Below are 143,715 nucleotides of genomic sequence, written 5' to 3' on the forward strand. Positions count from 1 at the left end.
GCCGCCCACCAACACAACAACAAGAGCATGTTACCTGCAGGAGAAAATACAATTGCAGCGTTGCTATTGAGAATCTTTGTGGGAAGGTGGTAAATTACATTTGAACACTTTAGCCGCAGCTTCTTTCTGTTTTCCGTTTAAATGCTTTCGTCTTACGTTTCCCAATTTGATTTTCGGCGTCGTAAGCCCCAAAGGAAACCCGTTCGGAGGTCTCGCAGATCATTGAAGGATCTCAAGTATAAAATAAAAAGCTAGGGATGGGGAGAGGGGTTCGGGTTCTCCAACTTATTGTGAATGAGGGCCTTGGTTTTTGTTTTTTTTAAATGAGATTCTTCACAACGCCAACCGCCCTTCCATCGACCCCGTGCTAAGGGGAACAGCCCGTGGAAGGGGATGTCACAGAACTACATTTTGTTGCCATCCCCATAATGTGACCCTCGTTTGTCCACACACCATTTGGGGGGTAGTGGGGGAGGCGAGGCACAGCTTTGACTCGCATTGCGCCGCCGCTGCGGAGAAATGTCCATTTGCGTAGCGGCCAAAGCGATGTTGCTCTTGATTATATTATTCAGAGCTCGAAGTAAAGTGAAGCGCTGTTACGTTTCAACAATTTACGGGAGTTGTTGTGCAGTCTCATTGACCTCATCGACGGAAGGGCAGTTCTTCTCGTCTGATCTCCCAAGCTAAGCATGATTGAGCACACAAGTACAGTGCCGCCACGGAGTTTTTATCCCTGCACCGTTCTCTGCTGCCCTCAACCCCCAAGCCTCTAACACCTGTTATGCACGGTGGTCACCCAACCAAAGCGCCATTCATGTTCAAGCCTGCTTGGCTTTCGAGATCGGGCACATTCCAGACGATTCGGTCAAAGGTTTTATATTATGTATATATATATCTCTCTTAAATGTAATGGGATAAATACAATAATTTCCAAAAATGTGTTTTCTCCGGGCCAGCGAAGGTCAAGAGGTCATCGTGGACGCTGCCGACGGTGCCATCACCTCTCGCCATCCCTTCCTGCTGCCCTCAGCTGTCGGGCAGTTGACTGCCGACCAAGAAGGTCACTTAGGCTCGAATTTTTACAACACCCCGAGAGAGGACCCCCCCCCACCCCAAACCTTGAGAACTGTGAAGGGTGGAATTTCAGAATGGTTTGTAACGCTCCTTTAAATAAACAAAACCAAATCCGACACTCCTTTTTTAAGACTGACGCGTTTTGTGGGTTGGGGGTGGGTTGATTCCCCCCCCCCTCCCCGCTTTCACGTAAACAAGTCTGCCCTCTACGGGTTGACAAACGTTGAAGCGCCTTGGGAGTTCTCCCCTTCGAAGTCTCGTCCACCCGATCGAAGCCAGCCCTGCTCCCCGTGCCCCAGAGGTCGCAAACGGGTTTTGATTCCTTACCCGTACCCGGCCGCACAAGGGTCGCAAATGGGTACCCGTACCCGGCCGGGTACACGTAGCCGTATCCTACCCGTACCCTACCCGAAATGAGTGACAAACGGTGACTCACCAGTGACTCGCGGCCTACACGTACCCGGCCGCACCAGGGTACGGGTATCGGGTACCCGGTTGCGACCTCTGCCGTGCCCTCTCAAAGAAGCCACCCACCTACCCCTCCTCCTCGTCAGCAGCCATGCGCGACCAGGGTGTAGCCGCGGAGGGCGGTTGGCGTTGTGAAGAATCGCATTTAAAAACAAACAAAAAACCAAGGCCCTCATTCACAATAAGTTGGAGAACCCGAACCCCTCCACCCACCCCCTAGCTTTTTATTTTATACTTGAGATGCTTCAATGACGGCAAGAATATCGCATTTGTCGTCGTTGTCGTCATCATCATCAGTTTCCACATTTCCCCGGTGTCACGATTGGCTTAAGTAAATCGTCACAGAAACGTGCGTTTGGAGTATTTGGCCGCGAGAACATTTTCTCTCGATAAGCCACTTCGTTGGGCTATCATTTGTGGCCAGGTCGCTTCTGAAAAATAACGAATAGCTCTGGGCTTTACCTGGTAAAATAAACAGTTTAGTTTTAGTTTATTTATAATGATTTGCTTACCTTTCCTATACTTTGCACTCATATCGTGTTTTTGTATTGTTTATTGTAACCCATCGGATGTCTCCAAGATAAATAACGATTCTCATTCTGAAGTTAGGCATAGACCCCTTCAAGCGGAAGGGAGCTTGGGGCCGAATTGTGTTGGACAGTCGTGTCAAAGGTAAAGGTGCGGCCCTGCAATTTTTTTTCTGATTCCATTGCTGGTGGAAGGGAGACCTCACTCGGGAGAGACTTTCTCGAGGGTAATGTGGCCCACTCGTTCAAGCTGGCGAGGCGTATTTGAAGAGGTGGAATTACCCACACTTTACACCACCACACGCGACCTGCCGATCAATGGACTTGGTGTGACCCATCGATCCTGCTTGGGTGCACAGAGGCGTGGTGGGTGTGATGTGGGTTGGAGTGTTTAAGAAATTAGCACTGTTGTTTCAACTGCCGTGCCGGCAGATCGAACCGGTGACCTCTGGTTTGCGAGTTCAATGTGCTACCCATAACGCCACGAGACGATCATCTGACAGTGTTATTTATACGGCTCCCATTACCAAAACGATCTTAGGACGTCTCGTTTTTTCAGACAACTCACTGTAGATGCGCCCATAAATTAGCATTTGAAAAGCTTGGGTAACACAAATCTTTGGCCCTGCGATGCCACCTGCCCCTCGTTTGCTTCCGCATTAGGCAAGTGACTCCACACAGTGTCCGATGATCGGCAAAAAGCATAGGAGCTGATTTATTCCAGTTGGTGCCAATGCCCTGCTGAGAATGTGCATTCCTATACAATTATCACGAACCTCATGCGGCCAACATTTCAAAGTGAATCTTGCTCATTGCCAGCTGGCATTGTCATCGCCGAGCTTGCAAAACTGTCCGGCGTGGTTACAGCAAGAACGCCCGTGAGCTGAAGTTTCATTCAAGCTGGCGAAAAGTTATTCGGCGTCACTTGGACTGAAATATGGATTTTTAAAGTACGTTTTGTTTTTAGTTTTCGTTAGCTGTAACGACGCATTTAACAATTCTGGATATACCTCGAGGTAATTTTAACACATTTTAGCTCATATCGACGGAAAACAAGAAAGCCAGTTCAGTAAAGAAAGGTATTCGGCATCAAACACACATTTATGTTGGGATGTTGTTTGTCATTATTATAGTACGCAATTAGACACATTTACTTTCTTTCACGTTCATACTGGCATCCATTCAGAAAAGTTGTTGAAATATGTCTCCGTAGGAAGTTTAGTTTTTTTCAGGTTTCATTAGGTTCAAGGTCTGTGTGTTTTTCAGCATCTCAATGAAAGAGATTGGATTTCACCCTGCCCAGCAACTTTTTTTTTCTTGCCTGTCTTCCACTCCTGTCTCTTTGTGAGTGAGCGTGCGTGCGCGAGTGAGTGTCTGCGCGAGCGTGCGTGCGTGCGTGCGATGCGTGTGTGCGGTGCGTGCGTGCGAACGAGCGAGCGAGCGCTGTTGCCCGTACGGAGTTTTTTTTTCTCTCTCTCGATGTGGAACGGTGCAGAGGTGTCCGCTTACATCAGAAAGCGTCCTTCGCCCTACTTCCACCCCCCCCTCCCCATCCTTCACTGCTAGCCCCCCCCCCCCCGTCACCAAGCTAGCCCGTCTTCTCACGAGCGTGCGAACGAGCAGAGGAACCGTAACCCGCGGTTGGAAAAACCCCGCGTGCGTTTTTTGATGATCGTTCACAGAGCCACGCACAGTCGAGTCTCGGTAGTCCGGGCCGCTCTCGCTTCGCTCGGACTTAAGCGGTCAGGAGGCACGGGTTTGCCGGTGGCACTTTCACCGCCTCTCCCCCCCCCCCTAACTCTCTCTCTCTCTCTCGCCCGCTTTCCTCTCCTTTTTAAATCCACGAGCGGCGGAGGCGGCGGGTTTTAAATTCGTACCTGGACGAGTTTGTTTGCTCGGGACGCCGCGTGCATTTGAATCCCGCGTCAAAAAAGCCGTGCGTCTGAATACCTTTCAAGTTTCTCGTTAGAGTCGTTGTTGTTGTTGTTCTAGACGCGCGTTGTTCTCACTATGTATTATATTTAATAACAATAATAGTGACGGTTTTAAAGTATTGTCAATGTTTTTTTTTAAGTTGTACTCTTGAATGGTTGTTGCCTTTGTCGCATGCAATTGAGGATTTTATTTTGAAGGAGGGGGGTTATTGCCGCATTATGTTTTCAAAGTTTGTTTAATCGTTGCTGGAATGTTTTCCATGCCCAAAAATTGCCCATTTGTTGAAAGGGAGACCTGCTGGTGAGTACACGGTTGCAGACCGATTCAAGAAGATCACAATTGCAACAACAACAAAAACCTTTCGGGGTATAAGGGTCGAACGCAACGGAGGGCGCAACCAGCCCGTCGAGCGATTATTTTCCGTGCAACTCCCCTTGTCTCTGTTCTAAAACTCGAATCCCCTCTGCCAGGCCTTGATGCAGCGCGTCACCATGCCCATGCTTTCCCTCTTGTGCCTCCTGGGGGCTGCGATGCCGGCCGTCTCCAAGCCCGGATGCCACCCTTACCGTAAGCGAGACAACCTTGAACGCTCACGCACTCGCCCAGCCGGACCTACGGCAATTGCTTTATTTTGTTTGTTAATTAAAGAAAGCCGTCCCTTGGTGTGGACCAATCAGTTTCAATGACAATGCATATATTATCATAGTGGTTTTTTTGCATTTTGACTGCAAGTATTGTGGTTAATGCAGACATGAATCCTTGTAAAAAGGTTTCAGTTTTGTTGCCAGAAAAAAGGGGAAAACCCCTATTATTCCAATGAAGATTTGTTTTTTTTTAATCGGATGATGCCTTGTGATCGGACATCTCGAATGCGATGGTGTTCAGGGTACTTGACTACTTGCGACGATTGCGACGATGATGACGCTCGCTATTCGATAACCACTTGCAACAAAGACACGTTTGCGGGTAAAGAGGCGGACAATGAATGTGGTTTGGCGATTGCGATGATGGCGATAATGATGCTTGTTGATGAGCGTTAGAATCCATAATGGAGGTGAATATATATTTACGCGATCTAACCCAAAAATCCCTCTTATGGATGAAATTGGTCGCGAAAGCCCTACCTGTTAAACTGAGAGTGAGGATGTCTGAAAAACAAACTTGCACAACGTTGGTCACGCACCTGCAGACATTCGCAATGGACACGATGCGATGGCGACGACGACGATTTGTGATGCCAGTGATGACAGTGGCATTCGTGAACGCTCTTGTGATGCGTTCTCCACAGTGTTGTACGGGTGTATTACGAATGTCCGTGTGGTGGTCGCAATGTGGGTCACGCACTGCGCGACGCTCCTGAAAATCTGCGGTTGTATGGCTGGGCACGCGCATCACCTTTTGCCAATTGGTCTCTGAACGTGACCTCGGAATTCCCTAGGTTGGCTCGGCCTAAACCAAGGTACCTGCGCGCGTGTGTGGGTGCGTGCGTGGGTGCGTGCGTGGGTGCGTGTGTGTGTGTGTGTGGGTGCGTGGGTGGGTGCGTGCATTTGGAGCGGTAGTGCTTGCTGTTCTACGACCCCGGAGACTCGAGTTCGATTCCCACCAGTGATGATTGTCTGAATCGGTCCTGGGCCACCTCTAGGTCGCCTCAGCCTCAAATGAGTACCCGGTGCGACGTGTAAACGTCGCTGCTGGGGAGACGGAGGCGACGGGACGTGGTGCTGGCCACCCACCCCCGTCGTTCATAGACAACACTTGACCCAACAGTCTGTTAAGGCTACACGGGGTCTCTTTGTCTTTTTAACACGTAGGCTTTCGCGACCAATATTATTCATAATCAACGTTTTTGGGTTTAGATCGCGTTATTTATAAATGTGTCGTAACCCTCCACCACCCGACACGGCCAATCAGTAAAAAAAGTGTCACGTTGACAAAAGACAATTAGTTCACTGCTTTAGCCCACCGGTGTGTTGAAGCGTGAAACCAAAACAATTTACAATTTGAGTACGACGTTTCGCTGGTAATTGCATCCAGTGAACTAATTGTCTTTTGTCAACGTGACTCTTTGTCTTTGTCGTGCGTGCGTGTCCGCAACGCATTGGTGCGTGCGTTCCAGCGTTCGAGCTGGCGCTGCGTCGCGAGCGGGGCGCGTGCCTGGCGCGCGTGCACGCCTGCGTGGGGTTCTGCGAGTCGAGCGCGTTCCCCTCCAAGTACTCGGTGCTGCAGGCCAGCCACTTCCGCCACAACATCACCTCGGTCGCGCAGTGCTGCACCATCCGGCGGCTCGAGAAGGTCAGCCGCACGCATTTTATTCTGGAGTGCACCACTGATGGCAGGAGACTGTCTCTCTCTCTCTTTCGCCGATTTGTGATTGTCAGAATGAGTGCGCTGTTTCGAGTGCAGAAATTATTGATTTTTTATTCTTCTTTTTCCAGTTTAGTCAAATTTGCAAAGAACCCATTCTGGAAACCTCGCAGAGTATTGCGCGCCCGTGTGTCACAGAATAGCCGCAGACGATATTTTTTGGAGGACTCCTGAAAAATAATTTTTAAAATTCCTTTTTGTATCCTTTACGCAGTTATGGATGTCACACTTTCCCATACGCACCGCTATGAGATTGTCGCATGACGAACCGATTTTTTTACATTCTTAAAGTGAACATTTGGCCAGCATGAGTGCAAAACGAAAGTTAACGTGATGGGGCTTTTTTTGTCTGCAGTAGGTGCAAATCACCAAGACCATCAGCTCGCTAAACTTGAGAGCTCAGTTTCATCACATGAGGTTGAAATCTGGATTTCTACATAGGACATCTCAGAAATGTCGGCGAGCATGCTGAGCTCTGAGCCACCCCACAGGAAGGTAATCGTGAAATTACCTCCCAGTCTTCTTGGTTCTTTCGGTAAAGTCACGTAGAAGGGAAATTATAAAATAATAAAAATAAGACATACCGAAAGAACCAAGAATATGAATCCCTGCAGTCACGATAGCTTTAAATCGAAATTTACCTTCCAATCTTTGTCAATGTGCCATCACCCTGGCCAGCCAGGAGATTGCAGCAAAGCAAATGTGTCTCTCCCCGTTATATCTGCATGGAATCGAGTGTTGTCTCCTCGCACGTGTGCATTTTAGCCCGTGGCACTGGTTGTCTCCCACATTGTATAAACATCGATCAATTGGTCGATTAGCACCTTTGTACGTAGAGGATCGCAGAGCTTGTGCAATTTTGGGCACCGGCTCCCCGCGTGGCTGCTTGCTGCTGCTGCTGCTGCCTCCCCACGCTCTATGTCTGCGATGCAGACCTCCCTCACCTTGGAGGGGTGAGCGGCTACTGCGCGGCGCTGCGCGTTCGGTATGAAATCGTCGAGCCGGGCGTCACCGTGTGTCACACGCTCCTGCGTAGGTGCGAACGCGAGTCAAGTGCGGGGCGAGCAACCACGTGATGGAGGTGTTCACCGCCAAGGAGTGCCAGTGCGATGTGTGCCGGCGAGCGCGCTACTGACTCCACCTCCTCCTCCTCCTTCTCCCGGCTCCCCCGAGCGAACGACGGCAAGCCAAGTACAGCAACTAGGACGAGGCGTGTTTTCACGGATACGCCGATTTACCGACTTACAAAAAAGGCATTTGAATTGTGAAGCCGGCGGCGACACGCGCGATGATGAATCTCGCGCGCGTCGCGAGAGATGATCGCGCGTGCCAGCTGCGATCGGTCCGTGTTGACCTCTGCAGCCGGTCAATTGGAGGGCGCTCGATGGATTTACCGCAATGAGGTTAAAACTAAAAAAAAATCGACGAATATTTTTTTTTGTATCAAATTGCGGCGAACGGAATCGTGACAATTCGTGGAATCACTCGCACATTAATCATTAGTTTACTTTTGTATTCGTCGGGTGCGAGTGGAAACATCTATGCATTCGCTTCGTCTGTCTTGCGGTGGCGTAGCTCTCCGATGTTTCTTCGGGATGTACCGTAGTTGCTGAAGAAACTCTCACAGCACGTGGAGCGAAACGTCGGACATCGTGGCACACAAGAGGCGGTACACAACTGAGAAACCACATTGGGCAGCCACATAGCAGCACAGCGGCGATTACGTACGCAGTGGTCTGTGTTGGATATTTGGGCCAGTTAGTCATAATTCGTTTTTTTATCAGATTTTAATTAAACTCTGTACCAAGGGCTCTGGGCATTTGCTCAATATTTCTCAAGACTAAATGGTCACGGTCACGGTCACGCTCACGAATCCTCACGCTATACACACTCTGCATTACCTGCTACGATACTTTAGTTTATCCATCCTCGGGCAGATTTCAGTCGATTGAATTCTTCGAAATCTGTCATTGCAAGAATGTCATTATACGTGATGTATGCGAAGGCTTTATCTACGAACATATTTTTTTTTTATAAGTTCATACGTTAGTGGAATAAATGTGCTACAAACGCTTATCTTCGATGGTAGTGTGGCCTCAGTGATGAATACTCGTGATGTTAATGGAATAAACACGGCTTGTAACCGCTGTTCCGCTTTGTACTGAAGTGTTTATTGAACGGCAGCGGAATGATTGCATACAGCAACCACGTGCCGGAGATAACCCGATTTCTTTATTTAAGTTTGTGTCGCCGGCCCATCGTCCGCTCTGTCCGTGTCTCTCGCTCTCTCTCCCGCCGTGATCGACAGCAGGTCCAGATTTAAAAGCAAAACAATATATTTATACCATTCCCGGGGACAGATTTACGTCAAAGTTGCGATGTGTCCTCATCCCCCTCTTACGTAGCGCTCACAACAAACAAACAAACACGCCCGGTTGAGATGACCGGGGCGGGCAACGCTTCATCTCGAAAGTGCTCCTCCAAAGTCGTGGGGGGGTGGGTGGTGCGTGGTGGGTGGCAATTTGCGTCTCTGCAAGAGTGAGCAGAGGAAGCACCGCCACCGCATCGGCGAGCCCCAACCGGTCACCCAAATAACCAAGCTGCTCGATATATTGCCCACTGACGATGGTACCTAAAGGGCGTTTTTTTTTACACGCTTTCTTTTAACTCACTCTGTCTGTTGTTGCTGTCATTGTAGTATCCTCAAATCTTCTAACTCAATTTTAACCCACTTCCCAATGTGGTATCGACCGCGAACTTGGTATACTTGTGTCATACCGATGACAATACTATATTCTATCATTAAAAATGTTTTTTTAAACATTTTTTATATGTTATGTTTCGGCTTGGGTCTAATTGTCCACGGTCAACTGACGTTGGCTGTAATTGGCCACGGTCCCTTATGTTGTGGCAAGCTTCGGGGCCACTTCCTGGAGTCTTGGAGTTCTACCATTACTAGTACATTTCATAAAAACGTGTTTTAAAGAAAGTTTTTTTCAGTATTACTTTTTTATTACCTGCTAAATCTTCCTGCCCAAATCGCCACAGCTGACTACACTCCACGTACGATACCGTATTCAATTATTCAAATCGACTGTTACATTAAATGGAACCAATTTTATTGATTTCCGTGAGCCAATTAGTCAAGAGTCAATGCCCATTACTTTAATTAGCATTGCTTTATTCGTATTAGCTTAACATTATGCAGCTACGCTCCATGGACACTTATCCGTATTCAGCTTTGCCAGTTCTGAACATTTCTTTCCTAAACTTATTTATGAGCGTGGCCTCAGCGTCCAATCCCCGAGCCGGGATTGCATCACGTGTACCCTCGCCGACAAGATGCATCAACTCCAACCTGGTAAGTTCAAACCCAACACGTTGTAACGCAGTGGCAAGATTCGATACGAAAATCTCACTTGGCAACCGGTCGACTGCAACACGCTGCCGAGCGCACAATTACGCGAGCGATTCACCGGCTATTTCATTAGCTGCGTTCATTCTAAAGAGAGGCATTTTGGGCACGTAATATGACTTACATATTTATTTTGAGCCGGTTCCATTAGTTTTACCAACCAATATTTGAATTTGCAACGCTAATACGTTTGTTGCACATTTAAAAAAAACGTGTTTTTATTTGTCCAAAAAAAAATGGTTCAGCAATATGATTTGATTGCAAACAATTTGCCATTTAAAATAATTGTTTAAAATTCAAAATAAATGGCCCCAATTTTGTTCCAACAATTTCCCCAAATCGCAAAATATCTTCTATATATATTTAAAAAATTCCATGGACACTCTAACATGCCCTTTGTTCTGTGCAGAAGAAAGGATGGGATAACGCAAGTGCACACAGCGTAATTATTATAAAACGAAATAATTGTTGTGAAAAAAGGCAGAACGTATGTCCCCCATGTCCCATTCGTTCCCTCTGTCTGGCAAAGTAGTGCAAGGCAAGTTGTCAGGCATGACCCATTATTAAAAATATTTTTTTGCGATAAATGTGGACCCTTCCTACAAAACAAACAACAACAAAACTCCCCAAGGTAATGCGAGTGAGCAAAATAAAATTAATAAAAATCCCCTCCCCTGTTAAAAAAAAGCCACCTCTCATTCGTGCTGACATATTGTGTGAAGAGGCCCAGGCATCCCTCGAGTGTTTTTAAGCCGTGACTAGTGCTCATATATATATTTTTGCCGCTGTTATTTTTTTTCACAGTAATCTTTAACCCCCCCCCCCTCCACTGCTCGGTGCCAAAACGCTCGTCCAATGGTATATTTTTAGCGCTGGAATCTATACTATCGTGCGGTCTCTTCCTCGCGTCGGTCGCTTGGGTATGCGTCAGGTCAGTGGGACTTGCCTGCATTATACACAACCTTGACAGGCAACTCAAAATCCGCACGCAAACGTCGACAAACTATTCTGAGTTCCCACCGCTCCCAGGTGCAGTGCTCGCTCTCTCTCTCTCTGTGTTTCCCTCCTCCAATTTGCACGCTTCTAAAGTGTTCCCCTTTCAGAGAAGAACTCAATCATCTCTGCCGCTTTGTTGATACACATTTTAAAACATACATTGTTTTATGGGCATCGTTGGTTATCCCTTAATTCAGCTAGGATGCTGATTAAACACAATTATGTACTTTTGTTTCATTCCGTTTAAAATAAATCCACTCAAACATTGAACAGATGCAAATCTGCTGCCGAAAACAAGTAGTGAAAAAACAATTCTAGCATTTTCTGGTGTATGCCAATGAGTTTCAAAGACAATACAAATATAATAATCAGAGCATGTTTATTTGCATATTTTGTCACAAGTACAACATGTGTGGTTATTGCAGACTTGATGGCTTGCAATAGGAATCTATTCGGTGTTTGGACATCTTAACACCTGCTTTATTGCCAAAAAGGATTAAGCCTATTCTTAATTTTTCATAACTTTGATATTTGGGGTGCCGTGGTGTGAAACCCCTCGCCTGGTATAAAGAATTCCATGGGTTCGATCCCGACCCCGACGCCTGCTGATCTATTTGGAGTTTGCGTGTCTCTTCCCCGTGGTCGCGTGGATTTTTCTCCGGGTCCTCCGGTTTTTCCCTCCACATTTAAAAGCATGCGTTTCAATTATTTAGCTGCTATATATTTCCACATAATCCACTTCGTTATCTATTGTGGCCAGGTCGCTTCTGAAAAAGAGCTATAGAGCTCAGTGGGCCTTTTTTTGGTATAATAAAATTAAGTTTAGTTTAATGGAAAAAAGGTCCCATAGATTAATCAAATTTTTTTCTGTCGCAGGGGGGGGGGCAACTATACCCATATACCAACCACTTGACTTCAGAGCCTGAAACCGAGGTGCCTGTTTGACAGCACCGTCAACATCCGCACAATACGGGGGGGGGGGGGAGACAAAGGTGGTCGAGCATGATGCAAGACGCCGTGCTGTTTGGCGGCCACCCCACTCCCACGGTCGCATTTCCGGCGACCTCACATAACATTTGTTCGCTGTGAGCACTTTGCCCCCCACCCACCCACCCTGGTGCAGCCTATGCCGGCTATTTGGGAGTGTGCGGGATTGTCTCGATGAAGTATTGGGTCATCGGTAGAAAGCTCATTTGTTTGGAATGCAGTTGCTGTAGAATGTGCGCTGGGCACGTATGCAGCGTGTGTGCTCGTCGGGAGGGGAAGGTCGCCCCCCCCCACCCCAGAACCCCCCATCCCCCTCGACATTGAATATGAAAACTGAGCACCAGTGCCAATCAATTGGCAAGGGTAGAGAGACTCACCCCTGCGGGGCAAGCCGCGACTGCGTCTCTGTCACTCTCTGCCATCGCTGGAGGGTTTCGCGCCGTGCATCATTAAAAGCGGGTAGGCAGGCGGGCGGCTTGAGCAGAAAGAAAGGAGAGAGAGAAAACGTTCGCTGCGAATTCGCCGTTGTCCATCACAGGCTCGGTGGACACTGCCCCGCTTCTGGGCTCTACGCCACTCGCGTCAATCGCGCGCAAATCTTTTTTGTTTCGTGTACAAATCGAGAATGCACCGGCGCGCCGCGCGTTTTTCTTGTGCCCAAATTTGCCCCCGACAAAAAAAAATTCACGCCCTCGGTGCACAAAATCCGCTGTTCGCTTCAAGCCTTTTAAAAAAGCCATCGAGTTTCCTGTCGAAATTTATGAACGTGCAATTATTTCATTAAAAAAATATATATACGTTTAGATTCGCTAACATTTGAGGAAAATGCGGCTTATCGGAATACCCTATTCTTAAGTTTTGTTTGGGCAATTAGGTTGGCCACCCAGGCTGCAAAGCCACGAAAAAGGGCATTGACATTAATAGCCTGTACCCGATTGTATCAACGCGCGATTACAATGGGTAAACACACGAGCCACATCACAGAAAACAAATGACAGCCAACAACAGTGGTGTTGTCACCAGACCGATTTCTTTCAAGGGGCACTGCATTTGTATTTCACCCTGGCCTTTGGCCCTGTCGCAGCTTTAGTTGAGAAACCAGATTATAAAACACAAACATCTTTGCCAAGGTGTACCAACGCACCATTCGATGTCCGTGGTTGGCTACATACAACGTGCAACATACATACAAACCTCCGCCCCCCGCCAATTACGGAGGTGAGCAGACCGACCACGCCGCATAGAAATTAAATGTTTGTGGGGGTGCTGATTTATTTGCTGCGGCACGTATGAGTCTGTTTCTTTCCCCCGCAGCCCGGCGGTCTGGTCAACAGATGGCTTTAGCGGTCCCGCTGAACTGTGAAATGGTGCAGATGGCAGGTCTGCCGAACTGATGAATTTAATGCGCTTCTCAGCCGCGCACTCACCACCAGACTGCTAAACAGTTACGCGTTCAAGTGGAGAAAGATTAAAAAAAAAACACAACAAAATGCAGAATAATAAAACAACGATTTCCAAACAGCCTTGAAGCCTTATGGCGCCGAACCGATTGTGTGCAGGTTTCTTTTTTTTTTAAACCATCATTTAAATTCCATCAATTACGAAAATCCGCCAAACATAAGTACGAGCCCATTTCGCTTTTATTTAGAACGTGTACAACTTAGTGTTCATACCAACGTCTGATGCAACTCGCAAAGGAAACCAAGCAGCCAAGCTCAGCTGCCATGGTGAATAGAATGAACGCGAGCATTGTTCTGCTTTTAAGCGACAGGTTATTCCACATCAGCTCTTTGCTGGGGTCATGTCCCCACATGTCTAAAAACTGCCAGAACGATACTCCACCAACCCTATAATAAACAGTGCACGTCAAAGTCAGCGTAGAATTATGTATACACACGACGCACAGTAGACTTTGCCTAACTTGTTACAAGCGTAAGTAAAAAACAGCTCTACAATATATTTTTTCGCCGCGATATATTTCCAAGCGTTCTGTGTGTACAATACAAACACTACCCACACAACATCCTTCTGTCCTCTCTCCGCCCCAACGCGCGCTCACTCGGACGGACGGGGCACACAGAGGCTCGCTCGGGGGCAGCGTTAACAGGTTATCTAGCGGTGCCACTCCAAAGCACGTCAAGTCCGCGGTGGCAACCGAGCCAGGGCTAAGTTGCCGTTGAATGTAGAGCGCGGGCGGGGGGGGGGGCGACCCAGCTGCCCGCCATGGAGTCTCGCTGCTGCACTGCCACATCCGCCGCACCCACTGGCCTGTGTGTGTGTGTGTGTCCGAGCCCTTTTCTTCTGCAAAGCCGTCGGACCGTCTGTAAAATGGCTCTAGGCTTTTTGAGAGAACAATTTCCTGGTCCATAGTGTGCAGGGTGACATAAAAGACATATTATACATGCACAATGCCTATCCTCTTTCCTCACCCCCCCTCCCAACCACCCCATCCTTTGACACAGCAGCAGATTTTTTTAATTTTAATTTAAAATCTCATGGCGTGATGGTGGTTCGGTGTAAAATGGTAAGAGGGGCTCCGGGAATGTGCTGGCTAATACGAAGCGTGTTCTCGACGCGTCTCAGGGCTTGACCCCAGGTGATTTCTGGAAATAGCTGGAGATTTTCTTCATCATGATGGTGGGACTCGAAGGCTGGAAGGAAGAAAAAAAAGCGATAACGTGTGAGAACGCGTATTACCGCCAAACGGTGTGTTTTATACACAGCGGTGCAGTTTAATTTACCTGTCCAGTTACCGCCAAGGCACAGAGCAACGTAATTGCCTCGTAGAAACACGGAGATTCATTGATTCGTCAATTAACACTTCTTCCTGTGTACACGAACAGCACCTCAAAATCCTCATGTTAAAGAATTAATAATTAATTTTGATTTGAATCTTTCACGGCTACAAATATGACTTTGTACTGCAGATTATTTTTTTCGGTACAGCCAAAAAGATCACGGTAAGTATTAATTATTATGAACGCGTACAAACTTATGAAAATGTTTACTTTAGGATAGCAGTCAAAACGACTAAAACACCACAGATGCAACAGCCAGTACAGATGGGAGAGTACGAACTTGAAAAAGGGTAAAAACGTTATAGATGGACAGTAGAGATGGTACAAACAAGATAACAAAAAAAATCCTAGATTTAAATCTTCAACCCAATTCATGAAAAAATAATCACTTAATTGTAGTGGGGGGGAGATTACTTCGGGGATAAAATTGAGGGTAAAATTAGATGGTGTCCTGGACAAAACTCGATAACCCACAAAAATGCTCCATTGTCCAGAAATCAGGGTTTTGTTGAGAGTAAGATGATTACGTGAATTATTAAGTTCATTGCGTGGCCATCAATAGAAATATAATACAATCATTAATGTAAACTGCAGATTGTCAAGTATGTCGATGAAGCCGTGATAGATTCATCAAATAGAATGTGGGTTGTCATATACAGTATTTCCCCGACACTCGATGGTAACATTCCTAATGCTCCACTTCCATAACGTCACCCTGAAACACTTCCCTGTTGGAGCAAATGCCGTCCGCCCGTAGCGCCTATGAAAGCCGGCATGGCAGGCAAAGAGGTGACGTGGTAAAAGCACCACACCCGGCCACCTCTGTCATCTCAGTGCAGATGTTTGCACACATCAGCAGCAGTTATTACTCATTTAAGGCCGAGTCAACCTAGCGGAGGCCCATACCCAGCAGATATATTTGCAACCGAGTGAGAATCGGATCCAGGTCACCAGGTTTGTAATGCAGCACGCGAACACACGACACTGCCGCCATGTGAACAAAAGAAAAAAAAAAGACGCGTCTCATCCCACACCGGACAATCGGCTCACCTTGTCTGGCGATAGCGCCATCTCAGCACTGCCCTTGGCTTTGCCACGGAGGCTCCCGGACCGTGCCGCCGCCCTTCCCTTGCTCTTCCCTTGCCCCGCTCCCCGAGCCGGCGTCCGGTCGGCGCCCTGGTTCTCTTTGTTCACGCTCTCCGACTCCGGGGGACGACACGACGAGTCGGCGCGGGGAGAGTGGTGGCCGCTCCTCGTCTCGTCCGTGACGAGGTCAGAGGTCGGCGGCAGCGCGGCCGCCACGCCGACGGACTGCGGGCTGCTCGTGAAGTTCTCGACCCCCGGGACGACCGCGTCCTCCGTCCGCGCAAAGTCCCCGTCGCCGCCCGTCGGGCCTTCGTCAGGCTCGGGCCTCAACCTCTTACACACTTGGCTGCACAGTTCGCTGCACCTCGCGCCGCTCAAGCAGCTCGAGTCTGCGTCCACGCCGCCCTCGCCGCCGCCGCCGCCCGTCTCCAGGCGGCGCTTGGCCCGCCCGGAGGTGGGTCCAGCGGCGGCGTCACGGCGCGGCCCCGTCCTCTTCCTCTCCGACGACGCGCCGCCCGCCACCTGCAGCCACCGCGTGATGGAGAGGGTTCGGGAGCCGGGCGAGAGCAACGCGGAACCGCCCGGCGTCGCGGGAGACTGCACGTGGGACAGCGGCGTCCTCGACGTCGGCGTGGCCAGGGCGGCGTGCGACCCCGACGGCCCGGACGGTCCGGAAGGCGTGCCGGAGGCGGAAGGGGGGGAAAAGGCGCCGAGCGGAGACGCGGAATCGAGCCTGGAGGGCGCGCCGGCCGGGCTCGGGGTCAGCGGAGCGGCCTTCGGGGTGGCGGCCGACTGCAGCGACGACTCGGAGGAGCTGGGGGACGGCAGCGAGGCGGAGGAGCCCAGCACGCAGGCGGCGGGGCGTGGGGACGTGTGCGACGGCGCGTGGCCACCGTGAGACGGCTTGGCAGGAGTGGTGATGGCCTGGCCGTGTGCGCCGCGTTTATCTGTTTTCACGCGACGACAATAACAACAACACAAACAAAAGACGCAGGGAGGCTTTTAGGGTTTAGTTTGTTGTCCTATCCCCCGCACCTCCGATTAGCAGGGTTGGCTACGTACGGTGCGAAAGAAAGTTCAACATGCACACTTACAACTAGCCGATGACCAAAATCACTCGGAATGCACACGATCTCGTCGTATGTCCGAATCAAAGCGGGGTTTAAGCTTGGACGGTGTTTGGATGGGCACAAACCGTGCATTACAGGCGGGGCAAGGCAAAAACATTAGCCGTACTTCTTTGCTCACCGCCTTTGCTCGGTCGCATTGTGAAGTATGAATAAGTAACTCCCCAAGACATACACGGAGCGTATGCAGTGGATTGCCGAAAGGGCTGTTCACTGTATTTACATTTGACATCCCGGGGGAAGGCCCACGTGAGCTAGCAAGCTTTAATTCATATGGGGGAAGGGGGACATGAATGACACAGCAGAACATTTAAATTATTCAACAAAGCGGCACTAAAACAACAAACCATCTTCTAAACAATCTAAAAAAAACACATTTAGAGCAGCAAACATCCAAGTGAATAAGAATCACCACGGACGCGTCATTGAAATGAAAATAACTTTCGGAGCGTCTTTACACTGCACCGCACTGGGCGTGGACTAAATAATATTGCCCGTTGTTACACTTCTTCAGTGGAGATGTCGATTTCACTTTTGTAAACGTAGGTTCGCAGGCGAGGTGCAAGGCTCGCAGGAGGTGAAGTACGGTTATTCCGAGTATCACGAAATTATCACGGTTGCTGAATGTTACAATAATAATAATACTTTTATTTTATATCGCTTCCTTCACGTTAATAGCATCCCATAATGCTGTACATTCATTATATATAAGGACTAAATCCCATATATATGGCCACTAACAAGAAAATTAAAACCCTACTACTACAAAGCAAAATCTAAAATGAATAAACAAATTAAGAAACGGCACCAAAACAAAAAGCACAAACAACACAAAAGTTATCACAACAAACAACATGAGTCCAATAGGTTGTACGACGGCCACGACCGGTGATGACACAAAGTACGAGCAGTGGAGAATGATGTCACTACAGTGTAGAATTATGTTACAAGTTGTCCGATCGCTTGGGCGCCAGTCAATCGATTTCTTACGGTCATTGCTCCTGGACGCGCGGGCCAGTAGGTCCGATTTCCCTGTGGAGTCCTTGGCTTGGTCAGTCCCACGACTCAGTCGCCAGATCAGCAGCTTGTTGTCGTCCGAGCAGGTCACGATCTGATCGGTGAGACATGCGCGGGGAGGGGGGGGGGCACATGTTGACCTTCAGCTGTGTCTATCATCATTTACGCAGAGATAGGTGTTAGTAAATTCAGCAAACATGTGAGCGCAGGTCCTTACGTCAGCCGCATACATTTAAGACATTGTTATTTGTCGCCGTAAATAAAGTGTAAACGCACATCACAGATGTGGACACGCAGGCATTTGTTCCCCTCCGCTCCCAGATTTTGGACAGGGAAGGCAAGCCCCGTACACGTGTAGATAGAGAGATAGGGAGATGCTGCCGTGGTGTCACGGTTAGCAAACTCGCAATCCAGAAGTTACCGGTCGAGCCGACGTGTTAAAGTTACCGGTTCGATTCGATTTTCCGGTGTGGCAGTTGAAGCAAAAGTTAATGAATTCTACCCCCACCCCCCCCCTACGTCACCAAACGATCAGCGGCATGAGTACACCACACAGTTTGGTGATGGACAGGTCACGTGTGGTGGTGCGGTAAAGTGTGGGTCCTCCCACCGCTTCCAAGACAATCGCCCAGTTGTGGAAGAGAAAGTCTTAACACCCTCCCAGGAGGAGATGGATAGAGCAGTGGTGGCCAGCTGGCGACTCCCGAGCCACATGCAGCTCTTTAATCCACCACATGCAGCTCGATCAGGAGGGGCATAACGTAGAATTTGCCACTGCGACAGTACAAAATTATGAATTAAAGTTATATATTATATATTATATACTTGACACTTTGCAGAACTCATGGGTACTTTGTGTCTCTTGGTTTGCTACAGGTTGACCACACCCCTGCTCTAGAGCTTCCTTCATTGGAGGACTTTCCTCCAGCAGCAATAGCAGCAACAGCAGAGGTGAGAGAGAGAGAGCGCGGTGGTGGCGTGGGTACCTTGGTGAAGTCGGTGGGGCACCAGCCCACGGAGGTGACCTCCTGCGAGTGCCATCGCAGGAGCACGGGCTCTGCCAGCGGATCCGCCACCTGGGGAGGAAGGGACAGGAGCCACATGCTGAGCCTCGCAGACACAATGAAACCCCCCTCAATTGCTAAGCGCGGGACCAAAGGCCTGTAATTCAAAGTGGCCAGCAACAGAGAGCGCTAATGATTACCTATCGGATGACAATTAGCACGTTCCTCGAGCAAGGTTACAAATCAATATATTATTATCGCCACGGTGGCGAGATGTTAACTACCTCGCCTGGTATATAGGAGGTTGTGGTTTTGATCCCAACCCTGACAGCTGTATATTTGGAGTATGCATGCTCTCCCCGTGGATTATTCTCCACGTCCTCCGGTTTTTCCCTCCACATTTAGAATCGACATGTGTTCTTGGCTACTATAAATTTCCACGTGATAAGCCACTTCTATGAACTGTCATTTGTGGCTTCTGAAAAAGAGCGATATCACTCACTGGGCCTTACCTGGTAAAATGAAAAATAGAAAAATATCGGCCAAACGCATCCTTCACATTGCCTATGGTACCCAGAGGCATAAAGTTAATGGGAAAAATGCAGTTCGCGGTGTTAAACTGAGTGACAAGAGAGCGAATGAACGATGGCGAGAGCGCGCTTGGAGCGAGCCACTGCGTACAGCAGCATCGACTCTTGACGCAGCCCAGCAATTCCTGGTGCCGAGCGCACAGATGCCACCAGGAGATGGTCGTGTTGGTGGTGGTAGTGGTGCAGGTGGGGGCGGTGTTCGACAGCATCAGGGTCCCCCCCTTCACCTTCCAGATGTAGGCAACGTCGTCACTGGAGCCGCTGAGGAGGAACTCCCCGTCGGGGCTCAGGCTGCTCTTCACGTAGAACGACGAGTTAAGGTGACCACGAAACGTCGCCACTGCCGCGGGAAAAACGAGGCGACACGGGTAAACGAGGGGCGTGCGATGGGATCTCCCCACCACCTACTCTTTCCGCCCGCGGGATTATGAGATTATTATTTTACGAATTGATCTCTCATGTGGTTACTGACCACTTAAAAGCTTTGCAGCCACTGAAGGCGCTAAATTCATAACAAATTGCAAGGGGGGGGGGGGGGGGGGGGGCTTAAAAGCAAGTAACGACTCTTCGATTAAATATCAACTCTTACGCTCACAACAGATGTATCGAATCAAGCGCGTGAAGAGCCAACACATTTATGATTCACGCAAACGATACCGGTAACGATACGTTCGGGGCGAGGCGTGACGGATGACATGGCCGTCTGGCGCGACCGTGGGAGGGCCCCCCGCTTACCCGGCGACGTCCTCGCTCCTGCCACGTCGAACATGTACACAGAGTCGTCCGTGCAGTTGGCGAAGAGAAGCGAGGACGAGGCGTTGAGTACGAGGCTCGAGAACCCTGCGAGTACAAACACCGGGGGGCAGGGGCAGAGAAGTCACTCTCGTGCCAGCACCGGCTGGTATCATTTATTTTTAAAATGCAAGTTTTATCCAACCGTACAATCGGTGTCGCAGCGCAGCATCACCCCGTGTAACCATCTCCCCCAATCTGCGCTTGCGACAATCGTAACGATACACACTGTGGGGTTCGCAGTGGGCGTGGGCGCTGTTTGCAGGAACAGGCCCGTTGTTTCCTGGCGGCGTCATGGGCCACATTGGCCTCGTTTGGAAATTTGACCCACAGGTCACTCAATCCGAATCTACGGAGCGATTATCGCACACCCTACTACGCGAAAAAACTTGCCAGGAGTCGCCTGTAAATGAGTTTGTGAGTCTCAGTGAGGCATTCCTGCATATTAACGTGATGTAGAACGGCCCACAGAAGGAGTTATTACAAGACTACCTCTGAGATTCTCAAAGTGACCACTTTCATTCACGCGACGCCAGAGAAATGTTCATCACATAGTAGACCTGGAGTCAATTATAATTACAATTACAAAGCATTGTTAGCTAAAATGATCATAACATGTTGATGTTTTCATTAAAAATTCTATATTTAAAATGTTAATTGATGCCGCATCTCTCAAACTTCACGCTGGTAGTCAAATTAAATTTCTCAAACGTCATACAAGCAATCAAATCGATAGAACTTTAATATTAAGAGCTGAAAATTCTGCAAAATGAAGTGAAAATACTATTATTTTTGTACAATCATTGCCAATTGGGTTGATACCATAAACTCAATGCACTTGATAACCTGGTTTAATCATGGGCGGCTGAAACCCAGATTCAAGGCCAGGATCTCAGCTGCACCATCTCTACACTCTTGCATCTCTATCAAGTCGTTCACACTTTGCCCCGCTGCCCATTATTTCACAACACGGACGAACAGGCGGTCAGAACAATGGACGCACAGGGAGCACCATCACAGTGCAGGCACGTACCTCTCTTCCGGGAGCTGCTGCCGGGATAGGGGAATGATTGCGCAGGCACGGGTCCCATCCGGTAGCTGGTGTAGTTTTTGCGCATGTCCCAAACCTTTATTATCCTACGAGAACAAAAGGAAAAGAGGGCGAGGGATGTCGGCGATGCAGGAACACTTCCCAGCGTGCGTGTGGAAGCGCCGCGGGCAAGGTGTTGACCTCTCTGCACGTCTTCCAGAAAGACGCACAGACCCTTGTTTATAAACCAGGTAGGAGCCCATTTTGCCTGGGGTGGTGAAGTGGTTCACACACCTGGCGGCCTGAGTTCCATTCCCCCGCCAGCTATCATCAGCGGCGAGTGATAACTGAATCAGTGCTAACCAGAGGTCGCAACCGGGTATCCGATACCCATACCCTACCCGATACCCGGCTACCCGGCCAGGTACGGGTACCCGATTGCGACCCTGGTGCGGCCGGGTACAGGTACGGGTAAGGAATCAAAACCCGTTTGCGACCTCTGGTGCTAACCATCTTGCACCTGAATAACGTGAAGATTGGCCAAACAAAGTCCATGACTGGACACGGCGTGGAGAGGCTTTCATCCGGCAGTGGATTGACAAAGATTTCTAAATTGTTGTTTAAAAAGCCTACTGAGACTAGATTAAAGACTAATGAACTATAAACATTTTTTATTATACCAGGTAAGGCCCACTGAGCAAAAAATCTCTTTTTCAGAAGTAACCTAGCCATAAATGGTATCTCAAATAAGTGGCTCATCATGTAGACATTTATAGAGAGCAAAAAACTCTTATGTTTCTAAATGTGGAGGGAAAAACCGGAGGACCCAGGAGAAAAATCCAAGTGACCACGGGGAGAACATGCAAATTCCAAATATACAGGCATCAGGGTCGGGATCGAACCCACGACCTCGTGCATACCAGGCAATGTAGTTAACATCTTGCCTAGACGAACAAACAGTGCTTGGATGAGTGACAACCACACGCAAAGACAGGTGGAGTCGGCGTTGTAAATATTATAGGGCAGTGTAGCAAAATCCATTTATTGTTTTGACTTCACCAACCCACACTGACCAGCATGGTGAGGTATGGTCAAAATAACACGGCCCTAAAAGGCGCTCATCCAGCAGTGAATTGACAACGGGCTGTACACGAACACGTTCGAGACTGGACGTCTCTCTTTCGAGGATAACCTTTGTTGGCAAAATAAAAACGCGCGTCGGTATTTCCACGCCAGTTTTTTTTGTTGTTTTGGTTTCGTGTCGATGGAAATGGCTGGGGTCCACTTACCCGTCTACGGCCCCAGAGGAGATGAGAGTTTTTTCGTCCTGGAAAATCACAGCCGTGACGCTCTGCTGGGAGTCCTGGGAAGGGGGGGGGGGGAGCGGCGATGGAGTCAGCGAGCGCAAAAAATAGTGGCCTAACGAGAACCAAACCGGTGCACAGGCGTCTCATTGTCATGCCGATGTCGTCTAAAATTATTTTGCCTCCTTTAAAAGAGAGTTGGCGGTTGAAAACAAGGTTGCGCGTGTGTTTCGCGAAAAAGTGCTTCACAGCTCACGGCATTCCTCCAGTATAAAGATTCTGATTCGCGCCACGAGCGGCGCCAAAGCATGCCGTGGTGACAAAAAGATCGATTCAAGGAATTGCGCGGCGGGCCAACCGTCGCACACGTGCGGTTGACTGGAGGAGCAGTCAATCGAGCGCGCCGCGTGACCACGTGCGCCTAGGTCTCTGGAACGCACCACGGAGGGAGCCATGCCCCGCGGCGTGTTCCGGCGCTTCGGAGTCACGCTGATCTTGGCGGGCGCGTTGTGAGCGCTGCCGATCCTCTTCACCGCGCTGTAGAACCCGTCTGTCGTCGCAAACACGAGCACAAGCGGCACGAATGTCACCCAACGACGCTCGTGCTTAACGGTGCGTTCTCACCCACCCAATGTGCCCTCTTCTCCTGTGTTACTCTCCTGCCTATGAACAAATCGACCTCCCCCTGAATGTGCCCCATTGTCAGATGTCGGAAAGCCAAGCTGGCTTCGTACCGGTGAGAACTTTGGGAGACTGCCTGGGAATTCCAGATCTCGCAGGATTGGGTTGCACAGGATGGATTCTTGAACCGATGCGAGTCACAATTGTCCCACCATTATGCGGGCGGGTTCTCTCTGGGTGCTCCGTTTCCCCATCATTAACATTCATTAATGGAATTGGGCAAACATCCCATTACAGGGCCATCCTCAAAACGAGTCAGACTTTTTACATGGATGAAGCTTAGTTCGTAAGCTTTGAGTGACACTCCCTGGTGTATAGAAAGTTTTCTCCAGGTACTCCTGTTTCTTCGAACAAGCTGAACATCCATTAATGTAAATGGCCAAACATCCCAATGGAGGACTCTTATGGAAAATAATGTTCGGACTCAATGAGCCTTACCTTGGGTAAATGGGTAAACAATTTGCACTGTAATGACAAAGGTGGCGAGTTTCTGGATGTGTGCCCGCCAACGCCGTCCCTTGTTTTGCATTCTCACCCCTTTTGCTGCATCTGATGTCCCAGACCATGATGTTTCCATCTCTTCCTCCCGTGCAAAAGACCGCTAACATCAAGAGGGAACAGGAAAGGGTTAAATAAGCATCAGTTCTCATGAAGCTGTGCATGGGTGCGAACAATGGCAGTGCTGCTATGCAAGTGCTGAGCTTAGTTTCCACTTAATTATGCTTTTTGCTGGATTTGTTATTGCTTTTTTAATGCCATTCCTCCACAAAAACCGTCGATACCACGTGACTTTTCGGGGGGAACTCCAGAAGTTAATCTTTTCAAGTGTGGATCTCAATGATCCCAGAGTCTCTAGACATATTTGCCAAGCTGCTTATATGCTCGAGAGTAATAATAATCATTCTTTACAGCCTCTGGTCAATGCACTGCTGGATGAAGGCCTCCCCGCGCCTGGTCGATTGTGCAGATTTGTCCATCTGTACTTCATCACGCTGCTCAGTGCGGGTTAGTGAGGTTGGGAGGGGAGCCCAGGACCGTTTCAGATATCACTCGCCACTGATGTTAGCCGTGCCTTGGAATACATTTTCACACTCCCACCCTGCGATGTCCAGTATCTGCTGCCACTGCCGATGGTCTTGGGCTGCGGTCGTTCTTTTTTGTGAAAGAGCTGCTTAGCTCAACGGGTCTTACCAGCTGCAATAAAATATGAGTCCGAATCTCAGTTCGCTAGGTTTATAATAGCTCAATGCACTAACCACTGCCCCGCCGCTCCCTCCCCATGTGCTCTACGCAATGAGAATGCGTGCCGCGTAGACATCCATAGGAAATGGCCTGGCACAGCATCCGTGCTGTTAGATTTGCACCTGCGCTCTGGATCTTGGGTTCAATATCCATCAGGGAAGAGAGTGTGCTGGGTGCCTTGCATACCAAGCGCAAGTCTTTTCTGCTTACCGATCCATGCGGCACATTTATTGATTAATCATTTGCTCAAGAGTAAAGAACGTTCAAACTGCACCGACCGCCATAAATCGAGTGCCGCACATGTACGGTTTGTATTTACAGATGACCGCCGTTTGGACACAGATAGGCGGGGGGAGGGATTGGGGTGTGGGGATCAGCGCACGTTCCAGGTGGCTGGGGAATTGAGGATAACCGTAATCAAGCTTTCGAAAATACTTCATAAGGAGCGCAAATCGCTCTTTGTTTTTGTACGGTATTAGTCACCGTCTCTAATGGTTTCCTTGCGTCATTAATCACAATTAATCAGTCGGCGAGGCCAGCGACTGTGCAGTTGTTAGCACGCTGAGCTATGAACCCTGAAATCAAAGTTCACTTCTCATCCACGGCTAACATCGGTGGCGTGCGACGTCCGAACTGCTCCCGAGCCCCCACATTCACCAACCCGCACTGACCAGCGGGGTCAAGTGTGGTCACATATACCAACACCCCCCCGCCCCCCACCAATGGTCACACAGTGTGGGGTGAAAGCCTTCAATCAGCAGTAGTGCGACAACAACAATAACAAATGAATCGGGGGACACATTATGTGCGCGCGCAGGACTGCGTTGCGGAAGGAGGCAGTGTTGGCCGTGTAGCGCATACCTTTCTCGCCCTGGCTGAACGCCACCGACTTGAGGCTGCACTGGTGACCTTTGAAGGAACCCAGGGCCTCCCCGGCACACACGTCCCAAAGCTTGGCCATCTGGTCACCCGAGGCCGTCACCTGTCGGGGATTGGCGGATTAACAAGTGTTGCCTTCACTGCAACCAACGGTCCGTTCTGACGCTAGAAGGGCCGTGTCACGATCCCGGATGTACATTTCCTACGCGTGAGGGCATTATACTATTAAAATATATATTCTCATCATGAGTAATTATTATCGTGCTTTGACATCTCAATGCAATAAACACACACACACATTCATGCCAGACTCATTATATGTGGGTGTTATGCAAGGCTGCTTCCGAGACGTTTCCTTACGAGTTAACTTTAAGCATCATTGTCAGTATCATCAGCAGACATTATTCATCCAATGCTGGATGAAGGCCTCCCTAAGCCTTGAGCAGTTTTGACAAATTTAAGTGGAAATACTCCCGGTGCTTTGCACTGGTTTACATGTGGGTCTGTTCTTAAATCCACAGCCACTGTTGGTTATTTCGACCTCTGAATATTGCAAGAGGGCCCCCCCGCGTTGCGCATCTATGAATTACTTACGAGCTTAGATTCTCCGGGCATCCAGGCGCAATCGAAGACAGCATTTGAATGAGCCAGCCAAGCTGAAATACAGGCGTAACGAACGGCATGTCAGTTACGGTGACACACACACACACACCACATCAATTCTCGACCTTTAACCCCCGCCACCCCACCACCCCCTCCAGGGCAGGATTGCCAAGATGAAGAAGAGTAGTGCGGCGAGTACCTTTGAGCACTCTGCTGCCCTTGTGGGGTTTCTCCGTGTCGTAGATCTGCACCACACCGTCCTCGCTGGGCACGGCCAGCAGGTGGTGGCTACCGGCCTCTGCGCAGACGGAGCGAGTGAAACGTCATTGCACAGGTGGGACTGCAGGGAGGGCAGCACTTGGGCTGCAGCACTCCCCAGTGGCAACACACAGACATGCGTGGGCTACTGAAACCTTTTGAATGTATGTAGAACTTCTTCCGCACCGTACGTAGGCGGACGTGCTAATTGGAGGTGGAATGATAACAAACTAAACGCACGACGAATAAAGGAGACTTTGCGAATGTCATCGTTGCACCGCTGCGAGTTAAGCGCAATAATTAGTGATTAAATTACAAGTGTCAACTTACTGTGTTGTTTTTGTATGCTTTAACCGAATGCAGTTTAACGTCTTTTCCTGTCTAAGCTGTCCTTTTATTTTCCGTAAATTAATATTTGTGAAAGCACTTATAATTGTTTACTTTGTCTGCACGAGTTATTAGTCCACCCAACACACCGTTGTGCTGTACTAGTGACGAATTGTCACGTTATGTTTACGTGACAACCCTTACTAGTTGGCTGTGTCGGGTGGTGGCGGGTTTAACGACACATTTATATATTTACGCGATCTACGTGTTAAACCGAGTTATTAGTCTCCGTTACTTCTCTGACCGGCAGGTCGGTTGAAGCATACACTCCTTGCAAAAGGATTCAGTTTGGTGTTTTAACATTTTAACACCCGTTTCATTGCCAGAAAGGATAAAACCAATTCTTATACGGTTGAGAACATTCGGTCACCGTGACGTTTGTCGTATTTTCGCACGTAACAAGGAGGAGGCCGAGAAGATGATCACCTTTGTCTTGCCCCCTCCATAAGTGAGGCTAATAAAAGTAAAATAAAATTAAATTTGTTTACCTACGTGACTTTACCGAAAAAACCTAAGAATATGAATACTTGCAGTCACGAAAGCTTCAAATCTAGAATTGAGGCTACCTCCTCAAGAAAAGGGGCATTACGGGAGCTGCCTAATTGTGACTGAAGTGAAGTGCAATCCATCACTCGCATCAATGACCAGTGGCTAATAACGCGCTTCTGCGGGAGGCACAAACGGAGTTCATCATGAATTTTTTTTTAGTTTTAGCCATTGAAATGTCACCGAGTCGTGGTTTACCAGTGAGTTGGCCTCGAGTGATCGTGGCCAACCCCGCGCTAATCGGAGGTGTTGGACAACAAACTAAATACCAAAAGCAGTTCTAAAGAAATAACTTTTCAATATAGATAATTTAAAAGCGCATAGCTCCAGTAGCTTGCTAATATCGCAAGTAAGAGCGTTCCAGACGGCCGCAGAAGCGCCTCTGAAAGCGTGCGATGCAGGAACCGTCTTTGCTCCACTACCGACTTTGAGCGGATTTCGCTTGACGGTTTATGCTCCTTGAGATCAGCAAGGTATTGTGGCACGTTTGTGGCACGTTTGTGGCAAGCACTTTGTGTGTAATGAGTGCGACCGTGGCGGGGCAGCAGGCAGGTGATGACTGCGACGTTGAGCATGGAGGAAATCTCTCGATACCTCGCGAGAAGGGGCATGCGAAGGCAGGCACCGGGTCGCCCGCCGTGCCGAACACCTTGTGCTCGTCCGGTGCGCGGCACTCGAATCCCAGCAGCAGGGAGTCAAGGGGACAGCGCGAGGAGGGCCCGACTGGGATGACAATCACGGGGGTAGAGGGTTGCGTGGGGGCGTCACATCAGCGACCGTCACTCGAGCAGCTGTGCCATGGATTTGGAAAGCGATTAAGTGCAAGAGAGCGCACGCTTGGCAGAATGCACACGGGTTAATAAGGCTTTAAAGCAATACGAGCACATGAAAAAAATGCTGCCGTTATGCTCACAATGCACACTGCTACGATCTGAAGGCTTCACAATTAACGAGGCTCGTTATTTATCGGAAGAGGAAAACAAAACACTTTGTGATTATTGCACGTACGTATGTTGAACTTCTTTCGCACAGTACGTAGCCGAGTCTGGAAAGACTCATACTCTTTGGCGAGTACGCGAATGAGTGTTTGGCGCGCGGGAGGAAACCGGCGTGCAAAAGCTCAAAGCTGCGCACAGATGGATACAAGAATCCATAGCCGCACTGTCATCTCTCTCGGACGTGGCGCAAACCCTACCATGCGTATTTTTCAGACGGGCTCCCATCCACATTACACGGTCGTGCGCACATCTCATTGGCTTCCGAGATGGGAATTGGGGGGCATTTTGGTGGGAATGCGACCGCGCTATATACACACACCGATTAACTGGGTAAAGAGGGGACTTCGTGCAACACCATGAGAGCTGGCGACAAGCCAGGCGATGAGTGTGAGAAGCAGTGGGATGATAGTTCGGTTGCTGATGATGTTTAACACGTAGGCTTTCGCGACCAATATAAACCATAATTACAGGTTTTTTGGGGTTAGATTACGTACGTATGTGTCGTTAAACCCGCCATCACCCGACACAGCCAATTGGTTAAGGTTTGTCACGTAAACATTTACAGTGTTTTGGATGTACTCTCCAACACACCGGTCGTGCTGTACCAGTAACGAATTGGCATGTTCCGTTCACGTGACAAAACCTTCCTAATTGGCTGTGTCGGGTGTTGGCGGGGTTTAACGACACATTTATATTTACGCGATCTAACCCCAAAAAACACTCCATTATTGCTGCTGCTATTAAAAGTTTTTCTTTACGGCATTCAAAAAAAGAACGGCTCTTCTTGTTACCTTGGTTAAGACCATGTACGATACAGCGATTTGTTGAATCAACTACCTACAACAACGGAGTTAACCCACGCTCTATGCCCGATTTGCCTGCCACGAGCTAACTTCAACAGTGATAGTGTTGGCGAAGTTTATCTTAACTTCTTCTTGGTTCTTTCGGTAAAGTCACGTAGAAGGGAAGTAATAAAATAATAAAAATAAAACATAATAAAATAATTCTCCCCGACAGGCCTGGTTTTTACCTGAGGACGGCTGCTTGCGTTGTGGCCGAAACGTCGTGAGAATTATTTTATTATGTTTTATTTTTATTATTGTATTACTTCCCTTCTACGTGACTTTACCGAAAGAACCAAAGAGTATAGAGTCAAACAAACCACCATAAACCGACTCGGCCTAGAGAAACCCCCCTCCATTCAGCAGCAGTGGTGCTACAAAAGGCTGTAATTTAACTTATTTAAATAATAAGGGTACAGAACTATATGACAAAAAAACACACGAACAATGTAATACTTAGGCAATTATAATACTACGCATGCGCAGATCGTAGTTGTCGCATGGCCCGCACTGTACTACAATACATAGAGCATCATCCACTGCTGGATGGAATCACCATCCTCTTGCAACGCGAGCAGATTTAATCGCTCCATCTCCCCGGCGGTCGTGATCATCCATCGTGGACGCTTTGCGTTCTTCGATGGTGCGTTTGTTATATGCACTGCACCGACAACACGGGGGTTCGTCCCAAGTAATGGCGCGCAGTACAGTCACTCACCTTTGTTCCGCTTCGGGATGTGTCGGTTGTAAACGCTCTGAAACAGCGAACTACGAGCCATTTGCAACAGCGGGGGTCCAGCAGCCACGCAAGAGGAACAGCACAAAACACTGAGACGGAGAATCAGACAATTCCCGCGGCCTCAACAACCAAAACTTTACTGCGCAAATGCGCGCAAAATCTTCTCCCGCCTCCTCTAGAAACGCCGCCGGCGATTAACACGCACAAACAAAATCCACTTTCCCGCCACCAAAGTTCCCGCGAAATTCGATAGGCGCTCGCCGATTGGTCGAAGCGATTTGGCGGGAGATGACGTCACGCCTCATTGGATTGGCCACCCCGCACTGCCCCCGGAAAGGGGGGGGGGGTGTGGATCTCTCGACCAATCAGACGGCGTCCTCAGTCACGCGGAGAAAGTGTATCCGGGTGCAGAGGTCGACCGAGTGTTCGCGTTTGTGGTGAGTAGGCCGCAACCAATCTTGTCACTTGAAGTTTGATTTATATTTTTTTAACTTAAACATCGTCGTAGTCGTCGTTTGTATTTTAATGCGTCTTCCCTAAGTGAAGAATTCCACTTGGTACATTGTTGCACGTTGAGTTTGAGAAAATTGGGTATTTAACACCATCCTGCATTTACGTTCACGTCAGTAATTGTTGATGAAAGCAGTTGCCATCTAACGCAACGATGGAGAATAAGCTTAAGCACAGTACTGTGAATACCATTTGGTTTGCCCATGTTTGTTTGTTGTAGTACGGAGTAAGACTGATGGCCTTAATCTAAGTTGTCTTGTGGTTGTTGTTGTTGTTGTTTGACTTGCATCCCACTGGGATTTGTGCACAGCGTTGGTGTACGGTGTTTTTTGTGGAATATTTTGCTGTCTTTTCTTGGATTTTCTGTTTGCACTTAGTCACATATTCACTTTAAGATGTTTTCTCGTTCATGTTTTTTGGTTGTTGCGGTTGCACCCGATTCAAGAGCCGAATGGCTCACAGGGCTATACTTAATAAACCAACTTGAGCCTCATCCCTTCCCCGTCTACAATAAAACACTCAAGCGAGCCATCACTCTTCACCCCTTCACAAAAGTTGTTGATGACAGGTGATTGCACTGGGAAATGGCCTTGACGTGCCGTCTACGCGCTTTAATGCTGGAGGACATGCTCTCGTTTCAGTGTGACTCAGTGTGCTGATCCCACGGCGTGCGTGCCTGCTGCGTCTCCACATCACCAACGATGGCGCTGGCAGCGAACAGGGCCTTGGCCGGAGACACCGTGTTGGGCGAGCAGGAGATGGACGCCAACTCTGCCCTAATGGAGCTCGACAAAGGTCAACTCTTCTGCCTTTTTTTCTTCTTGGTTCTTTCGGTAAAGTCACGTAGAAGGGAAATAAAAAAATAATTATGATAAAACTTAATAAAATTACAATTCTCACGACGTTTCGGCCACAACGCAAGCAGCCGTCCTCAGGTGAAGAACAGGTCTGTCGGAAAGACAGCGTCTGAATGAGCACCACCATGCTTGGCAGCGTATATTTAAGCTGGGTTATGGGGGAAGGGCGCCTTGACAAAGGAATTTGCATATCAAGAGGAATTTAGCATATTTATGGAAAATGCAGATATGGGATTAGTCACTACTTGTGGTAAACTACATCAGAATCATCAATATACTAAATATACTCTCCAATAAGCTGAGCTACTAACAGTAGTCTTTTCTACATTGTATTGCGGTCGTGCTATAGGCATGGATGTATGCTGGACTTCTTTCGCACCTTACGTAGCCAACCGTGCTCATCTGAGGACAACAAACTGAACCCACATCACGGCATGAGACGAGCACAACAAGCCTGTGCAGAACTCTCTTACATCCCAGGTCATAAACCTGTGGCAGTGATTGGCCTCGTAAGATGACGGTCACACCGCTGCATCTGAAGGTCACTTCAGTCGACCTCCTTGTCAACTTTCGGGGCCACAGCTTTTAACGTATTGTGCTGGATTTGTCAGTTTCCAATTAAACACGCATATTTTATATTCATCGATCTGGAATTAATCAAATATAGTAAAATCCTTAATTTTTTTACCATAATAAGTAATAATTAATCATACGAATATAAAATCAAATCCAGAATAGCTTCATGAAAGCTTTCAGGAGGTTTCTGCTTTGGGATATTTGGCGTGTTCGTTTTTAGTGACTCTTTTACATGTGGGAAGAAACGGGACCACTGAGCAGGCGTGGGGGTTTCACGACACGTCAATCCTTGCCTCGAAAGCACTGGATCACAAGCATGTGCCACCACCCCAATGAGTCAAGGATGACAGCAGAAAACAGCGTGTTATATGAACGTGATCTTGCACGCATATCCCAGATTGAATGTGCTCATGTGGATGATGACCTGTAATCACAGGACTGCGCTCCGGGAAAATTGGGGAGCAGTGCGAGGCGGTCGTCCGTTTCCCGGGCCTGTTTGAAAAATATCCCTTCCCGATACTCATCAACTCGGCCTTCCTCAAGCTTGCTGATGTCTTCAGAGTGGGGTGAGCCCACACAAGTAAAGCATCACTCTCGCTGCCGAATAGGGGTGGAATGATGTATCGATTTATTGATTAATATTTATTGTTATGCTCCCAATACATGTGTAGTGAATCATTTCAAAGACACTATTAGGAGGCAACAACGTTTATTCTACACTTTACACGACACCGTTACACACGGACTAATACGCCTGTCTCTCACTCTTGTTACCCACGGGACTATAATACACCGATCTCTTTCCTATACGGGATAACTACAATCGGGTCAGAGTAACCACGGGTTATCTGACCCATGATGTCGAAGATGGAGACGAAGACATAGACGTAGCACCTCGGTTCCACTTCACCCACGGACAGCCCCGACATGCGATCGGGGCTCCCCTTTTATCCCTCTCGGCGCGACTTGGCTCCACCCTCGGCAGCCGCCCCCCTTCTCGAGCGTTCCCGAAGGTTCCCGACCTTAACCACGCCCCCCTCAGGAACTCTCCAGAAGCTTCTTGGCTACACTGCCCGTGTCCCCTCGGTCACCTGTTCCCCATACCCCTCACCCCGGCCCATCACGCGCTTCACCCAGAGCCGGGGTGACCCGTCCTCACATCCCCCGTCCACCAGCAGCCCTCACCACGTTCGCTCGTGACCAATTCTGCGGAAATTACTCGCTGCGCTGGCGGAGTGGCTGCTATTCCTTATTCTGTCCGTGGGTTCCTTTGGCTCTTCTGCTACCACGCCCCCAGTGACCCACTATGGTACTGCACGATGTGCTAACCCCATATTTCCTTGTTATACGGCACTATGCACTACGCGCCATAGTAATCCATTTTACATCACTTTCACATGTATAGACTCATCTCTATTGTTATATTTGTATTTTCTTCGTAAATGTATGTACTACAATGCATTACCTCTGCGCCAACTGAAAGGGCTACCATTCGCAGTAGTGTAAGAATAATAATCGATTGTTAAATGAAATTGTAAACCTGAATCGCGAATATTTAATTTAATTTTATGGAGGTCAATCATTTAATTGTCAAGTATCACCGGCAATGAGTATTTGGTGAGGAAAGCTAATTTTATATGATTAAACATGTTGTATGTATGGTGAACTTCTTTCATTCCAAACGTAGCCAACCTTGATTATTTGAGGCGCGGGGGAAGGACTACAAACTAAAGAAAAAAAGCATTTGTTAAGAAATTAATTTTCAATCTGTATTTAAAAGTACATAGCACAAGTAGCTTCCTAATATTGGTGGTAAGGGCGTTCCAAATGGCCGCAGCAGCGCATATGAAAGCGCACGATGTGGTGACCGTTTTTGTTTGATGGTTCGCCAAAAGCCGCTGCGAGGATGACCGAAGTTTACGCGATGGTTTATTCTCCTTGATGAGTAAAGGCTGTTATGTGGTGTGACGCACACACTAACAAGGGGCGTCTCTTTCCCAGAAACAACTTCCTGCGGCTATGTGTGCTGAAGGTGACACAACAGAGCGAGAAGCACCTCGATAAAATTCTCAACGTGGACGAGTTTGTCAAACGGATTTTCTCCGTCATTCATAGCAACGACCCTGTGGCCCGTGCCATCACTCTTCGGTGAGCGAATGCTATGAGCTGCTGTCAACCTTGCTCCATTCCTTCTCCTGACATGAACACCTCAATGTGATTATGTGCCGAAAAAATACAGCTCATATCAGAGAGAGCAGTGAGAAAGAGGAATACTGTTTATGACAAATAGAGGTAATTAATTATCTTGCCTTATTTTCTTAACACATTTGCGGTATTGAGGATTGAAACAGTAACACTTGTGGATCAGAGAGCAAATGCCAGTTATATAGATATATTGATTGTTAAGAAAAGTAAATGCACTTAGGCAGGACCTGTCGCTAAAAGGTTTCATGACCATGGGTTGAGACTAACAAGAAAGATGGAATGATGAGATCAACTTGTTTGCAGAAGCTAAATGGAAATTTGCATTGCAGAACTCTGAGCTGGCAATGACTTAGGGAGGCTTTCATCTAATAGTGAATAAGTCAAGGCTGATCACGACGATGATGATGATTATTATTATTTCTTTTTTATTTTATTTTCATGCCTTACTGTGACTGGTTTGCCATGTGTGTGCCGAGCGTAGGATGCTGGGCAGCATCGCGTGCATTATCCCTGAACGCAAGAACGCACACCACAGCATCCGCGAGAGCCTGGATTCCAATGACAACGTGGAGGTGGAGTCCGCCGTGTTTGCCGCCACTCACTTCTCGGCACAGTCCCGGTACGCGCATTGTCAATCAACCAAACCTGACTTGGTCGGCATGCTGTGATGTGTGCCGGTGTGTTTGGCGGCCAAGGTTTGCTGGCCCAAGGCGATTTTGAAACTACCAGACATCTCTTTCTGCTTCTTTTTCTCGCACTGCTCAACTTTGGAATTTCCTGTCATTGTCTCTTTCCAACTTTCTTACTGACTTCCTCAGTAAAAATAAATATATTAATCTCTTACACCTTAATTTCTAGTGTTTGTTGATGTCTACTTGGCATTTTGTCCATTTGGGCTTGTGCTCAACAACTGTCATTTAAAAATTAAATTATAACTTTATCACTAGCAGATTGCAGTACAGAAATCTAGTCGGTCAACCCATTATGCAGACGTATAAATGTTATCCCTTTGCACACCACATGGGTTTTCTCTGAGTAGTCCGGATTCCTACTGCATAGCACTCCTGGGAAAGGAATTGGTCAAATATCCCAATGAAGGGACCCTCCTGAAATTTGTACTTCAGCCTTTCCTGTGTAAACATCTTTAACTATCATGACCAGGTAATGTAATCAATTAATTATAAGCAGATAAGACCGCTTAACCTTCGGTGATATCAGTGGTAAGTGATATTTGAACCAGTCTCGGGCCCCTGTTTCTCCATCCGGCACTGACCAAGCAACCCCCTCGTAACTGAAATGGCATCTTGGTTCTTTCGGTAAAGTCACGTAGAAGGGAAATAATAAAATAATATAAATGAAACATAATAAAATACAATTCTCACGACGTTTCGGCCACAACGCAAGCAGCCGTCCTCAGGTGAAGAACAGGTCTGTTGGAAAGACAGCGTCATTCAGACAGTCTGTCTGAACAGGTCTGTCTGAACAGGTCTGTCGGAAAGACAGCGTCATTCAGACAGACTGTCTGAATGATGCTGTCTTTCCGACAGACCTGTTCTTCACCTGAGTGTCTGAATGACGCTGTCTTTCCGACAGACAGACTGTCTGAATGAAGCTGTCTTTCCGACAGACCTGTTCTTCACCTGAGGACGGCTGCTTGCATTGTGGCCGAAACGTCGTGAGAATTGTATTTTATTATGTTTTATTTGTATTATTTTATTATTTCCCTTCTACGTGACTTTACCGAAAGAACCAAGAAGATGAATCCCTGCAGTCACGAAAGCTTTAAATGGAAATGAAATGTCATCGGCGGGGCGGGGGGGGGGACCTTCATCCAGCGGTGATTTGACAAAGGACTGGCATTTTTTAAGAGCACTTAAACGTGCTCTTTACAATGTGTGGAATTGCAATAATATGACATTTTTTTCAGGAAAGAGCCCATTGAGGCCAGAAGTAAAATTTGTAAAAGAGACTGGGTCATAATGAATACAATAAAACACCCGACACCTGCCATGTTATCTTCTCTTTGTTCATTATATGTAATATTTTCCATTTTATAATTTAATGATTTCTTATTTTAGAGACTTTGCTGCAGGGATTTGCAACAAAATTGGTGAAATGATTCAAGGTAAGTGTGGTACATTGCACTAAATTGGATTTTTTTTAAAGGGATGTAATAATTTATTGATTTATTGTTTTTAATATGGGTATACCACTATAGTTTCATCATATGCCAGAAGGACCAACAAGTAATGCGTGAACTTAATCATGACATTTCATAGAGGGTGCTTTAATTACTTCACTAATGTTATCAATTAAAATTACATGAGTAAAATGTTTAATCATAAACATTAGAATATCAAAACGTGTGTTCATGGACTTTAAGTGGTTCATAATAAACGTTTTTAGGTTAGATCGCGTTATTTATGTGTCGTAACCCTCCACCACCCGACACGGCCAATCAGCAAAAAAGTGTCACGTTGACAAAAGACAAATAGTTCACTGCTTTAGCCCACCGGTGTGTTAACGAGTGAAACTACAACATTTACAATTTTGGCGAATTTCCCGATGATGCTGGATGCAATTACCAGCGAAACGTCGTACACACCGGTGGACTAAAGTAGTGAACTATATGTCTTTTGTCAACGTGACACTTTTTTGCTGATTGGCCGTGTCGGGTGGTGGAGGGTTACGACACATTTATAAATAACGCGATCTAACCCAAAAACGTTTATTATGAATAATATTGGTCGTGAAAGCCTACGTGTTAAACTGACTGTAAGTGGGTTTGCATTTACACTTAACCGTGCTGCTCGTCGTTGATGGGACGTGAAAGGGTGGCTCGGACATCACAACACCGAGTTGGCTCTAAGGTCCTGGGTTAGAGCCGCCCATTATTAGACTGCGATCTCAAGCATAGGGAGTTGATGGTCTCAGCCCATTCGCCAGTAACTCCACGTAAAAAAATTACATTAAATACAATTATACCTTAATTTGGTTAATATATGAGCTCTGATAGCTAAAAACATTGTTTTGAGTGTCACGTGGCTAATATTGCTCTGCAGCAGGGCATGTGGAAAAGTGCATCGCTAGTGTGAGGATAAAAAAAAAGTTACTCAAACAGATTTCAAAAGAAGTTCTGCAAAATTTGCTTTTGCGAGCCATCCTATTATACACGGTTTGATGAACTGCTTTTCGAGAGCAGTATATCGCCCTGTGTGCCGCACTGCTTGGCAAGCATTCGGAATAGATACTTCATCTCGTGTCACGACGCCCATAGCTGCAATTGTAACAATGAAAAAGTAATGATACCAAAAACATAACTGAGCCTGCTTTGCTCCTGCTTGCGCACAGGACTGGCGACGCCCATGGAGCTGAAGATGAAACTGATCCCCGTGTTTGAGCACATGCACCACGATGCGGGAATGGCAAGCGGAGCGAGGCAGCTGCTCCAGCACCTGGCAGCCGCCTACCCGGCCACGGCAGTGCTCGCCGTGACGCTGCACACCTCCACACGCCTCTCCTCCTCCGCCCTCATCGACATCCCCAAACAGGTGTGCGTGTTTGCGCTTGCGCTGGCACCACAAGGGGCATAGCTGGTGCATCTTCCAGTCATCTCAGTCAACTCATGGCACCTGGGTCTGTCCCCATGACCTGTCAGCGAGCCTTCGACACTTCACTTGGCCTCAAAGTGCACCCAGTCTGGCACAGCGATTAGCACGCTGTGCTTCGAACCCGGCGACCCGAGTTCGATTTCCGCTCACGGCCAACATCGGTGACAATTATTAATCCACTGCTGGAAGAATGCCTGCCCATGCCGCGTCGGTCACGTCGGTTTATTTTACAATCCTTCACCACACTGATCACTGCAGCTTTGTGAATTACAATCAGAATATGTATTTATACTGGAGGAGTCCGATGAGCTATGAAGCTCTTTTTCCACAGGTGTCCAGTAAAAAGGGGACCCAGATTTGATTTCACTCCCCTGAATGAAGTTAGCCATGGCTGGGAACCAAACTTTGCAAGGTGTACTAATCACTGCACCACTGCTTCTACCACTTGTTCTGTATAGTGATCAGTAACCCACAGAATATTTGTAGAGTGCTTTATGTAGAAATCTACTGTAAGGCACTTAATGGCATATGCTTGCATAGGAACAGCACATAAAACAACCTTAATGCACTAAGTGCTTGCATCTGCATGTTTCAGGCACTTAAAAGGATGCCAGACGGCTCAGGGGACTAATGCCTTGTCACAGCAAACTGAGCCGGCTGCATCAGAGTTGGGGCCAGCATTAATTAATGTGTAATGAGTCTGATGGTGTTAGACCAGTCACCAATAAATAATTACACAAACCATAACATGAAAATATTGTTTAACTTAATTTGGCATATTACAGCTGTGAGAATGGATACGTTTTGATTGCCTTGCAAAGTAACCTCTATGCGGATTTTGTGGGATTGTATACTACTCGGTGGATAAGAGGCCTATTAACTCGACTTCTGATGTAGTTCTGTGAAGTTATCCTTTGGGATCGTCTGCCACAGAGGGGTGAACTGGTTGCGAGAGTTCCATTTCATGACAGAATTATTTTAGCACAATAGGAATATAATTGGTGAAACGAGAAAAACATTTCAAAATAAATTCTTCCCCTGTGCGTGTAGATAGAGTTATTGCTACAGTATCTTCAGCAAGACCCACGGAAAGTGATCAAGAGACTCGCGATCAAGGATCTCAAGCTTTTGGCAAAGAAGGTGCCTCACATGTGGAGCATGCAGGAGATCCAGGTAACGTGACATCACTGCTTGTGTGAGAACGCAACAGGAATGTGTTTTGGACCTGCGCTGCGAACTCACACGAGCCTGCACTGTGTCTGCTGCCCAGGTCATATGCGAATGCGCCCTGCAGACTCCGTACGACAGCCTGAAGATCGGCATGCTTTCTGTGCTGTCCACACTCGCCGATTCCATTGCCGTTACCAACTGGTTCACTTCAAAAGGTGCGCTTGAGTTTCCGTCGCTAAACATTGCAAGCCGACGAACACCCTTTCCATATTTACCATGGTCACGTTTTGGGAAAACAACACCAATAAAATCTACTATGTGAAAAATTACAATAATTGGTCGTTAAGTCACTGCATGTACTTGAGTAATTGTGAGCACGCAGAGTTGAGTAATGGCTCATTCGGAGCAGAAAGTGCCATGAATTAATAGTTTAGACCAAGGGTCAGCAACCTCGGCTCCGGAGCTGCATGCAGCTCTTTAAGGACTGCTTCGTGACATTTTTTTTTATTCACAACCGTCTCATATTCACATGCATTGCGGCTCTTGAAATATTGAGTTTTTTTACCGAATAAAAAAAAATATATATGGCTCTATACCAGGGGTTGCCGACCCTTCATATACACAATGATCTGTATACGACCTTTGACCTAATTAACAAAAAACTATCACCAAAGTTATTCACAACGCTAATCTTATTGGGTTTTAGAAATCTCTCATTTTTATTCCTGTGATTTTTTATTGAGAGTTGAGAATATAAAAAGATAAATATACAGGTAACACGACGTGTACCTTTTTAACGTATCCCTATGAGTCACTTGAACAAAAAAATGAGGTCAAAGTGACTTGAGTGGTAGGGAGCGAAACCTAATGAAGCTTTAGTTCACTCATGCTATGCAGCTTTATAAGGGAGTATAGTAACTACAAAAATAGTAGTGCTTATAAATAAGTAAAAAGATTTACCCCAATAATAGTATAGCCTAGTAGAAATGACTAAAACGTATTATTTCAGTCAGCATTATTTTTTTATTACTTCATTGAAGATGCTGCGAAATGAAAAGCACATTACAGTACATAATTTAAAAGTGGCGAATATGAACAAAACTCCACAAGTAGCATGTCAGTTGAAGAAACTGTGACTCCAAAAGGAGACGACAATCAGAGACTATCTTTGATAGAAATAAGGCAGGAGGTCAGAGCAGAGAAGAACATTGTGTTTCAAGGCAATTGGCCAATGTTTTCTTTCAACATTCGTTTAAGCAGACGAACACACGGCAAGCACACACCATGAACCGGTTTCAACTTTCAGAATCTCAACGAGAGTCATGTCCGCGCGCGCGCGTGTGTGTGCCCTGGTTGTTGATGAGTTATACGTTTTGCTTTGCTTTTTTTTTCCTCCCTCTCTCCTTTTCCCTCCTGCGCGCTCTGCTCTTCGTGTCACTCGATCTGACACGAGAGCAGCGGTTCTGTTGGCGTCCGGCCCCCTTAGCACCCTCCTTCGGCTGTGCCAGGAGTGCTGCTTCCACGACAGCCTCGCCATGGCAGCCCTGGCGGCCACCACGCTCACCAGCTTGCTTGTCGCCGCACAGGACTCCCCAGGTACGTAGACGAAATGCACCTTAAGGTGAGCACCTCCGCTTCAGCCCGGTTGGCTAAGTGCGGTGCGAAAGAAGTTCAGCATAAACACGTACGTGCATAGCATCCTTATGCACGACAAAACACAGTCAATAAGGCATTGCTTGATGTGAGGCGCGCAATGACGCATTGGTGAAAATTATACGTACGCTGGCAATGCGTGAATTGTTTACTTTGTACATTTGTTGAACTTTTTAGCACCGTACGTAGCCAACTGTGTTCTTTTTGGAGGTGCGGGGGAAGAACAACAAACGAAACACAAAAAGCAGTTCTAAAGAAGTAAATATCTTCCGTGGGAGAATATACATTTCTGTGCATATGTGCTTATAACACAATAGATTGTATAGGCTCATATACAGTATAATACCTATCTTATTTGCACTGCCAGATGATGGCCTCCACTCTGCAGGCTATGGGGGTGTGTCCGGGGTTATTGGACCGTATTTCACCATGCTGGTCATTGGTCGGTTGGTGAAGGCGGATACCATTTATGGTGGAGCATAGTAGAGTACAACAATCTTGATTTAGAAAATATACCCCCCTCCCCACAACAGCCTACAACACCTGCTTTATGCATGGTGGTTGCCCATCCAAGTACTATGCAGGCCCAACCCGGGCTCAGCTTCTGAGACCCGATGAGATGAGGTGATTTCTGGATTGATTGGTCAAAGTCTCAATCCTTTAACACTAGCATCACATGTAAATATTAAATTCTCCACAAAATAAAATATATTGCTCCATTTACAAAATGATCACCCCCTATATTGTGATAGTTGGTAAATATTGGAGGAGGTTAAATCATTACATCCCTTCTTTATATGCTATAAAGATGGTGATGGTTAATAATTAATCTGTTTGAAGTCCTTACATATCATTAAAGGTCCAGTAACATGATTTCACAATACCAGTTGTCTTATAGTAATTTTACTGAATCTTCTGCCCATGCAGCGATGCGTGTATGCGTGCATAACTTATTTCGCACCGTACGTAGCCAACCGTGCAAATCGGAGGTGCGCGTTTTATTTGTTGCCAGATGGAGATTCTCTGCAGTTGGAAGTATCGTCTGCGCTGGAGTCTCTTCTTGTGTCGGCCAGTGCGGAGGAGAGCCCTGACTGCCAGACTGCACTCAAGGTTCCTCTTTAACCCTGTACCTGATGCTCTACTTGACTCTTTACTGCTGTCCAATGCTCGCTACACCACTCTCGTATGTTATTGATATTTAACAGAGAAACATAATTTAAAGCTTTCTTGTTATAAAATGCAGGGCGCAATTAAAAAATACTGAAATTTCGGGACCATGCTCCCTGCTTTGGGAAGTTTCTAAATCCACCTCTGCCGTACTCCAGCATGTGCTTTTCACGTAACCGTTTGTGCAATTCATTAAGTTGGAAGCATTTTAAAAGGACTTCAAACAATACTCCGATATTGTGTTTAAAATGCTTATTTTTACAGTAAACTCTTTACTTATCCACATTGTAGCACCATGTGCATTCATAGACTTTATGCATATAATACCACCACTCCACACTGCAGGGAAGTAGAGCTTCACATTTAACCTAATATTGTGTGCATTCTCAAATGAGCAACTAATGTCATTTTCTGTCAGCCCTGAGGCCAGTTGTGAAAATTTCACATTCCCGTTGTAGAATCCAGACTCTGCATGGTACAATCAACGTCGATTTCCCACAAAGTGATATTCATTGTACCAACCTTGGAAGGATTGTTATAGACCGAGTCAAATCCCGACTGGGATTTTAACTTAGTGGGTTGACGTGAAGAAAGGATGAGTGGTGATAGGCAGCCACACACAGTGCTGGAGGGATTACAAGCCAGCTCAGGAGGACGTGGCAGAATCGGGCATCGGCTGGGCAGGCAGCATCAACGAATGGCTCAAGGAGGAGTGGGAACAGAGAGAGAGATCAGGGGAAGAAGAGCAGAACACAACAACTTGGCAGCAGCGGAGCATTAAGGCAGCACAAACGTGGACAGATTTATCGAAACAGTCGCGTAGAACAAGGGATTGAAAAATACATAAAACCAGTATATATACAAGGACTATTTTCTTGGAATTTCTCTCACTTGATACAGGTATCGTGCTGTGACGGTTCCACCTGAAGACGGAAGCTTGTGTTGCCTCCGAAACGTCGTGATTTTTATTTTATTTTTATTTTACTTTTATTAATTTTAATTTTTTACCTACGTGACTTTACCGAAAAAACCTAAGAATATGAATACTTGCAGTCACGAAAGCTTCAAATTTTGAAAAAATACATAAAAGGCTTATAAATCTGCTGATTCATCATCACCCACGTGTGGTGAGGTAAAGTATGGGTACTCCCACCCCTTGCAATACATTTCTCCAGCGCAAAAGAATAGGCTGAGAGGGGGCTCTCTAGAACGCCCCAAGAGTGCAGACACTTCCAGCAGCAGCAGTGGACGTGAGCACGTGTGTTTGCTTGTTGTAACTTATTTCGCACCGCACATAGCCAACCGTGCTAATCGGAGGTGCGGGAAGTAATCGCAGGGCTGCACCTTGATCCAGCATCCCCATGTTGGTTGAGATGAAAGCATCCATATTGATATACATGTGCCTCGCTCACTACTACCTTTCTCCCCCTACCCCACCCCAACCCCCCCGCCCACCTCTTTCGTAGTCGGTGCTCAAGTGCATGGTGCGCGTGTGTGGGGCGGTGCCGCGGCTGAGCTCCACGCTCGTGCAGGCGCTTCTGTGGCAGCTGCAGCCGGCGCAGGACGCGGCGCGCGCCCTCATCTGCCAGGGCCTGGCGGCGGCCGCCATGCAGAGCCCCGTGCTGGGGCAGGCGATGCTGGGTGACCTCGTGGAGCTGCTCGAAGCCGTGGGCCGCACGCCCAGCCCCGCTCAGCAGCAGCTTCTGGTACGTGGTGTGACCTCATCCCCGCTGCGGTAGCGTTTGGCTCCCTCGCAGGCCTGCCCGCAGCACGCCGTCAAGGCAAGCGCGTGCTCGCGCCTCTGGGATACGTTCATTACACACACACAAAGTGCTTGCAACAAATGAGAACCGCAATGCCTTGTTGATCTCGTCAAGGAGCATAAACAGTCACGTGAACTGTGGTCATTCTCCAACACCCCCACTTCATCAAACCGCACTGACAGCCGTGGTGATGTTTGGTCAAGCAACTCCCATGACTGACACGGCCTTCATCCAGCAGCGGATTGACAAAGTACTGATAGCGAGAGAGCCACGTGGTGGTAGTGACCACAGCGGGCCCGTGGTACTTTTCTTAACCACGTCGTTGTGTCCACGTTTTTTTTCCCCCCAGGTTTCCGTGGCCACGGTCATATTTGTTGCCAATCAGAAGGTTTCATCGAGCGAGGTGAAGGCGGCGATCCGAGAACAGCTGGGGGCGGGCGCGAGTGGCTGGACAGTGTACCGCGTCGCCCGGCAAGCCTCCCGCATGGTGCGTGTCCTGCAGTCCACCCCCTCCCCCCCCCCCGCAACTACTTAAACATTAAAACGAAAGTTTTTATTTTACCAGATAAGACGCACTGAGCTCTATAGCTCTTTTATAGAAGCGACCGGGTGATCACAAATTATAGCTCAGAGAAGTAGCTCATGTGGAAATTTAAAGTAGCCAAATACGACATAGATCATTCCGGCAACGGTGGATGACTGCTGCCAGAAGTTTGTGGTCACTGCGGCCTCCGTAAAGTGGCTGGACGGGGGAGAACATTCATTGAAAATATATGTATGTATGTTGAACTACTTTCGCACCGTACGTAGCCAACCACACTAATCAGAGGTGCAAAAAACAAAATGATGTTGCGACAACCGCATCTGCTACGACAAATATTCTCAGAATCTGAATATTTATACTGGAGGAATCCGATGAGTTATCAAGCTCCATTTCATAGATGCCCAGTAGGGGTTGGCTCAGAAAGTTACACTCTGCTCTGGGGTGGAGCCCTTTGACCGAGCGACATTTGCGGGACCCGCAGGGCAACCACGATGTGGCAGCGGAGCTGTACCACGGCCTGCTGGCGGAGGTGGCCTCGGAGCACTTCTACTTCTGGCTGGGTGGCCTGGAGCAGCTGTCGCGTGGCGAGCAGTGCCTGTCCGCCGTGCGGGACGACGATCCAGGGACGGCACTGGGCTGCCTATCGCGGGCGCTCGTCAGCTACCAGCGCGGACTGGCGTCGCTCACCGTGCGTGCCACCTCATGCCCCTTTGGTTTTGTGAGATGTTTAAAATGTCACGTGCTTCTGAAGCCTCTGACCACATTACTCAGCATGCACCCAATCTCTTCAGATGTCGGCAGCTAAGGTGGGTTGAACCTTGGATAGTGCTTGGACAGGCGACCACCATTCCTGTCCGGTTCGCAGAGGGCTGTGGGGACGATGTGGTTGACAGTCGAGGGCAAATTAGCAAAGTGCATTACTTACATGCTTCCACAGCTATGTACTCCTCCTTCACCAACACACAGGGGGGGGGAGGACCTCGTCTTGCTGTTGTTTGACGAAAAGGCCTGTATGTGTACACGTTTCTTCAATTTTTCAAGTGTGTTTTTTCGTGATCACTTTTCATGTTTTCAAATAATTACAATTTTATTTATTAATTCTTACGCTTAATTTATAACCGGTTGAGAGCCCATTTTGACTAACCTAATTTTAAGAGAGACCTGCCGATAACAATACAGTAACCTTGATAAACGGTCAATTACAACATTGTATAGAATTTTAAATAATATGTTGAGTAAAATTCACCAACCCAAACTGACCAGTATGATCAAACAACCTCCATGAACCACATGTGGCATATGGAGGCCTTCATCTGGTACTGCTTTTAAAAGGGCTTTACAATTATTCAAGACACGAAATATATAGTCATCAATTGGTGATACTGCTTGACCAGTTTTTAGGCTGGGTGATGTTACTCCATCTGCTGGCCAATGTAATAATTCCATAATGCGTCTTTTTCGGTGTGTGACATATTTGTAGGGTATTGGCATTGTAAAAAGGAATTACTCATCAAATGAATGAGGACAGATGTGTGTGTGTGCATCCAATTACGTTACAAGTTTTCCAATGAGCCACGACTTGCCATAATCAACCCCAGCTTTTTAAGCTGATTCGTAATTGCGATTCATGCATCAATTGACTTTTGCCACTGCACCTCTGCACTCTTGCAATCACTTGTAATTTGTGCGCCGCGAGTCACTGACAGACACGTCGTGAAAAAGCACGACGCCTCCCGTTTGTGACCGTGACGAGCGAAGGTGCCAGCTCTCGCTCACGGTGACCGTTAACCCTTTCCCATTACCAATGAAGTACGTGTACTGGAACTGGTATAAAAACTAGAATAAAATAACTATCGGTACCGAGGCTTCCACAAGGCCATGCGGGAGAGCGTGTGGCATGGCACCAGCTCTCATATAATGCGGTCGTGTCGCTACGGTTTGCCGCGGTGAGTGCAATATCTTTAAAGACAACGGCGCTATGCCTCTCTAAATCAACTTAACGCTAACCACTTGCACGTTCCGAGATTCAGCGATGAACGGGACAATCACCCTGCAACTTGTAGACGTCTCGGAATGGGAATGGGTTAAAGATTTTTCAAATGCGACTCCTTTTTGGGGTCAGTCGACGTCACGTCCTGAATTAACCCCTCGCGCTCCCAACCCGCCAGGCGGCGAGCACGCCGCAGAACCCGCTGGTGTTCCAGTGCGAGTACGCCAAGCTGCGCGCGAGCAGCATGCAGGCCTTCTCGCAGCTCTTCTGCACGTGCAACAGCCTAAAGACGAACCCCCCGCCCGCCATCGCCACCGCGCTGGCCCTCAGCGCCGGGCGTGACCTCGCCTCCTGTGGCCGCATCTCGGGCCAGGTGGGTCCACGCTCCGTACGCACAGACAAGAGTGCGTCCTGGCCCTGCAGCGGGGCTCCGTCTGCAGAGCAAAGTCTTCTTTCTTAAATCCTTTATATTAAGTTCACTTGCTTGCTTGCGCGCTTACGACCGTGCAAATCTTTAGGTCGTGTTTTAACCCACTTCCCGTGATCCAATCGAACTGACATTTTGCACACAGACTCGTGCGTGACAATTTATTTTCGTGAATTTTTTTTTCCAAAATTTTACACTTTTTAGGTAAAAAAAATATATATTTAATTACCAATTGCTTAATGGTGGCAGGCAATCATCTGACCCATAGGTGGCAGCCATCTCAAGCCAGAGGACGAGACGACTCTAGCCGCCCGTTTCAAAGACCAATGTGGGCTGGGTTGTGGCTCATTGAACACGCATATAAAGTATTTATAGTGAAAAACTTTTTTTTTACAGGTACATTTTTTACGTTGTTCTTTCCTCAATGAAAATTGTTTTGGTCGTGTTTTCCAACTCTCGTTACATGTCGTGTTGCATATATATATATATATGAAGTGGCCAGGAGATGGCAGTACAGCAGTGGATTGAATCTCTTGTGCGGAGCCTGGAGTCGTTTTACCCTCTTATCCTATCGCTTTTTCCGGTGTGCCATACACTCGGTATGCGTGTGCGAGTACTCCACATGTGTGCCAAACACTCGTTAACATAATTGGCTAATCATTTCATTGCATGACCCTCTTAAACAAAATAGGTGTTAGACTTGCTAAGGCAAGTCTCAACAAAATACGTTATTATCATCATCATCATGATGATAGCGCTCAAATAAATAAGAGCAAATTATAAATTAAAGTACGTTTAAGCTTTGGAAAGTCGATTCATTGTCCTTTTGGTATTTGACTTGTCACATGCTGCCCATTGTTTCTTCACAATGAGTAGATGAAGCAGTGCATGGAGGAGTTCCGGAGCCTGGCAACGCGCTACAGCGATCTCTACCAGTCCTCGTTCGACGCCGACCCCGTAACGCTGCGCAACATCGAGCTGTATCCTTCTCCAGCCCTGCGCGATGCCCGGCTCTGCGCGGCACCATATGTTGAACTGTGGGAGAGCCCCTCCGGAGGGTATTTTTTTGTATTTTAACTCGTAAGACCCACTGAGCTTTATAGCTCTTTTTCAGAAGCGACCTGGCCACAAATGATAGTTCAGCGAAGAACCTTATTTGTAAATTTATATCAGCCAAACAATCTAAATGCATGTTTCTAAATGTAGAGGGAAAAACCGGAAGACCCGGAGAAAATTCCACACGACCACGGGGAGAACATGCAAACTCCACATACACGGGTGTCAGGGTCGGGTTCCAACCGACGACCTCCTGTACACGAGGCGAGGTAGTTAACATCTCGCCACCGTGGTGCCCGTATGATGTGGCTTACTCCATGCTGACCAAAACTTCTTGGAAGAGGTAGGAGTACTCGCACTCTACCCACCATATGTGACCTGCTAACTGCTGATCGACTATCTGCTGCACCCACTTGCACTGCTGAGTGGACAGAGGTGGAGGAAACAAAAAAAAACTTGCCACGTTGTTTCAAATGCCGCGCTGGGAGATCGAATTGGCGACCTGGATTGCGAGTCGAGTGTGCTCGACATTACGCCACTGTCGGACATATTTAAGTATTTTACTACGTAAATTGATTTATGTTTCACTTAATTCCTGGTGGTGAGGTTAATTAATTACTGTCATGCTCTTGAAATTCTTTGCACATGAATTACCGTGCCCGAAGATTTGTGTTCTCCGCAGTGTCAAATGATAATTGATGCAAAATGTAATCTCTTATCAATTGATGAAGTCCGCTGTTGTCCTTGACGGTTCATTCAGACATCAGCAGAGCTGTCTTCTAATTGCTTACGTGATCGATGCATTGATTATAAATCAGGAGCTGGGAAGGTGAGCTTTTCTTCACAATAATATATCTGAATTGTCGGTAAATGTGTACAAAGGGACACCAGTGACACAAGTTGGAATGCTGAAAGTTTCTACATTTCTAAAGTTGTATTTATGTTAATGTCCATTGGAAATCCACTGTTGGATGCAGGCCGCATGCCATATCAGTTGTAGGGGGTTTAACCATACTTTACCATCCTGATCGGTCCGGGTTGGTGATAGTAGGTGATGTCACAATACACAAAAACATTTTTGTTCGCTTATACCAAACTGCTTGTCTGGTATTTCGCTTGGCACATGTGTCACAACTCACGTGCCAAACCCCTCCCCCCACACACATTTTTTTACTGAAAGAACCAAGAATAAGTCTACATTATAGACTGCCAGGACGCTCACTCAGTTTAATAACCATTGCTACAGTCTACATCATAGACTGCCAGTACGCTCACTCCATTTAATAACCATTGCTACAGTCTACATCATAGACTGCCAATACACTCACCAGCTTAAAATCCAAACCACGTTACAGTCTACATCATAGACTGCCAGTACGCTCACCAAAGTTAAGAACCAGGCTACAGTCTACATTATGACTGCCAGTACACTCACCCAGCTTAATAACCATTGCTACAGTCTTCATTATAGACTGGCAGTACACTCACCAAACTTAATAACCGGGCTACAGTTTACATTATAGACTGCCAGTACACTCACTCTGATTAAGAACCAGGCAACAGTCTACATTAGTGTGTTTTTGTATTGCATTTTTATTATTTTTATTCACTTTATTTTTTATTATTTTTCTATCTACATGACTTTACTGAAAGAAGCAAAGACTATGAACACCTTTACATTACCGCATTGAGGCTTAAATTCTGGCCAACAGAGTGGGCCGATTCAAAAAGCTATCGCGGGGTTTTGTATGGCGGGCGCGTTCAGAGTTCTCCCCCCCCTTGCCGTTTGGGACACGCGGACCCACAGCTTCGGTGGCTACGGGCAGAGCGGGATGCACAAGGCGGAGAACGAAAGCGAACGGGCACTGCACGCGGCCTTCGATCAGGTCCTCCAGGATGTGGAAAGCCTGCACAGGAAGCATCCGCCAGTCTCCTACCAGGTGTGCACCGTCACACCAACCGTGACAACATACACTGCCCTTTGCAATGGGTGGAGTGGTGGCGCCAGTGGTTAGCACGCTGGGCTGCAGATGCATCGACCTCGGTTTAATTCCTGATCGCAACTAACATCAGTGGTGAGCGTCATCCTTGCCGAATCCCCACCCGCCACCCATCCCCCCGCCCAAAGTTTGGCCAAACAACCCTCATGATTTGTATGTGTATGTATGTTGAACTTCTTTCGCACCGTACGTAGCCAACCATGCTAATCAGAGGTAGTATATAGATAGTATATACATTTTAAAATCTCACTGCGTAGAATGTTCCATCTTAATGTTTGTGTGCTAATGTTCATGATGGCGCATTGAGTGGCAGATTCGTGCCAGAAAGAGCGAAAAAAATAATTGGCTTGACTTGGCTTGAGGCCAGTGTTTCTAAACTCCAGACGTTGCGATTCTCCCTGTTGCAGCTTTCCGTACTTACCAACCATCAGGTACATGCAATGTGCAGTGGCCTCATTTGCATACTGTCGCGAAAGATAAAGATGGGAAATCACGAGGTGGACCACGGTGGAGGTCATGAGGACTGGAGTTGAGAAATGCAGCTTTTCAACTAGCTATGACACACTCAGGATAATTTAAGAGCAGTTGTTGCCTACAATCGTCACTGGCGATGCATTTCACTGTGAGCAAGTATAGCAACTGAGTATGGCAATGGTATGAAGTGACAGACCTCTCCCTGGCGAGTGGGCTTTGCCTCCTCGGATGGTGATGGTTTCGTTTTATTTGTATGTGTTTGGTGATTTGTATTGTTATAACGGTCTTCCCTGCCCCTACGAGACTTCTGTGAAAAACAGCTTTGTAGCTCATCGGATTACACCGGGATAAATACATTATAGATTCTGAGTAAAAACACAGTTTGTCGATATTGCGTCTCGGAAACATTGGTCGCCATGTGAGCTCTGTCTGTCGCTTATCGAACTTGCCGAGTTCATACCGGTTGCCCACGAGGCCGAACGGTAATAATTTTGTCCAAATTGGCCAAATATTATTTTTCGGCAGAAGAAAAGCATGGCTTCCATCGCCAGTGACAACCGCTGGCAGTGATTGTCGTACAATTGCACAAATGCAACGTTTTCTCTGAGCGGTGTCCCACAGTCATAGCATCCACGGGTATTGAAACCAGCTCTGCTGGGTTCATCTTACATCTTGATACATAACCAAACAATGTGCGCATGCCAAAGCGAGGGGGAGAAAATCCGTAGTTTTGTGTGATATTCATTATCTTGAACCCGCGTTATGTGTCTATACAGGCTGCAGCTATGAACGCCAGGGTGTGTTATGCCACTCAGGGTCTGTGATTGTTGCTTTGTGTTTTCGCAGCACACTGCGTGTCTGTCACGTGCAGCCACCTCCATCCTGAAGGTGTCCCTGTCCTTCCCTCGGCTTTTCTTCCAGAGGTTGCAATCCACCAGCATTAAGGTACAGCAAATGACCATATGGACACATCCATTACCACCCACTGATGTTCGCGTTGAAATTAATAATTGGCAATTAGTGACTTAGGTGACTCGGTTCACAGTTAGTAAATTATAACACAGTGAGGCGTTTCAAGGCTTATTGACTACCCAGCATATATTCTGCTAAATTAATTACCTAATTATTCGTTCAAGCTGTTTATAATTACATGACTATAATTCTGAATCCGTACAAGGATTGTGAGGGTGGTGGTGGTGGAGGCCATAGTTAATTTGTGCAGCACGATATGAAAATCAAGATAAATTGTTAACTTACTATTTACTGCTGCATGCTGTGCAATAGAAGGGAAAGGAAAGGTCGGGCACTAGGGGGGATCAAGGCAGTGCTGTCTGCACGCTCAGTGGCGAGATGTCATCTCCCTCGCCTGGTATACAGGTGGTAATGGGTTCAATCCTGACCCTGACGCCTGTATAATTTGGAGTTTGCATGCTCCCTCTGTGGTCACATGGATTTTTCTCTGGGTCCGGGTTTTCCCCTCCAAATTTCGAAACATGCTTTTAAGAGTATTTGGCTGTGATAAAAATGTACACGTGATATTCCACTTCGTTGCGCTTTCATTTGTGGCCAGGTCGCTTCTAAAAAAGAGCTATAGAGCTCAGTGGGCAATAACTGGTAAAAAAAAAAATGTAGTTTAGTAAAAAAAAGCTGCTATTATTAATGCCCTCTTGGTAACCACAAAAGAAAAACACGCGCCACGAGGTTTCTGCAAGGTCCGAAACGTGAATTCACAAACGCCGCTCCTTTTCCGCCCCCCCCCCCTCCCTCCCATCTGTTGACTCTTTTCCAGCTGAATCTTTCGCCGACGCCGCGCACGGCAAGCGAGCCCCTTGCGCTTCACAACACGCAGCAGCTGGCACTCAAGGTGGAGGGTGTCATTCAGCACGGCAGCCGGCCCGGCCTTTTCCGGCACGTGCACGCCGTGCGCCTGACCGTCACGTGCACCCCGCAGGCCCCCCGACCGCAGCACGACGTCAAGGCAAGGGCATGCTCACGCTGCAGTGAAAACGCTGCTGGGAAACATTCATTACACACACAAAGCGCTTGCCACAAAATGAGAACCACAATACTTTGCCGATCTCGTCCAGGAGTATGAACCGTCACCACGCGAACTCCGGTTATCCTCGCGTTAGCAGCAGTGGCTTTTGACTAGCCATCGACCCAAAGATGGTCACCGCATCATCGCGCACTTACAGATGCGCTTCGGTGGCCATCTGGAACGTCATTCCTTCTGATATTAGGAAGCCACTGGAGCTATGCACTTTTAAATCTATATTGAAAACTAATTTCTTGAAAACTGCTTTTTGTGTTTAGTTTGTTGTCTTACCCAAGCATATCCGATTAGCACGGTTGGCTACGTACGGCGTGAAAGAAATTCAACATACATACATACATCTGGGAAGGCCCAGAGCCCTATGCATGAAACGTTAGTGTCCAGCAGTGATTTAGCTCGTCTAAATTAATTGTGTAATAATTGAAGCCCTTTATCAATCCACTGCCGACTATGGGGGTTTGATCATACTTCACGACGGTGATCGGTGCAGGTTGGTGAAGGGATGGCTGGGGCCAGGGGGGGTGTTCAGATACAAGTCGCCACTCTTGTTAACCATTGGCCGGGAATCGAACTCCAGTCGCCAGGCTCATGGTGCAGCGAGCGAACAGCTGTTGCCTCCACTCCAGCCAGTTTCATCCCGAGTAAAATAAATATTAACAAAATAGCCTTTGTGAAACGTTTACAAGGGTTGAGATGGGCTCCACTGAGATTTGCGTGAAGAAGATAAGAAGCATATGAGAAAGAGAGCCAAGCAAGGAGAGACACTTTCGCTAAAGTTATTCACAGCGCCTTTAGAAGGTGGCCAGAATCATATTGGAGAAATGAAGGCATAAACAGAGATGTCTAAAATGCGAACAGTCTTAAGATTTGCTGATGACTAAATATGACGGAACAAAAAGTCACGTAGCAACGAGTTCACCACACGCATGAAGATATTTGTTAAAGGGACACAGCGGGAACCAGGATCAACACGATCACATAAAGAGGTGAGCGCGAGCAAGCTGGAGTGCTTTTGGAGCAGTGTACTTGATAATGATGATAGTGTACCAATGTGCGTAAAGAAGAGAGTTTTTAATCGGTGCGTTATCACCTGCTTTCACGTATGGATGAGAAACATAAACACAGTGACCAAGTGGAGCAAAAGTTGAAAAGCGCACAGAGAAGCAGTGAGAGGTTTTTGCTTGGAATTGTACCGGGACAAGAAAGAGGAACACACAGATCGGAGAACAAATACCTATTGGAGACAGAATATTTACTGTGAAGTAAAATGGGCTTGGGCGGGATACGTCTTGAGAAGGGACGATAACCGATGGTCAAAACTGACGATGAAGCGGCAGTTGAAGGAGGGATCACGCCCAGTAGAATGACCACCAGAGAGAGATCTATGAAAATGAATTAATTTCCGAGGACAAACGCACATTGAATGCGTTAAAGAATCCACGCATGTGCACTATTTTCCTTGTTAAAAAAAATATTCCCCATCCTAATCCTCACTGTTTACCTGTGCCCCACCTTTCCTGCCACCTTTGTGCTCCCTCGACGTTCGACCGCCCCCCCCTCCCCCTCTCGACTCCGCCGCCGCGTCGTCTGAGAAGCCCATCCTGGAGTCGGACTGCACGGAGATGGAGCAGCGCGTGGAGCCGCACAACGACTACTTCAGCACGCAGTTTCTGCTGGCGTTGGGCACGCCCGGCGTGAGCTCTGTGAGCGTGGAGGCGAGCGCGCTGGACGAGCGGGGCGTAGCGTGGCGAACGGGCCCCCGCGCCACCATCTCCGTGCGCTCCATGGAGGACCCCCTGACGCAGCAGCTCCGCATGCAACAGCAGCAGCAGCAACAGCAGCAACAGCAGCAGCAGCACCATCAGCAGCAGCAGCAACAGCAGCAGCAGCAGCAATTGGCGCAGTCGCAGCGGGCAGCCTACGGCAGGTTCTGAGGAGGTATAGACTGCTTACGACCTCGGCCATGTGGGCCTGTTCATAAACTCCGTTCGGCGTGCGCAGACGCGCTGACGATCGTCGTTAATTGCATGTCTCGTCCGGTGAAAATTCGACTCCGCAAACGGTATATTGGAGGATACCTGTAAATACCCAACCGTGCATCGTTACCATGGAAAGGGCTAAGTGGAGTGGAGAAGATCCCATAAAGTGAGGAAAAGTTTGTTTGTCCAAGTAGACATTCTGCCGTGGATGTTTCTGTGACAAGTGCTCTCTCAGCGAGTAGATAAGAACTTTGGTTGCGACACCGCCAGGTGGTGCGACGGGAGAGACCGGGGATGGGTTAAACTATTGTCAAGGTTGCAATGTTAAAAACGTTGCGGTCTGTGCTCTGTGCCGAGTTGTAGTTCTATGATCTGTACCTGCAAAAAAATACTCACGGATTATTTTGGAAAAAAAAGGACTCTTCCTTGCTTGAAAAGCACCACCAAATTAAGTGTGACAGGAGACGCTGTGGATAGGTGTGTAAAAATAGTGTTTTTTGAGTCTAAACCACACACGAAGTAAGTATTGAAATACCTTTGTCCATCGTCAGTGTGATCACAGACCATTTGCATTGTGTTGAGATTTATACATAAAACTTAACGGTGTTAGGTTCGATTAAGTTTATTCTTCTGACGTAGATGGATACATTTTTGCATGTAAATAAATTGTTTTGAGAAATGTATAAGATTGGTTGACCACAAACCCTTCAGAAAATAGATATTATCTTTGTACCACATTGCTGAAAAAGAATAATCGATTCTTTAATCGAATCATGGCTCTTGATTCGTAATAATTGAGTCGTGAAAGGGAGGGGGAAGGGAGTGAATTGTTACACACCTCTTATTTACAAAGAGCCTCCCGTGCGTTTAAAAATGCAACGGTCTCGTGTTTTCCTCTAGTTATTGTGCATTTCGTTCAACATTTGAGATAGTGATTGCTTTCATGTGTTTGTGGGGAGGAGTAGTGTCACAATTAAGTGGGCTGCACTACGATCCCGGCAACCCAAGTTCGATTCCCGCTCATGGCCACCAACACCAGTGACGATTATATAAACCAGTCCAGGGCCTCCCATAGGTTGACTCAGCCTCAAATGAGTACCTGGTATGATGTGTGAACATCGCCACTAGGGAGACAAAGGCGGCCAGGTGTGGTGCTGACCACTTCACCACCTCGTGTACCTTACCGGCCTTCATAGGTGCTCGCGAACAGCACTTGCCCCAACAATCTGTTAAGGTTTATGCAGGGCATCTTTGTGTCATGAATGTGAAAGTGCCTCCAGTGGCACAACAATTCACTCATAATTATAGCCAAGAAACTTGAAACTGCAACTTTGTGTTTTGTATACATTGTTTGCAACGTCAACGAAAGCTCTCGTACATAAATAAAGTGGAGATGTTTTTTGAGTTGCTGGATGTGTCGGTTTTTTTGGCAACAGATTTTTAGTATTTGTGCAGGGAAGCCACCAGCATTACTGATTCCCAGTTCGGTTAATTAGTAAAAAAACAAGCTTATTATCTATTTACATGGTAACGTTTTTAACATTCATAAATTATTTTGTAGAGCAATACATTAATTGGTACATAAATCATGTACAGTTTCAAGTCGATACATGAAAAATTATCACGAGACAAGTCATTTAAAGCAATAACGAGGGTGGTTGCAACACTCTCATTTCATAGTTTAAGCATTAAAACATTTATTTGGGCATAGTTTTACCTCCAATCTCTTAAAGTCGGGACTTCATTATTCCTGAAAACCCATAGATGCTTAAACGCAAACACCCTTAAAGCTCCAGGAGTGCATGTCTAGAACGGATTCTGAGCAGATAGGGTTCCAGCGAAATTCAGTGAGGGTGATGAATACATTGGATGACACCGGACACTGGGTGCAATTATCATAGCACTCGACCCCTTTTTTTCCAAATTGAGGTAAGGCTCAGGGCTGCAGCTCATTCAACCGTAACAGCACTTAAACGCTAAGGTTTGTCTTGCTCAAGGCTGGTAATGTGTATTTGAACGTTTGTGGCTAGAATTATGTCTCCCATGCACACAGTCAACCCCCCCTCCCCAACAAAAGATAATGTAAGTGACTTGCCCTTTTCCAGAACAAATACACATCCCGCATTTAGCTTTTAACAGACGACCAGGATAAGTGCTGTTAGCAAGCACCTCTGAAGGCCGGCACGGCACACGAGGGGGTGGGTGGCCATCGCCACGCCCGACTGACTTTATCTCGTGGCGATGTTTACACAATGCATCAGGTACTCGTTTGAGGCTGAGTCGACCTAGGGGAGGCCCAGGACCGATTCAGGTAATTGTCACTGATGTTGGCTGTGAGCGGGACTCAAACTCTTGTAGATTCTTCAACACCGCTGCACAGATGGTGTTCCGCAGGGTTCCGTTTTACCATCCTGTGGGAGCAGTCATTGTTACAGCGGTGCCTGGTGCCACGCACACACAGTCTGCTATCGCAACAGAGCGAGCACTGAGCGAAATTTATAAAACATCAATGAAACATTATGTTACTATCTTCAACTAACTTCTGCACTGGAAAATCCCTTAATGTGTTTCTGCATTGCTATATTTAAAAGAAATTATAATCACTCTTGACACTGCGTGCAAATCTGTTCTTCAGGCTGCCTGGCAGTTTTCACTAATTTCCCCTTATTACCAAATGTACGTGCAAATGCTGCGCTAAATTCCACGAACAAATGTTTTTTCCGCAAATGAATCCGGTGTGTTGATCGTCATCGTCGTCGTGATGCGTGCAGCATCCCTCTGAATCCGGGCGGTACAATATCACCTGACGTCGCTTTCGATTGGCGACACGCTCCGGTCTCCGGGGAGACTCTGCAGCGACACGAACGCGTCTGCGTGGCGCGAGCTCCGCCGCCGCTGCTGCTGCTGCTGCTTCTGGTGGCGCTGAAACGAACGCGGCGCCGAGTCCGTCTGAAACTCCAGGCCCATCTCCATCCCCAGGGTGGATGGCAGCGGCGATTGAGGGCACGGGTGGATGGGCCCGGAGCTGGAGGCGACGTCCACGGTGGAGGACGAAGCTCGCGAGGCCGCCGTCCCGCGGGGTCCCGCGTCCCCGTCCGCGGTCCCGGCCTCTCGCCGGGACCTTCCGCACCCCTGCCGCCCCCGCCGCCTCCGCCGCCAGTGGCTCGCGTAGGTGGCGACCTTCATCCCGACCGCGACGACGTTCTTGCCGAGAAAGACGGCGGAGACGCGTGGGTCGCGGTACAGCAGCACCTGCAGCAGGCGCACCAGCACAGTGGCGCCATTGACGGCCACGAGGCTGAACACGGGGTAGAGCAGCAGGCGGTGGGGCACCAGGCTCTCGCCCTGCACGCTGATCTCGCTGAGCGAGACGCACGGCAGCACGAGCATCACCGTGTAGCAGTAGAAGAAAGTGAGTCCCTCCACCCAGGGTGGAGGAGGAGTCGTCCTCTGCTGTTGCTGCTGCTGCAGTTGTATCTGCAGGGCGGCCGCCGGCTCCCACAGGCTCGCCTGCACATCCAGCACATCGAGCAAGTCCACCACGACCCAGAAGATGCGGCTGCGGAGGTCCTCCTTCTTCCAGAACGCCCGCACGTACCCCATGTGGTCGATGGCGACTAGCGCGACGTACAGCGCGGGGACGCACACGGACAGCAGCAGCGTGAGCAGCTTGCGCGCCGTGCCGTCGGTGGCCGGCGACGAGGAGACGGTGCGATCCGAGCGGTAGTTCTGGAACACGAAGTAGAGCTTGATCTCGAGCACGAACACGTAGAGGAACCAGAGCGCCATGGCGTAGGCGCGCTTGGCGGTGCGCACTTCGGCGCCCACCCACACGGCGAGGTAACGCAGCAGAACGAGGACGCACACGTCGCCCACCAGCAGCATGATGCACACGCCGACACGGCGGGGGCCAGTGTTCTGCTGCACCAGGTAGGCGTCCACCAGCACCATGCTGCCCACCACCAGCGCCGTGAAGACGCACACGTGGCCGCGGTCGGGCGACGGCAGCACCATGGCGGGGACGGGAAGGGGGGATGGGGCCCGCGCTGTAAAGCGGAAAGCGGACGACGAGTGAGAAGGGACTTGGAGGGTCGCAAGTTTGTGGCCCAGTGGCTCGCGGAGGGCAGAGCTGGCACCGGCTGAGATTGTGAGTTCGAACGGAGGCGGGCGCCTCTGATTAAATCGGGCTCTCGTGCAGCGAGTCAATGTGGTGCTGGCCCAGTCACCGGCGACTGTACTGTCTTTTGGTCTCATGCTGACCACCCGTAAGAGTGTGGTCTATGTACGTAACAGCGCATTGATTCGTCGATTAAAATCGGTCCTGGCTATGGTAGAAATCGAATCATGCCTGTAAGAATCGATCATTTCCAATTCGTATTTGTTGTATGTAATTAGTTCAAGTGAAATCCTCAGTCGCTAGACATTACACATGCACCACAATGACAAAAAATGTTTTTTCTTAAATCGAAACGCGCCACTGCCGAATATTGACAATTCATCAAATTGGTCTGGGAGCAAATCATCACATGCCAATGTTTATTTTTCGCCTGGAGTTTACAAAATCGTGATGTGTACAGGATGGAGGACCATAGGGGGCAGGCACGCGGTGACTCTTGTTCTGAGAGATTGATACGTCAATGAGTTATCCATGTCTGTACAGCAACTAGGCTGATCCACGTGATAAAGAGTTTGAGCGTTCTCCCCTTGTGTTTGTTTTGGTGATGAATTTCACATTTTTTTATTTTCACGACCAATTGTTTATTTTTTCAGGGTAGATTATACGATCACTTAAATTGGCTTTAAAAGCCAGTTTGAAAAATAAGATTAATAAAACATTTACCGCCAGAACAGAGGCGTCGTTTGTGCGCGACGAATGAATTGTCACGATCAGGGGTGGGGAAGGTCACGATTCTTTTCAACGAAACTCTTTGATTTCAGCTTCACCGTATCATTTATGCCGTTTCTCAATTCTGCGGCACTAAGTTAGCCTGAAAGTGACGTTAGCAAATCACTTGCATGTAATTTGTACGAACGGTAATTAATCGATTCTCGCACAGCGCTGTCTGACTATTTTTGTTCGCGTTGGCATCGATTTAAATCGACGAATCGATGCCCCCTTCAACATGCCCACGATAGGTTTTTCATATCCAATTTGAGAAGCAGCAGCAGGAGGACCGTTGGCCCTGTGTATTGAACGCCACCGGATATTGAAGAGTCCCAAGTGGCCTAAAAGCAGTTGTTTAAGCGAGCGTGGATTTACGCGTGCAATTCACACTCCATGCCTTGGCTCGCGTGCATGTGCACACTCAGGAGGCAGACGAACCTGGTGCATTTGCTAATCGAACATCGCCTTGACCATCGACGCAACGGTGTGGAGTTGGCACGCGACGTGGCTATCGTAGTGTGGCCGGGGCGGTATTGGCACGTCGTTTTAGTCCGTAGATATCAGGTTTTTGGGCATCGCCAACGAGAAAGTCCAGACAGGAGTGAGATAATGGGTCCCTGAAATGTGAGTTTTGGAGAGAAAAAAATCATTATTTTACAACAACAAAAATGAACTGGCCAATGTCGAAGAATATGTAGGGACTAATTTTTCTAAAGGTTTAATTCTACGTATAAACCAGTTGTGCGATAATTCATATTTTAAAAATAACTTTTAAGTATCTTTTTAAATATAAATTAACTCTGGAGAGTTGTGTTTTTTTAATCTAAGGTACTGTAGGTAACATTGCTCACGATACATAGCAATGTTCCCAAAGAGGGAACAGATCATGCGGTCACGGGTACCATTGTCCAACCCCAGCCTTGACCCACCGCCCACATCACCGCTGCTGATTCAGGACTCCCGTGATAGATTTATAGCTGTTTACCCCTGCTTGCTAAATAATCTCCGGCGCCCGTTGTACATACATACATACATGCAAATAAATGAACACCGCTCTTCCTCCGCGTACCTCCTAGAATCTATCATGCTTGCCACTGACCAGATAGTGATAGCGAACGTCGTTGCGTCCCCGACCCTTCGTCGGTCCTGTATTCGCACATACGATTAGCACGGTTGGCTACGTACGGTTCAAAAGAAGTTAGACGTACATGCACATCCATTGCAAGCACACGGCTTGCGTGTCCGTGTGATGTCACACGGCCCGCAATTTTGTGTTTTTGAAGGATCGTTACGGCTGCCGCGTTTGGAGTTTGTTTCGCGGCGTCCCGCCTGCAATGCCGTTGTGTGCGCCACGGTGTGGAAGGTACAGCCGGGGACAGACTCAGCGGGAGCACAAGCAGGTCACACGCGCATGTCGTACCCCGCGTCCGAATGAATGAAACCCGTGAAAGATATAAAATGCCATATTTTAGTTATATACTTGGGGATTTTTACGTTTTCTTCGCCCCTTAATCGATGTGTGGAAATAAAAATGTTTACATTTTAAACACCCGATATATTTGCTGTGTTTTTAGTGGGGTTTGGTCCACTCGCGTCGGAAACATTGCAGCCGGCTGTGTCGCAGCCACCAAATCATCTTCTCCCACTCTCCTTCCCAGCCCGCTCGCAAGTGTAAAATAAATAAATAAAGCTGCCTCACCCTCGGAACATGTTTTTTAATTAAAGCGCAAATCCCTTCCTTGCTTGGGATACAAATGACCACGGCGGTTTCGCCTGCTGTTGCCATGCAGGGAATAATAGAACAAGAAAAGAGTGGAGTGCTTTAATTTAAATCACATGTCCTGGTCAGCTGAACCGACAGAGCGATGCGCTGTTACGAGACTCGAATGCACACACAGACAGACACTCGTCACGCTGCAGTCAAACAGAGGCTTGTGGAATGTTCAAAAATAACTTTGGGCACTTCCCCCACTCTTGAAGCCGCGTGCTTTTATGTGCAGTGAAAGGCCACGTAGGAAAACTGGATTTCAAAATGTGATCGCTCCTTTTAAATGTGACAACTGCCAAGATGTATTAAGATTCTCATTTCCTGTGGGGTTTTTTTTCTATTTAGGAGTGAAACTTGTTTTGTACTGCAAGCTAGTATTGGATTATTATTCATGAGGTTCAATTTGCAGTCTTCATTGTAAATTAACATCAATGCGGGGGAAAATATGGTGATAGTCTGTTTTCTATCATGCACTTTTGTATTTTTTTTTCAGCAGAATCAGGAACATTGATTCGGAGAAGTATTAAAATTCAGCACATATTGGTAATTCCGCTTTAAAATTCCCTTTGTTTCAAACGCGAGGGTACCAGGTGCTCCAAAGTGGATTGGGCAACAGAGGGAATTGAAAGGATGACTTCTCAAGAGGCGTTTGCGTGGGGAATGCATAACCGCATGCGACTGCGCTCCATTCGGATGCCGCGGCAAAGGGCCGAGGTGCTTTTGAATGGGAATTTGCATCGGAATTCTTGGGGGGGGGGGGGGGGCGTTGTGTGGTGTGCGGTGATGTGCGGCAGTTAGATTAACGTGGGTTGCCGGGCAGCTTAAGTGCCCTGGCGTTGTGACTTTTGGGTCCACCGTTGACAGATGGGACACGCGGTGCAGAAACCTTTTGCTAGCTTCTCACAAACTTTTGTCTTCGGTGTGGCCAATTTGTCGTGGGCTTTTGTTGTTGTCCCCTCCCCCGCCCCCATTCTTTCCTGGATGCATCGATGGCGCATGCATAATGCACGGCACATCTGTTGAACCGGGGAAAATTGAATGCCTCTGGAAGTAATTTGTTTGCGCGTTCGCTTGGCCACGGCCAGTGTGTACTCGTGGTAGATGCAATGTAAATACGCATCCACTGCGTACACCGGGCAAGCGCAGAGCCGAATGCCATTGTACGAAGGCCCTCATTTCTCATCGCGTTAAGTCATCAATGGGTGACGGCTCAGAATTAAAAACGAATCCGCGGGTTCTTGGCTTCTTTTACACCGCCGGTACCGATTAAAGCGGCGCCGGCGGTTTAATGATCTGGACCGAGCGAGCAAAATGAATGTCGGGTGTACGAGCTTACCTGCGAGCAGAGCTTGCAGCAGCAGCAGCTGCAGAAGCTGTCCAGAGCCTCCCTCTTGGCGATCCGACCGCCCAGCGTGGAACGGCACCTCGAGGCGTGCCGCTAACTCGCCGTCCGTCTCCCGAGCCACTCCGCCTTGCTCCGCGGTGTCTGCATTTGCTTCCACTTAAAGCAGAGTGCAGAACCGCCTGCTGCAACCCTGCCCCCCCCCCCCACCAACCTCTCCCTCCCCACCTCCCGTCCACGAATCTCCGCTACTAACTCCTCCCCGTACGATCAGCGCCTCCCAGCTGTGTGGCCACCACTTCCCACGGGATAATTCATTTCACTGCCACATTTGCAACGACTCGCGAGCGGGGCAGCCTTTCTTTGCAGCGGCTTGCGCGGTGCCCTCTGTGGCGGCAGCAGGACGCGCTTTCGCTCGGATGCCTTCACTCCCATCGCGAGCGCTTGGCCCTGGTCTATTTCAGACACGTTGTCAAAAATATAAACAATTGAGGATATTTACACTATGAGACCGACCTCCTTTACCAGTGGCAAAATATAGTAGTAGGTTTTTACCCTTTAAACTGGTACAAAACTGACACCTTTATACAAGGCATCATGTTTGCAAACAGTTTAAAGGGTAAAAACCTACTACTAAATTTAGGATATATTCTTGGTTCTTTTGGTAAAGACAAGTGAAAAAAAAAATTGGGAAATAATAAAATAATTATGTTCTCTCCGCCTGATGAAGACTGCCTGTATTGCGATCGAACCGTCATGGGTTTTTTGCTTTTATAATTTTCAAAAATATATATATTTACGTGAAATTTACCGAGAGAACCAAGAATATGAATTCCTGCAGTCACGAAAGTTTTAAATCAAAATTGAGGATATTTCTATTTGTCTGTCTATAGGTGGTTGTCTTTTATGTAAATACAAATATTCTGGCCTTGAGTGCAGTTGTGCTTTGGAGCCACACTTTATTTTGTCGTGTGGAAGGCCAGCCTGTAAATGGTCTTCTTTGTGTTTGTGCTTTTGTAGCGCTTGCAGCGCTTGCAATGATTTGCACGTTGGCTTCTAAATAAGCACAACACACCCACACACAAATCCAGCAGTCATTAAGTTGAGAACTAAAATAACAACGATAATTATAATAACTCTGCGGCTTAGTTATTTGTCTTGCGAAAAACCCTGAACACGGAATGTAATTTCAATCCGTCAAAGTCTGTGAAGGTAAAAGACAATATTGTGCACAAATGTAATGAGTGAGAAACAAATGGTAATTCCTCCTGAGCTGTGAAGTAATGGAGCTTATCTGGATTTGCTCGCGTCCTGTTTAATCAGATTAGGAAAACACACCGTTGCAGAGGACAACTTTTGACCTGTAAAGGGAACGGAGGATGGGGTGGTAGGGGGAGGAGAGGCGTGTCACGGGGGTAAGTTTAGGGGGCACTGTCAATTTCCATCACCATCCCTCACCATAACTCCTGAGATGCATTTGTGCTGAAGCCTCGAGAATGATGCCACTGCCTCGTGGTCTCGGGCTCCGAGCTCGGGAATGGCCACGGCGCCATCAATCTTCATTCCTCCACAAGAGGCAAATGTGCTCGCAGGAGTGACAAAATCCAAATTAAACAATCCATACGCACTGTCAATATCATACGCTATTTAGATGTTATGATATTTTTTTTTTTTTAAGCCGAATACCGGATTCTTTGGTCTCCTTTCGTCGACTCATTCCTGGTCTGAATTGCCCCACGTGCCATCTCATCCCATCATCCTTCGAGTCCCCTTGCCTTTCTCGCCTCTCTCTATCACCTCCGATTCTTCTCCCTCTTTCTCTTGCCCCCTTCCCGCTTGTTTCCTGTTCCTTGGATCACATTTGTACCACACAATGGTTGTGTGCGTCAGCCGTCCCGATGATGATGATGATGATGCGCCTTCTGGTTCCTTTCACTTCTGTACCGTCCTTGACTATTACGAATGGGATGTTTGAAATTCTTTTTTTTTTAAACCGAGCAGCGCCGTGAATAGCTTCAAGGGTTTAAGTAAAAAATTGGGAGCCGAGGTTAAGAGTGTAGAGCCAAGGACTCTTTGCTCATTACCCGCCTTGAGCACGAGGTGTTGGCGCACGATTTCTGCGGTTGTAGCTCACGGTGACGTTCACGTGTTCCGCGTTTTTTTTTATCGCACAGTGCCGTGGCTGAGTCTTACGCAACTCTGCCGTCGGCCAGGGGAGACAAAGTCACGGCAATTTCAGGTCGTCGTATCAAATATGTATTAACGGTGGGCACGTAAATATTCCGAGTCGTAGCTCAGAGGTGTTTGTCTGGGGTGGCACTTAAACTGTGGATGTCTCTCCCGTTGTAAATTAGGAAAAAATGGCTCCGCTGCATGCAGTCCTAGAGGCACTTTTGAGTAGTGGCTGGGTCAATGGTTGGCTACGTGCGGCGTGAAGGAAGTTCAACATACATGCATTCATCAGCTGCAAGGCAAAATATCGACGCTGCAGAAACAATGTATACGAGAAATAATTGATTGATACAAATTAATAACGGGGGGATTGTTTTCTGTCGCTGACAGGAAAGCAAGATACAGAGGTTTTGGCTGACTGCCTTCTTCAGGAAAGCCTCATTGAGTCTCAAGCATTTTTTTTTTCAGGGGGGTGCTGCTGATGCATGGGGGTGGTTAGTCAATTTCATTCGTGAGTGTTTGTCCTGTGAGAAGGTAACCAGAGAACCCAGAGAAAATGTATCCGCGCATATGAATGGGGTAACACTCAAAAGCTTCACACAGATGGATTCAAGAATCCACTGCATGAACTGACATATCCTGACCACAACCCATACATATTTAAGGAATTATTGTATTGTTTCAATTATTGTTATTATCTTGCATTCATTTCGTTGTCGTTGTGTAAGTTCAATGAAGCAGTAACAGCAGAAGGCCCTCAATGACGGGAATAAACACATGCTCTCTCCATCGGCATTCATCCAGCAGTGAATAAATCGTGGATAGTGAAGACGAATGTCATTGTCTGCTCGCGTGCCAAACGCTTTGAGCCCAATCCGTGAAGGGCACTAAAAATGCAATGACGACCACATCTCCGCTACTTTTCCCGATCCCGCCTCAAGCCACTCTGCCCGAAGCCTTACGGTCAGGAGGTACGAAGCGCCGCTTCATTACACAATACGGTCGTGATTTATAGAGCATCAATATGCAGTTGCATCTTGAGACGCCGTACGTGAAGTGGGGCATGCAGATCGCTGCGAACCACTGAACACGGTGAGGCTGTATATGCGTGTGCACATATAGAGGGGATTAGTCTTGAGAAAGGACGTGAACATAGGCAGGAGTCAGCAAGATGGATGGCCATCATACTGATGCATAATGCTGTTGCTGTAATGCACAGCTAGAAACAGCAAATCGCTACTAAAATGACAAAAGTCGACAACCAAAATGGTTTTGTTTTTCGATTTAACGCTGTCTTTCCGACAGACCTGTTCTTCACCTGAGGACGGCTGCTTGCGTTGTGGCCGAAACGTCGTGAGAATTATTTTATTATGTTTTATTTTTATTATTTTATTATTTCCCTTCTATGTAACTTTACCGAAAAAACCAAGAAGACAGAATGGTTTTGTTCGTGTAGGCAACAATTTATGTTCGGATAGACATTACTCTAATCCTGGTCCGCCTTCAATAATTGCCCGAGTTAATACAAAACAAAACGGACGACAGCATGTCGGAGTGCTCTTGTAAAACTGAGCTTTTGATATTAAAAGTGAATGTGTCCCAAAGAAGATGTTTTTCAATCGGTGCGTAATACCTGCCGTGACATGAATCACTTACAAAGAAAATTGATCTAAAGCTGAAAAGTCCATAAGGAATCGTGGAGAGAAGTGCATATTTGGAGTTACACCAAGAGACAGACAGAGGTCCACGTGAATTAGCAGACAAATGCCAAAGAGAGATGTGGTATTGACCGTTAAGTAATTGGGCTTCATTGGAAGCGATCGTGCCCGATGGTAAAGGATGACAACGGAATGGCAGCCAATGGAGAGAACATGCTCGTCTCTGTGTGCCGGTCCTGGCCCTCCCACAGGTCGACTCGGCCTCAAATGAGTAGCTGGTGCGGTGTGTAAACATAATTTTACATTGAAAACTCACTTCTTTAAAACTGCCCCTTGCGTTCAGATCGTTGTCCTCCCTCCGCGCCTCCGATTAGCATGGTTGTCTCTGTAGGGTGCGAAAGAAGTTCAACATATTTACTGCACGGAGGAGTGAAATCGTCTCGTGTGTGGGAAGCATATTGATCGTTGCATCGCGAGAACATGAAATATTTATTTGTGGAAGCCTCCATCCAACATTATATCGCTCATGTCTACTCGCGGTAGCCGAGGCTATAAGGGAGTTGCGCATTCAAACGCGTGCAGCAAGTCCTCGTTTAACGCGGTGGATGCGTTCCTGAAAAGTGCTGCGTCAAGCGAGACATGCGTTAAGCCAGGGGTCGGGAACCTTTTTGACTGGGAGAGCCATAAAAGCCAAATATTTCTAAATATATTTCAATGAGAGCCATATAGTATTTTTAAAGTATAATAAATGAAATATGTCTTACTTTTAATGCGACTTCTGGTGCTGCATGGTTTTGCTGATGGCCTTGTAGTCTGGTTCATACGTGGTGAGGTTGAGCTTCATGCAGGCGTGACCCGTGACATTTATCTTCAAAACTAATTTCTGTTTACTTTAAAATGACACAGTATTATTAAGCAATATCACAAGTATTTTAAAATCAGTTCCAAACTGATTTTTTTTTTCAACTCAAAATTGTCTGGGAGCCATATGCCATCACTGGAAGAGCCATATATGGCTCGCGAGCCATAGGTTCCCGACCGCTGCGTTAAGCGAAAGCAATTTCCCCCAAAACGAATGCAACGGTGAAGTTTGGCGAGATACGATGTACTACTCCGCACACGCAGTGAGATGGCGGGACAAATAACTGAGGGTATGCCTGCCCGCGTTACAGTATCATTCCGCCTAGAGCAGGGGGGTGGGAAACCTTTTTTCTGCCAAGGGCCATTTGGATATTTACAACATCATTCGCGGGCCATACAAAATTATCAACTTAAAAATTCGCCCGCTATATTTGATCAAACATTTAATTAACTCGCCCCTAATGTGATGGGCTGGAACTGCTTCTCTTTGGCGAGGCGTGTGATGTTAGCTGGTATTGATGATGTTGCTACTCGCAACTGCTTTTCCAGGTTTGCTCCTAGTTTTATTGAATTTCGAATCCCGCCTGCGGTTGCCTTGGCAGGGCCAGACCCAAATGATTTCGCGGGCCTTATACGGCCCGCGGGCCGGACATTCCCCACCCCTGAGTATCATACCGCGAGGCCGCGCAGTTCAATAAAATAGTTCGTTGTCGACCGCTCAGAAACAGCGTTATAAGGGGGTGTGCGTTCCGCGTTGTAACTGGGGGGGGTAGGGGTTGGATGCGTTACACGTTGTGCGAGAAAGTGTTCCCGAGTGGAAGAGCCGCGTTGTAGCAAAAAACGCGTTCGTTATAGTGTGAACGCGCTTTGAGCGAGGAGCTACCGCACTTACTCGTGCGTTAAGAGACGTTGACTTCCTCTTGGCACTGATGTGCCGCATTCTTAGGTCTGAAAAATGTTCCAATTCCCCCACCCACCCACCGACCCCCGGTGAGAATCGAGATGTCTCACGAACTCTGCGCACCTTTGTTTGACTGCCAGTGGAATCTGCCGCTATTTACAAAAGGGATACAGTTGCTCGGGGCCGGAGGGAGGGCTTGGAATATAGTTTGGTGTACCAAAACACCCACGAAGCACGCCAAACTCGGCGGATTGCGAGAAGCGGATTTTATTTCAACGCCCGGGCGCATTCAATCAGGCGTGCGGCGACGCCGCTGCCGATACGGACACCGGGAGACCAACAATTAGACAAAGAGTTAAATTGGGATGCCTGTTCAGGCCGGTCGATAGCAGGGCGTCTGAAGGAGTTGAATTGAGACCGCAGAGTGATTTGTGCTGCGATCCCTTTTAACCGCTTCGGTGACGACAAATGGCAAAAAATTGCTGCCAATTTTTTTTAATATATAGAAGAAATAATAACCCCCCCCCCCCTTGTAACCACATCGTAGTGAAGAAAAATCTTCTGTTTATTCGGGGCTCTGTCTGCAGAGTTCAGGTGAGGTGAAGTCAAAATGTTTTGCTGGCAAAAAAAACGCAACACGGATATATTCGGCAAGACTGTGTTATGAAATGGAATTGGGTTTCTGTGTGTGTGCGTCGTAAAAGGGATTGTGTCCGTAATTTTGATTTGGTTTGTCTTCATTTTAGATGTATTCATGCCAAAAAAAATAATCGTAAGCACACGAGCAATGTGTTTTGTGATTTTAAAAAAATTGAGAAGACGAAAAGCCAACAAAGCAAACGTTTCACGCAAACATCGGACCGCGTTGACGAAAAACTGATCGCATTCGCTCCGGGTCCACTCCGTTCACCTCCACACACGCGCGCGCGCGTATCTCTCCAGCAGAAAAAAATGAGTTTCAGATGCGATGGACATGTGGTTGCAGAATGGTAAATGAGGCTGTGGTTGGGGTGGTGGGGGTGGGATGGGGGTGGCACTTGGTATGAAGAGGGGCGAGAGAGGATTCGGTTATCATTATCACGATTATCACTTTTCCCGCAGCTTTGCACTGTTGCACAAAATAATGTGAGCGAGTCTCGGTGACGCTCGCAAACATAGCTCAAACGCAATGCGCGCTCGGCCGACCAGTTAGGTTTAATGGCCCGCGAGGCCGGCTGTATGTTTTTTTTTCTCTCTCCTTCTGTGTGAAGGCACTTAAGAATCAGTGGGTAACGCAACATTAAATACCAGCGCTGAGCTTTGGGGCGAATGGGGTGGGTGGGGGTGGGTGTCGCAGTGGCATCGCAGACCGTGTGTGCAATAAACGGTGTGCTGTGTGTGCCGTGCGGTGAAATCATCCCGGGCATGCACAGATCGTCACACCCCAGGGATGTCTGTCGTGAGGTTTTCGTGAGCCAGGAGATGTCCTGAGCTCAGCCTTTTAATAATTTAATTTTATCCTCCCCCCCCCCCCCCCTCCTGCAATGGTTACATTCTTAGGTGGCAAGCGAAGCGAAAATCAAACCGGCGGTATTCCACGGTGGCTCTTTGAGGTGCAGTCAATAGAGTTAATGACCACTGTATGAAAAACTATCCATCAAGGAATTCGTTTTTATTAAAAATTACAACTCCAACGGAAACAACGTGGGGTGGACAACAACAGGACATAAGGCCGGATGGCTTAATAACCCACACGTGCATACGCATCCATTAATTATTATTAACTCTTCCGTGTGTGTTGTGAAATGCAGGACGAATGGGTTAACATCTAGCTACAGCCATTCTTCTTTCATTCCGAGACCAAAATCAATAGAGAGCACAGCGAATACACACGCGCACACACACAAACGCGCATGTACGCACGGACACACGCGGCACATACGGAGCGCGCATTTTGTGAGCGACACATTTTTATATCCTCCCATGCATCAAGCACCGTTGAGAATAATGGCCACGCTTGCTTGTTAAGGTGTCCACTGCGGTATAAACATATGTACATTTAATTTTTAAAAAAAATCTCTTTTTTTTTTGACGAGGTTGTTAAAATATTTTGAGTTCTCGCCACGGGGAAGCTTTTCTCAATCATTGCCTACGAACACCGCTGGTCAGGACGATGGCAATTAAAGTTCACACGCCACGGGCGAGTTAGCGCAGCATGACGCGCGCCGGCTTGCAATCAAATGGGGCTGAACTTTTATGAATGAATGGGCAAACATTTCTGAGCACCAATTGAGAATTTCAGAAAATATGAATGGAGTTCGTTCCGATTTAAAGCTTTCGTGACTGCAGGGATTCATCCTCTTGGTTCTTTCGGTAAAGTCACGTAGAAGGAAAATAATAAAATAATAAAAATTAAACGTAATAAACGTCGTGAGATTTATTTATTATGTTTTATTTTTATTATTTTATTATTTCCCTTCTACGTGACTTTACCGAAAGAACCAAGAAGATAGATTTCGTTCGTTCGTCGCTTTAGCATTATATCTTACGCCGAACTGTAATGTTCTGCAAGCAACACAGTTCTTTTTCTTTAACTCCACAAACTCTTGAGCAGCAAAGTTTGAGGATACGCATGAATGCATTTTTCTGAATTGTGTTTTTTTAAATCCTCCTTTACGACTTGGCTAGAGGTTATACAACTTGCCCTGCACAGGGGACATGCGATTCATGTTTTCAGGCACGCACGACTCGACCAATCAAGATCTTCCAGTGTTTGCACTCAAGCCTAAAGGAGCCCTAAACAAGACGTAAACACTTTTACCCCCCGCCCCCACTCGACACCAATGGCCCGATTAGCATGAGACCAATCAGTGGTTCAAATTAAAACAGAGCGAGCAGTACGCAACCGCGGAAGAGCGAACCATCTTCACTCAAGCAAAGGGAGGAGGGCTGAGTGAACCCATTCCACATTGTGCACACGCGTGCCCTTCGGCGCTCCCTCGACGCTTTCCAGGCCGCGAAAGTTCCGTCAGTGGCCTCGTGGGACAGGGGAAGTCAAACACTGCGGCAGAGCCGCGCGGCCTGAATGTCGCACTTTCATGTGCGGTGGGGTTGTTTTCGAAAAAACCTAAGAATATGAATCCTTGCAGTCACGAAAGCTTCAAATCTAGAATTGTTTTCAGGAGGCGGTGGCTCCCCAAACCTTTCAGGACCTCTGGATGGTGATTGACAGCTGCCGGTGTTGCCACTCTTATTGGGCTGAGACCTTTGACTGTTTGTGTATGCGCTCATGCATCACCCCAGGCCAAATAATGGGCAAGCCTAGAACTAGGACGAATAGTCTATAATTTGACCAAATATCATCATCATCACCAACTCGTCATATTTTGTGGTCGACTATTCGGATTTATTTAAAATTGGCGGCCATCCTGACATTCTGTCTACCAAAGGCAGAAAACCATTTAAAAGCCATGCCCGGTGCAACAGCTGATGATTGCTGATGTCACCCATCACCTTCGGTACAGCGGCACAGAGGTGAGACTCTCTCCTCCCTAACCGATAATCCGAAGAGTAATCCATTACTTAAGTAATCGGATAGGCCGGCTTTAGACAATACTGCGCAACACAATTCATGTTAGTTAAGACAAGGTAAGGGCCCGTTGAGACCAGAAATATTTTTCAAGGGAAACCTGGGAAACTATTCATGGATCCTAGGGGCAATCAGCTTCTGGGTGCAGCACAGTGAACGAACACATAGTTGAGCAACGTCGTGACAGCAAAATACGTTCCAGTGCAGCTAATTAAAATGCACAAATATAACAACGGCAAATGTTATAACAGCAAACGGATTTTAAGGCTTGACAACAACAAAAACCTCAGGATTAAATAAAATCACGATACATTACATGTTAGAATAAACGGTGTAAATATAAGATTCAAAGTATTAACGACGGAAATTAATCCCATGTCAGCTATAAAAACACAATTTCCAAAAATAAAGTAATCCGTTTATAGGATTAACCAAAACGCAATTTGAAATACAAGTACATGTTTTGTGAGATGGAAATGTTGGATTTGGTCCCATATCAATGGTGAAGGCATGGGCTTGGTTGGATTGCAGGGGCGCAGAGTTTTTAACATGGGTGGCAGTAGCACTGTGGTAATCCACGTGCCTGACAGCAAAAAGCACCTGGGTTCGATCCTCAAATCGGCTGCCTTTGTATGTTCTCCCCCTTTTCCGCATGGATTTCCTGGACGTATTTCCATAGTAAGAATAGACGTTCCAGAAACTGCAAATGACGCAACAATAAACTCTAAAAGGAGCATCATGTACCTGAAAGAATAACCATGAGGACACCGCATCAGCCCACACGCACACAAACACCACATTGCTCAAACCCCCCTGCAGATAAGAATCGAGTACAGTAATGTGTTTTATTCTCAAATCGCCACAGCTATTGAATTATTGAAGAATGATTGATGAAAGCGTCCAATCCCTGACTCACTATTGCATCACGTGTATTCGTTCCCGTCGCTAGTAGCTCTATTGGCATACAAGATGTCTCATTCCACCTGGCGAAAGTTCACCCTAAAACGTTGCACGTCGTGGCAATCTTCAAAACAAAACTCTCACTTGGCAACCACTGGACTGCAACATCACAGGTCAACCCACAGCGGATAGACTGGTCATCGCGGGTTGGTGAAGTATGTGGGGACCGGGACTGGTTCAGATGTTCGCCATGGCCAGGAATCAAACTCAGCCCACCGAGTTCATAGCGCAGTGAGCTCACCACTGCGCAACCACTCCCTACACCTTTATTGGCATCCTCGGAGCCAATTCCCAGTGCCTGGCATCCATGGAAGAACGGTTGTTGTTCATTAAAATATAGCATTATTCACCTCTTCTCGCTGGGTTTGGGCATAATTCAGACAGATCAGGAGCAGGCAAGGACGAGACATATTCCCATCACGTGAAATAAGTTCTGGTGAATGCACAATAATCCACTGTCAGGATCATAAAACATTACGGTACAGTACTCTATACAGCTCGTTTGTGGAAATAGGCTGCATGAGCAGCTCATTTTCACAATCCGAAATCAATCCCTGGCTTTAAAGCCCGTTTGCGTAAAAAAAGAGAAAAATTGTAAAAACAAAATTTAGTGGAACGGCTGTTTAATTAAGGATGCGGCAAATAAAACAAGATTCATGTCGTGGTTTACGAGCAAAACAAAACGTCGGAGAATTTTTTTTTACGTCGTGCTCAACGCGACCGGGTGTTAGCTTGTCATCCGCGTCGTCGTCATTCATCAATCATTCATCAATCACTGTTAGGGGGCAACAGAGCGGAGGGGTGTGCTCAGTTCGCTTTAATCAACGGGCGTCTCTGATGCTACCACGGGATGCTCTTGTGCAATCTCCCGTTAGTCCATCACAGTTCCACCCCCCTCTCCCCACCAAAGCACACTATGGGTTGAGCTTGTTTTAGAAGCATAAGCCATCACGCGAGCTCCGTTAATTTCTTCCCAGCAGCGGCTTTTGGCAGGCCATCGAACGCGCCGTCTGCAGCGCTCTTTCTTCCGATTTCTGTGGAACTGCTGGACATCTGTGACACTGCTGGACATCTGTGAAAAATTGCTTCATAGCTCATCGGATTCCTCCACTAAAAATCTAAATTCTGAGGATGCAAGCGATTCACTTTTAAATCGATGCTGACGACTCATTTCTTCGGGACTGCTTTTTTGTGTTTAGTTTCTTGTCGTTTTTCCCCACATCCCTCCGATTGGCACGGTTGGCTGTGTACGGTGCGAAAGAAGTTTAACACGCACACAGTACATACAACCCGTCGGAATGTCCACTCCAAACACGCAATCTCCCCTCCCACGTCCCAGCCAAACCTTGCCACCCCAAGGGAATACTCGGTCAAGTTGCCTGTCTGTCATCATGTTTAATTAATATTTCAGGCTGCCATTTTCGCAGACGGGTTTGTTAACCCTAATGTTAAAATGCAAACTCTTTCAAAAAAGCACAAATAGGTAGCTACTAGATTGTGCGAATAAAGTTATATTGCCCTCACCACAACAGGTGCTCCCATTATACAATTTTTCTTCCATCAGCATTTTATATTTTAACAAAAATGCGTTTATTTTAGTACTGCAATGCTCTTTTGGTTATTAAAGGTTATTTCTGTTATTCAATTGCGAGTGATAGGTAAACTATTCCTATGCCATTTAAAATTAAACTTAATCGGGAAACATTTTTAAAAGGTAATTCTCATCGAGCACCACGGTGTCAATTAATTGAATACTAAATTGATACGACACAGCCTTATCGATACACTGCTTGATGAGGGCCTCCCCACGCCGTGCGGGTCGTGGGGGGTGACCATACTTGCATGCATCCGTGGTGGCGGGGGGGTATTGGAGCATAGAAGCACAGAACAATAGATTTTGTCCATTATTTGTCCATAATAGGTTTTTTTTGGGTGACATCGCGTAAATATAAATGTCGTTAAACCTGCCAGCACCCGACGCAGATAATTAGTAAGGGTTGTCACGTAAACAGAACGTGCCAATTCGTTACTGGAACAGCCCACCGGTGTGTTGGTAGAGCAAATCCACAACATTTACAATATATGTTTTATTTTTAGATTTAAAGCTTTCGTGACTGCAGGGATTCATCTTCTTGGTTCTTTCGGTAAAGTCACGTAGAAATAAAATAATAAAAATTAAACAACGCAAGCAGCCGTCTTCAGGTGGAGAACAGGTCTGTCAAGAAGACCTGTTCTCCACCTGAAGACGGCTGCTTGCGTTGTGGCCGAAACGTCGTGAGAATTATTATGTTTTATTTTTATTATTTTATTTCTACGTGACTTTACCGAAAGAACCAAGAAGATGAATAGATGTTTTGCTTTTCCTCTCTGCTGCCCACCCACCACGTATCCCCTCCCCAGTTAGCCTACGATACCAGTAAGCGCATTGGTCACCCGTCCCACCCCAAAAGACTAGGCAGGCGTGACCACAGTGCCGGATTATTCTCGTAGCAAAAGTAGCTACATATGTAGCTTCGGCCCCGCACTTTCAGACTATCAATTCTGGATCAGTGATTCTACACTTGCTCTGTTACTATAGTACTATACCGCCTTCAACTTTTATGAACGACTGGGTGTTTAAGGTTAGCGATTTGTCGTTTTATTTGGCTGTATAGCAAATAAAAAAATACAATTACTTTTCTATTGCAAGTGAAAAATGTATGTGTTTTCATATTTATGTGTTTATTTTTTAACTAGCTAGTTTGCCCGTCCAATGACGGGTGTATATTGCAGTACATCTGAAAAACATTCGATAGAAAAATTGTTCAGCTCATGATTATTAATGAAGGGGGTTGCCCCATGTGGAGTGACGTCACCCGCTAATTGTTATTGGGGAGGGGTGCGGCATGTGGAGTGACGTCACCCGCTAATGGTAATTGTGGAGGGGTGCGGCATGTGGAGTGACGTCACCCCCGCATGGTGATTGTGGAGGGGTGCGGCATGTGGAGTGACGTCACCCCCGCATGGTGATTGGGGAGGGGTGCGGCATGCGGAGTGACGTCACCCGCTAATGGTAATTGGGGAGGGGTGCGGCATGTGGAGTGACGTCACCCCCGCATGGTGATTGGGGAGGGGTGCGGCATGCGGAGTGCGCGACCTGTTTGTGCGTCAGTGTAAATTTCCACGTGTGCATGCATATTAATGAAGAGGGGGGGGGGGCTCTTTTGCAGTGACGTCACGCACAAATGTAGCACTGTGCTGCGTAGATAATTTTGTTACCGTCACTTTTTGTCAATAAACGTCATATTTGAAGCGACTTTGCGTAATAAATTATTTAATTTAGCTCGACCTTCTGCGTTCGTGTAAAAATCCACCCACTCATGAATATTAATGAGAGGGGTGGGCCTCATGTGGAGTGACGTCACGCGGGGGGGCTCATGTGAAGTGACGTCACGCGGGGGGCCCTCATGTGAAGTGACGTCACGCGGGGGGGAGCCTCATGTGGAGTGACGTCACGCGGGGGGGTGAGCTTCATGTGAAGTGTCGTCACTCGGGGGGGGGGGGTGAGCCTCATGTGGAGCAACGTCACGCGGGAGGGTGTGCCTCAAGTAGAATGACGTCACGCGGGGGGGGGAACTCATGTGGAGTGACGTCACGCGGGGGAGCCTCATGTGGAATGACGTCACGCGCGGGACACATTCCGGAACGTTTCCTATGACATTCCGTGTGCGGCGATGACGTCACACCGCCGTCGACGTCACGCCGCCAATGACGTAATGTAACCCTGTCCTCGTCGACGCCGGATGCCACGTGCTTGCTGGGTGGGCGAAGCGCGTGGCTTGGAGCGGTCGTAGTCTCGTCGACCAGGCCGAGTTCCAACTCCGGAGATTTGGGGGGGGCTTTCTTCTCCACTCTCATCATGAATCCTATGATAGCCGAAGTGAGCGTGCAGGACCTGTGCGATTGGTTCACCGTCGACAAGAAGCCGCAGAACATTCGAGTGCTGCCGGAGAAAGCTACGGCCAGAAATGGAGGACTGTGGTCTACAGCGCGGCCCCTGCCGTCGTACGTGCACGAGATGAGCTGGGTTGTGGGCTAATTGGGCGACACGTGCCTATCAACACTGGGCGACACGTGCCTATCAACACTGGGCGACACGCACACTAACACGGGACGACACGCACACTAACACTGGACGACACGTGCCTACTAACACTGGACGACACGTGCCTACTAACACTGGACGACACGTGCCTACTAACACTGGACGACACGCACACTAACACTGGACGACACGTGCCTACTAACTCTGGACGACACGTGCCTACTAACACTGGACGACACGTGCCTATCAACACTGGGCGACACGCACACTGACACTGGACGACACGTGCCTACTAACTCTGGACGACACGTGCCTACTAATACTGGACGACACGTGCCTACTAACACTGGGGTCCTCTCAACATGCGTACAGGGCCGCTACATTCTCACACGGGCGCCTGTTAGAAACAGCAATATCTGTACGAATATAGTTTTTTAAGATCTGTACAATAACACACGGGCACCTGTGCAATCATACACTGAGAAATATCACTTCAATATGGGACCCCCTAAAAGTAACGACGCTAAACAACCTCACAACGTGGAAGCCGTGCAGCCAGTGGTGTCATTCGTGTTGGGGTCGCCCCCCCCATGGTCCTTCTCCCGTACCAGACCATTCAGAATCCGGAGTAATTTTGGAATAATTTTACTCGTAAATCGTAATTCCCGTATATCACTGAATGATGTCGTGGTTTCACTCTTCAACACACCGGTGGGCTAAAGTAGTGAACGTGACACTTTTTTTGCTAATTGGCCGTGTCGGGTGGTGGAGGGTTACGACACATAAATAACGCGATCCAACCGAAAAACGTGTATTATGAATATTATGAAGGACTTGGGGAATCAGGACCTCAATACCAACACCTGAACTATAAAGGAGACACATCCACACCTCTGGGGGTCATCCTCTACTCATCAAGGTGGCCAGGATTAGGGATCCTCCCACACTCAATAGGGACTTCCCGCACCTTTTACACTCACGCACAACACTTGAGCTGATTGTTTGTATCTGACTTTCTCATACCTGTCAACCCGTAGGGTTTAACCCGTATTCTTGTACGTGGAAATTGGGTTTTCAGGTCCAAACGGCGTACAGACGTTTCAATACGGGCAAAACAGATATTGTCTATTTGTGTTTCTCCCTTGTGATGGGACTTTGTAGAATGAACGCTTCGATTTATAAGGGCACAGGGTGACCAATCAGGTGTGAATTGGTATGTAATAAGGTAGGGCACTGAAATGGGATTACCAGGTATGCTTTCTCAACATCCAGAAATTCCTTTTATCATGCTTTCACCACCCCCGAGCATGTGCCAAATCCACATCAGCCGAGCGTTGGTGGCTAAGCTCGCGTGTAATAGCAGCAACGTGGAGGCGCAAGGGTTGGTGGATTGCACAAATGTTTGGAAACCCCATGGACTGCACAATCGAACAAATTGTGGAACTCCACTTGTTCCGTTTGTATGGGGATAGAGCAGGGGTCGGCAACCAAAATAACAAGAAGAGCCATTTCTTTCCAATTCGGTACAAAATTCAGTATTTCAAGAGCCACAATGCATCTGAGTACATACTGTACATACGTACATATCGTCAAGAAGCAGCCCGTAAAGAGCCGCATGCGGCTCCGGAGCCGTAGGTTGCCGACCCCTGGGATAGAGTGTCTCCCCATCGTATGCGTTGCATTTCTCCAGGTGCTCCGGTTTCCTCCCACATGTAAATATCTATTGGCCGATAAGAGCTTATTATATAGGGGACCGCAGAGCTTGGGAAATTGTTGGCACCGACTATCGCGTGGCTGCTGCCAGCCCTGCTTGTCCGTGGTTCATCCTCGCGCCGTCTGAGTAGTTCTCTGTAGGGAGAGTGAATTAATACTGTGTGGACCGTTACATATTTGATCATTTTCTGGATTTGTCAAATCACCTGAACCTGCTCTGGAAGAGCTTCATCTCTCTTGACCACGTACATCCATCCAACTGATGTTCTCCAATGCCATACCCACATTGCAACGCATTCTATTCTCGTGCCTTCCTTTGCCAGGAGTACACGAGTTTCTTCCGCGTAAATCCCTACATGCAGTGTGCAATGAATGCGATCCGTTTATAGCTGTTCTGATAGTAATTGCATTCGAATTAACGACGTCCAATTCACCTCGATGGCGGTATCAGTTGTGTTTAGGGTAACATGAAAACGCGTGAATGGCAAGTTAAAGAGAAGCCACGGTGCGATTTGTGCCCATGTAACGCAAACTATGGACCACATAGTAAACTGCTGTGGTATCCGCTTCTTCAAAGGAGGAATAGCAACACTAAAAACTCGCCCGAAGCCTTCTCGCGGCTTGCAGACTCTCAGACATTGGCGTTTCATTCCTGAACGTAGTCGAAGTTTATTTTGATTTACCCTGTGAGCCAAGAAGCTCTTGCGTCAGGTTTCATCAACACCAACACTACACCGCCGCTTCTCCGACATACGCACAAGTCACAGTAAAAATGAATCAATAATAATAACAAATAAGCGAAAGAAAAAAATAGCAAATCATCGCAAAAAATTATCCTATTTTTTTTAAAGAAATAATAAGTTAAATTTAGGTTATAAAATAGCACGCTGTATCTGTACAAAATACTTATTTCACATTGCCATCATCGCCAAGACTAGAATTAAATGTGACCCACGCAAGGAATTAATTCCTGTGTATAATGAAGAGGAACACTTGAACTTGTAGCAAGTCTTAAGGTTACGTGTGAATGAATGCGCTAACATGTGTGCTGTTTATGCTGTGGTGTTTGCAATGTCCTCGTACTGGTCCGCCTTTTTGACTGCCTTTGGTTCACGCACTGGTGAGAGATCACCCGACGTTCCAAGAGCTCTGGGATTTCGCGCACAAAACTCCTGCCTCCTTAATGTCCGTGTGCAGAACTGAGGAGCCTCGTCAATTGGCTGGGCGGCGGCGGCAGCAGCAGCAGGAGCTTACGCTGTTGGGGGAGCAGGGCTGCAATGAAGACTACGTGCAGGATTTCTACCAGCACCAGGCACACGAGTACATCAAGCAGCAGCAGCAGCAGAGCAAACAAGAGGTGTACGAGCAGAGCGAGTGCGGCTCTGAGTCCGTCACTGAGCTGGCTGAATCGGGTGAGTAGTCAGCCCCTGAACTGGAGGTCAACTTGGAGGTCAACTTGGAGGAGGGGTAGGGAATCTCAGAAGTAGTGTTCTGTTACATCCACTTGCGCGGGCCATTCTCCTAACAGCACGGGTCGCCGCTGCTCTCAGCGAGAGTTCCGAGCAGATGCTTCGTCTCATGATGTGATGGCGATAAAACGAGTGGAGATAAAACTGCCGGGGGAAATGGCCTTTATTAGTAAAAGAAAAAAGAAGCATCCATTAAGTTTGTGCTAGAGAGATGGCTAGCACAAACTGAGCTGACCCCGCTAAGATTTTGGGTTCAGTTCCTCCACCTGTGCTTAAAAACCACGGTTCTCAAGTGTAGTGAGTTAATGGGTTCAACCCGGTCAACAACGATTGCACAAGATAAATCCCGTCATATTAAATGTATTAGGCACTTGAAAAGCAGGCTTATTTCTCTGCCACCCCAGAGGCAGCTATTGCCGCTGCCATAGGGAACCACAAAGCGCCCCGGGCATGGGAAGCGCGATGTAAATAATGACAGTTGTTCTTCTGCCCACGTGCGTGCAGTCACGACATTGGACAGCATTTACGATCTCGAGCTGGAGAGCTTGGAAGCGAGCTCTGCTTTCACGGAGTCTCAGGCGGGCCGCGTGGTGGGTTGCGACATCTACCGCTTCTACAACTTCCAGCACACGTACGACGTGGAGCTGCCCATCGCCAAGCACCGCGAGAAGGTGCGCAGAAGGCAATACTCCACTTTGACGATTTTTACTCGATTGAAAACTCATTTACTTTAGAACTGATTTGTGTGTTCAGTTGTCCCCCTCATAAGTACGGTGCGAAATAAGTTCAACATATGCACATACATTGAGAAATGTATGATACGGTATTTGCCATATTATGACACACTGCCCACCCCCTCCTACCCTCGGGACTGTAAAGCAGAATCTTGTTGGTGCATCTTGTCATCCGGTGGGCGTGCGTGATTGTCACCAGATTTGTTTAGCGTTTTTCACACTGAGCACACGTTTGGTGTGTATCTTACTTTTTTGGAGCGTATCGTAATCTTGGCAATACGGTGATCTAATGCCTCTTTGGTTATCCATTGAAGGGTCATGTTCTGGATATGTGGTCAATTCCACTCATGAGTGTTGAACTTGGTGTGGGAGGAGACTAGGGTACCTAGAGAAAAAAATCCGCAGATGTGAAATAAGCACACTTGGAAGCTTCCCACAACTTGATTCTGGAACATTTCATCTAATACCCTTGCAGTCCAGTATATGTCCAGCATTTTAGACATACACATGCCGCACCAACACGATCACTGCCATCGCTTTGAGTGTCAGTTGGTTGCACTGCAACATTGTGGTGACCGTTTAAGCACACCATATTTTCATCTTGTCCAATTGTGGAAAACCTATGGCATTATTAAATTACTTGAATGGTGGTGCAGTGAATTCGGCATCCCGAGTTTGATTCTCTGCCACGACAGACATCATTGGTTGCCTCCAGAAATGAAAAATGATAGGAGTTGTTAGTACGTAAGGACTTTGCTTTTTATTAGACTCGTGTGCGGCAATGGCGCAGCCATCAATCGTGGGTCGAATTCGAACCACGTTGTGTGACTGGCATCGCGCTCGCTGAAGGTGAATGCCTTCGGGGAAGTCGTGTACTGTACACGCAACTTCTGAGTCACTTAAAACCGCTTTGCTGTTACTTTTTGCCAATTATGGACTCAGACTATTGTCCTATCATCTCATAGTCCCTGGCACGTAATAATATGCTACAAAGTGGCAGTGGAGGTCGCAAAATGCCGATTTATTACTAATTAACCCCAATGATCCGATCGAAATTAGGGATTTCGATTGGATCATTGGGGGGGCATGTGCCCCCCCCCTCCCCCACTGGCTCCGCCAGTGCCTGCATTCCAGGCAGGGAAGCTAACATCTCGCTGTACATTATAATTAATGTACAGCATTATGGGATGCTATTCGCTTGAATGGCGCTGTAAAAAATGAAATTATTATTTATCGAACAAGTGGTTAGTCAGTGGGCTGTTTATCATTATTATATTCCCGACGGTTCCTCTTCCTTGCCGACGCCAGCTCCTGCAGATGATCGAAAGCAACCAGGTGCTGGTGGTGCAGGGCTCGACGGGCAGTGGCAAGACGACGCAGATTCCTCAGTACGTGCTGGACCAGCACGCGCAGCTCGGCGCGCACTGCAACATCGTGGTGACACAGCCGCGCAAGCTGGCGGCCCGCAGCGTCGCCGCGTGGGTCAGCCGCAGCCGGAACTGGGAGCTCGGCAGCATCGTCGGTTACCAGGTACGTGGCTGTGTGTGCGTGTGCGCACGTAGATCGCACGTGTGTGTGTGCATGTGGGGGTGAGCGGGAGCGCAGCAGGGAAGCACGCCGCGCTTATGAAATCCGCGACCCGAGTTCGATTCCCGCTCACTGCAAACACCGGGCATCCCCTCGGTCGACTCAACATGAAGGGAGTACCTGTTGTGGTGTGTAAACATCGCCACCAGGGAGACTAAGGCGGCCGGGTGTGGTGCTGACCACCCACACCTCCCTCGTGTGTCGTGCCAGGCTTCATAGGTGCTCGCTAACACTGCTTGTGTCTCAATCTGTGAAGGCTATAGGGTGGGAGTTGAGGCTTGAATCTGTTTCACTTGACATAAGTTCAAGTGACGTTTACTTGATGTAAATGACTAAATTCCAGCACGAAGCCACCCCTTAGACCTGTGGGTGTGCATCGATTCACCAATTCGAATAGATTCCATCGCAATGCATGCATCACATCGTGCGCGTGAGGTTATATTAATTTCTTACGTGTATATTTTGTTTTACGTAATGCCTTCACTTGACGCCTTCAGCCACCCGAGGCCGCTACCTTCATGACACCGTAAACATTGAATCAGGCCTGCGACGGCATTCACAGCTGGTGGACGGCATTGTCCCTATTGGCCAAACGTGCGTGCCATGCCGTGCCATTGTAAAACCCCTCCGGTGTTGCAAGTCGGGGCTCTCTCACCCCCCTTCGGTCTTCTCACTGCCTCAGGTGGGCCTTGACAAAATGGCCAACGACGACACTCGACTCGTCTACATGACGACGGGAATCCTGCTGCGCAAGTTCATCGCCGAGAAGTCCATGATGGAGTTCACGCACGTCTTCATCGACGAGGTGCGTGCGTTGGTGGGTCTCCGAGGGCGCGGCAGCCCTTTGTTGAAGTTGCCTTGTTTTGTCTATATGTTTAGTTAAAATCGGGCTTGGGGAAGCCGTTATTGATGGCCGAGTAGGTACTTCCAGGTACCCGCGAGCCGGCTGCGACACATTAAGACTCGCACACACGTGTCGGTCACTTTGGTCTCAGAAAGAGCCGATTTTCTTTTGTTTAAAAAAATACTTTAAAATGTCTCTCTTTGTCGTGTTTTCGGGTTGTGTACCGCGGGTCGTTCGGCACGATGCCCGACGTTTTTCTTCACATGCAGGGAGCTTCCTTCCAGCATGAGATATCTGAAACGCCACTTCGCCATTTATATATTTACGGAGAATTGAGAGTGTTGACCCGATTTTCTACTTTGGGTATGTTTTATTGTTCTCTTTGAATGGCAAAACAATGCAGCCGAACGTTTTTCTTATCTTTCTGTTTCGACACGAACAGGTTCATGAAAGGGACCAGGAAACGGATTTCCTCCTCCTGCTTGTGAGAAAACTTCTACGAACAAATTCGAGAACCGTGAAGGTGTGTACAAGGTGGCTCATTTATCACTGCCGGAGTGTGAGGATCCTGTCCTTAAATTTGAACCGTTTAGGAATCACAGCATCGCCAGACTGACATTAGGCAGCAGCCTTAATTTAAATGTTCAAACTCTCGACTGGTTTTTGTTCTTTTGGGTGTCGCCAGCTAAATCATACTCATTAAAAAATAAAATAATGTCCATGTGCAGTGGCGAATTGAGAACTGCTTATTCAATTACCCCCAGCACTCCAAAAAGACAGAATTAGTTGTTATACAACAGGTAATGAGTTGCCGTTCCACATTTCCATCACAGGCGCACTGTGCAAAAAGTGGGCCGATTGCTGTGTGCGTTAGCGCACAAAATACTTGGTTGCTGCTTGAAGGTACCGTCGGTGAAAAAAAATATAATCACTGCTAAGCGGCTAATTGTTTTGTTCGATGTATTTCCCAAAAAAAAAGTAAGCTGACGAGTGCAGGGTCCGTCGCGATAAGGGATGATGTCTGACTGTGAAACATAGTGAGGGGCGTGGCAGCCAAGCGGTGGAACCCGCGTCTTGAGAGAGCACGTCCGCATAAAGGAGGGGATTAAACGATAACATCAGTACGTGTCGAGGTCCTGGGGAGGTTTTCATCCAGCAGTGGATTGACCGTGGCTGATGACGATGTTGGAGTTTGTTAATTCACACAAAGGTAGTGATAGTTACTCAGTCAGTCCATTGGAAGTTCCAGATAAATGTTTCCTCCTCCGCTTTGTTGATTTGGACTCTTTAGTAAAAAAAAACAGTCCAATTTTGGCACGATTAAAAAATTGTTGCTGAGCATTATTGGAAAACCCCTGGGCTGATGAATTAAATGTTTGTGCTTATCAGCGATTAAACAAAGCCCCTGATCTTTTTTCCCCATTATTTTATCACAGCCCAGGGTTGGCAGCCCTATTTAACACTTAAACACCGATGAAGCAACGTGCAACGTTGACACCTCGGTGTTCATCATCATTTTTTTTTTACTTTTTGTTTGTATTCCAAGCCAACCGGTGTTACAGTCCAAAGGGAGTTAGAGTGAAATATTACCGATTGTGTTTGCCGGTACGTTCATGCCTGTAATAATGCAGAGAGTTGTGGAAACCAGGGTTTGTGGGTCATGTAAATTTGTCAAGCTCCACACCCACCGGGCTGCCACAAATGAACCACAGTACCTCGCTGATCTCGTCAAAGAGCGTAAACCATCACGCCAAGTCCGGTCATCCTCGCAGCAGCGGCTTGTGGCTAAACAAACGAACAAAGACGCTGGTCACTGCATCCAGCACTTTCAGATGCGCTTCTGCCGCTGTCTGGAAGGATACTAGGTAACCACTGGGGTGATGCATTTTAAATCCAGATGGAAAACTCATATTATTTTTTTCAACTGCTCTTTGTCTTTAGTTGGTTGTCCTTTCCCCGCACCTCCAATTAGCACGGTTGGCTCCGTACAGTGTGAAAGAAGTTCGTCATACGTGTACACACACATAGGAGATGACGGTAAAGCCAACTGTGTTCCTCGCCCTGCTGCGTGGGTCGTTGAGAATATCGTCCCCCTGTGTACATGGTGGGTTTTGTCCGGGCACCTCTGCGTCCTTCCATGTTTCAAATATTTATTGACTTTGGCCGATCGCTCCATTTCAGGACTCTGCTGAGAAATGTCTCGAGATTCCGAGAGGAGTTTACGAATAAATAAATACATCGTTAAAATTCTGATTGTTATTGGAATAAAAATGAAATATCCAGCCATTCCCAAACCGCCAATGGTCGATGGCCTCCTGCCGACGCCATGTCGGTCGTGAGGGTTGTTTGACCATACTTCACCACACTGGTCACTGCGTGTTGGTGAAAGGGTGGTGATGAGCGGGGGGGGGGGGGGTACGAAGACCAGTTCAGATATCACTCACAACTGAATTTAGGCATGGGCAATGTATGTATGGATATTTAACTTATCTCGCACCGGGCATAGCCAACCGTGCTAATAAGTACGGATCTATCTCCAGTTGAGGCAAGGATCTATTGACAAGAATCCATTTCTGATTGCCAGTTTCATCGAGCACAGAGCTATGCACAATGGGAGGTTGCCCATACTACTCCATACTGGTCGGTGCAGGTGTGACTAGGGAACATGATCTATCATCTCCATATATGTTAAAGGCAAAGTTGTGAATGTGTGTGTTTGTTCCAAATGTTTAGCGTACTTGCCGACATGCAACAAACTGGAAATTTGCCATGTGGGTACTTTCCAGACTGTACACCATGCAAAAATTATGAAAATACACTTTTGTATTTTTTTTTGGGGGGGGGGGGGAGTGGGGCGCAATAATGGATATATTTAGCACGGAAAGCGAGCTGTGACGTCACATCTGTGATGTCACCCGCATGCGGCAGCGTCACGCAGTGTGCCTGCTGATGTCACGTAGGCCGTGTATTAATCCAAGACAAGAATCCAGGTCTTGGGCAAAGCCGGCTAGTAAAGATAGTTTTTTATAAATGAGGGGGGGACCCCTTTTTGCCGGTATCAAGATGATGAATCGGCTTTAACCCTTCCCGGCAAGAATACAAGAGGTGTTCAGATGTCCAAACACCAAATAGACACCTATCACGAGGCATCATCAGGTCTGCATTAAAAACCACACGCATGCTTGTGGTAAAACACACAAACAAACATGCTGTGCTAAGGCACGCATTGCCCTGAAAACTGGCCCACACCAGAGCTACAGCCTCCTTCATGGCTGTCCCTCGTGTGTGGCCGTCTCACCGAGTAGCTGACTAGGGGTGCGGTGCCTCCTGTGCAGTGCCAGGCACCTGACTAGGGTTGGGGTGCGGTGCTAGGGGGACTCCACGTGTCTCAAGGGCACTTGGCTCTCTTCCCGCTGGCCTGGCGCTAGAGCGCCGCTGAAGAAGATGATTGCACAGTAAATCATAAATATTTGTTGTTTTTTTTTCTACCCGCGCGTGATTCGACGTCTCGTGTAAAGCGTAAGAATCAATTTGAAGTTACGACTTCATGACTCGTCCCTGTCCCGCCGGCTGCCCCCCCCCCCCACTGCCCTTCTCACCAACCGCAGGTGATCCTCATGTCAGCCACCATCGACTGCCAGGAGTTTGCGTCGTACTTCTCCATGCCGCTGATGGATCGGATACAGCCGGCGCCCATGATTTTTGTGCGAGACAAAGTCCACGAGGTGCAGGTCCACTACCTGGAGGACATGCCCATCTCTCTCGGCGAGGTCAGGGCACCAACCATTACCGGACACTCACCCCTGCATGTCCTTCCATAGTTGGCTCCATCGCTGGCTCCATTGGCCGCCTTCCTTCCTGGCCTGTTTCCCCTCCTTCCCTCTTCTCCACACGGCACAAGCGAGCCAATGTCACACCGCTAGAGAGTGTAAGATTTTGTTGGTGGTGGTTTTCCTCATTGCTTAACTGGTACACGGCTCCCCCAGTGTGTTTCTGGGTTGCTTTGCGGATTGTTGGGCAAGGTGTCCGACACTTCCTAGACTGGGCTGCCCAGGTGAGAGGGGATGGCATGGGCTGTGTCTCCCCAGCCTCTATTAATCATGATCAAGTTGGTAGTAATCTCCAGCGAAACTTTCTCATTGTAAATGTTCAGAATTTGCTCTAACACACACCGGTGGTGCAAAGGTAGTAACACATTTACATGTTTTATTCATGTTTTGTTCTTGTGAAATGAGTTTTCAATTTAGAAGAAATTCGTTTTTAATTGTATCACGAATAATGTCGGCCGCGAAAGCCTTCGTGTTAAATTAGTCTGTTAATGATTAGCAAAGTCACTGGTTATTGAGTATAATTATTCGATATTTAGAAACTATTATGAAGAAACCTGGCATATGCAGTTCATTCAAGTTACCGATTACTCGGTGACTTGAACAAGCAGCAAGTACGTTGCTTTGTGCATCGTGAGATGTCACACAACATTGAAATGAAAGTATAAATTAAATCAATGTTATGGACAGGAAAATTGCACCGTTTAAAATTGCGCTTCAAATTGAGACGAGGATTTTAAAAGCCTTCGCTAAATGCTTTAACAAGCATTAATTAGAGCTTACGAAAAAGCTGCATTTAAAGCACCCCAAGCTGCATTTTGTGTGCTACAGGAGAGGATTGTAATGGGCAAGTATGGTCGGCAGGAGGTGCCTATTTTAGCAACAACAAATTATTTGATTGCAGGTTGGGGAAAAGAATGGGCACATATTGACTTTTCACAAGTGCATTTGCTGCATTAAAATAATTTCCCCATGGCAAGCACTCTTGTATGTTTGTTTGTCGAACTTCTTTCGCGGCATACGTAGCCAACCATGCTAATCGAAGGTGCCACAGCATAACGTGAAATGTCCCAATATGAAAATGCATTTCACCACCTGTATAAATGTGTGTGTTTATGAATACTATGTGGGGAGCGGTAGTGTAGCGGTTTAGTGTGCTGCTCATGCCCAACACCAGTGACCATTAATTATCTGATCAGGTCCTGGGCCTGTTCAGATAAGTACCTGTGTGTAAAATCATTGCCACTAGGGAGACAAAGGCGGCCAGGCCTGGTGTTGGCCACCCAACCCTTTGTGTGCCGTGCCGGCCTTCATAGGTGCTCGCGAACAGCACTTGCCCCAACAGTCTGTTAAGGCTATACATGGGATCTTTGTTTTTGAATAATATATGATATTAATCTATTTTAATTAGTAAATCTACACATACTGTAGTTACTTTCTTACTACAATGACAAATGTCCCCCATATAGCCTTAACAGACTGTTGCGTTCAAGTGCTTTTTGTGGACGTTTCTTATGACCGGCATAACACACGAAGTGTGGTGTAGCTAACATCACACCCGGCCACCTTTGTCTCCCAGTGCTGATGTTGACACGCCGCACCAGCTACTCGTATTAAAGTCGGCGCGAACCTATTGGCGGTTCAGAACCGTTCAAATATTTTTCCTTCTGATATTATTAAGCCACTGGAGCTATGCACTTTTACATCTGCATTGAAAACGAATTTCTTTCGAACTGCTTTTTTTGTTAAGTTTGTTGTCCTTACCCTCCCGCACCTCCGATTAGCATGGTTGGCTACGTACGGCACGAAAGAAGTTCAAAATACATACATATCGTGAGCGGAAATAGAAATTGGGTGCGCCAGTGCGCGAACCACCACGCTAACGCTCCCCGCACGCCCACTGCATTCGAGTTCACGGCTGTCCCAGCAAAAGCCACAGCATGGCTCGGCCAGGGTTAAAACTCGCTGCAGGCAGAGTGAGTGACAGCTTGCGCACGGGGGTCGACCTTGACTTTGTGTTTTTCGGTGGCAGCAGTCCAATCGGGAGTTGTTGCTGTGCCGTCAGTCCCCGAGACCTCTCCGAGATGCCTGGGCTAAACGCTCCGACCTTTGCGTGCGAGCCGTCGGCCTTACAAGCCGCTTACTGGTCCCGCCACGTCCTTGCACAGTAACAACCGCCGCAAAGGTCGACCCGATAAACGGGGGCGGGGGGGGGGACCACCCCAGGTGGTTTACAAGGCGCCACGCTCTCACACGCCAGCTCTGATGCGCTTCAAATTTTGGTCCGCACGCTGCGCCAGTGCGTTTGATTTTAAATGCCCGTGCAGCTCTCTGCTGCGTTTACCCGTTGCACCTGCTTGTCCGACGTGCCGGGAGATTCTCCAGCAACTGAATCATGTTCGTGTCGCGTGCCCGTGCGTTGTTCGTGTCGCGTGCTCGTGTCGCCTGTCGTGCGTTCGCGCCAGGCGTTCGTTGCCGCGTGCGTTAACCTCGCGTGTTCGTATCGCGGGTTCGTGTTGCCAGGCGGTCATCTTCGACCTGTGCATCCCAAGCATCGCTCGTGAGAGCTACGCCATCACAGAGAAGCTCATCAGGAGCTTTTATGACATGGAGGCATACACGCAGTACGTGGTGCGACGGAGATGGATCTGTTTTGAACGTTGGGGGTTACATTCCTGGCTTTGTAATACATCCTCCCATCCTTACCTCCCCCCCCTCCGCTCTTTTCCTCCCTGCTCCCCCACCATCTTTCCCCACATATCGCATGACAGGTGCATTGTTAACCCTTTCCCGTTCCGATGACGTATGTGTACGTCATAGTTTTTCTCCGTTCTGATGACGTACACATGTGTTCCAGTGACGTATATGTACGTCATCAGAACGGAATCGGAATAAAAAAATAAAACAATAACTTTATCGGTACCGAGACTCCCACCAAGCCATGCGGGATGGCGTGTGGCACAGTTTGGCGCCAGCTATCGTGCACTGCAGTGGTGTCTGGTGTCGCTACGGTTCTCTGTCCTTGGTAGATGGCCCGGCGTCTCTTCTCCCAATTCTCTTGGCGGTTGATAAGCATTCTACCATACCGTTCACAAATTGTCCTCGATAACGCAAGCCAAGCCATTGCCCGCGATTAAACATTAATTCCTGCAAAATCGACGGGTTTCCCTGAAAGTGTTTTTAAAATGCTCTTTCGACAATGGAATTCTCTTTTCGTGACCTTAAAAACATTTTGCGACAAATTGGTTGAATTGTATTTCTACTTGTAAGTGCACGCGTAAGCTTGCACGCGCACGGCGTTTGGGGGAGACCGCCGCGTCCGCTCGTTGCAAGTCGTTATCGTTGTGTTGCAGCCTGCAGACTGACGTTCAGGAGCTTGGCAGCGTGCTCGTGTTCCTGCCAGGTACGCGCTTTGCCGCTCGTCTTATCTCACACCAAACACGCACACGACTCGTGGCGGGAACCTCTGGCGGCTCTGGGGTGGGGGGGGGGTCCCTCGAGCGTTCCTCTACTCCGTCGGTGTTCGAGTCTGCTTAGCGGTTCGCGATGACGACGCGCCCGCCCGTGTGTCGGACTGGACGTTCTCAAGAGGAGGAGGAGTGGAGGGGGTGGGAGCCCTGTGTCGGCTCCTGTGAAATTCAATACATTTCAGGCTAAACAACAACAACAAAAATTCTAAATCGGTGTGCAAATTATTTTCAAGCCTGTGTAATTCATTAGTTGTAGCGGTAATAAGTTCATGGAGGGTAGACCCGACGAAGCTGTGGCGGTCATAGTATCGTATACGGAGTAGTATTTGGAGCAGAGAACCGGGACCCCCCCCCCCCAGGTGGTTAGTGTGGATGAAAATAAAATATTCCACGTGTCTTTTTGCCCAGCACCCATCGGCCTTTGGGTCAAAGGGCAGGGAGCGGGAGTCTCCCGGTAGTGCTTTAGGAATGCGCCGTTTGTTGACGCAGTCGTAACATTGCAATTCCGGGAGAACAGATTTATTACGAACGTACAATTCGGCGTAGCCGAGAAAGTTGATGTGAAATAGCCAGGGTGTTCCCAAATGTCCATTATTAAATAATGATACCTAGAGGGCAGCAGTGCGAGTTGGCTCGATAAAACTAAACGGCAGACATTTGGTTGCGTGAAGATGTTATCGAGTAAGTGTGTCGCCCCTCGAAACGTCGTGCTTCGGCCGTTGCATCGGCGCGACGCTCGTCACGTTGAGGTTTGAGAGATTCCCAGGAATTCGGCTACATCTCGGCCTTGGTTTCGGTGATACGGAGCTAGCAACACCTTACAAACGAGATTGTAAAAACTAGACGACAAAAAGGAATCGATCACTATGTAACACAATTTTTTGTTCCAGGCTAGGAAGTGTTATTTTGTAATTGCTTATGCCAAAAAAGTATAGAAAGTGGCTATTATTCCGCACAAGCTTTGCTTTTGTGACCAGGACAGTGATATTTTTAAAGTTACCTATTTTAAATTAGAAAAGGGGCGAATTTGTGTCTTGTCGTTCACAGTAAAGCCAGAAAAAAACAACATAAATCAAAATGAACATGTATTTATATTAAAGTAATACAAAAACTACTACAAAAGATTAAGAAGTGGGTAGTTTTTCGAGATTTACGATAATACTGTAAGTCACTTTTACGAATCAGCCCCCAAATGTAGTCTCCCATCATGTTCTCGTTATACTGTCCTTGGTAGCGGCGTTCAAAGTCCAGCATATCCTGGTGGAAGCGCTCGCCTTGCTCCTCCGAGTACGCTCCCATGTTCTCCTTGAATTTATCAAGATGGGCATCAAGGATATGGACTTTGAGGGACATCCTACAGCCCATTGTGCCGTAGTTCTTCACCAGAGTCTCAACCAGCTCCACATAGTTTTCGACCTTGTGATTGCCCAGAGGAAGCCACGAACCACTGCGACCAAGCTGTTCCAAGTCGCTTTCTCCTTACTAGTGAGCTTCTTGGGGAATTCATTGCACTCCAGGATCTTCTTTATCTGTGGTCCGATGAAGACACCGGCTTTGACCTTTGCCTCAGAAAGCTCAGGGAAGAAGTCTTGAAGGTACTTGAAGGCTGCCGACTCCTTTTCTACAGTTCTAACAAATTGTTTCATAAGGCCCAATTTGATGTGCAGTTGTGGCATCAGCACCATCCGGGGGTCCACCAGTGGCTCCCACTTGACGTTGTTCCTCCCCACAGAGAACTCGGTCCGCTGTGGCCAGTCCCGCCTGTGGTAGTGCGCCTTGGTGTCCCTGCTGTCCCAAAGGCAACGATAGCAGGGAAATTTGGTTAAACCGCCTTGGAGACCCATCAGGAATGCCACCATTTTGAAGTCTCCGATGACCTTCCAGCCGTGCTCGTCATACTTCTTACCTTCCAGAGTTTTGTTTGCATTGCACGCAGGTGAAATGAGGTGCCCAGGGTTTGTCTTGATTCCCGACAGGCATGCCAAAATATGCCTTGTAGGCCTCATACATCTTAGCAGATGCTTCCACAGAGTACTTTTTCACTCTTGTCTTGATATATTGGCCGTAGGAATAGCAAAATGCGTCTGCCAGATGCTTGCAGCCTCTTCATGCCATCTCAGAAAAATTTAAAATATGTATCCACTTAGGCAGCTGGAACTAAACTGAACTGGTGGGCTTAAGGCCCCTGTATTTATACAACGATTTATATTACTGGAAAGTTCTATAATGTTCTAGAAGTTACTCCAAGTTTACTCAGCACTGAATCGATCTGGAATATTCTGGAAAATAGGTACATTTCTAAATATCACTGTCCTGGTCACAAAAGCAACGTTTGTGGGGAATCATAGCCATTTTCTGTACTTTTGAGGCATATGCAATGAGGAAATAACACTACCCAGGAACGAAAAAAAAATGTTTACACAGTGTATCGAATCGTGACTGTTTGAACTGTCGTGAACCGTCGCGTGTCCTCTGCCCGAGCATGCGAGCGTCGTGCAGTCATTGTGGGGGTGGTGGCGTGGGACATCTGCAGGTTACGGAGAAATCACCGAGATGATGGAGTGGCTGAGCGTCAACATGACCAGGTGGGTGGAGCGCTCGTGTTTTGCAGCGCCAAGCCTCCAGGCACTTTCCCTTGCAAATACTAACCAGGTTCCAACCCCCTGCTTTAGCTTCCAAGATATGGTGAGATCGTGGACATTCGAGCCGATATGATAGTCGTGGGGAGTTTCCGTGTGCCAGTGTGGATGTGTTATCTCAGAACTGTGCAAGTAAATCCACACCCCAGTATTCCCAGATACGTGTCCCATTCTGGTATTCGTCACACTCAACCCTCCCTAATTTCCCGCACCTCGGATAGCACGGTTGGTTACGTACGGTTCAAGATACACCCATCAACGAGCTTCTGCCTGGATTCGAACTTGGCATCTCCGCGATGGCAGCTCAGTGCTCTCTTGCAGTACCGCAACAAAAACAACCTACATTTATTAAAATGTGCCCTAATGTAACAAACGCCTCGAAGCCCAGAGATACAAGGGAGGGAGTGCGAGGGGGTGGGATGGAGTGAGAGGGAGTGGGAGGGAGTGGGATGGAGTGGGAGTGGGAGGGAGTGGGAGTGAGTGGGAGGGAGTGGGAGGGAGTGGGATGGAGTGGGAGGGAGTGGGATGGAGTGGGATGGAGGGAGTGGGAGGGAGTGTGGAGTGGGATGGAGTGGGAGGGAGGGAGTGGGAGGGAGTGGGATGGAGTGGGAGTGGGAGGGAGTGGGATGGAGTGGGAGGGAGTGGGAGGGAGTGGGATGGAGTGGGAGTGGGAGGGAGTGGGATGGAGTGGGATGGAGGGAGTGGGAAGGAGTGTGATGGAGTGGGAGGGAGTGGGATGGAGTGGGAGTACGAGACCCCTGAGCTCACCGGCCGCCGCACGTTTGGGTTTGAATCCCCCACCCCCCCCACCCGCGCTGGCACGGCAGCGTTGGGGGGGGGGGTTGCCAGGACGTGCGTGTGAACACGGCGGGTGTTGATCTCTCCGATTGTCTCCGCAGCCTGAAGCTGCTGCCGCTTCACTCGTCGCTCACTCCGCAAGAACAGAAAATGGTTTTTGACCCGGTGCCGTGTGGATTGCGCAAGGCAAGAAGCCGTATCCTCTGGGCCATTTGGCTTGCTCTTGTCAAAAAACTCGTCTTCATTCATTCCGGATAATTCGAGTATTCTTATTTTTTTTCTACGAGTGATCAACTTGGGTAATGGTTAGAGGTGGGTCCCATGCCCGGGTTACGAAGAGGTAGGGGGTGGGTCGGGCATTTCGTTCATTGCACCAGGGCCTATGGCAATTGCGCTACGGCCGCTGGCTCAACCGCGGGAGTGATTCGAAAATAATCACGGGTGACAACCCCTTCGTGTTAACGATCGCTTTGGGTAATAAGATCGTAAATAATCGGATGAGCCAAGTAAATTAATTCGCAAAGTAAAAAAAAAAAATATCCTGCGCTTGAAAAGTTACTGACGAAAGTACTGTTTCTGTTTGTCGTGTTTCGTTGATTTGACCCACTAGGTCATCCTTTCAACCAACATTGCTGAAAGTTCGATAACCGTACCTGACATAAAATACGGTAAGTGTTCTGGGTTGTATCGGTCTCAGTGGTTTTCCCACTGCGCTATGATTGATCTCTGGAACTGAACAAAACTAAGATAAAACTTTCAACTTTTTTATTTTACCAGCTAAGGTCCACTGAGCTATGTAGCTCTTTTTCAGAAGCGACCTCGCCACAAATGATAGCTCAACGAAGTGGCTTGTGTGGAAATTTACAGCAGCCAAATACTCTAAAACACATGTTTCTACGTGTGGAGGGAAAACCCGGAGGCCCTGGGGAAAAACCCACACGACCATGGGGAGAAACGCAAACTCCCAATATAGAGCAGGCGTCGCGGTCGGGATCAAACCCACGACCTCCTGCATACCAGGCGAGGTAGTTAACATCTCGTCACTGTGTCGACATCTCGCTTGGTTCAACCCGAATACACATGGGAGACTGATACAGCACAACCACGGCAATCTACCTCGCAGTTACGATATTAGTGGTAACGCATCACTGTCTGGTGTGTAGTTTCGCTGCACTTAAATCAGCTGTTAGTCCATGTGTGTAGGCACTTCATATGTTGATCCCACCCGAGGTTGATAAACTCTAGTGGCACCAATCTCTTTTCACTGCCAATGAAAGTAAATTATGTGATAACCTTTACAAATGAGTGGGTTGTCCCATAAGTCACGTTAATTGGCCGTGTAAATAAATTGGTGCAATTAACATTTAGCCACCCAGAGGTGGGCGGGTGGCTAAGGGATTAAAGCATTAAGCCGGCCCCACTGTGATCTTGTGTTCAAATCCAGGTTTCAGCTAACCATGATTAAACTGGATTCGCGAGTGTAACGAGTTGATGGTCTTGGCCGGGTTACCAATTACTGCACAAAAACACCACCATACCACCATATATTTTAATTGAACTTATGAGAAAAAGCCCTTTGCGGAGCATTAAAGAGTCCCCCCCCCCCTAGTGTGAATAACCATTTCTATCGAAGTGACCTCAAGTGGTTACATTACGTCAAGTTGCTGGACCGTCCTCCGACAGGGCATGTACGGAGTATGCATGTTGTACTTCTTTCGCACCGTACGTAGCCAACCGTGCTCACCGAGGGTGCGGGGCAAGGGCAACAAACTTAAACACAATAAAATATTAAAAAATACTTTTTTTTTTACTCGCTTTAATGAAATGTACTTTCCGAGCTGCCCTGCAACGCCAGTTGAGCGTCGACAATTAGAGCCGTTAAAAAGATTGTTTAAAAATTTTCAATGATAGAATATAGTATTGTCATCAGTATTACATACCTATACCAAGTTTGCAATCGATACGACATTGGCAATACGGTTGAAATTGAGTTACAAGATTTTTGGATACAACACATACAGTAAGTTAAATAAAAGCGTGTAAAACTTTTTAAATATATGTTTATGATTTTTTCTGATAGAACATCGTGTTGTCATCAGTATGACATACGTATACCAAGTTTGCAGTCGATACGACATTGGCAATACGGTTGAAATTGAGTTACAAGATTTTTTTTTGAGGATACAACAGACGAAGCGAGTTCAATAAAAGCAGTTATAAAGAACTGAAATATGCCGCTGTGATACACCGCAGTTCCGAATGGAAGTTATTTTCATCTCGTGGCACGTCGCCAACAGTACAGTTGAAATATCATTTGAGGGGACGAGCAAAGGAATGAAACAATAATATTGGCCTCCCCGTAGAGTGTGCCAATTTGTGCCGTGGGTCATGGACCGACCGTGTGTCGTCATAGCTCGGTTCACAGATTTTGCCACCGATGCCCCCCCCCCTCTGTGCCGCCGCGCGTGTCGCAACAGTGATCGATTACTGCCTGGCCCGAGAGATGGTGTGCGAGACCGGCACCAACTACCAGAGCCTGCGTCTCATGTGGGCTTCCAAGGCCAACTGTGAGCAGCGGAAAGGTACCCCCGCCGCGTGGCGGTAACGACGCGGGAGGGGGGGGGTTGCACTACCTTGTTGAATGTTGAAGCTGAAGAGCAACTTACCGGCGTGTGACTAAAAATGTTTTTTTTAAACGTAGCATATTACTTGCTAATTAGATTAGTGAACGGGGTCACTGATGAAGTGACCCTGCGCAAAGAAGCATGCGGAGAGGTGGCAGGGGGAATCCATGGATTAGAGAATGTGCAAATTTGGACGCTTTGTGTCGACTGATAAGAAAAATAAGTGGGCTTGGGAAGAAGACGTTGCTGGAAAGGGGGGAACAATGGTCCATACTCTTTGTTTTTTTCGGTAATGTCACGTCGGTGAAAACAAAATAAAATAAAAAATAAAACAACTAAATTAAATCACAGTGATTTCATTTAGTTTTATTTTGTTTTCACCTACGTGACTTTACCGAAAAAACCAAAGAGTATGGATCTTTGCAGCCACGATAACTTCAAATCTGGGACAATGTTCATTGCTCGAGATTCGTGGCGTAGTGGCAGCCAAAGGCGCGAACGCGTCCCCAACAGGCCGACCACCAGGGAAAGGAAGTGTCGAAATGAGTTCGCGCACGGGTGCCGGATAGATCGTTGCATCGGAGAACCGAGAGTAGGTGAGGCCGGCTCGTGGTGGGGGTGGGGGGGGAAGGTACCATACAGCAATGGATTGACCATGGCTGATGAAGATGATGATGATGATGACAACGACTCGCCAGAGAACACCGTTCCTCCCATAATCCCCGTCCACCGCTGTTATCGCGTACACATTATCGTTTTTTCCGCCGTTGCGCAACGCCTTCTCTTCGCCCGTGCACCCGTTTTGGCATCTAAGCCAAGGTTGTTCGTTTTGACCCGAAATTTTTAATATATCGGGGGTGGAGAAAGGTCCACGCTTTCTTTCGAATGGCTTCTGCAGGGTATCAACCAGTTACTCTTGGACAGCAGCCGGCTTTGAGTCTCAAAAGTCTGGTGCTGTGGAATGTTTAAAATATTCTGTAGATTTTTGCATTAAATTTTTTGTCACGGGGAATAGATTAACTTTCACCACCGAGCATCGTAAACTCACGGCTCTCCTCGTAGCCTTTGGGCAAGGGATCTCATCATGAGTGATGATGCCAAAATTTGGGGGGGGGGGGCTATGCATTTTGTCAGCAAAAAGGGGGTGCATTAAAAGCCTCCATTTTCTGGAAGTGCCCAGGTGAATGAAAGGTCACAGTACTTCAGTCACCATTCCTGAGATCCTGCGTTCGAGTTTGATTTCAGCTGAACCGGGTTCTGAGTCTTTAACCAGTCCTGAATATACTGCCAAAAACAAAATCATTAAATTTAGCTTTGCACCTAATTTTGCAGAATTCCAGCTGTGACTGCCATTACAATGAACAATCCTCTGTCGCAGGGCATGCAAGCAGAGCGTGGCCATAGTGCGTGGATTAAAGATAGCTTGTTTGGAGCGATTTCAGAAGTAATTCTATGAAATCTCTTTCCACGGGCCGTTCTCAAACACACGAAGCGTTGCGCTGCTCTTTGAGAATTTCAAATGGGTATTCGGTCTGGTGGCGCGACGTCGACTGATCGCACAATTGGAATAAAGTATGGAAAACCTTTTTTTTTATTCATAATAAAGGTTTTTGGGTTAGATCGCGTAAGTATAAATGTGTCGTAACCCTCCATCACCCGACACAGCCAGAGTAAGGTTTGTCACGTAAACAATGCGCCAATTAGTTACTTCTTCAGCATCATCGGGCGATTTGCCAGACGGATTGCTTCAGGTGCATTGCTTCACTATTCTGGCAAATCGCCCGCTGATGTAATTACTAGCGAAATGTCATACAACTCAAATTGTAAATGTTGTGGATTTACTCTCCAACACACCGGTGGGCTGAAGTAGTCACTAATTGGCACATTCTTTACGTGACAATTCTTACTGGCTGTGTCGGGTGGTGGAGTGTTACTAACCCAAAAAGCTTTATTATGAATAAGATCGGTCGCGAAAGCCTACGTGTTAAACTCTTTTTGTTTTTAACGCCAGCGTGTTCTGCAATCTCTCCACCCGCTGCACACACCGGCAGGACGTGTCGGTCGCACCTCAAGCGGACACTGCTACAGAATCGTGACCAAGGATTTCTGGAACGATAGCATTCCCGAATACTCCATCCCAGAAATGCTGGTATGGCTCGCATCGCATGGTGTCAACCTCGCTCGGCTTAATTGCTCTCTCCCGCTCGGTCAAACCGTCCGGTGTGTGCACACGATGCTGCGACGGTGTCTTGCACTCCCCTGACATCTTTCCTGCTTGCTAACGGTTGTCACGTTGGGCCCACGCTGCGGTTGAGGGCGATGGCTTGCATTATTTATCCAGGCGCGCAGCGTATGCAGACACTCGTCACAAAGGCAAACGTATTCTGAATTGAGTCGGATGGTAATTCGGTGTCCCGAAGAGAAGTGTACCATGGGAATGCGAGAGCAGTAGGAATTTCGTCTTGGCCTATGTTTCCAATGATAGTCTTGTAGTGTTTTTTCTTAAATGATAAGTACATTTACCCCTGGGTGCACTATAAAACCTAAATGTAGAAATGTGATTCGAGGACTGGAAATGTGAAGAGAGCAGTTGCTCATTTCAAAAATGGTAAAAAAAAAATGTTCAAGTTACGATTAATGGGCGTACCCCCCCTCTCCCCCAAAGGTGCGAAACTCCCAAGTGACCAGCGACAGACAGTGCGGGCGCTATTTAATGGGTGATAGATAAAGAATGAATACGTTTTTCGAATTGAGCAAGATTGTAAGAACTTGGGGAAAAGAGACGACGGGAAGGGAATTCCGAAGCGGAGCTGTGTGCGGGGAAAAAACATCGGAAAGAGGTTGTTGTTACCTGCGGTGAATATATATATGTGTGTGTGTTGAACTTCTTTCGCGCCGTACGTAGCCAACCATGCTAATGGGAGTGCGGCGGTTGAACGCAGCCTGATGGACTGTGTTCTCAACAAGGGGAGTGGAAGCCATGGGCGAAGTTCACGTGAACGGTAGCCACGGTCGAGCGGCAATACTCGCTGGTGGTCGTGTAAATGTTAATTAACAGATTGCTCTGCATGGTTCTCCACAGTGTCCTCCAGTCTCCTCCCATAGCTCAAGAAAACCCACACAATGTAACTCGTATTGGCCCAAACATCCTAATGCTGCTAAATTAGCTGCAATTTACACAGTTTGGATTACACACAGCAGCATTGCCTCCTACTGCCTCCTGAAAATGAGTCTTGAGACTCGAGCTTTCGTGGGTAAACAGTCTCCAGGACAATTATTTATCAAGACTCTGGACGCTTGCTCTTCCATGAAACAGGATTTCGCTTGATGGGTTAAAGGAAATTCTGTTCTTCATCTAGGGGACGGTGAAATTCTTTGCCTAAGGCTATCGGAGACTCGGAATACCGTTGGTATTTTAAAATCTCATCTTTAAAAAAAAAAAATTCACCGGCCCTTTTCAATGGTTGATTTTTATTATTCAGGAGTCGTTCATTTTTTGTTTGTAAATGTATTCTGTTTTTGATTGTACAGCGCTCTGGGATATTTGTTTTTTTTTGTGTGAAAAGCGAGAAACTAAACAAAATGTGAATGTTGTTACTATTATTATTTTTGACAATGGGAGAGTGATAATCATGTGACTGACCGGAGATGAGCGCGTGCCCGGAGTAGATCGGTGCTGAGTGCTGGCGTATCGGCGGTAAATCTGAATAGTTGACATGTCCTGTATTCTCCTTGGATATAAGAGGCACTTTTATTCCCCTGTATTTGAAACCAAATATTGGGGGGGGCGGCAGTGGGGGGGGGGGGATGCTTGTTGCATTCTGTTAGGTGTGTGGTGTCTGTGTGTATGTCGGCGAGTCTTTGACACTTGATGTGGCCCCGGAGTGCGCTTGGCTGCGGCGGCGGCGGCTGTTGTTGTTGTGCGATTGTACAACTTAATTGACACCGAGCGCAAGTTCGGCGTGCGTCTAACTTAGCGGGAAGCGTCTTCCGATCCGAAGAGCACGGCCTATACACCACGGCGCTGATGCTGCTGTGTTGTGCACGCGTGCGCCCGTTGTGCGCCGTATCGCTGCTGCCCGCTGCCGCCCCGATGCTGCCCAGCGCTGCCCACTGGAGAGCACGGTGCTGCGGGTGAAGCAGCTGGACCTGGGAGAGCCCAAGGCGATGCTGGCGCTGGCGTTGACTCCGCCAAACCTCTCCAACATCAAGCGCACGGTGCTGCTGCTCAAAGAGGTGCGGCCACAACACTCCCCCCCCCTCCACTACTACCACCACTCCCCCCCCCCAGCACTACTTCCACCGCTCCCCCCTCCACTACTCCCACCACTCCCTCCAGCACTACTTCCTCCGCTCCCCCCAACACTTCTCCCACTACTCCCCCCAACACTACTCCCACACTCACCCCCCCCACTACTCCCACCACTCTCCCCAGCACTACTTCCACCGCTCCCCCCTCCACTACTCCCACCACTCCCTCCAGCACTACTTCCTCCGCTCCCCCCAACACTTCTCCCACTACTCCCCCCAACACTACTCCACCACTCCCCCCTCCACTACTCCCACCACTCTCCCCCCTCACTCACACACTCCCACCACTCCCCCCAGCACTACTTCCACCGCTCCCCCCACCACTTCTCCCACAGCTCCCCCCAACACTACTCCCCCACTACTCCCCCCACCACTCCCCCCACTACTCACCCCACCACTCCTCCCACCACTCCTCCCACCACTCCCCCCCCCACCACTTCTCCCACCACTCCCCCCACTTCTCCCACCACTCCCCTCACCACCCCCCCCCACTACTCCCACCACTCCCCCCACCACTCCTCCCACTACTTCTCCCACGACTCTCCCCCCCCACTACTCCCACCACTACTCCCACCACTCCCCCCCCCACCATGCCCTCACCACTCCTCACTCTACCCCACTGCGCCCCTCTCACCCCAGTGTTAATTCACCCAAAGGGTATTTTTCTCTATCTCGGTCATTGTCTCTTCGTCGGCTAGTCCCTCTGTTAACCCTTTCATCTGCAATTCCCTCCACCCCCCGTCATCCGTGCTGCAGGACTCCCTGCTGCCATGCATGTCGAGACTCAAGAGCTGCCCGACTGAATTGATTTAGTGACGTGATTAGAGGCCACGTCACACTGAGCGAGTCGAAAATGTTAATTGGCCATCTATGTCAGAAGATTTTATGAGTTCGCCAATTGGCTGGCCTGGTGAATTATGCACCTCGCACACGAACATTTAATGACAATGGGTGGGATTAATTGGTTTTTAATCACGGCCGCAGATTAATTGCAGGCCCGAGAGGTACGAAACGCCAAGCGGGCCAGCAACAATGGGCACACTTTTAAAGTTGTAACCGATAAAGGTTACAACATGGGACCTTTCTTGGCAGTATCAAAGTATAAAAATAGGTGTTACCCTTTCTGGCAATAAAACAGTTGTGTTAAGATGTTCAAACACCAAACGGAAACCTTTTTGCAAGAAATCATGTCTGCATTAACCACACGTACTTGTGGTGAACATGCAAACAAAAAAGTGTTCTGTTTTATTGCCAGAAAGGGTAAAACCTATTCTTATACGATGAAGGTCAACACTTCATGCATTGAGGAAGGCTATAAGAAATTGGGGGGGGGGGGGGGGAAGAGGGGGAGGGGGGGAATTCCAGAGTTGAGCAGTCCTAGGGAAGCCGTCTGCTTAAGGAGACTCGGTTTGGGGACTGAGAAAATTATAATCCACAGACTGGGTGCTCACAGGCACTCTCATGAGTGGAAGTCGCTTGCGACGGAGAGGCGGATGGACGGTGACGTTGTGATTTTGATGCAATTGTTGCCTTGACCAGAGTGGATTAAGAGAGGTCGTGTCCAATTCACCGGCTGGGTACATGGTTTTTTTGCAGACGGGACGTTGTCTTCTCTGCCCTGTCTACTTGGTACAGAATTCCTCTTGATGGTGGGGGGAGGGCAGTGAGTTTTTGTATCCCTGTTGACTTCTGCCACAAAGTGGTGGCTATTTTATCGATCCCAGAGGGATGATGGGCTAAATTAAACCCCCAAACCAGGCTGATTTCTCTCTACCGCTGAGCCGTCTGGCAGAATTCTTAACCGCTTGGTGGTATGGATGTATGTTTAATTTCTTTCGCACCGTACTTAGTCAACCATGATAATAATGGTAAAAACCAGCCTTCTGTTCGGGTCTAAAAGCCTGCATGGCAGTCACGTGTCCAACAACATCTAGTTTCCTGGCATGTTAATGACCTCGCTGGGTATACAGGAGGTCGTGGGTCCGATCCCGACGCCTGTATATTTGGATTTGCGTGTTCTCCGCGTGGTCATGTGGATTTTTCTCCGGCTCCTCGGGTTTTCCCTCGACATTTAGAATCGCCATGCGTTTAAAGTTTTTGGCTGCTTGAAAAAAAAATTCCACGCGATAGGCAACTTCAATGCGCTATCATTTGTGACCAGGTCGCTTCTGAAAAACAGCTATGTTAGCTCAGTGGGCCTTGCCTGGTGAAATAAAAAAAAAGTTTTTACGTGACTCCAGTTGGTTAGCTGCCCTTTTTGCTGAGAAGTGAGGCATTGATTGGATGGATGCCGGAGAGCTTTGGGGCCAGCGGCGAGGCATTCCGTTTGCCCCGCACACGCCGCCGTGGAAGCTGCATTCGTCTGCGTATTGAGTTAAAGGCAACGTAATTGAGATAAGTGGCCTCGGCAACATCGCGGGCCACCTTGGTTATCTGTCATTTTTCTGCATTTGCATTCAGCGCTGCCTCCACTTGTTCGGGAGCAGGGGGGGGGGAAGGGAAAAGATGAAGAACAAGCGGGTGATCTTGAGAAATTTCCATCTCAAATATTCGTTGGTTTTGCATCCATTCCCTTGGTGGCATTCATTTTTACGGGGGAATTTTTTTTGTGAAAAGAAAATCCTCATGAGCCAGGTGTCTGCCGTATTTTTGTTTACGAACAAAATCACGTTTTTTCAATTGTGTAAACGTCCCATTGGACTTGAACGTTAAAAGCTCTCTAGTTTGTTAGCACACCGTTCGCTCGCCGTGTTACACGCCTGCAGCTATTGATGGATATTTCCACGCTGTTCTCATCTGCTAATTATTAAAAATAAAATGCTTTAATTAGTTGTGGTAACATGTAGAGAGGCTTTATTTCCTGTAGAGTAGAATGCCAATTTTTCAACAGTTGAATTTCCACTAAAGCATCAACTTGGCCCCAACATTTACAAAAAAAATCCATTAACAAGGTTATTTTCATTATTTCGCAAATATCACACCTCTCACAATAATTGTATAACTCGTGTGCTTGTTTGTGATGCTGCTGCTGCAGTGTAAATGGTTACCAAACTGGAATTTTAAATCCAGAGGTTGCCGGATTGCAGATTCTATCAGCAGAATGACCAGGTAAAACCACGCTTAGGCAGATCGGCAGGTTGCGCGTGGTGGGGTAAAGTGTGGTTGCGACCACCTCTTCCAGGATGTCTGAACTGCATGGGAGAGTAGGCCACAGTCCCCTCTAGTTGGTATTTGTAGAGCTTCTTCTCCTGGAGCCCCTTCAGCCAGCAGAAGCATGAGCAGGCAATTGCAGGGCGGCGCTTTTTACCTTAAACTTGCGTGTTCATTTGTATGCACTTGAGAGTACGTATTTAAATGTGTGTGTAAATGTATATTTTTATATATATGCATTTCTGGGTCTGTCCGGTGACCACCTGCAGCGGGCGTTCGGCACTTCACGTGACCTTAAAGTGCACATAGCCTGGCACAAGCGCCGTGGAGATGTCACCGCCACTTATTGGCGAATGGCAGCTGTTGGTGCTGTAGTTGTTGTGCGCTTCTCGGTGTGACCTCGCTAGCGCTGGTGGACTGTGACCAGCCATGTCCACGGTGGGCAGAGCCGTGTGTGCACGCGTACGTGTACTTGTGTGTGCATGTGCGTATGCACATGTCCCAACAGTCTGTTAAAGCCTATACGAGGGATATTTGTGTTTGTGCTTGCATGTGTCCGTGTGTTGGTGATGGGGCAGTTGTGGTTCAAGTGGGGAGAGTATCCCATACCTGGCCAGTGTGCTCATGACCGGCTCCGGTTTGACAACAGAGGTCTCACTCTTATTCAATCGAGCGACATCTTTTCATCGGCTGCGTAACGCTGTGTGGAAGCTACCTGGTCTGTCGCTCCACACGAAGCTTCGGGTCTTCTCGCCCACGGTCATGCCCTCCCTTCTCTATCTTTGCGAAAACGTGGAACCCCCCTAATGGAACAACTTCGCCGGTTAGAAACATTTAGGCTGGCCTGCCTACGATCCATCCTGAGTTTAACCAGGCTGGATTGTGTGAGGAGCTCACAAAGTCCCATCAGTGAGCTGCTTCCAGCAGTCAAGGCTGCGTTGGCTGGGTCATGTAGCCCGCATGCCCAGTCACCGCATGCCTAAACAGCTTTCGGCCGGATAGAGGGGGCTAAACGTGCGAGACACTGGCTTGAGAAGAGATGGAGTGATGGGGTACAAGAGGATGTGGAGCTGTGTGGACTTTCCGATGACTGGTACCAGTGGTGTCAAGATCGGCCTCTGTGGAGGACGCTTCTGGGCAGTTGGAGGCAGTCGCCCTGCAGTAACAAATGAGGGCAGAGGAGTGACGTTCACAATAACGAGCGGAGTGCCGGGTGGCTAAAACATAGCAAGTTGGCACAGTAGGTGGCACTGTAGTGGGCACAAATGGTGAATTGGCAGTCATCTCAGTCAGTCAACCCATGGCACCTGGGTCTGTCCCGTGACCTTCTGCCAGCGGGCATTCGACACTTCACTTGGCCTTAACGTGCACATAGCCTGGCACAAGCACCGTAGTGACGTCACTGCCACTTTGTGGCGAATGGCAGGTTGTTGTTTTGTGTGTGTGATTGAGCGTGCGTGCGTGCGTGTTGCCCGTGCATGTGTACGTGCGTACTTGTGTGTGTGTTTGCACATGCATAGGTGCTCGCTAACAGCACTTGCCCCAACAGTCTGTAAAGGCTATGGGGCAGGGGGGGGGAGAATCTCACTGTCTTAATTTGCGCATGCATACGTGTGTTTGCGCGTACGTGCGTGCGCGTACACGTGCTTGCCGTGGGCGCAACCCGTCCCGGCGCAGGTCGGCGCCCTCACCATCACGATGGCGGACGGCAGGCTGAACCCGCATGACGGCGAGCTCACCACGCTGGGCCGCGTCCTCGCGTCGCTGCCCATCGACCTGCGCCTGGGCAAGCTGCTCGTGCTGGGGCACGTGTTCGGCTGCTTCCACGAGTGTCTCATCATCGGTGGGCCTCTCGCGCTCCTGCACACGCGTTCCGGCCACGCTTGAAGTCGTTCACGCGTCAGATCCGTCCGTCGTTCCCGACTGTCCGTCGGAGGGGGGATGGGATGGGGGGGTGAATGGGGGTGAGTGGGGGGTGGCAGCTTAACCCTCGTAAAGGTGACCCAACGTGAACAACACTTGACTGAAAAGTAGTGTTGCTCTCTCCGGTTCTTCACCCATTTATAGATGGTCAAATAAAATAAAAAACTAGTATTATTTTACTACTGCTTTTTGTGTTTAGTTTGTTGTCCTTCCATCGCACCACCGATTAGCACGGTTGGCTACGTACGGTGCGAAAGAAGTTCAACATACATAGATACAAACTGATCAGAGTGCTGCCCAAAACTTGGAGCTGCAAACGCATATTGGAGAGCGATAATCTAACACGCGTTTGCATGATTGTACTTTCTGGTTCCGTATCGAGTTAATGCTTCGGCCGTGTGTGTGCCGCTCTTTGTCTCCATACCGCTTTAAAAAATGGGGCCAATATGAGCAAAGCTTTCTTGTAAAGTTGCGTTGCTGGGATGGTGAATCACCAGATGCTTAGTCCAGCGAGTGTGTTGTAGAATTACTCAGATGCCACTACCCCCCTCAAAATTTTGAGCTTTCGTGACTGCAGGAATTATTCTTTGGTTCTTTCGGTAAAGTCACGTATAAAGATAAACTAATAAATTAAATAATAGCATCGATTGCAACCATCATTGATGATCATCATCATTGATGACCATCATTGATGATTGCTTGTGTTGCAATCGAAACGTTGTAGTTCGCTATTATTTATTTTTTTATTTTATCTTTATACGTGACTTTACCGAAAGAACCAAAGAATATTACCCCCCTCTTGTCTCTGCCAAGGCTATAATACGACTGGTTAACTGCACACGTCCACCCTCGTGACCGCCCAGCATGGCCGTTGAGACAATGGGGCACCTTTCTTGAGTCTCCCTGCCGGCCTCTGTCCCACCCAGCAGTGTTAATGGGTTCACCACAGTCGGTCCCATCAGCAGGGCGCATGACGTGGTAGTGGCGGTGGTGGTTGTGTAAATTGTGGTCGTGTAGCAGTCAGCGCGCCGCGCTATGAACCTGGCGACCCGAGTTCGATTCCTGCTCACGGCCAACACCAGTGACGATTATCTGAACCGGTCCTGGGCCTCCCCTAAGTCGGCTCGGCCTAAAATTATTACCTGGTGCGGTGTGTAAACATTAAACATCGCCACTGGGGAGACAAAGGCGGCCGGACGTGGTGCTGGCCACCCACCCCATCCTGCGCCGTGCCGGCCTTCAAAGGTGGTTGCTAACAGGCTTTGTGTTTGATGTGAATTGTGCTTTACTCACATCTGTTTCATCTGGCCAGTGTGGAACAGTAGGCCCAGAGCACCCTCTACAGAGGGGCTATTTTGTGCTCCCTCTAGCGGAAGGCCAGCAGCAGTGCGAGCGAGCCAATGTGCGGGGGCGTTGTGTCATCCTTAAAGCCACAACGGAATAATTAACGATTGAGGAATCGGTAAAGGGCTCACGCGCGCGAGCGAACCCGGCGACGCGATCGCGACGGCTCGCCAACCTCGCCCGTCATCTCGTCCCCTTGCAGCCGCGTCGCTGTCCCTGCAGAGCACGTTCCTCGCGCCCTTCAACGAGATGCTGAAATCGTTTCGGTGAGTGGCTATCGAGCGCACGAGCTTGGGTTATTCGTGCGACTCCTGTCCGTGACCTCAATGGATGTTGCCATCCCAGTTAGGGGCCGTCCATAAATGACGTCACGCGATTTTGGACGATTTTTGACCCGCCCCCCCCATCGTCATACGGCGTCACAAAAAGTCAGACCCCCCCTCAAATGTGACGTCACAAAGCTCTGCCCCCTCCAAAAAAAATTAAACATGCTTCAAATCGCTTTAAACTATTGTCATTGTAGTGCGTATTTAATGTACCGCTGCACTCTGATGTGGTAGGAGAAAACATTTATTAAAAAGTATATTGAATTAAGTAGAACGTGTTGTCTATATTTATTTAAAGTTGCGCATTTTGACGTGAAGTCACATTTGTCAACCCCCCCCCCCCTCTCGTCACACATCGTCACAAATGTCTGACCCCCCCCCCCTCCCCCCTAGGTTCGTGACGTCATTTATGGACGGCCCCTTACCCTCGAGAGGGCTTGTCCAGATATAGGAAATTTTAACTTCTCTTTTTACGAAAGAAAATTGAACGGCAATGATTGCCAGTGTCAATTGCCCTAAAGAAGGTGGAACGCAGGGCGATTGATTGTGTCACTTAAGAGGCAAAGGCTGAACTGGAGAAGTACTCTGATTAAGTGTTAAACAACTAATTCTTAAACTGTGCTCTTTGTTTTTCATCTCAGCTCATTCGGCCGATGTCCAGTTATCGACTGGGAATCCTGCTCTAAAATCTGTGATGAAGGTTTTCGCAAATAGAGGCCACATGATTTGCTTTTTTTTTTGCACTGTTAATTCGTTTTAGTGCAGCCATCTGTTGATTCAATACAGTGTACGCACGTACAATTAATTTATAAAACGTTGCATTAGCGGATGCGTTAATTAACAGTTTTGACAAATAGGATGGCTCTCTGATGGCCAATTTTTTTTCTGCCCTCAGCTGAGTGCTTCCCGCCGCTGCTGCTGTTACGTAGGAATGAATCCGGACGTTGCTGGGTTATCGGTGATGGGGAGGGCAGCGTGTCGCTATTTAATGACGACAAATTAACCTCGCTGGCCTTTCCGTTCCTCGAGGCCGCTCTGGGAAAATCCCAGAGCGAACCCATTTTGTTAATGGCAGCAGAATGTTAACCCCATTCCGATGACGTTACGTGTATTTTATCGGTACCGAGGCTACGACTAGGCCCACGCGGGAGGGCGTGTGGCACAGTTTGACGCCGGCTATCGTAGAGCGCGGTCGTGCCGCTACGCCTCTTTGCGGTGAGTACAATGTCCTTTAAAAACAACGGCGCTACGCCTCTCTAAATAAAATGTGGAACGGTTGAACCCTCTCGCCCGTTCCGATGGGAGACACCACCCTGCAAAACTTGCGGTCGTTTCCGACCAGGAAAGGGTTAATTGACGTTTCGTTTTTTTGCTCGGCAGAGATGCCGATGTCTGCTGACGCTGCTGTGCTGGGCTGGTGTGTGTTGCATGCAGGCACAAGCTCTCCTGGTCCGATGGCTCCCACAGCGACTGCTTGGCTGCAGTTAACGCTTACAAGGCGAGGTTTTTTTTCACCACCCCCCTCACCTTTTACGTTTTTTGTTTGTTTGATTTCGCCACAGCAGCATCGGGGACCCATTGCCGACTCGGCCGTCCGCTAACCAAGGTTTATTTTTGCAGGAATGGAAGCATTGCAAGGAGAGTGGAAAATTCAGGACTCACAAGGTGTTGGATTTTTCTTTCACACACTCATCCGAATGATAGCACTTTGTGAAAGAACTCTCCGATGTGTTGCACAATTCACGTTGCGCGAGCTACGGTGGCGCGCGCGAGCGCGTGTAATCCAGGGCTTGTCGAACTCCGCGATGCTCGGAAGCTTTGCCGCTCGGTAATCCTGCAACGATTCCCCCAGCGCCCACCACGTGGTCCCATAAATTGTCACCAATTCAGAGTCTCTATTCAATTCGAGAAGCGTAGATTCTATTTTCGCATTGCGCCGAACGGGGTCCCGTGAACACTTGGCATACAACATATATGGGGAATTCAAAAACATTGATCCTTGCGCAGTTAGACACGTGTATCGTGAGCTTCGTGATCAATATCAATTCGACACATCGTTAAAAGCTCACTGCTTGAGCAGAGCCGTCCCAGCCATTGCCTGCGGCCGTTGTTTTTGCACCGGCTGTACCGACGCTGCACAGTCGCGATCGAGTCATTGTTCTTTTCCCCAACGTCCTCGTGATGAAGGTGGAGAAAAAGTGGGGGTTGGAGAAGATGATCATTGTCCGCCGGATGCACGAGGTGAGCTGGATCGAGGGCACGCGCCTGCTTTGCAGACTCCGGTCCAGATTTTCGTGTTTACCCGTCAAACCCGCGATGTTTCCAGACCGGGTTTTAGGTTTTTCGGTGTACGTGCGTGCGTGTGGTGCGGTGCGAAGAGGTGGTTGTTTTTTTATCGTTTCCCCAGGTGGACGAGCTGATGGAGGAAATACAGAAGCGGCTGTTGAAATTCAACATCCGTTTGGACAAACTTGATGGCATGGAGCCGCCCGACAAATACGACCCGTTTGTCCTGAAGGTTCGGATCCCGGCGCCGAGGCCCGCCGCTCGATAACGCGGCGCGGCGGTCAGCACGCCGGACTGGCTTTTTGAGGTCATACTCTCTTAGGTTTTTTCCGGTAAAGTCACGTAAGTAAAAATAAATAAAATTAATAAAAGTGATAATAGTAAATAATAATAAAAGTAATAATAGTAAATACAGTAAATCTAGCTGTGACGGTCCCACCTGATGACGGAGACTTGTGTTGCCTCCGAAACGTCGTGATTTATTATTTTATTTTATTTCTATTATTTTATTCATTTTATTTTTTACCTACGTGACTTTACCGAAAAAACCTAAGAGTATGATTCCTTGCAGTCACGAAAGCTTCAAATCTAGAATTTTTGAGGCCAGTCGACTCGCTGCGTTTTTTCGAGAAAGCCGTTTTTATCACGAGTGGCTGCCCCAGATTGCGAACACGCCGGATTTTAACGGCGCCGACAGACCTTGTTGTTGCCAGTCACCTAGATTATAAGGAGCTGACGTGTCTTGTCAGTGTTTTGTTTTTGTTGTGTACGCGTGTGGCATAATTAGGTTGCTGCCGTGCTATAGTCGCCCACCGGAATTCAGAATCGGAATATTTATTTTGACTAGAGGTAGAATCCGATGAGCTACAAAGCTGTTTTTCATAGATGTCCACTCGGGGTGGTTGGGAACGTAACAACAACGATAGGAGTGCAATGTACAAGAAAGGTAAACAAATCACCCAAACACTTACAAAATAAAACTAAACCATCCTACCAGACAAAGCCCACCGAGGTATCAACTTATTAATTGCAGCCGATAGGTCGCCGGTTCTATTCGATCTTGCAGCGGGACAACTGAAACACTGGGCACATGTTTCAATCTCCACCCCCCTGCCACCTCCATCCTCCACCCCGCAAGCTATCTCCCCAGCACAAATAAATGGCTGCAACGCAGTTGACCGGCCGGTCACGTGTGCCCGGAGTGTAAAGTGTGGGTAACTCCCCACCCCTTCCAAATACGTCTGACCACTGTGGAAGAAGAGTGTAGGCCAAAGGAACCACCCTCGGGGAGGCCCGTCTACAGCTCCCACTCGTGGATGCCCTTTCACCAGGAGCGGCGGTGACGGAGGAATTGCGGGCCTGCACCTTTGCCCCATACGTAGAGGCACATGTTAACCGCTGGCGTGGTTTACGCCTATTGGAACGCCGTATTTTTTGGCGCCATTGTAGTTTTTATTTATTTATTATTATCAATCCAGAGGTAACCGTCCGAGCCGAAGCAATTGACCGAGCGGCGGGAGTGTTGGATGGTTTTACCGATGATGACCGCGGGATCACTTTCGCGAAGCGTCGCGTAAAAACGCCTCGCTGTGGCCCCCTCAAGTTTTACAGCTGCAACCGACCCTGCTAGAGAACCACACCCAGCAAACCAACATCCCGAATCCCATCGGGGGGTTGGGGCAAGGGGGTGGGGCAAGGGGGGAGGAGAGCGTGGGGAAGGGACTGTGTTTTCTCTTGATTTGTGCCGTCTCGATCAACACGCGTGGATTTGAGGCAACACACACACGCACGCGCAGGTTAATGACACAATTCCGAACCGTTCAGGACCATTAAACTAAAATAAGAGGGCACGGAGGGTAGGGGGGGGGGGCGTGGGGGTGGGTGGGACGCCCCACAAGAAACGGGGGGGGGGGGTGGGAGGGATGGCTTTCGGTCGAGAAGAAGAGCGACATGGTGGGGGTGGCCAACCGTGGAATGGAGCGCACGAGACAGCCCGTCCACCATGGAGATGGAGCAGTGAGATCGGCTCGTGCACAGGTGCTCGGTGGATTGTTACATCGCCGGAGCGTGAGAATTGAGGGGGGGTGGTGGAGGCCCTTTATCCAGCATTGGATTGATCATGGCAGGAGCTGTCCTGAGTGGGTAAGAGTGTTTGCGGGGTTTGTTAAACCGACCTGGACAACAGAGGAAGGGCTACGCACAGCGCAAGCGAGTGGAATCCTCTTGAGTTGCTGCGGCGCAAGAATTTGAAGGGGTGCCGTGATCGTGGCACTTCAGCGAGGGGGAAGAGATTCGCTGCCCCTTTAACCGGAGTCTGCGGAAAATTACTGGCAATGAAAATATCTCCCGTAAATTATTGAAATGGTAAAAGTACAAAAAAAAGGTCTGCGGGCGTGAAATGACCTTCCGTAAAAAAAATCGGTTTGCACGACTTCTCTCTCGCAGGTGAATTGACAGCAGATAATACTAATACATTCGTTCTTACTCTTTGTTTATTTGGTAAAGTCACGTAGGTAAAACATTTAATTAAATAAATGAAAACAACTCATTTAAATCACGACGTTTCGGAGGCAACACAAGCTTCCGTATTCAGGTGGAACCGTTACAGCCAAAGTCGCTGTAGTAAGCGACTTTGGCTGTAACGGTTCCACCTTGTCGTGGTTGAATTTAGTTGTTTTCATTTCTTTTCTTTTATTTTTTACCTACGTGACATTACCGACAAAACCAAAGAGTATGAATCCTTGCAGTCACGAAAGCTTCAAATCTAGACTTAATACATTCGTTGCCGTGTTTTGGTGCACCGCGGGTAGCTCAGGTAAATTAAGGCCACTTCTGTATAAATGCACATCAACAGAGCTTGGTGGACAACTTTTGGCGTCGGATCTGGCCTAGTTCCCTGAAATCTGCACGTGACGCATCCTAAATTATTGCTTTTATTTGTTGTCCACAGAATGATTTTGTTCCATTATAGTGGTGAGGCACATTACGTGTAATCACAAATGGTACATCGGTAAAAAATATACGTGAGGCTGCGTACCAGTACGAAGAGCGCACGTTCTGATTCATAATCAACGTTTTTGGGTTAGATCGCGTTATTTATAAATGTGTCGTAACCCTCCACCACCCGACACGGCCAATCAGCAAAAAAAGTGTCATGTTGACAAAAGACAAATAGTTCACTGCTTTAGCCCACCGGTGTGTTGAAGCGTGAAACCACAACATTTACAATTTTTGAGTACGACGTTTCGCTGGTAATTGCATCCAGCATCATCGGGCAATTCGCCAGAATGGTGAAGCTCTGCTCTTGCTCCCGGTCTTAAGAGAGCCCATTGGGTGTGAGCCCGAATACTCGTAACGTGTCCAACGGGTTGTGCGTACCGCGCGTTGTCTTGTCTCCTTCCCCTAAAACGATTTGGGCTCCTTCGTTGGGCCGGATTCGTTGGCCCGGCTCGCCAAGTTGTCTTAGCGATTGAGTCTCTCACCCTCAATAATACCGGCCGCTATAATACACAAGTCAAGCGACACAATATAAACCCTTTCCCGTTCTGAGACGTCTGCAAGTTACAGGGTCAGTGTCCTGTTCACCGCAGAATCTTGGAACACGTAAGCGGTTCGCGTTCATTTTATTCAGAGGGGCAAAGCACCCTTCGTTTTTAAAGACATTGTACTCGCCGCAGAGGGAACTTGCCCCGAGGGAGGACGTCCACCGCCGGTCGAGAGCGACCGAGAGGGATGGCGACCGGCTTGGAGAGGGGCGAGGGGTGGGAGGGGGGTCCTCATCGAGCAGCGGAAAGATGATGGCTGATGATTTACATTTTTTTTTTGTTTCCAAGTCAATTGAGAGTTTTTCGCACGCGTAGCTGGAGAAATGTCCCGAGGGCAGCCTGCCATGTTGGTTAAGAGGCCCCCCTTGTGTTCCTCAAGCGCGTGGTTGTGGGGTCTGCCCTTGCAGGTGGTGTTGGCCGGAGCCTTTTACCCCTTCTACTTCGGCTGCTGCTCCATTAACGAGGTCAGCGCTGCCAAGGAAATGAACCTTCATGACCCCAAGACCACGGTCAAGGTACCAGGGACCCCAACCACCACCCACCCACCGCCACCATAGAGATTTGGGCCTGAAGTTTTGATTTCATGCTGGAGTTGAACTTGGAATTACGAGAAATGATTTTGCTTTAACTGAGTGGCAGCAATATGTTGACATGTATTGATGAGGGTTAAGCACTGTTGTGCAAAAAGAAGAGCGTAAAATAACTAAATGTGATGTAGTTTTGCCTCAAATATATGTTTTTGCCATATACAAACCAGCCGAGGCAATGCCCTGGACTAAGGGGAGAACAGCGGTAGTGATTGTGTTGATGGTGGTGGTGATGATGATGGTGATAATGGTCGTGGATCGGGGTGGAGATTGGTGGTTATTGATGACGGTGATGATGCACAACCCCAGAATTGTATCCTCATGCAGCGGATCATTTGGCCTTACCAGGTAAAATAACAAAAAAATAGTTGAGTTTTTAGATTATAATTTTTTTATGAACTATTTGGGGACCACCTGTAGCGCCGGTAGATGAGATCCGTGATGCTGCTACCCTGGAGTTTGGCGTCCCAGCGGCTGCCCCTGCCCTTCGTGTTGTGTGCCGGTCCAGCTGTGGAACATGCCTCCCAGGGGCCAATGCTACACCCAGCAGCTCAGCGCCGCCCTGGGGGATTGTGGCCGTGGAAAAGCAATCTACTTTGATGGCACAAGGTGGGAGCCTTTTTCAGAGCCAATAAATTACCCTGGGGGGGGGGCAACGTCAACGTTTAGTGTCGCGTCGTGAACAAGAGGTGGGGGGGGGGGGCGTGTGGAGCGGATGTCCGGTTTTGGTTTCGTGTCGGATTATTTGGTGGCACCACTGTGGCTAGGAAGATGTTAACTCCCTCGTTTTGGTATACAGGAGGTCGTCGTGGGTTCGATCTCTCTCCCTGTGGTCGTGTGGATGTTTATCTCCAAGTCCTCCTGTTTTTCTTCCACGTTTAGAAACATGCCTTTAAGAGCATTTGACTGCTATACATTTTCACATGATTATAAGCCACTTTATTGAGCCATCATTTGTGGCCAGGACGCTTCTGAAAAAGAGCTACATAGCTCAGTGGGCCTTAACCTAGTAAAATAAAAAAAAACGTTTATAGTTTAGTTTTAGCACGTAGGCTTTCGCGACCAATATTATTCATAATGAAGGTTTTTTGAGTTAGATCGCGTAAGTATGAATGTGTCGTAACCCTCCACCACCCGATACAAACCAGTAAGGTTTGTCATGTGAACAGCGCGCCAATTAGTTACTACTACAGCCCACCGGTGTGTTGAAGAGTGAATCCACAATTGTAATATGTTGTGGATTTACTCTCCAACACACCCAAAAACCTTCATTATGAGTTTAGTTTTAGTTCATTTCCTCGACTCGTAAAACAAAGTTGAGCGCAGCTTGTGGCTCACCCCCCGCGTTTTGGATTTTCGGGTCGTACTCATTTCTTTCGAACTGCTTTTTGTGATTAAGTTTGTTGTCCTTACCCTTCCGCACCTCCGATTAGCATGGTTGGCCACGTACGGCACGAAAGAAGTTTAACGTACAGCAAGCACATGGACTAACAGCCAGGCTCCCTCCCCAAACTCCCCTCCCCCGCCACCCAGGGTGTTCATGGAATTTCAGCGAGACCCTGAGGAGCACACCTGCGAGCGTGCTGCGGGCCGTGTACCTGGCTCTCAAGATGAGCCAACTGCGCATCCCCATCCGGCTGAAGCTGCTGCACATGGAGGACAAAGACATGGACCTCCAGGAGGCCACGAGGAAGAATCCCGTCACCGGCCTCAATACGAACAGGTCCTGGCGAGGTGGCACCATCACGCCCGCCAGTACCACGCTATTTTAACTTTTTTTAATTTTTAAATCCTTTATATTAAGTTTGCTTGCTTGGTTGCTTGCTTGCGCGCTTACGACCGTGCAAATCTTTCGGTCGTTTTTTAACCCACTTCCCGTGATCCAATCGAGCTGACATTTTGCACACAGACTCGTTGTGCCTGACAATTTCTTTTCGTGAAAAAAAATTCCCAAAATGTTACACTTTTTAGGTAAAAAAAATTATATTTAATTACCAATTGCTTAATGGTGGCAGGCAATCATCTGACCCATAGGTGGCAGCCATCTCAAGCCAGAGGACGAGAGGACTCTAGCCGCCCGTTTCAAAGACCAATGTGGGCTGGGTTGTGGCCCATTGAACACGCATATAAAGGATTTATAGTGAAAAACTTTGTTTTTACGGGTTAATTTTTACCAGATAAGGCCCCCAACTGAGTTGCGTAGCTCATTTTCAGAAGCGACCTGGCCACTAATGGCAGCTCGGCGAAGTGGCTTACCGTCGCGTGGAAATTTATTGCCGGAAAATACTCTAAAACGCACGTTGATTCTAAATGTGGAGGGTAAAAACCCAAGGATTCGTAGAAAAATCCACACGACCACGGGGAGAACATGCAAACTCCACATATACAGCAGGCGTCAGGGTCGGCAGGATCCAACCCACGACCTCCTGGCGAGGTGGACGACAGAGGACAAATGCCGACAAGGCCATTGCATCGCAGTGGGGGATGCAAGTGGCGAGTCATTTGTGGGTTGGGTAAACATGCCACTCAAATGCTAGGCCTACCCTCTACACCATAACTAACCACACCAGTTACTCGTGCTTGCCCTCTCATTGATCGCATGTTAACGAACTCGAAAAAAGCCGCAGATGCTAGCTCTGTCACTGATCTTAGCCCGAATAAGCTATTCACTCGTACCAACCCTATCACTGACCCTAAACATGCAAGCTAACCATCACTAGTACGAGCCATCTAACTGTTTTAATTCCAACAAATTGGCAAGTGAGTCGCTCGTATAGGCCCTCTCATTGACTTTAACCTAAGCCAATGAGTCACTACTACGACTATCTGTATCACTGACTCTAATCCAAACAAACTAGCCAACCAACCGCTAGTACATGCCCACCCAAGGGGAGGCAGTCTCCGCTGAGCGCTTCGTGTTCCGGGTGTGTGTGTGGGCGTGGTGCCGGCCTTCATAGGCGGTCCCTAACAGCACTTGCCCCAAAAGTCTGGTATAGGCTATACGGAGGATCTTTGTATTTGCAGGTTCTGGGGAGCGGTAGTGTAGCGGTTGGCACGCTGTACTACAAATCCGGTGACCAGAGTTCCATTCTAGATTTGAAGCTTTCGTGACTGCAAGGATTCATATTCTTAGGTTTTTTCGGTAAAGTCACGTGGGTAAAACATCAAAAGAACAGAGTTCCATTCCCGCTCATGGCCAACACCAGTGTCGATTATTTGAACCGGTCCTGGGCCTCCCTTAGGTCAACTTGGCCTCAAATGAGTACCCGGTGCGGTGTGTAAACATCGCCACTGGGGAGACAAAGGCGGCCGGCCATGGTGCTGGCCACCCCCACCCCCTCGTGTGCCGTGGCGGCCTTTATAGGTGCCACTCGCTAACGGCACTTGCTCCTCCAGTCTGTAAAGGTTATACGGGGGATCTTCGTCTTTGTTGTGCAGGTTCTGCTGCGACATACAGAGCCAGAAGTTGATGGAGAAGACCCAGACGTTGGCGGGCTTTTGGCTCATGGTCTTCATCACAGAGGTTGGCACGAGACCGGCTCGCAGCACAGAATCTTGGCGCTCGGCGACTCAAGCCACATTGTTAGCACGGCAGCGCCAAAAGGATCGCGAAAGGAAAAGCGCAGTGAAGTACTTGACCGACTGCCAGGAACATTTCCCTTGATCCAGTTAGCAGAAATTTTGTGAACTATTAACCCCACCCCCCCCCCCCACCCCGAGTTGACCCGGGTTGTGGATGATCCGCGCTTGTGAAAAAATAAACATGCCTTCGGCTGAACTGTTCTGGACATCTATATAAGAAGAGCTTTATAACTCATAGGATTCCTCCAGTATAAATCAATTTGATTCTGTTCGATGCGCTTAGCTCTGGACGGTGTCCGTTCAACCGCGAACACGTCGGAGCTCCACACGGATGCTTTTGTGACTGCAAGGATTCATATTCTTGTGTCTTTTCGGTAAAGTCACGTAGGTATAAAATTAAAATTTATAAAAGTTAAAAAAATGACGACATTTTCTTTTTATTTTACTTTTAATAATTAAAATGTTTTACCTACGTGACGTTACCGAAAAAAACCAAGAACACTGCCATAATCTCAGCTGCGTGACTGACCACCCCGCCCCCCCCACCCCGAGTTACGTGGCCTTTGATGGTCGTGGTCGTGGTCGTGCGTGCACAGGTGCTGGACGTGGGCCACTTCTTCGCGCAGAAGGTGGACGACAACTCGAAGGAGGTGCAGCACCTCGCCGAGCTGATCGGGGAGCGGCCCAAGCGGCCGCTGATGGCGCTGCCATCCCCGGGCGACCTCTGCCTCTCGCCGTACCCGGACGAGAAGAGCCAGGAGCTGTACCGTGCCCGCGTCATGCGCCTGCCCAACAGCCATACCGTCGAGGTCTTAATCAGCATCACGATGCCCCCCCCCCCCCACGCCCCCCTCCCCCTTGCCCCAACACTCGCCGTTCGCCACTAAGTGACGGTGACGTCACCACGACGCCCGCGATAGGCCCAGGTCGAAGGCTCGCTGACAGGAGGTCACGGGACAGTCCCAGGTGCCGTGGGTTGGCTAGCTGAGATGACTGGCAGATGATGCACCAGCTGTGCCCTCCACTGTGCCGCCCGGCACCCAGCCTCACGCCATGGCCCCCATTCCCCACTCCTTCCTAGTTTGATTCCAGGCCACGGCTGACACCATTGGGAGAGTGATATATCTGAACTGGTGCTGGACCACCGCCGCCTCCCCTTCACCGACCACCACTGAACCAGCTTGGGAAAGTATGGTCAAATGACGACCAGTGACTTGGGTAGGCTCTCATCCAGCGGTCACGGCGCTGAAAGTTAGCATTGTATATCTGCCATTGAATTAATGAAGGGTTGAGGTGACCTTTAACAAAGTTCTAAACCAGAGGTGGGCGGCCGATGGTCTGCGACCTGGAAACGGCCCTCAAGTTAAGGGCCCACGACCACTTGGAAACTGCCTGCAAATTGTACGTATCCCTCGCAGCAAGCGTGTTAGCTGTGCTGATCTCGAGTACCAGTGTGATGACACTTGAGGACATTTTTCCCAAGGTATTTGAAAATACTCAAATACAAATTTTCAGTGGGGCGGGGGGGGGCACTTCCACCGATAAGACATCAGCATCACATTTAAAAAATCCGATTTGGCAGCACGATGATTCTGGGAGGTGTTTTCAAAATGTGTGTATTGGGGGGGGGGGGGGGGGGGGGGGGGCGCGTCAGGGGCCGCACTAAAGGCCGCCCGGGGGCTGCCATTGGGCCTTGCAATGACGAGCAGTGGCTCAGCGAATAGCTGCAGTGCTGGGGTTGGTACGGCGCATTGTCGCACGCCCACTCTGCCGCGTTGAGCGATTTTGTCCTCCGCTGCCTGCAGGTGTTTTTTGTGGACTTTGGAAACACGAGGAATATCCCACTGCAGGACCTCAAGGAACTTCCCCAGGACCTGAAGGATATGCCTTTCCAGGTCCTGCCATGCGACGTGACGTGTGTGTGTGTGTTATTGTGCCAGTGATGATGACACCAGTGATGATTATCCAAACTGGTCCTGGGCGTACTCTAGGTCGACTCAGCTAAATGAGTACCTGGTGTGGGTTGCAAACATCGCCACTGGGGAGACAAAGGTGGCCGGGCGTGGTGCTGGCCACCCAGCTCCTCGTGTGCCGTGCCAGCCTTCAGAGGTGCTCGCTAACAGCACTTGCCCCAACAGTCTGTTAAGGCTACACGGGGGGGATCTTTGTCTTTTTGTGTGTGATTGTGGGGAGCGGTTGTGTAGCGTTTAGTGCGCTGCACTACGAACCTGGCGACAAGAGTTCGATTCCCATTCAAGGCCAACAGCAGTGACGACTATCCGAACCGGTCCCAGGCCTCAGCTCGGAAGTCTTGGTGTAATAAACACCGCCCGCTCGGGGAGACAAAGGCGGCCGGGCGTGGTGCCTGGCCACCCACACCCCGTCTTGTGCCTCGCTAACAGCACTCGCCCCCAGCAGTATTTTTTTAAAGGCGTGGGACAAGGATAAGACGCGGGCAAAGTATAAACCCGACGTGCCGGGAGATCGGTGTTTTTTAAAGCGTTAACTGCCACGCTGGGCGCGTCGCACATGGGGGGGGTTATGAATCCGCGTGAACTGCCAGGCACCCACCCCCCACCTCTACTGGCGTGCAGGCCATGGAGTGCATGCTGTGCGAGGTGCGGCCTTCGGCCCTGTCGCGCATCGCCGCCGGAGGCAGCTGGAGCGCCGACGCTCGCAGCTGGTTCAGCAAGCAGACGCTGGAGAAGAACTTCTTCATGCAGGTGCGCGGCACGTCGTCTTAGTTGGGGAGGTGGGGTGTTTGTGGGGCGTGGGGGGCAGGTGGGAGGGGGAGGGTTTACTGTAACTTCACGACTGGGGAGAAAAAGGTGGCCGGGACGTGGTGTTGCGGCCACCCACCAACCAACCCCCTCGTTTGGCCGTTTGTAAAACGACGCCCGTGCGATCATCTTCTCCCGCTCTCTCGCCCTTTGTGTGCGGCATTTGCATGTGATGCAAAAATGACGCTGTGAATTCAAAGGCAGGCAGATATAATTTACATTTTTAGTTGAATTTCTTAAAATGTATTTGTATCTTCTCGTGTGACCCTCAAAAGTATCTCCGTTGAAAATTATAGCGAAAAATCTGTTAACAGGACTATTGCGAAGTTTTGTGATTACAGGCACTCATCCGTCAATAGATTTGGCAAGCGGTAGGACTTGTCGCATCTGACACCACGGTAGCTGGACAGCAAGCGCTCGGATGAATCTGTCATGATTCGATTCGCCAATCGATTCGATTTTTTACGTTGCAGTGAACGGTAGCGCCTCTAGTGACCACAGTGGTGACGACTTACAACAACAACAAAAAATTAATAAAAAAAAAAATCTCGGGACACACGTTACTCGATGCATGTAACGATGAGCCTGGCGTAGATTTTAATGAATCGATGCATCGTCGCACTCAAAATTACCAAACTTCACCAAGCCGCACTGTCCACCGTAGTCTAGCATGGTCAGATATCTCACGGGGGGGCCCGCAAGGCGTAGATAGGCCGTCAAATAGCGGTGGATTGACAGGAAAGTACTCTACATGTGTACGTGTGCACACCAATCGACGGATTTCCAAATGGCAATGCAGTAGTTGCAACTTGGAAAGGTATTGGGCAGGTGCTTTGTTTTTACCATTACCTTGCCCTTTTTCGCCAGCGGTTACCTATGGGTTTTGCATTCACCCCCTCCGATGAGCATGGTTGTCTACGTACGGCGCGAAACAAGTTCAACGTACATAAATACATTTTATTCGGAGTAATCGGCGAAATCTTTTCGTGATGAAACGGATGTTGCTCGTTCACTTTAGTTTATATAACCCCTCGCCCCCCTGCTACAACCCCGCCTGCACCAAGAGACTAAGGTCGCACCCGGCAAAAACTCCGGTTCAGATACCTTGGGTGCTCTCCGACAATGAATAAATCCTCCTTAAGTCCTCGCTTGCCGAGCCAAGCGGAATCGGCGGCCGTTCGTCGCGTGACTCGGCGACGGCGGCGATGACGGCGCGTGCGGTGCTCGTGCGGAGCGCGCAGGTTTTCTCCATGGAGCACGGCGTGCTGCGCGTGAGGCTGTCCGGCAGCAGGCCGTTGGAGGGGGCGGCGGCGGCGGCGGCGGCGTCCGGCTCCGCGGTGCCCAGCCAGCCGGCGGACGTGGGGAGGATGATGGTGGAGCTGGGGTTTGCCGAGCCCGCCGAGGAGGCCTTCGAGTCGAAGGTGAGCGCGACCGAGCGTGGATTTCCGGCGGGGCGGCGGCGGGGGGGGGGATGGAATTTCGTGACGACGATCTTTCGTAGGGGTGTCTTTTTAATTTTAAAGGCGGCAACGGTGTCTGTGAGTGTGTGTGTATGTTGAACTTCTTTTGCCACCGTACATAGCCGTCCGCGCTAATCGGAGGTGCAGTGGGAAGGACAACAAACTAAACAAACAGAAAGCGGTTCGAGAAAAGTTGCGACTTGGACAGTGAGTGGGCGTGTTCGTCGAGGGTCACGTGACGATGGGCAGGTCTACCCGCGAAAGGCTAAAGTGATAAAAAAACATGTACGAGTTTGAATAAAGATGCAGACTAAGGTTGTTTAGTAACGTTATTTCGAGGCTGCGGGGCACTGTGGAATACCAAAACTGATAATTGGCCGTATCAATATGAAGGAATTGTTCGACTCCACGACCAACTGGCTGACCCATAGAATGCTTTTGATTGGCTGTAGGCCACGTGTCGGCCAGCCAATCGGAACACTCCCCTTGCAGGGCGGGAAGGGAATGTTCTGATTGGCCCTGCATCTCTCTACGACAGGTTCTTGCACTCGTTTGAAATTTTTTAAAATATATATTTAGTTCACTCTTGGATGATCCAATAATGTTTGGGGGGGAGGGGGTGGGGGTGGAAACTGTGCACCCGTCACATCATCGTCTTAAGAATTAAGAGTATGTGACAATGCATTAGTCGCCGAGACAAAGGGAGTTAGTAAATTAAATCCACACATTGAGGCCTGACTAAATTTCTGCAGGTTGTCGTTGTCGACTAGCCTGAGGCTCTGACTAAAATAAAAAAACGCCGATTACTTTAACACTGCGAGCCACTGCCAAGGGCCATCGCTCACTGTGACGCACGTGTGTACGTGTGTGCGTGTGTGTGTGTGTTGTGGGGAGCGGTGGTGTCACGGTTAGCGCTGCGCTATGAACCCGGCGACCCGGGTTCGATTCACGGCCAACACCCAGTGACGATTATCTGAACCGGTCCTGGGCCTCCCCTAGGTCGACTCAGCCTCAAATGAGTACCTGGTGCGGTGGTTAAACATCGCCATTGAGGAAACAAAGGCGGTCGGGTGTGGTGCTGGCCGTCCACCCCCTCGTGCGCCGTGCCGGCCTTCATGCGTGCTGCTCGCTAACTGCAATTGCCCCAACAGTCTGTTAAGGCTACACGGGGGATCTTTGTCTTTCGTGAGTGTGGCCATAGAACTCTCGTCTATGTTCTGGTCGCCGTCGTTTTATTGTTAACCACCACCTGCTGGCTGGCTCATTGTTATGCCCCGGAGCACGGCGATAATCGGACCGCAGGGGTGTAGTGGTCATGCCGGGCTGGAAAGCAGCACGGGATCATAATGTGTGCGTCATCGCTGCCGGGTTTATAGAGTCACAAATGGCGCTCGAGGACGTTGAGTTGAAGAATTTTATATCATCGTCGTCGGTCATGGTCAGGGGTCGGCAACTGAAATAGCTATGAGAGCCGGTTTTTTTTTCGAATAAAAAAAACTAGCCGCAGTGCAATGTGAATACGAGACGGTGATGGTCCTTAATAAAATAACGACACGAAGCGGTCCTCAAGGAGCCGCAGGTTTGCCGATCGCTGGTCGTGGTCTATCCACTTCTGGATGAAGTCCCCTACTCCCAAGCCTCGCAGCTGCACGCGAGCTGCTTCAATCGCTCCGTCTCCGCGGCGGACGTTCCATCTCCTCTGCTGCCAGTCCATCATTATTTTGATCGGCCATTATTTCTCCTGCCCAGGCCTACTTACTTTTTCTGAACGGTTTTATGCCATTAAGCTGCGTTTTCATATCCTCTGCACGCAATTTTCTTTTCTTTTTACTTGTTATCTCTCGTTATACGCAAACGCGGACGCATTAAGTATCCATTTCTCAAAAAATATCTGGAGACATTTCTCAATTTAATAAAGCGGCAAAATGGTATTTGTCTGCTAAAACATCTGCCCGCAATCTCCTTTTGAGACTTGGGTCTGTCGTTGGGTTGCATTCACAGGAATCGGACGAGCCGCTCGCCACGTCCATCCACGAGCCGCGCTCGCTAACGATGCGCGTCACGCCTGAAACTCTTTGACGTACGGCGCAACATGAACCTGCCACGCGCGGGGGTTTATAACGTTAGCCGGGCGCGGCGGCGAGGATTAACGAACACCAGGGTCACCCGCCCTCCCGTCGGAGGGTCACCGCGCGCGGAGGCGCTGTCCGCAGGCAGCCCGTCGCCGCTTTCTCTCTCACTCGCTCTTTCTCCGTCGCGCCTTCAACTCCTCCGCTCGACGCCCGTCCGGCAGATTGGCAGGCGCGGCACGGCGCCTGCCGAAACCCCGCTGGAGAAAGGACCGGTGTCGCAAGCGCGCGGTACCTCGGCGGATCCGGAGAAGCTTTTTACAGCAACGTTGGCGTGCGAAGGATTCTTACGTTTTGCGAAGCCAAGTCTAAAGCGTTTAATATCCAAGAGGGGGAGTTGATCTCTTCTTGATTTTTTTTATATCTCGGGTTTTTTTCTCGAGGGATCCGCTCATGCTGTACTGCATTTCGGTTAAAGTAGTGCCATTGCGTAGGCATGTTCCTTCCACCCCCCCCCCCCCCCCCAAGTTATCTTTTCCCTGCAGAGCTTCACGAATCGAATCCAGTGGCCCTCTCAAACGCGCGCCTCCAGTGGCTGCAAGTTTCACGTAAATCACGTGGTAACGTGTGCGAGCTTTACGATAAAAAAAACATTTTCACGTGTGTGGTTATGCATGTATGCGTGTACGTTGAACGTCTTTCGCCACTGCACATAAGCCAGCCGCGCTAATCGGAGGTGCGGTGGAAGGACAACAAGAATGAATATTAAACGACGAATCGATGCACATCTACACACGCCCAGTAGTTTTTCCTGCATAATTAAATGCCGCTTGTTTGATGTTTGTGTTATGTTTGCATCGATGCTACATTCCATTTAAATAATTTGTTTTACAGAGGTCACCGATTTCATCTCCCGGTGAAACAGTCGAAGCAGTTGAAGTTTTTTTAATCCCCTCCCCCACCAGCACCACCACCTCTGTCCACCCAGCAGTATAAATGGGTAACACCACCGCAGTTGAGTCGGTGGGCAGGTCACGTGTGGTGGGCTAAAGTGTGGGGACTCCCATATCTTCCAAGACTATTTAAACTAAACTTTTTTAAAACGTTTATCTTTTACCACAACAAAGTTGCTTATTATCATGTGGAAATTTTCGCACCCATATATTCTAAACACACATTTCTCAATGTGGAGGGAAAAACTGGAGGACCTGGAGAAAAATCCACACGACCACGGGGAGAACATGCAAACTCCAAATATACAGCAGGCGTCAGGCTTGGGATTTAACCCACGACCTCCTGTGTACCAGGCAAGGTAGTTAACATCTCACCACCTGACACCTGGGCAGCGTGGAAAATTACGCCAAAATACCTTCTAGAAGGTCTCTCTAGCCCTCCCTCTATTGGGGGGGGGGGTCCTTTTGCCAGCAGTGATGCCCTGCACCTTTGCCAAATCCCTACATATTCATGCCAGCTCTCTCTCTGTGCCGCAACGGTCGGCTCTCGCCTTCATCTCCGTTCGTACGGCTGCTGATGTAGATGCAGAGCCACAACTAAAATTTCACATTCAGGTGGTCAAGCCAATAACCGCGTCAGGAGCAGCGGAGGAGCGTATCGCTGTGATGTCTTCTTTGTATTCGTGGATCGGGGCATAGCGTCGTTATACGTTGCTACGGTCTGTTCTGGATGACCACAGTCGCACACTGGAGAGTTTTACATTTTCCCATTTGTGCATCAGGTTTTCCGCACGTGCCATGTTTTTTTGCGGATGCGATGTAGGGGTGGACCATGGGCTCTCGTCTGAAATGCACGGAATAAAGTGCCGCGCGTTGATCGACCGATTTGGCGACCTGTCCGGCATTTTCTTTTTTCTTTCAGCAAAACCACGAATTACTGGAGGGCACGTTCCCCGTCAACGTCGGCAACGTCCGGGCCTACCCGGAGGTGGCGGCACGACCGATGGTGGACGGCGTGGACAACTTCTCGATGCGCTCCGTGTCAGCGTCGAGCCTTCATCGCGTGCGTGATGCAGCACCGTGGTGGTGGGGGGGGGGACGTCATTTTATCCGGGGCTCTCCCGGTCGGGATGCTGCTGCCCCACAGCGGTTTGAGGGGAGGGGGTTAGTGCGCTACTCAACTTGGAATTCAGAAGGTAGCACGCCGGTCCGGATCGTTCTCTCCCCGGCGCAATACGTTGAGACCCGATGGTGCACCGTGCATGCTTTTAAATGTCTCCCCTGCACTCTGTCCACCTGCAGTATCAAAGGATGTGGGGTAAAGTGTGGTTACTCCCACCCACCTCTTCCAAAGATGCCTTCTTACAAGGTGCCACTTGTATAACCGCTGGGTGGACAGAGGCAGTGTTGAGCGGCAGTGGTATTTAGATGCTTTATGAATCCCGGTTGCATCAGGGATTCTGTTGGGTCAGTTCGAACTTTAAAAAAATATTTTTTGTAATCTTTTTACAAACACTCTGATATGGTACTAGGACCTACATAAAACACCAACAGTGGCCTGCAACAGTATATGCGTTTAGAGTATTTGGCTGCTAGAAATGTCAATGCGATAAGCCACTTTGTTGAACCATCATTTGTGGCCTGGAACGCTTCGGAAAAATAACTCTCTAGCTTCTGGCCTTACGTGGTGAAATAAAACAAAAATAATGATTATAATCGAGGGAGAACGCGAGCTGCTCCGTTCCGTTCCTGAAGCGGAACCCAGCACGTGGAGCGAAACGACGGACGTGGTACAGAACAACACGAACCGAAAACACATCGCAGAGCCCCACTGTGCAGCACAACCGCGACAACTTATCGCTGCCCCTTGGTGTACGGACATTATATATCGTGATCGAGTAACTGGGATAGATTATTTTATTATCCAGTCGATAACAGCTGGCACGTATTACCAGTGTAATACAGCGTGATAATAATCTTAACCAACAATGTTTGTAATGTGCACGCATTTCGCGAATCGGACACGTTGTTTGATCAAAAACCCGGAAGGCGTGGAGCCAGGCATCAAAAAGTCCCTCGTACTCGGCCTGAACATGAGAGTGCCTGAACAGGAGAGGTCCTGAATAGGTGAGCTTTAATAGGTGATTCTGAATAAGTGAAACCAGACAGGTGAGCCCAAATAGGTGAGAGCCTGGATAAGTGAGAAACTGGACGCATGAGAACCTAGACGCATGAGAACCTAAACAGGTAAGAACCTGGACAGCCGAGAGGCTGGACAGATAAGAACCTACATAGGTTAGCGTGAACAGGTGAGCCTAAACAGGTGAGAGCCTGGACAGGTTTAAGCCCGAACAGATGAGTGCCTGGACAGGTGAGAGCCTGAATGGGTAAGAGCCTGGGCAGTCGAGTGCCTTGAGCTGCTACATGAAGGCGGATGATGGTGCTTGGATGCTGCTGCTGCTGCTGCTGTGGATGTGCAGTGGAAGAGAGAGTTCCAGATGGCTGCCCGTGCAGCTTCGGAGAACCGCCGCCCATCCAGGGATGGCCGTGGGTTCTGGGGACGACGAGCAGATTTTTAGACGTGCGCCGGCGAGTCGATAAGAGTTGGGATTCGAGTGACAAAGCTAAGCGGCCGTCCTACCTTTACGGGTGTTATATTTCGATTTAAAGCTTTCGTGACTGCAGGGATTCATCTTCTTGGTTCTTTCGGTAAAGTCGCGTAGAAGGGAAATAATAAAATAATAAAAAATAAAACATAAAATTATTCTCACAGAATTATAAAAAACAAATTTCTCACAGAATTATTTTATTATGTTTTATTTTTATTCTTCTATTATTTCCCTTCTACGTGACTTTACCGAAAGAACCAAGAAGGGTGTTATATTACATTTGTTTTTTTCACTTGGGTTCGTCTCATTCTGGCTCTTGAGAATTCAAAGTTTGATTCAGATGCATTGAGCGGCCCTTTGGAGGGGAAGGCAGATATGTGACAAGGTCGGATATGTGAACAACATCTTTAGAAAATGGCCATTACACCATCACGCGCGAATACTGCACTGGGTTGTGGTCGGCTAATTTGTCAGGGCAGATCTGTGACCGATAAATATACGATGGTTGTATTGTATTTAGAAGTGGCCTTGGTATTGACACGCAGGCTTATCTAGCAAAATCCACTCGAGAGATTTTTTTGTTATTTTTTGCAGAGGACAGACTCTGAACCGATCTGCCCTGTCAGAAAATTACCCATACTTGGGAATACCGACAAAGAAAATGCTTTACCGCGTGTTGGAGTGAACGGAGTTCTCTCTTTCCCAGGTGCTGCAAGGGCCGATAAGTTCCTACGAGATGAGATTCTGCAGCATGACCAACATGGGCCGACTGAGGTAGCTGAGAAACCGGGCTTGGCCGCAATGTTATTTTTGATGATGCGATGTTAGGTATAACTTGACCGCGTAGGTTTTCGCAGCCAATCTAAAGATGCGCAATAAATTATTTTAGATGAGGCCAACGCTTAACGAGGTGGCCAAGCAAATTAAATTATCACGCAGTGTACAAATAAAAGATGCTTGGCATAGTTTAAAGCGAATCGTCGCTGTATCCAACTGCTATATTTGTCTGCGAGTGAGCTGAAACAATCGTACTTCGCGCGTCGTTAAAACGCTTGTGCAGCGCGTGACAATTTAATATGTTTGGCTGTGTCAGGCGGCGGGGGGGGGGGGGAGGGCCTTGTAACAGAAATTTTGACCGGATCGTTATGTGGTCTCTCCCCAAAAATCGGTTTGGGATTATATTAATTTCAACAACAGGGCAACAAGACTTTGTATTTCGCAATTCGTACACAATATTTCACCTCATTTTGCACAATTTCCTGTGAACTCGTATTCCGGGCGAGTTGCGTTCGCGGCTGGAGAAGAACCACCCCTGACGTGGTTTGCCGGGGTGTGACTTGCGCGCAGGTCGGTGCGCGTGGGGAACATGAGCGTCAACTCCGTGGCGGTCAACGACGAGCCGCAGGACTCTCACGATCGGCTCCTGGTTGCCGCCTCCGTCAACGTCAACCAATCGGGTACCAGGCGCCCGCCCCCCCACCCACCCCCCTTTTGTCTCCCTCGTGGCGATGTTTACACACCGTACCAGGTGCTTATTTGAGGTTGAGTCGGCATAGGGGAGGCCCAGGACCGGTTCAGATTAACGTCACTGCTATTGGCCGGGAGCGGGAATCGAACTCGGGTCGCCCGGTTCATAGCGCAGCGCTCTAACCACTACACTACCGCGACCTCCCTCCCCCACCCCGAGCCCAAAGACTTAATTTTTCCAAGCCTAGCCAAGAGCAGGCTCTCCCCTCAGCACGGGCGCTTTTCCACTGAACCAAAGCGTAATGTTCGCTGGGCCTCGCGAAGACGTGTGAATTTTTTTCGGGGCCAAACAGGACCAGGGCGTACGGTTCGATCGTTTTCGGAGTCGGTTTGTACGCTTGAACGCGCGAAGTAGGCGGCACGGGCTCGGGTTCTGTCGCGAGGAAAAAAACAACGTGGCGCGTCGGACTCTTAGGCTGCTCTGAATTACCACGTGATCAGCCGCTTTGTTGAGCTTTCAATTTTGATAGCCGTGTCGCTTCTGAAAAAAAGCTACATAGCTCAGTGGGCCTTACATCGTAAAATACAAAAATAGTTTAATACTTTCGCTGTTGTGTAACGTTGTCGCTCGTCGACAGGATCGACTATCCTGCTGCGTGACACGACGCTGATGCCCTCGATCCACGGCCTGCCGGCCATTTTGTGCCTGATCTTCACACCCGTCATGGAGTTGAGGTAACCTCGGCGACCAGACATTTCAAGCTGGTGGGGTGAAGTGGGGGGGGGGGGGTGACAGTTGTGTTTTGTTGGCGACTCTCCGCATCTCGGCACCAAGGCGGCGGGTGTGTGGATGCCTTAGTTTGAGGAAATTGCGTTCGTATTCAAAGTAGTTTCCTTCTGCTGCTTTTTGTATCCTGTTTTGCTGTACCGAGACAGTGGTGGGAAATTCCACATTCCAATGGTTGGGGACGAGTTGTTCCTTAAGACAGCGACTGATCCACACGTTTTTTTTGGCTAGGGCCCCGTGGTGGTGGTTTCTATGCCAAAATTCTCATCGTTAACCCTCCACCAGCCGACAAGATGGTCACGATATTGTTATTATTTACACGCGCCGATGTGTCTTGGTGAAAATGTGCGACCGATAAAGCTTCTCACCCCCGGTGACTTAGGAATTTCCACGACCGAATTTCACATCGACTTGCGGAGGCATTTCCCTCAGCCCTGCGATGAGCTGCTGCCAGGTCGTGAACTTGGAAACGAATGGTGTTGTCGGCTTAATGATGAGAATAGTGGCAATTAAACTACCGCATGGCCTCGCCAAAAAATAAATTACGACGTAAATATACCGTTTAAGACAATTGCTATTGACGTATTCAAAAATAGCACACTTGAAGCTAGATACAAGCACAGTCCTGACATAAGCAACAAATGCTTACATCACACTGGTGGGGTGGCGGGGGGGGGGCATGCTGAACAACCCTTATGCAGTACACATCGGAGAGCTAAATATTATCGGCTCGATTAAAATCGGAATTCGTCGCGCGTAGCCAGCAAAGTGTCGAGGAATGTTTGGTTACCTGCAGTGGTGCGGGAGGTTCTCACCGTCGACGGAACAGCTTCTCAAAACTGTACTTTGAAAGCACGTTCGAGCAAGTTACCGCATTTTATCATTTATTATTCCATCTGCACGCAGCGGCATTAGGGAAGTATCTTTGGAACAGGTGTCGTCCGTTCGTGTTGGCTTATTAAGCCTAGGGGACACGAGCAAACCTGTCTCCAGGAACCTGTCTGTGCAAAGATTGTCTGCAGATACATTACGGGAAAGCATTGTGAGGAAACTTTTTCAAGACTCCTCCGTGTGCATTGTCGCCCGATCGACGACTCGCACTCGCAGAGTTTTTCTGTCATGGGTTCGCACACTTGGCTTGTAATACAGAAATCACCCGGTTCAGTCGTTTGAAACAATGGTGCGAAAGTCTTAAATGCCTCTTCGCTCAGCAGTATAGCTGGGTAAGCCACTGTTGGTCGATCGGCAGTTCGCGTGTGTGGGATAAAGTTCTCCCACTTCTTCCAAGATGTCTGGCCGGCGTGAAAGAGTAGGCCAAACTACCCTTTCAGAGGGACTTTCTGGAACCTCCACTCGTAGAGATCCTCTAGCACAGGGGTAACCAACCTCTAACAGAGCCAAAGAAGTACCCCATGAGTTTTGCAAAGAGCCAGGTGTGTGTGTATATATAAGTGCATATATATTGACAGTTTTCGGCACAGCACGGGAGACATTAATTATTCTTTGTTACTCCTGTGATGGTTACGCTCTACGTTACATCCCTTCGATAGAGTCGCATGCGGTGGATTTAAAAAAAGAAATGCGTGTGACGCCAGTCGGCCACCGCTCCCCCCCCTCGCCCCTCTCACCCCCCTCACCTCCCTCACACCCCCGTAACAGACGGGACTACAGCAGGTCACGCTACACGGGGGCTCTGTGTGGCCTGGGCTGGGACCCCCAGACGGGAGAGGCCATCTTCACGGACCATGACATGGAGATCACCTTCGATACTTCCTTCGACATGGACGACATCATCATGGTACCTGCCGCTCGACAAAAATGATTGCACGGCATTAAAAATGGGTAATATTGAGTTCAAATCTAATCTAGTCGTGGCACCGATGGCAAGTGATGCGGTTATTCTGACTTGCTGGATTTTTATTCTGGCATCAAAGATCTTGTTCTTTCAAGCAAAACGCCACATCTGGCACGATGTTATTTTCCTCGCCTGGTTTGCAGGAGGTCGGGGGTTCGATCCCAACCCTGTGACACCTGTATATTTGGAGTTTGCATGTCTCTCTCCCCGTGGTCGCGTACATTTTTTTTTCTTCGGGTCCTCCGGTTTTTCCCTCCACATTAGAAGCTTGCGTTTAGATTATTTAAATGATTTGGCTGCGATACATTTCCACGTGATGAGCCACTTCGTTGAGCTACCATTTGTGGCCAGGTCGTTTATATACCGTTCCTATACTTTGCACTCCTATCGTGTTTTCATATTTTTATTGTCGTAACTATCTGACCTGCCTCTACTGGACGTCTGTATTAAAAAAAGAGCTTCATAGCTCATCGGATTCCTCCAGTATAAGTAAAGGTTCTGATTCCCATACATTTAGTTGTGAGCATTGTACACCACGTGACAATTTTATTTGTTCGACTGTGCGAGGTGGTGGAGGGTCTTGACACGAAAACACGACGAGATCGTTACGTGGCCTAACCGAAAAAAATCAACGAGAAAATCTACTTTTCTGAATAATATTTGATTGGCATTTAGTTCCCGAATATTCGTTCCTCTCGCTCTCTCGGTGTAATTCTCAGCGTGCGGTGTCTCTCTTCTTCCTCTGCGCGTTCATCAGCCTCCGTTCCACGGTCGGGTTGATCCTAAGTCAACAGGTTAATGTGTTGGTTTTAAGATGCAGGTGTGCGAGTGTGTTTAGTGTAATTTGTATCGCTTTGCTTTAAATATTTACCCAGGATTCGAAGCCTAGACGGCATCTCTGTAACAGTGTCGATTTGACAACACAAACAACAGTGGATTTCACGGTGGGGTTTAATAAGAGAGGCCTGTCTTGAAGTCAACTAACCAATTGACTCACGGACGACACGAATTCACGGGCGTGGGATGTTTGATTAAAAAAAACAATGCCAGGAATTAATATAAATTTTAAGAATGTATACAATTGCAGAGGCGACGCAAGCGAATGTGTACAATGCAGTCAACTCTCGGCTCGTTTTTAGCGACACGAGTAACTCTCGCGAACGAGGCCATCGACGGGTCCCATCGGCTTCTGTGACCCGGCTGAACGAAGCCAAACGTGACAAAGACGAGACAAAAACATAAAGGATCTCCAGTTTCGTTTCGACGGACGTTTACGAAACGAACGCGACGGGAGTGTCGCAATGGCCTCGACTTCCTCCCCACCCAGAGGTCGCAAACGGGTTTTGATTCCTTACCCGTACCCAGTACCCGGCCTCACCAGGGTCGCAATCGGGTACCCGTACTCTACCCGATACCCGTCTACCCGTACCCGGCCGGGTATCAGGTAGGGTACGGGTACCCTGATTGCGACCTCTGGGATGAAGCCATGTTGCATGCGCGGGTGGGTTGATTCTAGGAACTTGAATTGTGAGAAGAGACAAGACGTTGGGAAATGAGTGACAAACGGTGACTCACCAGTGACTCACAGCCTACCCGTACCCATACCCGGCCGCACTAGGGTCACAAACGGGTACGGGTAGCTGGGTATCGGGTAGGGTACGGGTATCGGGTACCCGATTGCGACCTCTGCCCCCCCCCCTCCACCCACCCCCGTGCCTCAGATCAACTCGCTGCGCATGGCCATCAACGTGATGATGGCGGGGGACGAGGAGACGGCGCAGTGGAGCCAGGTGGCGGTCCGCCGCCTGCAGCAACGCACACGGAGCCGCCTGCTCGAGTGAGTGACGAAGGAAGACGGTGGGGTGGGGTTGGTGGCTCACGAATATGTGGGGAGGGAACGCTTCGTCTCGTAACCTCACCCTGAAATAGATCTCCAGCAATGTGTTCTTTTCGAGTTGTGCCGCGTGTCGTTCGGCGCGATGTCCGACGTATGGGCACCCCCCCCTCACCGCCCTTTAAGATAGTCCACGGCTCTAAATGTGACTTTAAATGTCTCATTCGCCACGCGGGCAAACCGCGCACCCATCGGGCTTGCTTAGAATTTCCACACTCCTTGGTTCTTTTGGTAAAGTCACGTAGGTGAAAATAAAAATAAGAATTTTTAAAATGAAAATAACTAAAAAATGTATTATTATTTTAATTTTCACCTACGTGACTTTACCGAAAAAACCAAGGAGTATGGATCCTTGCAGTCACGAAAACTTCTATTCTAGAATTAGAATTTCCACTCGCGAATGCCGTGGTCGACGGATCCTTCCGTGAGACGTGCGCATTTGGTTTGACGTGGACGGTCGTTGCTTTCGTGTGAGACTCGACCCCAGACGGCGATGGTCGGGGGGGGGGGGGGCGTAGGTTCTGCATTGGGCTCGGGACCGACCAGGTGCTCGTTTGGGATATTGGTGTTCGTCCCAATCTGTGTCGCCTCTTGTCCATGGGTGCCAAAGAATCACTCGCTCACGACTGTTGGTGACCTGTGCGTGGGATGGGGATCCGTACCACGGGGGGGTGGGGGGGGGGGGGGTCGCGTCATCGGGCACGCGAGCGTCGCCCAGCGTCGCCACTTCCTCCGACTACAACGACGGCTGTGCCTACGTGGACGTCGGACGTGCAGCCACCCGTCAGACATGTCCAAAACATGTTGGGACCATGTTTGGACAAGTCGATTCACATGCGGGTAGTTTCTTTTTATAGTGTCTCTCGTACATCGCAAAGCCGCGTACAAGAATGTATGATGAATATACTTCCTCCGTGTAGGTTCACTTCCATTCGTATCTCCTAATAAGGGCAGTCATCGGAAGCACAGGAATTGTTTTAAACGCGCTACGAAAACAGTGTTTTCTCAATTGTACTCTGCATTGAGATTATTCAAATCTGTAAATGATGAGAAAAGCCATCAGAACAGGATAATCGGTGCAGGCCAGGAAAGTTTGAAACAACAACACAGAAACGCGTTGTATTATGCCACAGCCACCAGCAGTTCCTGATGAACTCTGAAGCTTCAATTATTACGTGATGGCCACGGTAAAATTTATAATCAACGTTTTTTGGGTTTCGATCGCGTTATTTATAAATGTGTCGTAACCCTCCACCACCCGACACGGCCAATCAGTAAAAAAGTGTCACGTTGACAAAAGACAAATAGTTCACTGCTTTAGCCCACCGGTGTGTTGAAGCGTGAAACCACAACATTTACAATTTGAGTACGACGTTTCGCTGGTAATTGCATCCAGCATCAGCATCATCGGGCAATTCGCCAGAATTGCCCGATGATGCCGGATGCAATTACCAGCGAAACGTCGTACTCAAATTGTTGTGCACCACCTCACGCAGCGTACGGAGAGAATATAACGTGTTTAATCGTCTACGTTCGTTCGCCTGGTTATTATTTAATTACGTAAATGTCAAAAGCATGACTTTTGGCAGTGGAACTTTTTAAGGACTTCCACGTTCACACAAACCATTCGCATTTCGATCACGTAATGCCGTCGTACTTATATCGCCATTAAACTCTAGTAGCAAGGTTCCCTTCGATAGATCCCAAACTCCGCATTAAAAAAAAAAACATTCTGACAGAGCATCATCGGACTGACATTTTTTTATGACCCCCCCCCCCTCACATATTTGTGTATTTATAACTTTTGTAGAGCATCACATTCTCACCCCACTCCCTGTTGAAACCTGCCCAACACGTCCGTGGGACATATCGCTTGGCACACCTCTGCAAGTTGTTATTTTTAGCTTGTGGTAATCGCCTTGAATGCTTAATGGCATTGTAACCTCTCGGCGCAACGGCAGTAATTCCTGGAGGCATTAGGGACCACGATAGATTTTTCTTTTTATTTCCTAAGCTGTAGAAAAAAGAAAAAGGCGGCTCGCGATCGCCGTCTTGATTTATGACGCCGTGCGTAGTCGCCGTGATGGTTGGTGGCGTCCCACGCATGGTGGTAAACGCACGCCGTGCTACCAACGCCCACAACCGAGGTTCAATTCCCGGCCACGGCTAACGTCGGTGACGATCGTTACATCTGGATGGGTCCCGGTCCTTCCCGAGCCTTGTGTAAAACAATCGGCGCGAGGAAGACGAAGACAGCCGGGATTAACTGGCCCTGGCCACACGACCCATCCCCCCCCCCCATCCTGTGCCGTGCCGCTCTACACACCTGCCCGCTGGCCCCAACTCAATGTGCGGCACCACTTGCCTGCCCCCCCCCCCCCCCGCTGCCCGTTGTGCGCAGTCTCTTCTTCAATAAGCACTCGAGGAAGCCGATGGAGCCGTTCTTGTACAACTCGCCGTACTGCTGGAATCAGGTGAGGATGAAATGGGGTGGGGGGGGGGGTCGCGCACATCCACGGGGGGGGGCTGGGGGGGTGAAGAAGGGGGGGTTGAAGAAGTGGGGGGGGTGCGCACGTCCACGGAGGGGGGGGGGCTGGGGGGGGTGAAGAAGGGGGGGGGTGAAGAAGGGGAGGGGGGGTGCACATGCGTGACGTCACTTGCCGAAGCGCGACACTCCGGCAGGTAGCTGATCCGGCCGACGACCCATTGGGCTGAAACTGCCGGCTGCTCGCGATGATAGATAGCATCGTCGTGTTGAGAATGTGAGGGGGTGGTGCTGGGGGGGGGGGTGGTGGGGGCAGGGTGGGGGGCAGGCACAGGCAGCAGCAGCAGCAGCAACGATGTGAGATTTTCGGGGCTAACGAAATCTGTTGAGCTGCTTAAGCTGCGATGAAACATTGAACAAGGACCTTTGAAGCGCCGCGTGTGTGCCGCGCTGGACAGCCAGCGGAATTCCGCCCCGCCCCTACTGGACATCTGTGAAAAAGAGCTTCATAGCTCATCGGATTCCTCCAGTATAAATACACATTCCGATTCTGAATTCCAATCGTGTTACATCTCCGCCACACCCCCCCCCACCCCCTGCACCACCCACCGTGCATGCTCGAGCGCTTCCCCCCCCTCCTCCCCCCCCCCTCCTCCCCCCCTCCTCCCCCCCCCCTCCTCCCCCCCTCCTCCCCCCCCCCTCCTCCCCCCCTCCTCCCCCCCTCCTCCCCCCCTCCTCCCCTCTTGGCAGATCCCCCCGGACGAGCTGTTGCCGTACAGCGACGAGGACGAGATCGGCAACTGCCAGCTGTACCAACTGCACAAGTCGGTGCTGCTGAACGTCCGCTGCCCCAGCGACGATGGCGAGCCGCGCTAGGAGGGGAGAGCGGCGCGCGCGGCTTTCACGCGCACACGTGTGCGCTTGCTCCGGCGAGACACTCGGTCATCCCTCGGCACAGCGGATGACCGAGTGTGTGTAGCGCGTTTGCGCGCGTGCGGACTCGCTCGCCGTTGCGCCCACCGTCGCCACTGCAGTGAAGCGCCGATAATTATAATTCCAGGTTGCCGATTCGCCCGTTTCTCTCCCTCGTGGTCTGAAAAAAAAAATCTTAACCGTCACCTTTACGTTGTGTCGTTCGCGCAAATTGCACCTCGCAATTGCTGAGGAATCGCTGCCAGGTGGTGAGCCGGCACCAATGATTGTTCTGCAGTTCTCTTTACGTTAAGATGTTTTCAGCCAGTTCGTGTTGATACATGTGGGAGGAAACCAAAGTATCCGGAAAGAAAAAAAAACCCCGTGCATGCGAGGGTGCTGTGCCACATTCTGTATTGCACCTCGACGCCCAAGGGAAGACAGTTTTACAACATTTATCTGATCCACCAACCCTCTCGCTGCCTCCACAGTACTGGACTATAGACAACGTGCTTAGCGTGACTTCCTTATGCAGCACCGTCTCTCCCTCACCCAACGATCTCCTCTCGCCCAACTACGCGCACGACAATCCGAAGTCCACAGCGTAAAGGGTGAAAAGTGTTTCGTTTCCGATACGTTTCAAGTGTTATATTACAAACAGTGTTGCATATTAGGACAACTTTGTATTTTTTCTCAGGAAAATTCAAGTTGAACGTCTGTTCTACTTGATAGAAAAAATATCATTTTTATTGAAGTCGGTTTTAGATGGGCGGATTTGACGATACCTTAAATTGTGTTGTAAGCGCACGAGGATTTGTTTACTTTTTTAATTGAGCAATCTCGGGGTTGGGGAAGCGCGGGTGGCGTAATGGTTTTCGCAGACCGCGCGGTGAACCCAGCAGCCGGAGTTCGATTCACGGCCACAGCTTTCTGAATCCCAGTACCTGGGCCTCCACCAACCCGCACTGACCGGCGTGGTGAAGTATGGTCACACGATCCACGCGACCGACCGAGGTTACGCGGAGGAGGAGGAGGAGGAAGGGGGATGGTCGGCAAATGCTGCGCTCCGGCTCGTTTTATTTACCATGGGCTCTACGTGATTACATTGTCAGTTTAATCTTAGAGGCGGGAAAAGCATCTCTCGACAATTTCTTGTTCCTGTTGTCATTTCTGGATTCTTGACACGTGTGACTCTTTTGTCCATCAAGAATGGCGTTGGACTTCATCGTCATCGCGTGTGCAGAACCTACGGCGCTTGTTAATGCGCCTCTAGTTGCTGCCGCTGCCGCTGCTGCTGGTGCCGCCGTTGTTGCATAAAGCATTCCACACATTTTCCTTGGAGATAATATTTGTTTTACATTTTGAGGCCTTTTACTGTTTGACCCTCGGAAGGTATTTGTGCCGCGTTCAATGACGCGTTCGTCGGTTTCACATTGTGGCATCTTTGCTGCACCGTGACCTCGACCCCCGTGCTGCCGCCAAGCCAAATCACAGCTGGGTAACAAAGCCACGACAACAAAAACACAAATCTTTGGCACGTGTTTGTCTTCACCTTGCTGCAGAGGATCGCATACATATCAACCCACACGGTTTAACCGGATTCTTGTACAGGGAAATTGAGTTTTCAGGTCCATACGACGTACGACCGTTTCAAGACGGGCTTCGTTAGATGAACGTTGAGATTTATAAGGAGCACGGGGTGACCAATAAGGTCTGAATTGGTCTGTAATAAGGTTCGGGCACTGATAAGGGTTTTACAGGTATGAGATCGTCAGCTCGGTCGTGTGCGTGCGATCACTTTACACACGGCCTGTCCACTTTTATTCACACGTGCGCTTATGGCCATCACCCAACCACCTTACCCCCCCCCCCCGTCCCTGCAATACCAGCGACGGGGTGATGTTATGTTTTTTTTTCCCCACTGGGTTGTTTTCTTCTCTGCACGGTTGGCCCTTGCTGCGAAACTCCGTGCGGCGAAATGTTGAGATTATTGAACGGCGTTCGCATCAACTTGCACCGGAATAAAGACGGCGAGAAACGCGCCATCGTCATTCTCACAAGTGTCTGATCCTGAGCACGACGGTCGGGGGGGGGGGGTGTGAGCGAGTCTGGTTCTGTGCGGTGTTTGCGTTCGCAGCAAATATTGACGTGGTGCACGTGCGTGTGTGTGTGTAGTTTTATGTGTGTGTGTAGTTTTATGTGTATGTGTACTGGGGAGCGGTAGTGTGGCGGTTAGCGTGCTGCGCTACGAACCCGACCACCCGAGTTCGATTCCCGCTCACGGCCAGCACCCAGTAACAATTATATGAACCGGTCCTGGACCTCCGATAGGTCGACTCGGCCTCAAATGAGTACCCGGTGCGGTGTTGTGTGAGGTGCTGGCCACCCCACCCCCTCGTGTTGCTGTTCCTATCTTCATAGGTGCCTCCTCGCTAACAGCACTTGCCCCAACAGTCTGTTAAGGCTACACGGGGGATCTTTGTGTGTGTGTACTGCGAGGAGGCAGGTGGCCAGTGTTGGGTTTCGCTCGTCAGGAGGAAGCCGTCAGACTTTCGAAACCCCAAGACAGACGCCCCGGCCGCTGTGGGTGTTTAGCCTCTGGTTGTTGTTGTACTTTAGTACATCGTGCGCTTCTTGCGGCCGTCTGGAGAACGCTCTTCCCATATTTAGGAAGCCACTGGAGGTGTGGACTTTTACTTGATCTCGATTGAAAAGTCGCTTCTTCTTTAGAACTGCTTTTTCTTCTGCGTGTTTAGTTTGGTGCGCTCCCGCCGCACCGCCGATGAGCACGGTGGGCTACGTACGGTGCGAAAGAAGTTCAACTCACATCGCCCGCTTGTTCATGGCTGAAGACAACAAGGCTGACCGCAAAGGTCCAACGACACAATCGCCCGTGCAAGGCGCGTGGCGTTATTGTCACCGCTTGATAGTCACGGGTTCAGAGACGTCACTTAAACTGCAGCGTCTTTGCCAATATCTTCACAATGAGTCATTTCACCTACGAACCCCCCCGCGCCTCGTAAATTCCGCCAGCATTTGAAAGGATGAACAAAGTGGACCAAGAATAACCACCTCGTACGTTTTTCAGAGTGCTTCAGAAAAATGTTAACACTTATAATGGGACTATCGTTTTTAATGGGGAAAAAGAACGGGTAATAAACTGTAACATGATAATAAATGTACTGCATGTTAATAGCCATCATTGTCAACGCGTCCCTGGAATCTTCTCCAGGTGGTCTCTAGAGCCCGGAGGCACATTGCTTGTGGTATTGTTGCAAATTCTTAGAAGTGTTAAAAAAAAATTTAAGCACTCTGTATATAGTTTTTTTTTTATGTAGAGGGACTGATCTGTAAATTAGGCGAATTATCTGCTGTAGATATTGTTCCAGTTTTTCGGGGTGGGGGGGCCTCTGTGCATTCACATGCTTCCTCTTCGTCGTGTTTGCCACCAACCATTCCCTTAGCCGATGCCAAACATCAACTACTGCATTGCCAGTACAATGTAGCTTGGTTATTGAAGCACCCTGTAGAGACGTTAAATCGGCCTTTCGTTTCAACGGCGCCAAATCAACGAAGCTCCCCCCCCCCCCCCCCAATTTGAGAGGGCAAATTCATCGTCTCGAGTAGAATGAATGAGAGAACGTTCCTGACGGCCCGGACAGGAGGGTGCGTGCATCGCCCAGCCCTTCGCCGCGTTCACCAGGTGTTCTGGAATCGCACAATAACAACAAAAAAGAGAAACAATGTTCGTGTCTTTGTGTGTGTGTGTAAACACGCACGTGGCAAGTCGCGGTTTCAAAAAACCACAAAGGGAAATTTCGGACCGCGTTTATTTTTATCGAAGAATGTTGGCGAAACCAGTTTGGTGTCATTCAGTTGCTTTACCCCCCCCCCCCCCTCCCCAAATTTTTGTTTGAGTTTTTATTAAATGTCGCGAGTTGGGGTGCGCATTTAAACGGCGTGTAATGCACCTGACGCCCATGACCAACTCATCTGGAATGTCACCGATCTGGAAGCGAAGCAGTTTTTGTTTGGAGTCAGTCTGTCTTCCTGCGGGGGCCCACGTGCAGGGCAACATGGGAGGATGGGGGGGCAGTGCATCAAAATCTATGAGACTGTACTTCCATGCTGCCACGATATGTGCTCCCCTGTTCGAATTCGGCATTGACCAGCGTGGTGAAGTATCGTCAATAACATCCACACGACCTGCGCAGAGTTGCAAAGGCCTGCGTCCGCAATTGATTGGATTGAAAAACAAATAACGAGGCTGAACACGTACAAGACATTGATTCGTCGATGGAATATACCGAAGGATCGGATGCATCGAATTGTATGCGTAATATATATCTCGATGGATGGAATAACATAAATCCTGCATTGACAAATGGTGTGCTTCAGTGATATTTGAGCGAATGGAGTGAACATCTAAAACAGTACAAACACAAACAAGAAATCCATCAGGATTTTTTGTTAGGTTAGATCGCGTAAATATCATACCTGTCAACCCCTTATCAGTGCCCTACCTTAGTATAGACCAATTCAGACCTTATTGGTCACCCCGCGCCCTTATAAATCTCAACGTTCATCCTACAAAGTCCCATCACAAGGGAGAAACACAAACAAATAGACACCAACAGTAATTTTTGCCCGTATTGAAACGCCTGTACGCCGTATGGACCTGAAAACTAAAATCTCCCTGTACAAGAATACGGGTAAATTGTATGGGTTGACAGCTATGAAATATAAATGTGTCGTTAAACTCGACACAGCCAATAAGTAAGGTTTGTCACGTAAACGAAACATTCCAATTAGTTACTACTTTAGCACACCGCTTGTGTGTTGGAGAGTAAACCGCAATAATTTACATTTGAAGTCTGACGTTTCGCCGGTAATTACAACCAGCCTCATCAGACTGTATTATGGGTAATATTGGTCGTGAAAGCCAACCTGTCAAAAAAATAACTAGAAACTGAAAAAACTAAAATAGATTCTTGTGTTGAGTCGTGGTCCTGCATTGCGACAATCGAATTGTCGGATGGGGCAAATCATTGCCCCCCGATGATTTCAGGGCTTGCTCTATCAGCGTTGCATGGCATGGGGCACTATGCATTTTAGAGATGTAATTCTTTGACAACGGATACATCGTTGACTTGAGAAGGCTAAAGTTGGGCTTGGGAACGACGCTACAGCTTACAAGGGAATCACGGATGATGGTCCAAACCAGTTGTGTGACAGCCAACGGCACCTAAGAAATCCGCAGGTCGAGGAGATGGAGTGATGAAATCGGCTCGTGTGCGGGAGCGAGTCGGAACTTGCGAAATACCGATACACTTATGGAGACCATTCCACAGTGGATAGGTCATGGCCGATGATTATAAGGAAAGGTTCGTATGTTTGACGTTTGACCTTGAATGTTTTATTTTACTCTTGACGGCAGTAAGTGCGTGTCTTCTCCGAATGACCTGGAACTCAATCGTAAATCAGTTGAAAAGAAGCCATCATCATCATCGTCGTGATCAGCCATTTTCAATCCACTGCTGGATGAAGAAAGGCCTCTCACCCCCCCCCCCACACACGTCACCAGTCTCTCATGGCCATGCTATCCAATCTACCTAACGAGCTCCTCCACGCGAGTTGATCTCATCGGGAAAAAGCCATCTTCTCCTAATTAGCAACATTGATTAGTGGGTCCAACCAATTGAATACCCCCCCCCCCCGCTGTTGATTCAATTGCCACAACTCTGGGTTATAATTCATGACATTTATTTTAGTTGTCTCGTTTTCACCCTCTCGTCTCCTTTTTGTCCCCCGAATTGATTTGTACATTTCGATTTAAAGCTTTCGTGACTTGCAGGGATTCATCTTCTTGGTTCTTTCGGTAAAGTCACGTAGAATGGAAATAATAAAATAATAAAATAAAACAATACAATCATTCTCACGACGTTTCGGCCACAACGCAAGCAGCCGTCCTCAGGTGAAGACCAGGTCTGTCAGGGAGACGCTGAAACGTCGTGAGAATTATTTTATTATGTTTTATTTTATTCTTTTATTATTTCCATTCTACGTGACTTTACCGAAAGAACCAATACGTTGATTTGTACAGTTTTGTTTACTCCATGGGCCATAACATGACAGCATAGAGTTTGTATATGATTTACACACATTATACATCATCACCTCTCACCTGCGTGTCTCGGCGCGTGCATCCTAACTCGTGAGCGTAAGATTCAATTGTATTCGACTCATGTCTATGCATTGGGCGTCACGGTGGCGAAGATGTCAACTGCCTCGCCTGGTATACAGGAGGTCGTGGGTTAGAGTTTCCACGCTCTCCCCTGTGGTCGCGTGGAATTATCTCCGGTTACTCGGGTTTTTCCCTCCACATTTAGATACACGCGTTTAGTGTATTTGGTTTTCTATACATTTCCACGTAGTGAGCCACTTCGTTGAGCTATCATTTATGGCTAGGTCGCTTCTTCAAAGATCTACAAAGGGACCGTCCATAAATGACGTCACGCACCTAGAGGGGAGGGGGGGTCAGACATTTGTGACGATGTGTGACGAGGGGGGGGGGTTGAGAAATGTGACGTCACATAAAATGCGCAACTTTAAATAAATATAGACAAGACGTTCTACTTAATTAAATAGACTTTTTAATACATTATGGGGACCTCATTTGCCAGTAAAAATATGATAATTGATTCTTTACCCTTCTATCTGGCAACAAAACTGACACCTTTTTGCAAGGAGTCATGTTTGCATATACCGCAATACCTGCAGTCATAATACAAACAAAAGAACATAACTCTGATAATGTGCACTGTCCTTGAAGTTGATTGGTCCACACCCGAGACAGCTTTCCTTCGAGCCTAGTCTCATATGGGTTGGACCAGATGACGCCAAAAGGCGCACAACTCAAGGACAATGCACCATCAGAGTATGAGAGCTCGGGGCAAGCATCTACACTATGGGGACCTCATTTGCCAGTAAAAATATGATAATTGATTCTTTACCCTTCTATCTGGCAACAAAACTGACACCTTTTTGCAAGGAGTCATGTTTGCATAGACCGCAATACCTGCAGTCATAATACAAACAAAAGAACATAACTCTGATAATGTGCACTGTCCTTGAAGTTGATTGGTCCACACCCGAGACAGCTTTCCTTCGAGCCTAGTCTCATATGGGTTGGACCAGATGACGCCAAAAGGCGCACAACTCAAGGACAATGCACCATCAGTTTTGTTGCCAGATAGAAGGGTAAAGAATCAATTATCATATTTTTACTGGCAAATGAGGTCCCCATAGTGTAGATGCTTGCCCCGAGCTCTCATACTCTGATGGTGCATTGTCCTTGAGTTGTGCGCCTTTTGGCGTCATCTGGTCCAACCCATATGAGACTAGGCTCGAAGGAAAGCTGTCTCGGGTGTGGACCAATCAACTTCAAGGACAGTGCACATTATCAGAGTTATGTTCTTTTGTTTGTATTATGACTGCAGGTATTGCGGTCTATGCAAACATGACTCCTTGCAAAAAGGTGTCAGTTTTGTTGCCAGATAGAAGGGTAAAGAATCAATTATCATATTTTTACTGGCAAATGAGGTCCCCATAGTGTAGATGCTTGCCCCGAGCTCTCATACTCTGATGGTGCATTGTCCTTGAGTTGTGCGCCTTTTGGCGTCATCTGGTCCAACCCATATGAGACTAGGCTCGAAGGAAAGCTGTCTCGGGTGTGGACCAATCAACTTCAAGGACAGTGCAC

At 48.5% G+C, this 143,715-nt stretch overlaps 5 protein-coding genes across 8 annotated transcripts; 3 read left to right on the plus strand and 2 right to left on the minus strand.

Annotated features, from left to right (window-relative positions):
- Positions 1-3,656: 3,656 nt before the first annotated feature.
- On the plus strand, positions 3,657-8,516 carry LOC133342188 (glycoprotein hormone alpha-2-like). 3 transcript variants are annotated; one of them, XM_061551159.1, is made up of 4 exons: positions 3,657-3,725; positions 4,475-4,571; positions 6,121-6,296; positions 7,405-8,516. In XM_061551159.1, exons 2-4 carry the CDS (start codon positions 4,481-4,483, stop codon positions 7,501-7,503), a joined length of 366 nt encoding a protein of 121 aa, XP_061407143.1. In that variant the 5' UTR covers positions 3,657-3,725; positions 4,475-4,480; the 3' UTR covers positions 7,504-8,516. The 3 variants fall into 3 exon arrangements, with proteins under 3 accessions (XP_061407143.1, XP_061407142.1, XP_061407141.1); XM_061551158.1 differs by having other exon boundaries at positions 3,664-3,811; XM_061551157.1 differs by lacking the exon at positions 3,657-3,725 and adding an exon at positions 3,851-4,005.
- A 3,400-nt stretch (positions 8,517-11,916) lies between these two features.
- Positions 11,917-29,885, minus strand: DTL (denticleless E3 ubiquitin protein ligase homolog). The gene is made up of 15 exons (XM_061551160.1): positions 29,669-29,885; positions 27,705-27,833; positions 26,119-26,217; positions 25,911-25,972; positions 25,299-25,419; positions 23,731-23,796; positions 22,955-23,064; positions 22,500-22,573; positions 21,214-21,317; positions 20,124-20,228; positions 19,616-19,728; positions 18,781-18,870; positions 17,768-17,888; positions 15,615-16,597; positions 11,917-14,417 (listed from the first exon to the last, which is right to left on the minus strand). The coding sequence occupies exons 1-15, from the start codon at positions 29,727-29,729 to the stop codon at positions 14,346-14,348; spliced, it is 2,310 nt and encodes a 769-aa protein (XP_061407144.1). The 5' UTR covers positions 29,730-29,885; the 3' UTR covers positions 11,917-14,345.
- A 195-nt stretch (positions 29,886-30,080) lies between these two features.
- On the plus strand, positions 30,081-56,660 carry INTS7 (integrator complex subunit 7). Of its 2 annotated transcripts, XM_061551475.1 has the most exons (22): positions 30,081-30,126; positions 30,841-30,994; positions 32,069-32,198; positions 33,634-33,780; positions 34,319-34,456; positions 35,916-35,962; positions 37,189-37,388; positions 38,499-38,621; positions 38,719-38,833; positions 40,077-40,214; positions 41,284-41,381; positions 42,905-43,144; positions 43,551-43,688; positions 44,227-44,433; positions 45,914-46,108; positions 47,039-47,142; positions 47,979-48,047; positions 49,026-49,158; positions 50,539-50,637; positions 51,482-51,670; positions 53,341-53,683; positions 56,496-56,660. In XM_061551475.1, exons 2-21 carry the CDS (start codon positions 30,901-30,903, stop codon positions 53,677-53,679), a joined length of 2,943 nt encoding a protein of 980 aa, XP_061407459.1. In that variant the 5' UTR covers positions 30,081-30,126; positions 30,841-30,900; the 3' UTR covers positions 53,680-53,683; positions 56,496-56,660. The 2 variants fall into 2 exon arrangements, with proteins under 2 accessions (XP_061407459.1, XP_061407457.1); XM_061551473.1 differs by lacking the exon at positions 56,496-56,660 and having other exon boundaries at positions 53,341-55,128.
- Positions 55,256-61,835, minus strand: LOC133342363 (transmembrane protein 121-like). The gene is made up of 2 exons (XM_061551476.1): positions 61,714-61,835; positions 55,256-57,770 (listed from the first exon to the last, which is right to left on the minus strand). Exon 2 carries the CDS (start codon positions 57,736-57,738, stop codon positions 56,524-56,526), a length of 1,215 nt encoding a protein of 404 aa, XP_061407460.1. The 5' UTR covers positions 57,739-57,770; positions 61,714-61,835; the 3' UTR covers positions 55,256-56,523.
- Positions 61,836-75,653: 13,818 nt separating this feature from the next.
- On the plus strand, positions 75,654-137,989 carry TDRD9 (tudor domain containing 9). The gene is given in 38 exon segments (XM_061551477.1): positions 75,654-75,883; positions 78,834-79,048; positions 79,610-79,776; positions 81,148-81,369; positions 82,109-82,231; positions 82,713-82,793; positions 85,879-86,040; positions 88,621-88,721; positions 89,451-89,500; positions 92,101-92,152; positions 93,106-93,190; positions 93,615-93,672; positions 95,482-95,586; positions 97,680-97,777; positions 99,733-99,864; positions 104,767-104,932; positions 106,559-106,622; positions 108,117-108,180; positions 108,303-108,347; positions 108,870-108,923; positions 109,090-109,200; positions 112,921-113,028; positions 113,609-113,709; positions 114,634-114,673; positions 114,675-114,823; positions 116,539-116,623; positions 117,279-117,491; positions 118,488-118,577; positions 119,277-119,405; positions 120,704-120,883; positions 124,867-125,007; positions 127,260-127,327; positions 127,901-128,010; positions 128,659-128,755; positions 130,467-130,605; positions 132,384-132,499; positions 134,958-135,030; positions 135,792-137,989. Coding segments are annotated over 38 exon segments (4,266 nt in total). The 5' UTR covers positions 75,654-75,737; the 3' UTR covers positions 135,918-137,989.
- Positions 137,990-143,715: the final 5,726 nt, after the last annotated feature.

The sequence above is a fragment of the Lethenteron reissneri genome, chromosome 14, assembly GCF_015708825.2.
Source record: "Lethenteron reissneri isolate LAM-NWPU_2019-01 chromosome 14, ASM1570882v1, whole genome shotgun sequence".
In the NCBI taxonomy this organism is placed as follows: Eukaryota; Metazoa; Chordata; class Hyperoartia; order Petromyzontiformes; family Petromyzontidae; genus Lethenteron; species Lethenteron reissneri.

Coding starts and splice junctions, on each gene's coding strand:
- LOC133342188 (XM_061551159.1), top strand. CDS start 4,481: ATGCAGCGCGTCACCATGCCCATGCTTTCCCTCTTGTGCCTCCTGGGG. Junction 4,572..6,120: donor GCCCGGATGCCACCCTTACC/GTAAGCGAGACA, acceptor CGTGCGTTCCAG/CGTTCGAGCTGGCGCTGCGT. Junction 6,297..7,404: donor CCATCCGGCGGCTCGAGAAG/GTCAGCCGCACG, acceptor GCTCCTGCGTAG/GTGCGAACGCGAGTCAAGTG.
- DTL (XM_061551160.1), bottom strand. CDS start 29,729: ATGGCTCGTAGTTCGCTGTTTCAGAGCGTTTACAACCGACACATCCCG. Junction 25,973..26,118: donor GGGCAGCAGAGTGCTCAAAG/GTACTCGCCGCA, acceptor CCTGTATTTCAG/CTTGGCTGGCTCATTCAAAT. Junction 25,420..25,910: donor TGCCCGGAGAATCTAAGCTC/GTAAGTAATTCA, acceptor AATCCCCGACAG/GTGACGGCCTCGGGTGACCA.
- INTS7 (XM_061551475.1), top strand. CDS start 30,901: ATGGCGCTGGCAGCGAACAGGGCCTTGGCCGGAGACACCGTGTTGGGC. Junction 35,963..37,188: donor AATTGGTGAAATGATTCAAG/GTAAGTGTGGTA, acceptor GCTTGCGCACAG/GACTGGCGACGCCCATGGAG. Junction 43,689..44,226: donor CCCGGCAAGCCTCCCGCATG/GTGCGTGTCCTG, acceptor CGGGACCCGCAG/GGCAACCACGATGTGGCAGC.
- LOC133342363 (XM_061551476.1), bottom strand. CDS start 57,738: ATGGTGCTGCCGTCGCCCGACCGCGGCCACGTGTGCGTCTTCACGGCG.